This window comes from Vigna radiata, chromosome 5, assembly GCF_000741045.1.
Source record: "Vigna radiata var. radiata cultivar VC1973A chromosome 5, Vradiata_ver6, whole genome shotgun sequence".
Classification (NCBI taxonomy): domain Eukaryota; kingdom Viridiplantae; phylum Streptophyta; class Magnoliopsida; order Fabales; family Fabaceae; genus Vigna; species Vigna radiata.
In genome coordinates this window covers 19,447,775-19,549,921 of record NC_028355.1, presented here as the reverse complement: position 1 = coordinate 19,549,921, position 102,147 = coordinate 19,447,775, and the positions used below count along the sequence as shown (strand labels likewise).

Here is a 102,147-nt window from a genome sequence, read left to right as displayed (position 1 = left end):
TGTAACTTTTCCAAAATCAAACATTGAAACGAAAAAATTTGGGGTTTTACACTCTTCAACAACAAAACCTAAAAATTAATCTCGCAAAAGCAAGTTATATTGGGGTTTTACACTCTTCAACGAACAAGAAATCAAACCTGATTTTGCAGATAGGATTTCCCAATGCCAATCTTGTGTCGAATGCCAATCTTGTGTCGAATGCCAATCTTGTTCTTCTGAAGTTGCAGAAGTTCTTCTTCCAAATTCCACCACTTCTCAATCTCGCAACTTTCACAATTTCCCTCCCAAATACCTAACTTTAATTTTATTACCACATTAATTAAAAATTTAATTTAAAAAAATCCTAATTGTAACGGCTAGAAAGGATGCCCAGTCAGCAAAAAACTGACATCTCACGTAGCAGTTGCAGAGCTGGACACCTTGTCATTAACAATTTTAACGTTGTTAAGGAAAAGGACCAAATTGAACATTAAAATCGTTCTTTGGGATGAAATTGAACACAAATTCAACTCAGGGACCAAAACGAATTTTCTGAACCAAAATTGGGACCAAAAAGAGCTTTTAACCTTATCTAGTATATCATTTTAGTGTTATGAAAACACGGTGATAAATGATGAAGGTAATTATTATATAATGTGATATGAATAATGAGTTATCATTTAATCAATATCACACGATATATTAAGAAGATATGTAATAGAATGATACTAAAACTTATATTGTTTATATAAAAAGACATTATGTATAATTTTGATATCATTATTTGAACATAAATAAAAAATGATTTTATTCACTAAATAAAGTGAAATACATATCCTATTATTCTTAAAAAAAAAATTGACATATGAATAAAGTTTTTACAACGGAAAGAAATTTTTTTTAGAAAATAATAAAAATAATTAAGGAAATTCTTTATAATATTTGTTCTCATAACTTTGATTCCTACTTAACACTTATATCATCTATTTGGTGATAAATGACACTCATCATAGTCAAACACAAAAACAACTCACATAATAACACATACACATTATCAAATATTGTTTCAACACAAGATTCACATAAAGTTATAGGTTCACACAAAACCTCCACCAGCTAACACAAAGTTGCCACTTCACACAAGGACAATGTTTCATGTGAAACTATTGATGGTCACTCTCATACAGAGTTTCAAGCTTTCGCTTACTCATATTATCCATTATTTGCTCATGCAAAGCTTCCAACCATTCATTTACATAGATGTTATTAGATATCACAACTCATACAAAGTTATTAGTTGTGTCACTCACACAAAGATTACCTATCATTTACTCACACATAAAACTCATTCTCACACAAAGATTTACAAAGTCCACTCATGCTCACAGAGAGATTTATAAAGTTTATCCATGCTCACACAAAAACTTACAATGTCCACTCCTACTCATATGAAGACTTATAAGGTCCACTCCTACTAATGCAAAGACTTATGAAGTCCATTTTTGCTTGCACATATACTGACATAATCCACCTGTGCCCACACAGATACGTATAAGGTCCACTCATGCTCACACAAGGACTTATAGGGTCCACCCATACTCACAAAGAGACTTACAAAGCCTCACTCATGCTCATACAAAAACTAACAAAGCTCACTCTTTCTCACATAGAGACTAACGAAATTCACACATGCTTACATAAAGATTAATAGATTCATCCATGCTAACACATAAATTTACAATATTCTCAATGTACCCCTATTCATATAGGGTTTCTCACATAAGAACTCAACACATCAATCATATAGTCACAACATTACATACACATAAACCAATTTTCAAAAAATCACTCAATCCTCCTTTAAGAAAACCACCTCATGTTTCTCTCTCTAAACCATCGAAAATCTTTAGATTTGAGTGTCTTATCAATACTCCCAACTCAATTATTTATAATGAAGCTTTCAATTCAAAAAGTTAGTTATATTTTAAGAGAATATTAACTAAACAATTTAGATATGATAAGAAGTGAATTTTGAGTTTAACTTAACCTTACAAAACTTACTTGTAAGGTAAGTATTTCATGTGTTTATATAGTATAAATTTGGTTTATCTCTAATTAATGTGGGACTTTCAACATATTTTCCTCATGTCAGGGCATATGCATCTTAGGTGTGAGAATAGACATTAATGGGCGGTCTGAAAACGGTCCGATAATGGATAGAATAATAGACCTAATAAGCAACAAACTTCGTTGAATAGGTTCTAGCCCATGACTTTAATACCATGTTAACAAGTATACTTTAAACCTTGTTCAAACTTACAAGCAATGGTGTAAAATGGGCTTTTAACGTCTAACATTTAACGTTACATAGAAAAAAAGCAACATAAAAAATTACCAATGGCATTTTTGAAATAAAATGAACAATTAAACATTATACCACCCACATAACCGACATTATATCAACTTTAAGGAGGTGGGGCGACTGATTCTTTTTTAAACATTTAAAAAAGCCATCTAGAAAATGAATGTCCTCGAAGAGTTTGACATCAGAAAATCAAGGCGTCAACATCATAACGCATTAGGCATTGAATAGTCAAGTGTTCAGCGTCTAATTTTTTTAAATCATTAAAAAACTCTTCCTGAAAACCGTTCCTATGCCCTTATGATGTCGGACAGTCAATTAGTCAATGTTATAATAGATGTCGGAGTCAGGGGACCAACGTCTAATTTTGTTTAAATAATTAAAAAATGAAGCACGAAAGTCATTTTTCAATTCCTATTAGATGTCGGTCTCCTTACTTGTCCAACATCATATATTGTTTTATGAATTAAAAAAACAATGTGAGAGAGCATTTTTCTTCCACTATTTCTTCGCACTCTCTCTTCTCAAGCCTTCGAACTATTTCGACAACCATTGAAGGTAATTTTTGCTTAAATATTTTAGATATGATTTTCTTTTATTTTGACTGATTGTTTTCATGCACAGACATTATTTTGAACAATAGTGAATTCTCTTTTCTCCCTCATTGGCAAGGACTCCTTCACTGTGCTAACAACACTACCCTCCAATGCACATAATTAATTTTTAGTTTTTGATTTCCAATATACATTGCATTTTATCTTTTGATTGGTTCTTAGATGTGATTTTGGCGTTTTTCTTTTGCCAAATTTTTGAATACCACGTTTTTCTTAGAAATTTGATTTGATTATTAATCTCATTGCACTTTGTCTTTTGTTCCTCATACGTGACATTGATTATATTTTTTTTTTATTATTGTTTTTATCTTAGAATTTTTTTAGTGTATTTTTTTCATTTTATTTTTATTAAATTTTTAAAATATTTGTACATTTAAATTTTAACATTTAACTTAATTCGATTCATTATGGAGTTTTAAAGAAAAATAAATTTTTAAATATAAATCATATTTTATTGTTTGAATGAATTCTAACTAAATTGAAAATGAATTTATTTATAACTTATCATAATTATTTATTATTTCTAAATATGTATGTTAATAGGTTTTTTCTAATACTAGAATGCTATTTTATAATATTTAAATAACTTAGATATTTAATTTATTTGTTTGTAAATTTTATTTTAATGTTTAGTTTTTATCTTTGGAATAATGTTTTGATAAAATACATAAATTAGTTCAATTTGATTGTACTATAATTAATATATATAATAAATTTAAAAAATTTAAGTGAATTAACCATCTAACCTTCAAACCCATGGGTCGGATCCCATTACAAAACTTTTAACTATAAAAAGAGAACTAATAAGGTTAAACTGAATCTGTGACTCACTTTAACATTCCATTTTTATATTCATATTATTGTTCTTGCATATATTCATATTATCAATTTTTAAATTCCCTCGAAAGATTAAGACTAAATAATTGGGCATGAGTTAGAAGTACATAAACAAAATCTTGTGCTCGGTTCTAATAACATTTAATTTATTAAATATATGATTTAACCGTGTTGTTAAGTCAATTAACATTTATTACTATTCATCAAGTTCATTTCACATTTTGTGTTTTGTGATACAATAAAAATAAATTTAGAAATAATTATAAATGGAAGAACAATATTAAAAACAACAATTGGATGGAATTAAATCAATTAATTCAAGGACCTTCGATTATTTAAAAAAAAAAAACACGTTTATTAGATTTTTAATAAATTACAAAAAAACATATTACAATATTTTATATTTAAAAAATTTTAAAATTTAATATTTCATAAAATATATTTAATTAATGGAAAATAAAATAAATTGAATAATGATAATATTATTATTTCTTTCGATATTAATCTGATTTAATAATTTTCTTTACATCACCCTAGACAGAAGATTGAGTTGATACCACAAAATTTAATTCAATCTAATTCCATGACAGACGTACAAAACCGAAACCAATTGCTTATAAAAAAAAAATATGCAGTAAACCAACAAAAGAAAAACTGTATTTAGAAATATCAATGTTTTGTAAAAAAAAAATAGCATAAATTGTGAGATATGAGATTTGTTTTCCAAGTATTGGAGAGTCCAGGGTCAAAAGGGTAGTCAGCTTCCGGCCGGAAAGAAGTTCCTACCTGGATGAATGAATTGCAACCAAAGTTAGTAAAACAATTTACATGCTTTTCAATCCAACAAGACATCAAACTAACCAGGTAAAATATTCAAATAATATAAAACAGATATTCTATTGTTTTATTATTATTATGCTCCCACAACCATTACTAATAAATCATACATTATGATTTTGACTCTATATATGGTATGAACGAGGCAAGTGTCTGGGGTTCGATATCATGAATAGACTAAAGGCGAATTTATAAGAATAAAACATAATTAAAAACACAATCTAAATGCACTCAAAATAGAAAAATCATAAATGTTTCACACTGATTTGGGGGGACTAATATGTAGAATTCAAATCTACTAGGCACTTGGTCGGAACAATCCTTCAAAATATACCAAGTTGTACATTCAAACATTATAGACAGAATACATGTAATTGAGCTACGGAATCCATCAATAAAGCATCAGTAGCTGATTTTGTAATTGATTTGTTTGGTGGTAAGAAATTCATTTCTCTCGGAAATAAATGCATACCTGTATAGCTACTTATATGTATCATATAATCACAGCCACTTTCAATAGTAAGAATCATCATCTGTCAAGGGCTTTATCTCCTGTGTTAGCGCTATCAGTGCCTGTTAAATCATTTTGAGCAGGTTGTTCTTTCCGAATGACTGCACCAAATAGCTGAAATGAATCGGGCGCAGGTTTTATTAAGTTGTTGCTATTCCCAAGAGTGTCTGTGACACAGGAATGGAAACTACTATCAGGTGATAATTCATCAGATTGAGAGTTGCCGCCAACATGTAGTTCTGTCGGCAAATTTGTCTGTCTTGAAAATGTGTTGTTCCCAAAGGAATTATCGATACACGGATGAGACATGTCCCTTGGATAATTGGGAAAACTTGATGCAGAAAATACATCATGCCTGGCTCCCTGCATGCCAGCAGGAAAAGTACTATAACTCAAATATGCCTGATTCAGATGTACCATAGCTGAATCAGTGACTCTGGCCACAGAAAAGGTTCCTCCCTCTCCATTAGTCAACACCCCATAACCATCAGCAGTTCTGAGCCTTTTTGCTGGGGGGAATGCTGGATGAAGGACAGGTGGGGAGGAAACAAGTTCCACCTGCCAAGGGCTAACCCAGTTTGCATTCCGCGGCCCTTCAGGTTCATCCCATGTAACCTATGATGTTAAAATCAGAAAAGATAAATAGCAGTATCAGTAATTTGAGAGACAAGATAACTTCTTGAAGTACAACGTATGTGAAAAATAGTTTCTTTCAAAAAAAAAAAAGCATTTTGCCATGAAAATAATGCCGAGACTCAAACATTAGAAATTAAGGGCAGCCATACAATTGTTCCCAGCAAAGTGAAAAAAGGTAGTTAGGCACATGCATGAACAGAGAGTATCCCAGTGACATTTGTTGAGAATTTGATATGGCAAGTATAACCAAGACTGACGTATGATAATTGTGACAGACTTTATCCAAATTGAAAACAGTTTGCAAACAAAAGAAAAAACAAACTATTCACTAGTTTGATAAATTTTTGCAAATCATACCTCATCTAACTCGCCCACGAGTTATGAATTAAACCCAACAACGTACAACATCTAGACAGAGGTGCATAAATTCAACAGGCAGAACAGACAAAGGCAAGACAAAACAAAAAACATGTACCCCAGAATAGCAGACAACCATAGTTATCATACTGCCACATTTCCGTGCTCAGTCTCTTCATTCACTTAACATACACTAGCTAAAATGATAAATATAAACTGCATTGAACCTTCTCATATGCTTTTATGCCCAAAAGAACGTGTCAGTCTTCTGTTCTCATATTTCACCAGCAAATAAAATGAATATATTTTTCAATGCCCCATTCCATCATTTTGAGAGCAACATTGTATACAATAATAGAACCATAAACCACAAAAAAATTATCGGGAAAAATCCTTTATAAAATAAGATAAGTAATTCCGTGCTAAGTTTCACTCCAGAACAACAAAAAACAGACCCCTCTCCAACTAGGAGAATGAAATGACACAATTAGGAGTTCTCACCTTTCAATATCAGTTTCTTGTTGAGTAAAGTACAGTTCTACAATCAATACAATACAATGCTAATGAGAATCAATCCATGCATAAATAAAACCTAATAGAGAATCAATCCATGCATAAATGAAACCTAATAGAGATCAATCCACAACACAACAAGAAGTGTATCATACTCAATATAGCCACACATTTTGCAAGTAAATGAAGAGTTCTAAGCAAATAATTTTCGGCGGCTGGCTAATTCAAAACTATGTAGCTCCACCCACATGCATCATAGTCTCCCTTCCTTGTAAGATTCAACAAGAAGGAGAGACTCAGTGGCTCGTGAAAGTCATACACAAGTTTTATTTCACCATCTCCACCCTAATCTTCTTTGAATCTCACTAATCCCTAATCCAAAACTTATCCAAGAAAGTAAAATTCATAAAACATAATACCCACACCTACACACACCCACACCTACACACACGTTAAAGACAAACAAAATAAACCACGCCATTCCGAAAGAGTTAAAGACAAACAAAATAAACCACGCCATTCCGAAAGAGTTGGCTACTATATATTATACCTGAAGCATGCGCCAAGGCGAACCGCACCATTGGCCATTATCGTGGGATGAGACAGCAGAGACGGTACCCTGAAACCACGTCATCCTGGATGAATAGTCTGTCTCCGCAGACATCTTCACTCTCATTCCTGCCCTCCATTGAATACTCATAGCTGCATCCACCACCTCAGTCTTCACCACGAACTCAAACCAACCAGCCTTCGGATAATAAGCAACCTCAAATTGCATTTGTCGCACAGCCAACTCCGCCGCCTCCACAACAGCCTTGGCTGGCAGCCTCCCCTTCCCGTCCCTCTTGAAAACCCTCGTCACCTTCTCTTCGTCTTCTTCTTCTTTGTCCTCCTCCTCAATTAAAAGCTTCGGACAGTTGACCCTCTCGGAAGAGAAAGGTGTGGCGCGGCGAATTCCGACAAACAAACGTCCCTCGGGGCTCTTCATAAACAAGACAGAGTCTCCAGCGACCAGCTTCTTGTTGTTGACGAACGTGCTCCAGCCAGTGGTGAGCAAGTGGCGGCGCGGCGTCCCACGATAAATGTGGCGGAACTCCCAGGTGAAGCCGTGCACGTCGGTGACAAAGAGGTTCTGCACGGGCGGGTCGGCGCCAAAGTTCAGCTTGGGAAAGACAGAGTCCGCACAGAACCTAGGCACGGAGAAGCCCCCGCCGTTGTTGGCATCAGAGGGCGTGAGAATCTTGGCAAACGACAAGGACAGGACATTGTCCTTGTCGTCGTCATTTGGCGGAGGAGGAGGAGCAGGAGCAGGAGTATTGAAGGATACCGCAGAAAGATTATTACCAACAGGTTGGAGAACCATCTTGGTGAAAACCTCGTCGGTAAGAGGATCGGAAAGAAAATTAACCGAGACGACAGTGCAGGGAATCGAGGGGTTGGTCAGAAGATGAGGGGAGAGGTTCTTGGGTGCCGAAGAGGCTTGATCAAAGTGTCCCTGAGGAAAGTAGTAAACCATAGAATTTGGCTTCGGGATTTTCACAGACGATCCAGCACAGGCTTGCCATATCTCCGGGTCCAGTTTGCTGGGCTGCTGCGGCTGTGACGGTGGCGATTGTCGTGGCATTGTTAAGTCAGAGAATCAAAATTCAAAATTCCTTACCTAATAGAGAAGATTAAGGAGGGATTGCTTAGGGTTTTGGAACATACAGAATCCAATGGGAGTATTGTTTTTGTAGTGTTGGTGAACCGGTCTCTGTTATGGAAAGATAACACTCTAACTGAAAGATACAGTCATCTTCTCACTCTATCAACTATTTTGTCTCCTGGAATTCACAATTCTCACTCATTTAATATTCTATCCCTCTTTACACATAACTGAATATATTACCTCTACCCATTCCCATCCTTTCAACTATTTCTATCATATTTTTAATTCTTTTATCTTTTTTTATTTTATTTTATCTTCTTAAACAGAATATATGTAATTATTAGCCTTGTTGTTCGGGTAACTTTAGGAAAACTATATTTTGACATTCACCAAAAATAATTACTTGTGCTCAAAGATATAAAAATAATCAAAATATCAATATTTTAGATTTTATTGTATATGTATTTTGATTTATCATCATCTCTAAGTTTAAATCTTTCTTCTCCCTCTCTTTCTTCATTTAATATTGTACAGCTTAAGAAAATAAAAGTGCTAATTAATTGGTGATTTTACTTAGTATTAATGTAAACATATGTTTCTAATATACCAAAAACATTATTTTAAAGTCAGAAAATACAGCTTTCTTTGTCTTTTGCCCTTATAATAATAAAGTTGTTACATTCAGGCAAACAGGGGTCAGATAACGAAAACATGGGTAGAGATTCTGGTATATTATTGGAGAAAGTTTCTCTAAAAGTAACAGACCAATAACAAACTAAGAGCTGAACGTTACATAACACAACTTGTGGTGTAGGTACATGTGGTGTAGTCTCTCGTATTCAAATTTTAAATATTTGTTTATATTTTATTCAATAATTATTTTAATCAAAATAAATTTATTTCACTATATTATAATATTTTTGGTATTTTTTTTTATAAAAGGATTTCTTTTTGTGCATTATTGTTCACCTTACAAAATTTAGAGATTTTTTTTTCATTTTTTTTTATTAATGTAACTTTATCTATTACTTGTCACCAGTGTATGAGCTGACAATTTTAACTCAATTATATAATTTTAACTCAATTATATAACTTGTCAATTTCAATTTTTCAACATTTAATTAATTTTTTTATAGAACTTATATTACACATCATTATCTATTATATTATATTATGATAACTAAGTTAATAAACATTTAACTATATTTTATATGTGGTGTATTTTATATATTTTTTCTCTCAACTACTTTCTTTAATATAAGATGGTCAAGGAAGTATATTTGGTGTTATTAAGTTGCTATTTTTTATGATAATTAATAAAAATAATAAATATAACTATTATTGCAATAAAAAAATAATTAATAAAATTTGTAAAAGATTATAAATATATTATATTTTTCATAATTGTTATTGTTATAATTATACTTCAAAAATGTTTTTTTTTTCATTATAAGTGTAATAAGTAAAAATATATAAATAAAAATTATAAAATTTAATTCAAAGAAATTTATAATTTAATTGCATTGAATTTTTTACAGGCATGTAGTACATAATTGTATATTTAATTAAAGATAGTACTTTAAAGATTTTGTAACAAAAGGATTTGTTTGACATTTGTGTACTTTTATTTATGGGTGTTTCTAAAACAAATTATATTCGAATTTGTTTGTGAGACTGAGAGAAATGTGGTTTTTATAAATGTCATTATTGATTATTTCTTTTGATTTGTTTATAATTATAATTATTTAAAGATTCTACAATTATTATAAAAATTAAGTTTATATGCCATTGCATTCATATATATTAAAAATATTATTTGTTGTTATTCTCTGGTTGAAATGGTTATTATTTACTCATTGGGTTTAGAGAAAATATTATTTATTGTTAAATAGTAGTAGTAAGGTGGATGATACCATAAATGGTGTTTTGAACAATATTTTCTTAGGATATGGTCATTTGAAAGATTATGGAAATTTAAATAGGATTTAGTAAACTAAATTTTTTATATGATATATTTTTCTCTTCCAAATAAAAATTTCTATCTTTTCTTGATGAAGTTGATGAGTGAAATAATGATATAGTATTTATTATGTAATAAACAATTATTTAATCTTAATTTATCACAAGACAAACAATAACCTAATGTCTTCATTTGCTAATAATCATCACATTATTTAAAAAGGACAATATTTTAGTTATAATGCATATATTAATTTGTTCTAAGAATCAGAAGAACTATCCATTATTGTTGAGGTTTGTCTTCAAAAGTCTTGATGTTTATGTCTTACTTGGTTTATTTTTATATTAAAATCTTTATTTAAAGGTGATAAATCATTTAAATAATGTGAAAGTAATTTCACTCTGTCTCCTATAACACCACTTCATCTTCCAAAATATCTAAAGTGTGGGGAGTTGTTGATTCTTAAGAAAAATATATATATGTTCAGGTTATTGTAATTTTATTTTACTATATTTTTGAACAGTGAAAATAAAATGAAAGAAATTGTTGTTACAAGATGTTTACATAAATTGGATGGAAATTTACATAATAAAGATATAAAAAGGACATGACTAACCTTATCAAATTCCATTAATTAAAATTAAAATTTTAAAAAATCAGAGAACTAAACAAATTAATTAGAGGATAAGAATAAATCATATACATAATTTGAAAAATTAAAAACATCATTTAAGTATTCAATAAATTTTAAAAATATAACTTAATCAAATTCATTATCTAAGTATTGAATATATACTTATGATATTATCAACATCATGAATGTTTTCAAAAACTAAAAATAACATTCATAAAATGATTAAAAGATAAAATATTTAAATTAGAAAAGCCAACAAGATTGTTTTTAATTGACTAAAAACATATTTAAAATTTTTATTTTATTTTTAAATATAGTTTAAAAAATATATATTATTACAAATACAAATAATTACAATAACAATGTGATAGTTGGATTTGACTCAGTATATATAATTTTTTTTCTTCTTTTAACTTTTATCATTATACAAATAACTTCATTATATTACTCCGGCTTAATATTGATTAGGAAAAATCCCAATTTAGAAACAACTCTATACATGTCCAATTAAAAATTCCATAAAATTATAAGTAAATTTAGGATTTGTGAAATAATAAGTTAATTATAAATAATAATTTTGTATAAAAATGATATGTTATTATAATAAATGTGTTTATTTTAATATATGTATTATTAAATATAACTTATCTTAAATTTCATACTAATGGGAATGTGAAAAAAATATTAATTAAATTAATAAATGTGACATCTCAATTATATGACAAAGATATATAATATAAATACGTCATCAAATATAATATTGGAAAGCATTTAGATAATTACTTAAAGCATTTGGATAATAGGATTATGGTCATTCTTTAAAAGTTAAAAATTTAAAACTTGGAGTACTAAGGTATCTCAAAATAACATAAAAGACTAAGAAGCCAAAGGAGACTAGGCTGCAGTATTGCCTCCATCCAACGCTTGCTTCAGGGGAACCTCATCTTCCTCTGTTCACATCCAAGTGGACGATCATTGCAAAAGAAAACACACACAAACATGGCACAAACACAAAAGCAAAGGTGAGCTAATTATATAAAAAGCATACGATATAACAACATAGAACATACAAGGGTAAACTTCAAGCAAAACAAGGTAAACACCCATCCTAACATGTTATCTTCTAGACTTGACTCGTCCGGACTTTAGAATGATAGTCGAGCTATGGCAGGTCATGCACCTGTGGTGGCTTATGATACTTGGGTTCCACACCCTGCCACATTCACGAGATTAGCCTGTTCCGAGCCTTGAGGCATACTGGAAACCCCCAAGACTAAGACCTCCTGCTACTCATCACCACATGATTCAATCCTCTTTACGTGAGAAGAAAGACCATTGGAGTTTTAGGAAGACCCCCAAGACTAAGCTCCTACTTTCATTCTAAAACACTAAAAATCTCACCAAGAGATTCTATCACTTGAAACTACTACACGCAACCTTGAAACCAAACTTCATCCATTTTCAATTTATACACCTTTAACTATAATCCACACACATGTTGAAGATTTAAAAGACCAAGTCATAAGTATTAAAACGTACTCCACAAACAAGATAACAGTCACTTAGTTAAATACATAACAAAAAACAAATAAAGCAACTAGAATTTGCATCTCTCGCACAACGCACCACCCTCGCCTAATAGATCAGAATGATTCGCATAACACAAATAGTAATTCGTCTTGCGAATTAATCTGACAGAGGCTCCAGACCTCTGGTCTCTCGCATAGCGAGAGACCCCAAACAAAGAGCTCCTCCCTGGAGCGACTAGCTATGCGATACCATTCGCATAGCGAGTCTACATGATCTGCAAAACGTCAGTTCTACAGAATCATGCGACTCACACCCCTCCAACCAATTCTAACCCTCTAACATCACTTCTAACACCTCTAATTCATGATATAGACCTATTTAAACTTATCTAGATAAATTTTAACTATTATACAATGATTCTAAAGTGATTTAGGCTTGAATTCAACTCTAAAACACCCAATCTCATGACTTAGGGGCTCTAATTTAATTTTACCATTTATAATGTGTCTTAGTTCAATTTTATATGCCCAACAAGTCACAATTGACTTGTCTAAGCTGCCCAAACAGACCAAATGCACCTCATATCCTAAATGCTCAAAATCTTCCTCTCATTTCCCTTTAAACAACCTAAAATGTTCCATAATTGCTAAACTGTCTATCTAATTACTACCACAACAGAATTCTTATCCCCACACACTTCTTACCAGCCCAGTTAGTCATTGGAGAAGAATCAAATGTTTGACGCATGAAACTCACCATAAATGCCAGTACATATGACTAGTTACAACTTGTTGGATCAGACCAAGGCTGCTCTATGATCAGGGATATACCAACTCCGGTTTTTAAGATTCCTCTATCCTACCAACAAAGTGCTCTCAAAAAGTCCCAAATGATCCCTCTACACTGTCTCAACACTTCAAACACACCCTAGACCACAATTTTCCAAAATTACCACCCTACTTCCCTTAACTAGCCTAGAACACGACCCAAGCATGGAAATTGTTCTAACAGTGTCCACATGTGCAATTTCTCCAAACAGTAAATCGATTCAGTAAATCAATTCCATTATGCACAACTTGCAAACTTCACATTGTACATGCACCATTTCAATACCCTAGCACATACCAAGTGTAACACCCCGGCAACTTATAGGGACTGTTGACTGCCCCCACACATCACCACGAGACTTTCCAGTGTGTTTTGTCCTCACTCGCACACTTTCCGGGAAAACTTCCCGGAAGGTCACCCATCCCAGAATTTCTCCAGGCTAAGCACGCTTAACCATGGAGTTCTTATGGGTTAGGCTTCCGAAAAGTAAATGCATTTTGGTGATATGGGTAGCCAAATCAATTCCTTTAAGCTATCCTTCAACTGTATAGTCCCATACCTATACAGTCTCCAGATCCCTCTCATTCCGGTGTATGTTCGATTCGTCCATGTGCCCCTTCCACTCGAAGCCTGCCAGGAGCCGCTCCTTGTCCGTGCCCCCTACACCATGCTTCTTGCACCGGCGATCACTCCCCGCCCTCGTCAGTGTCCGGGTGTCACATGTTCCCGGAAAGTGTGCGAGTGAGGACAAAACACACTGGAAAGTCTCGTGGTGATGTGTGGGGGCAGTCAACAGTCCCTATAAGTTACCGGAGTGTTACACCAAGTAAGCACAAAATATAACATTTTGGTCAAACAACATGCTATTTCATAATTTCAACACACATACATATCATACGACTGATTTAAACATATAATCAGCTCCCCTTACCTTTCTGTTGATTATCACACTCACAAGAACGTTTCTACAGTGTCTCACACAGCAAGAACGCAATCGAACCTATAAACCACCACATTGGCAGTAGAAACAACTCTTATAGCTAGATTAGGAAGAGGAATCGAAGGGAAACATTATCAGCTGCATGCAACTAGTAAATTTGCATGCCTAGGTTCAAAGACAATTAAAGAAAAAGGGAAAAATAACTTACCAGTTGGAATGAAGAAATCGTTTGGTTCGATACAGAGCTCTCGGCGCGGTGAACGTTTGAGTACCTCCTATTCAAAGCTCAAATGATTCAATGAATATAATGTTAGAGAGAAGGCAGAGGAAATTTTAGGGAGAATAAGAGTTTTAGAGAGGGAGAGTTTAAGCTTAAATGAACTCAGACTTTGGAATACCCTTTCTAAAGTCAGGGTATCTCAATGTTTAAGGCCTGAGTACCTAACACAAGGCCCAACAACCCTTGCCCAAATTTTCAGATTCTTACAATAACACTAAATCAATCAGAATTGATTTTATTTATGATTATATAAAATTCAACCAAATCAAACCCAATATACTTTTTTAGAGGATTAAGATATTAGTTTAATATAAAAAACTTAAAACCTAATTCGATATTTATTCTTACAGTTATTTCACATTCTTTCTACTAATATTTTCTTTTCCTTTAAATTTTACACATTTTATTTATAATTTTTATCAAAGTACTAATAGAATATATTTTTGCTGTTATATTTGACATGTTTTAGAATATTTTTATGTATTAAAATAGTGTGACTTGTATTTAAATTTTAAAACAAGGTATTTAATTCTCTTATTTTTTAGATAATCTAACTTTTTTGAGTTAAGAAGATATCATCAGTTTAAAGAATTCTATCTGCATCTATTAAAGAGGATCAGAGTATATACTCTTATAACCATTTATCAATAGAGAGTCTTATAAAAGACTCAAATGACATGTGCAAAAATACTATGGCTCGCATGTAAGGAAAACGACACAAACCAAAGAAAAAAAAGTAGAAAGTAACTTACTATTTTAGAGAAACTAACCGAGTAGCCCTGAAGATTTCATCGTTGTAATCACTTAAAAGTTAAACAACTCTAGAAAAGTGAATTTCAGAAAAATGGTCTGTTTTAAAATAATAAAACTCATTTATAAGGAAATTATTTTTCTTAAAATCATTTAATATTAAAATAATTGACTCTCACTATTTTTAAACTACCACCATTTATAAAATATTATTCTTTAGATCTTTATAATCTAACTCATTCTAAATTTTATATCTAAGAACCTATGTTTATTAACGCCTTTTTTTAAACAACATGCTAATTGACTTTAAGATAAATATCGATGGTGCAATTAGGATTGTCCTAATTTGATTTTATCTGCTTATATTTTTAAAATAAATTGGAATGAATATGTAAATAGTTTTATACGTTTTTTTAGAGTGCCAACTTTATTTTTGTTGAACTTATGAGGATCATTTATGCTAAATTAGTAAATCAAAAAAATTTGAACTCACTCAACCCATAATGACGGGTTGGTAAGTTAAACGGATTGACTCACTTAATTATAATTTTTTTAAAATAAAAAAATTACAAACGTTAAGTAATTCAAATATTTAAACTCAAGACAATTCAAAATAATAAAAAAAGTACAATATCACACATAATGAGTCCGATGATATTTTTTAAGATTTTATAAGATAGTAAATTAATAAAAATAAAATTAGGTGGATTGGCCAACCAATGCGGTTCACCACGGGTTCGATCGGGATGAGCCAGATTTAAATGAGTCAGGTTTAAAATTGATTCACATAAAAAATATATACTTTTTCCAATCCAACACAATTCAAACCTGTGGTAAATTATATTAGTTTGTAAGTTGTAACCTATTTTGACAACTCTACTAGTAAGAATTGTATAAAAATAAATTGAGAATAATTTCTTAACATAGGATAACGTTATTGTGTGTATCCAAAAGTATAGAAAGTTTAAATATCTAGCATGAATCAATGCAACATTTTTCTATTTTAAATATCTACGTTAAATATGCAGAGGAAAAAAAATCTTATTCCCACTTATAATAATCTTACTCAACTTATTACGACCATCTTTAAAAAAATCAAATGGTACTAATATAAAACCATTATTCTACTATTTAAAAAATTTCATCATAAATGAAAAAAAAAAAAAAAACACTTCGTTCCCTGAATTAAGGAATAATAAATGCTGAACGAAATTTATTCTGTACAGTTTTAATACTTTCATCATAAATGAAAAAGGGAAATTTTCACTTGCTTTTAATTTAACAATTTAAACAGGCAACCTAACACAAGTACCCTTCGTCCCTCAACATTACAAATTTGGTCATAACTAAATAAAATATGGTAAATTATTAAAGTTTATTAAAGACTACCATTTTATACATTAACAACAATCAAAAGATGTAAGAACTTGAATTTTATGTATTAATTCATGTTTAGAATAATTGAAAGTATTAACTTTTATTTGGTTTAATTATGATATCATAATTGTAAAAATGATTTAATTATATATATCTTTTTATCACATAATACGATAATGACTTAATATATAAAAAAAATAAAAAATGAAAAATATTATAAACTAACATGACACTAATGTCAATCTATTAAAAAAGATGTAATTAAATTATTTTTATAAATATGAAAATTTAATTGAACCAACATTTGTACAACATCAAAATTCTCCTTCTCATTACCCTTTCTAGTACGGTGTGACATTTTTCCTAACACAGAAATCGAACTGAGTTAGAAGGAGTGTAACTAATAAATTTAGAAAATTTCAATTTGTTGAAGTTGGAAAAAATTAAGTTAAAATTTGAGTTTGATGATTGAAATATATTATGAACAGGAAGAATGATATTTTGGAACCGAAAAATTTGCTATCGCTTTGTATTATTTGATAACTCTTTATAATGGTAAAATAGTTCTAACAAAAGTGATCTTTTGCATTTTGAAAGGAAAAAATAGTAAAAGGTAATATCAAATGAGAGTAAAAAAATTTTTGATGTCAAAATACCATTATCTTATAAATAGAGTTTTATTCTTGGAATCAATGTATGAATTTGTTACATGTATTGATTTTTCATCTTTATAAAGAGATAATTACGTTATAACATAAAAAAGGTAAATATGAGAGAGATATCAATTCTATTTAAAGTGTTATAATTTAAATAATTATTCTTGGAATATTTTCTTAATAATTCATGAATAAAAGGAAGAAGTATTTATAAAATGTAAATTGAAACAATACGTGAAATTAAAACTGAGTTTGATATAAGTGAATAAAAGAATTACTTATAAAATTTATCTTTTTCCTTTACACTAGACTATATATTATTTATTATACACAATTAAAAATAACTTGCAACATGATTCAAATGGTTTATAAACACGTTTTTTAAAAATAATCCTTATTTGGTAAAGATAACACTTGTTCATATTCAATTCATAAACAACAATATTCAATCAAAATAAAAATTATTTCAACAACATTCCTTGTTTTTTCTCCACCGTGTTTCCACCACTAACATTTTCATCTTCTTCTTCCCTTTCAACATCATCTTTCCTTTGCCTCTCCATCATCTTTCTCCCACCACCATTCAACAACTCAACATTTATCTTCCATTGATCATTCTCCATGTCCCATTCACTCCACTGCAGATTGCCTCCATTATCCATCATCTTTATTTTTCACTAATCACTTGGTCATCCTCACAACAGTCGTCTAACTTACTCATCTTCCCTTATCTTTTTTCACCTCCAAAAGTTTAATTCACGCTTCAACCACAAGCACACATTTATTAAGACTTTCATCACTAAAGTGCATCTTCCTTGATTATTGTCGAGATGATTTTGATTACAAATTTTTGAGATCTAGTTGATAAGAAGATCCTTTGAAGTCGAGATGTTGTGACCAAACTAGTGAAGATATTGATAAGAAAGAAAAGCCAAAACAGGTTATTCATGGGTTCATTGATATTGGGCCAGAACTTCTTGTTAGAAACATTGATCATGAGGGAGATGTGAATGAAATTTGGATAATGTAGTTGATATGTCTGAGACTCAAGTTAGTGAACCAACTGAGGTAGCTCCTCCTGAACCACTTGTACAACCCCTTTTGAAAAAAATTGTTAGAGAAAGATATCTTTCACAAAAATATTCCCCTTATGAGTTTGTGTTATTGATTGATGGGGAGAGCCTGGATGTTATGAAGAAGTTATGTTGCATGAAGGGAAAAATAAGTGGTTCAAAGCCATGCAAAAAGAAATGAAATCATTGCATGATAATCATACCTTTGAATTGGTGAAACTACCTCAAGGTAAGAGAGCACTAAAAATAAATGGGTGTTCAAATTGAAATAAGAGAAGAATAATTCATAACTAAGGTATAAGGCAAGATTTGTTATCTTAGAAGAAAGGAATTGATCTTGAAGAGATATTTCCAATTGTGGTTAAAATGTTTTCAATTAGAGTTGTACTTGGCTTGGTAACAAGTTTAAATTTAGAAATAGGCTAACTTGATTCCTTCAAGATGGATCATAGGTACTATAAAACTTCTTCTGATTGTGTTTTTGTGAAGAAATTCCTTAATGAAAAATATATTATTCTCTTACTTTGTGTTGATGACATGTTGATTTTTTGTCATGAGAATGACATTCAAATTCTTAAAAGAGAGTTGAGTATTTGCAATGAAGGATTTGGGTCCTGCAAGACAAATCCTAAGCATGAGATTTATTCATTACAAGAAGAATGGAAAATTGGTGCTATCCCAACAAAAATATATTAAAAAGGTATAAAGAGATTTACTATGAAAAATTCTAAGTATGTTATCACTCCATTTGTAGGTTACTTCAAGTTGAACTCAAAGCAATGTCCTACAAGAAAGAAGAAATGTAGAAGATTCCATATTTATTTGTAGTTGGTAGTTTGGTATATGTCATGGTGTGTACAAGACCATACATTGCTTATGTTGTTGGTGTTGTGATTCCTTTCCTTGCTAATCCCAAGAAAGAGCATTGACAAGTTGTGAAGTGGACACTTAGGTATCTCATAGGTACTTCTAGAGTTTGTTTATGCTTTGGAAGTGGTAAGCTTGTGTTGAATGATTACACAGATGTATACATGACAAGTGATATGGTTTCTAGGAAGTATACTTCTGTTTATATAATTAATTTTGCAAGGAGAGCAATGTCATGGCAATCCATACTACAAAAAATGGGTTGTTCCATCTTCTATAGAGGCAAAATATATTATTGTTACAGAAGCTGTTAAGAAGCTTTTCTGGATGTAGAAATTCCTACAAGAGTTGGGATTATCACAAGAAAAATATGTTTTGTATCGTGATAGTCAAAGTGCAATTCATCTCGACAGGAACTCAACTTCTCATTCAATGCTAAAGCATATTGAAGTCTGATGTCATCGAATACGAGATGCATTCGAGATGAAGCAATTATCATTATAGAAAATCCATATTGATGAGAATGAGTTAGATATGATGACAACGATCTTACATTAAGGAAAATTTGCTATCTGGATGGAGAAAGATAATTTGGTTTACTATGGAAGTTCCAAGAGAACTTGTAGTGTATCAATTAATTGGTGAGGGGGAGATTTGTTAACTGGTTCACCAATTTATTGGATCCACACTAACTTAATTAAGAAAAATAAAATGTATTTTTCTTTATGGGCTCCAAATTAATTATGCAATTTAAAATTATAAGTAACCCTTTACATGTGTTCAGAGGAGGATAAAATAGAATAGGAGAAAAGAGATAGGAGCTATGAGTGTCCTATGTGAGAAAAGGAAAAAAAGTCGTTAGAGAATAAGAAGTAGAGAGTAGCCAATTTGTCTTACGCAAGTTTGTGCAAAGAAGTTGTCTTGAAAAAAATATTTTATTCCTCATCTCATATATTAGGTTCCTTCTATTGTTTATTTAAGTATTTATTGGAGTTTGTTATTCACCTTGTTGGTGAAGAGATTATTTTCTATTGATTGTTGGAAACTCCAAAAAAAAACTTATAATGTATCAATTAATTATTACTAGTGAAAGATTTTATTAGACTAGGTTTCATAGATTTTTCCTCCTTATTGAGGTTTTCCCACGTTGGTGCTGGCTAGTTTCCCTTTTTTCTATTCTTTTAGTATATCATTATTTTTGCATATTATTTATATATGGAAGCTTGGGTCCTGGTTTTTCTTTTGCTTGTTATTTAATATTTTTATCATCTTCCTAATAACATAATCTCATGGAAACTTACTTAATATTCATCTGAGTCTTGATTGTTGTGTAAATGTATATGTGATGCCTTAATGGAGGTAATAAAGTTGAATGTAAGAAATTTTAATGCGATTTATTTTTGATGCCTTAATTCAAATAATGTTTTTGATGTCACTGTAATAGTTTCATATGATTTATTTTTTCTGAGCAAAAAGTTTCATATGATGTTTAGTTATCAAATTGATGAACTATAGGTATATTTTTATTATTTTATGTGGTATAAAAAAACAGTCTTAAAAACCAAATGAGATGAGTACAGTTTTAAATTCTAGGTTTGACTTGCGAGAAAGGAGACGCCGTACCTAACGAGACACGCACATTGTAACATTACCTGCCAAACATTTGACACCAACGCAGAGGATGTACATTGTACACGACACATTGGAGCATCACGGCTACTGTAACTGCTTTAACAGTCGTCACACTTTTATTTACAGCACGGTTAAATTCCAAATCTCGTAACCTTTCTGTATATTAACCTCTCTTTCTCTTCACATAAGTAAACGTATCTGCGTTGCAACTTCCTACCACTATCTCTTCTCATTAGACCAATTCCTCCCTTCACATTCATCATTCCCTGCAAACTTTTTCTTCCTCACACCAAATTTTCTAATCCTCCCTCACACAGAACAATATGAAGACTCGCACCTCTACCAAAATCTCTGCATCGTGGATTCCCATCTTCTCTGTCTTTTCCTTCATTCTTGGTATGCTCATCACAAGCAGGTATCTCTATTAAACTCTCCCCCCTCTCGTAGATTCTGCCTTTTTAATTGTTTTGAGCTGTGAATTTGTAAACTTTGGTTTGTGGGGCTTGTTTTATGAGAGGTTAAACATCATGGTCCGATCCTGAGAATTTGTTTGACTGCAGGATGTGGGACCCACCTGAATCAAACGGGATGCTTATTGCGCAGCATCAGCAGGACCAACAGCTGCAAGTGATCTCAGGCGACTGCGCGACCAAGAAGGCATGTTTCTGTTTCCTATGAAGTTTTTCACAGCAAAGTGTTTCATTTTGTTTTGCTTTGGTTTTTGAAATCTCAGTCTTTTTCCCATCAGATGCAGCCCAAGGATGCAGTGAGCGAGTTACAGAAGACCCATGAAGCCATCCAGTGAGTGCCACCTGGATTCCGTTTCAATTTCTCCAGATTTGTTTGAAGTTCAAGTTTTTTTTTTTTTTTTTTTTTTTTAAATTATTGATGTTTGTTTCAATTTCTTGGGGGCATGCCAGAGCTTTAGACAAACAAGTTTCCATGCTTCAGATGGAGCTAGCAGCAGCTAGGAGTTCTCGTGAAAATGGGATCTCTGATTCGAATACTTCAACCACCACTTCCGAGGAAGGTTCTGCAAGGAAGAAGGCATTTATAGTGATTGGCATAAACACGGCTTTCAGTAGCAGGAAGAGGCGTGATTCAGTAAGAGAGACTTGGATGCCTCAAGGTAAAAATAAATAAATAAAATCTGTTTTTAGGAGTCAACTATAAGGGCACAAAAGTTTCTAAAATGGAACCATATTCGTAACGCCTATTTTTAAGGGGATAATTGCCCTAATTAATTTCTAAAATGTTGCTTTTGGTATTCACGTTTTGATCAGGTGAACAACTTCTTCAGTTGGAACGGGAGAAGGGAATTGTTATCAGGTTCATGATTGGCCACAGGTAATTCCAGTTTGTGTGAACCAGGAGAGATTTATAATGACACCTTTAGAAAATAACGGTACATTAGTGTTATTATTTGAGTTAATGTAACAACACAAAAACGATCGTTCTTGTTTGTTTACCAGAACAAGGTTGTCTCTGTTCACATTACTTATCCAACTGCTAGATAAAAAAAGGGCACCTTTAAAATGGTCATGTGTCAATATTTTGAGTTACCTTAAAGAACTATGATTGACTACAAAAGNGGCTTCTAATATCAGTTGTCCTCTNNGCAGCCCCTTTGTTAGTCAAAGACTCTTACAGCATATCTATTTCTAGTTGTCCTTTCCTTTGAAGTTTGAATCATATTATTGCTTAATCTATCTCTTAACATCAATACTCATTGAAGATATCGACTTGTTTTCTCCGATTATTTTTCCTACTCNGTTTCCTTAATGGCTTGTATTGTGTCTAAAGCATAAACATATTCAAATTTACCACTTAAAATGGTACTAGACTATTAGGTAGCATGTTTTTAAATGGGTTAGGACCATCATAAGTCAGAGTATGGGGTTAACCATGATTTTCATCAAGTAATTTAGTTGATCTCCCTGGAATTTATCTTTTGTTTATGTTGTGTGATATATGAGAAGGTTATGATGGTCAATGGATACAAGAGGTGGCCAGCAGTGATTCTCTCCCGAATGCAATTTTGAATTTAGAGAATTAAGATTAAATACATTTAGATTGTATCAACTTTTATCCTATGATGTGGTCTGTGTTGATAACACGCCAATCCCTTTTTATACTGATCAAAATCTTTGCTAAATTAGGAGACACATCATGAGATGATAAGGAAATATGAAAACCTAGCAAATAGGAAAATTATTCCTAGACATAATCTAAGTTGCTGTAAAATATTTTGAGGTAAAATATCAATATTGTGGGATATATTTTATATATTGTAACAGTTGGTATTCTGCCCATACATGTGAGATTGAAAAGGAAACTTATGAAACTGATATTAATTTCCGTGTTGAGTCAATATGAAAATGTTAAATTTTTTTTTTATCAATTTCCCTATAATTTATTAGTATATAGAGTCATAGACTAAAATCTGCTTCATAATACTTTACCTATAAGAAGCACATTTTAGTCTAAAAACTGAGTTTTGGAAGCTTGATTNTTATTACCTGTGCAAAGGCAATAATAATTGTTCCCCTTTTACTCTGCACTTGTGGAGGGATGGTTATCGTTACCTTGCTAAGAAACTTTTTAATTTATGTGTACATTATCCTAAGTGAAAGATGAAATGNTTATATATGGGTTGCTACTTAAAGTCGCTAACGTGGGAGATATTGCCATTGTTGTCTCAGTGCAACTTCCAACAGCATACTAGATCGAGCTATTGATTCAGAAGAAGCTTTGCACAAAGACTTTCTTCGCCTAGTAAGGCATATTATTGTTAATAAAAAAGAGTGTGAGAAAACATTGGATAATCTGGCAGGAGTTTGATATGTGATTTTTNATCATGTTGTAGGAACATGTTGAAGGGTATCACGAGCTGTCTGCAAAAACAAAGATTTTCTTTTCTACCGCAGTTGCAAAATGGGATGCTGATTTCTATGTCAAGGTTGATGATGATGTCCATGTTAATTTAGGTATATTCTATCTCAGGATTCTGGATTTCTTATNTTTTCTGGCCATTTTATTTTCTTTACCACCTTCCTCTGCCCCATTTCTCTCACAAATAAGCTTTGATATTCTAACATGTGATGCTGTCTAGGTGTCCTGGCAACAACCCTTGCTCGTCACCGATCAAAACCCAGGGTCTACATTGGGTGTATGAAATCAGGGCCTGTCCTTTCCAGAAAGTAAGTCCATTTTTCTGCTGGATACCCTTCTTCTATGTCCCTCGTCGTGGTTTTGTACTTATGTTTGACTTTTGTTTCGTATCTTAGGGATGTCAAATACCATGAACCTGAGTTTTGGAAGTTTGGAGAAGAGGGGAACAAATACTTTCGACATGCAACTGGGCAGATATATGCAATCTCTAAAGATCTGGCCACATACATTTCCATCAACCAGTACGCATATGATATTTTTCCTGCATTGCTTAATTTGCTATTTTCTGATTTATGGGCCACTACTATGTACTTTTTGCTAGATAATTTGTACAGGAATAAGTCTTCGTGCAAATGATAGTTCAGCATTTTTTTTTTCTGAAAGAAAATTACGTATTTTGCATGATGTTGGAAAGCTGTCTTAATTGTGATCTTAGGTTTTAGTTGTGTTCTCTTCGGAGCTCTAAGAATTGTCATGGAATATTGTGTGCACAAGAAATTTTATGTGGATCATAAATATGACTGCAGGCCTATTTTGCATAAGTATGCCAATGAAGATGTCTCGCTTGGTGCATGGTTCATTGGTCTTGAAGTTGAGCATATTGATGACCGCAGTATGTGCTGTGGAACTCCTCCAGGTATTTAACATGAAAATATGTAACCAGAAAACCATCTCTGGTCTGTACAGCAATAATGTTGTGGCTTTTAGTACTCAGTTTCTTAATTCCCCCAATCTCACCTTTTTTTTTTTTTTGGTTTTGGCAATGATCCTGATTTATGTTTGATGTTTGTGTAGACTGTGAGTGGAAGGCACAAGCAGGTAACATATGTGTTGCCTCATTTGATTGGAGCTGCAGTGGAATCTGCAAGTCAGTGGAGAAGATTAAATATGTCCACTCAAAGTGTGGAGAGGGGGATGGAGCTGTTTGGAGTGCTTTATTTTAGATACTTTCAAAGGAAAATGGTTTTTTGGTGGTTTGGAGAGAGACTAATTATTTAACTGCAGCTGGAACAAAGGCATTTTTCAGTTTTGAGAATGATTATTTTCTGCAAATAGGTAGATATAACATGGAGCATCTGGCAAACAAGGCTGGTTCATAATTTTTTGTGGAAAGCTGAAGGTAGCAATTGCCTGGATATGGATATGACGGTCTTCCAGTGATGTGGGGGAGATATGACAACAACCATTCAGGGTTTATACAATGTTTTTGTCCATATGAGGACGAGATTGGTTGTTGTGCCCTTTGTAATGAAAAACAATGTATTGATAGTTCTTCTAATGCGTTAAATTTTATCACTATTTCGATGCAATCAAAGGTTGAACTTTAAAATATTTACGTTTCATCTAGAAATTATTTCAAACATCTTAGGGCCACTCACCTGATTATGAAAAGTCATAGGAAATGGACATTGACAAAATACAAACGAATTCAACTGCATCAGTATATCATATCAGGTCAAATTTGCCATGCGATTACAACTGTGACCTCCTCAACCAAACCTATCATCACTATGTTACCATACCAATCACTATTTATTTGTTAAACCTATTTTACTCTTTTAATATATGTTTTAATATTTTATATATATTGCACTTCTTTGAATTAATTATCAACATTAATCATTCATTCTAATACTATTATTGATTTAACGACTAATAAAATTAAATTGAATCAATACCTTAAAACAATGAATTTATACATCTTGGTATTTCGCTTTCTAATTTTTATTCAAAAAGTCAAACTTAGATTTGTATTTAAATTTCCAACAATTAATTTATAATATAATATAAATATTTAAAAATACATATAATAATAACAGTACCCTGAATTTGTGGAATGTGTTTAACTTTATAATAACAGTACCCTGAGAAACGCACATTGTGAAATGTTAGCACCATGTTTAATTGTACGTGAAGTTGTGGAATGTGTTTAACTTTTTTTTTTCTTTCGGTAAATTTTGGTATTTTTAATTATTGTTTTTGTTGAAAGTTTAAGAATTGTTTGTTTTTTATGATAATTTGAAGTGTACAAAACGTTCTATGTTATGAACATATCATAAATGATTTAATATCGTAAATTCATTAATATGTATGAATGATAATTATCTCACACAAATATTTCTATTATATTAATATACATTCTTATTAATTTACAGTAAAATTTTACTGCCAATTCATGACAATTAAACTTTAAAGTTTTAACCAAAATAGCTCAATTAATAATATTATCTATTATTATTAATTAGGTTTAAATCTCTTTTTGGTCCTAAGTTATAAGCAATGTTCAGTTTAGTCCCCGTTTTTAAAAATGTAAATCTTTGGTTCCTAAGTTATAAAAAATGTATCAAATCAGTCATTTTTTGACTTGAAATACTATTTTTGGTTGTTTCTTAACAACTGCTACATATTTAGATTGCTCTGGTTTGTTTCTTAATAATGACAGCACTTTAGAGTCCTCTTTGTCCTTTAACCATGAACATCAAAAAAGGACTCATTTGATACATTTTTTATAACTTAGGAATCAAAGGTTTACATTTTTAAAAGCGAGGAGTAAAGTGAACATCTACTCATAACTTAGGGACCAAAAAGAGGTTTAAATCTATTAATTAATGTAATTTTAGTATGAAGTCTTATATATTGATGTTAATAAATTAATTTGTTATTTTGTGTGTATTTAAATTTAACTTAAGAAAAGTTTAGTTGAACTTAATTCAAAGTGGAAAAAGAAATAATTGTCAACTGTTAAGTTATTTGGAATTTGAAGTCAATTTTAGTTACAAATGAATCTGAAAAAAAAAAGTTTTCAACGTGTTATTATAGTGTTTAATAAAAACTCAAAATTTATTTAGATGTTCTAACTAAAATCTAAACATTTTTTGTGTGTAATAAAACGTAGTTAATGTTATTAATTGGATGAATAGTTTGGTATCTAAAGGATAAATTCCATCAACATACATGGATACGATCATATCTATAATGTAAAAGAAATTTAATTTAATTTTTTTATGATTTAGGATTATTATAGTAACAATGAGTTATTTATAATATTTTAGGATATAAATTCCTAATTGTAGTTTGTATACGGTTATTTATTTATAATTATTTTTTATCTCGGAATATTTAGTAATTATTGTCTTAGTAAAATTAAATAGGTAACATCTTATCTAATGGTATAAATTATTAAATAAAATAATATAAATATGATAATCAACAAGAAATTATTATCTTAGCAAAATTAAATATATAACATCTTATCTAATATAAAATTATTAAATAATATAAATATGATAATCAACCATAAATTATTATCTTACTAAAATTAAATATGTAACATCTAATAGTATAAAATTATTAAATAAAATAATATAAATATGATAATTAACCAGAGAAGATAATTATATAACTATTATGTTACTGTCATTCGTAAATATGTATTTGAATATATGGAGAGTTACATTTACACAATAACATAAACTAAAGTTTTAAAAGAAAAGAGTTTTATAACATAGATTATACACAACGTAAGTTATTCTAAATTAGGTTGTTGTCTCCTTCTCACCTTGTACAGGATTAGCAAGAATATTTTCATCTGTTCACACTATTAGGGTAATTATCTCAAATAAGGAAAAAAACAAAACAAAGGAAAGGTTAAACCAATATGCAAAAGATTTGATAAAAACAAACAATAGTCATAATATATCAATGTATCACTACACATGTATAACATACCACCCTTCACATATTCATACAAATAATTAACACTAAAATCTATTATCTGAATACGCATCTTTGATATATGACTTCAATATATGTATACATTTGTAGTAGTATTTATGTTCTATAAAATCAAACAAAGGAGTCATCACCTTACCATCTACAAAGTTAGTTCTCTTTATGCTTATGACCAACAGTCCATTGGTTAGAACCTCCTGTGCCTCTCACCATATAACTCATTCTATTATATTTGAGTCTAAATAGTTATTAGAGTACATGATACCTCTTTTATGACCTCCTATATGTCATGCATACACTAAACATACCACATCACAAAATTTCTCATTGAAATTCTCTCATCAACACTTCAAATCATATTCTCCATAAATAAAAACATCATCATACATCTTGAACATACATATGAATCATAATAATCAATCTTAAATAAGTTATAGCATAAGAAAGCACAACATACACACTGGCGCTTAGCGCAAAACCTCTTGTAAAAGAGAGTGCTCAGCGACAATCTTGACGTTCATTGTCAAACATTTCACAAAATGTGGCACTCAACAACAATACTGATGCACAATAACACTACTTACGCTCAATGTCATTCTTCTCACAAAACATCTCGCTCAACAACACCATTCTTTCGCTTAGCGACCTTAAATTAAATTGTTCTAAACTTATGGTAAAAAGTGGTGCTCAGCGGTATCATACCACTGTTTAACGCCAAATCATTCGCTAAAATGGTCGCTCAACGATATAAATAAAAAATGCTTCCAGACTTGCACAACCAAACTTATGCTCAATGCCACACCATATAACAACAAACTTAAAAACTACGATTTTGGTATACTTGATGCAATGCTTGGTTTAAAAACAATTTTTAATGCCAAAGTGCATACGAACTTGTTCAAACAATTAAATCCTAAGTTCCTCATTTCAACATTAATTCAGATAATTTCAAACAACACATAATCGTTGCAACACATTCAGGTTACTCAACAATTCAAACAACAAATGAACAATTCAAATTACTCAAATAAACCAAACATGCAATTTACCATTTTTGTCACATCTATAATTTAAACAAGGTCATTAGCTTTCATTACCTAATAGATGACCAAACAACTTTAGAACCCTCAAAACACCTTTAGACGCATAAGAAGCCCTATATACTCCTATAAACAATAGAAACATAATCATGACACGCTATTAAGACTACTAATCCATAGATAATACCCTTATAGAAGACTCAGATCCCCATACAAATTAGAACCGTCCACATACACAAAAAAAAATGTACAAACTAAGGAAAAAATACAGAAAACTAACTTACTCTATTACAAAAATCAATCGAATAGATATGAAAAACTTGTCTCAAAGATTATTCTAACAATTTCTAATATTCAAACAGGTATAAAGATGTTTAGACAATTTAAAAACAGAATAGAAAACTCTAAATTAAAGAAATAATATGATTTAAGATAATAAAAACTCATTTATAAAAATTATATCTTTACTTTAAATTTTTATTATTAAAATAATCATATCTCATTATTATTTTTCTATTATTAATTCTAAAATATTATTTTTTAGATTTTTATAGAATAAATATAAGATATTATTAAATAATTGTAAAATTAGCCATAAGCGAAGAGATATTTACCAAGTTTTTCATAAAATTAAGAATTCGAGTAAGAGCTAAATTTTATTTAAATGATTCATTTATTAGATATATACGTTAACTCAATATGTTTTGACAGTAATATACGTAAAGCTAACTGAGAACTATATAATTAAAAGAAATATCATAATTTATTTTATTGATTATTGAAAATAAAAATGTTAGTTCAAACTAATCCAATTATAAAATTATCATTGGAGAAGTATCACGATCAATAAATTAATCTGATTCATTTATTACTAGCTTAATGTCAAACAAGTAAAACACATAACAATTAGTATTGCTAGTTTAATATTAAATACGTACCTACTAACAATGAATTTTTGAAAGAAGAAAGAATGGTACAAAGTTAGGATGCAGATTTCTAATCTTGGAATTTTAATTTCACTCCAATGTCTGTATCAATTCTCATTGCATAGCACTAAATCTAAGTTTATTTCTAAACTTATATGTGCAATTATCATTTAATTTAATGATTATTATTAAACGAATTTATTTATATATTATTATAATTATGAGAGGGGAAAGCATGTAATAAAATGTCTAGATTTTGTGTGAAATGAGATGATAATTGTGTTTGATCGCGTCCTCCGTCTTGGGCGGTGTGAACGAGGCGGCGGAGAATGGAAAACGCCGATGTATTCTTGGGCTTACAGGACTTCCTCGAGCGCATGCGGCAGCCCTCCGCCGCTGAATTCGTCAAAGCAATCAAAAGGTTTCTCTGAGCTCTCATGCTTTTTACATTGCGATCACGATTTAGGTTTGGAATGGGAACCCTAACTAACGAAGTGAGATTTTCGCAGTTTTATCGTTTCATTTTCGAACAATGCTCCTGATCCCGAGAGGGACAGTGCCTTGGTTCAAGCGTTTCTTGCGAAAATGGAAGCGGATTTCAGGGCTCATCCACTCTGGGCTGGTTGCTCTGAAGAGGAGCTCGAAAGTGCCGGTGAAGTCAGTTTCTGCTTAACTCATAACTTGCTTTTTCTACTTGTTCGCTATAAATGAAGATACATTTCAATTTTACAGTAACTAATCAACTAACTTGCTCTACTGTCACCTCACATTTAAGACATTTCAAGTTTTATTTTCTGCGTTGGTTCTCCGGTTGATTGTATTGGGTTATTTTTACGACCACTGCTACAACTCACTCATCCTTTCATGTCCTATTTACGGGTCTTTCCCTCAATAATGATGAATTCTGTAAGGCACAAATGAAGATCCAAAGTTTTATGCATAAAAAATATAGAATTGAATTGAAGATACCGAACATAAGGCATAAATGTTAAGGAAGAGTAGCGGGTCTGCGAATAGCAGTATAGCGCTTATTAATTAATGAATTGCTGTTCTGGGATCGTGCCTGATTATCTGAGATGATTATTTTAGCTCTTAAAAACATGAAATTTGAGTGAGATGTTCATGAGCACCAGAACTCTAGTGGAAATGAATCAATCTGAATTCTCATCTTATGGCCTGCTTTTTTGTGCCTGTTTAAAGAAAAAAGCTCCATTGCTAGAAAACTTGTTTTTTAAGTTTATAATAATTAGAAGGAAACACCAAACGACTGACGCACCCCAGTCCCGGATGCCCCTTGCTTCGTGAAAGTATTGGAGAGGATAATTGTACAGTGTTTCTCTTACATATGCGAAAAGGTCGTGACTGGATTTGCTCATGACCAACCGGTGACCAAGGTGAAACTTTACCGGTGTGTTAGCGTTTGTAATTAACGGAAAACAACAAAATCATAAAATATTCTTCCAGTACTTCTGTCAGGAGTCAAAAAAAGATGGTTTTTGAAAAAAGGTTCTGAAGAAAAGCTTTATTTTGAAATCACATTTTATTTTTATTTTTTGTTTCAAGGTTTGTTCAAATTCACCTTTAAAACCTAGGCGAGAGATTGTGTATTGATTCAAATAATATATAAACGTAAGAGAACTGTAAATATTTGGAAATATTCAGAAAGGCTATGGATAATGTAGATGTCTTAGTTTGAAACGGTGTTGTTATGTAGCCGCACTATAAAGCTTTTGCACAGAGGAGTTTCATGGATCCGTGATGGCGACTCTGTCTATTATTGTTTTTATTTTTATTATCACAGCATTCATCTTGCATCTTCTTGTCATCTCTGTCAATTCTCTAGCCAATTGAACTTTTAACATTATGATTATTTTTATTCATTTGTTTTTATCTGCATAAAAAGTAATTTTTTATACTATGATAATTTATATCATATATGTTAACTGTTATCTAACTTCCGCCATATGCCCAGGACACAATCTGCTATATGATATGGTGGATTATTCAATTTCCCCAATTGATAACACTTCTATGATCTTTGAATTATGGTGTTGGCGTCTGTATGTTCTTTTTACAGTCTATTAATTTCAATATAGAATCTACTAACTTGTAGAAATTTATTTGGGAAGTTGGGTAATCATCTGATGCAATCTTAGCATAAAAGACAACACTTAACAATTAATGTTTACTACTAAAAATATTATGCTAGCATACGCAAGTCAATTTCTCATTCACTGTCGGTTCACATTTTTCTCCTTAGCTTTCTTAATATTTACTCTTTTGTGTTACATTGTCGTAAATACTCGTTTATTTATTCTATTATTGAATCCCTTGTGAGTGCGTATTGTCTTGCAAGCCTGGTTTGCCCAGGACATCTAACTCACTGTCATACTTCATTTTAGGTTTGTGAGATCCAATGTTGTAGAGAAAACCAGAAAGAAATAAAAATACTATAATTTCCATTCGCATGAATTTCACTTAAACTTAGTGTGCAGTGAGTGAGACAATTTTTTTCAAAAATTTGTTACGCAAAGTATAGAAGGTTGTTATCTTTCAGCTTCAATATTAGGTAAATAATACTTGGACTGCTGCCACACCTAACGTTAACAGAGGGTTTTGATGATGCACAATGTGTATATTATAGTCAACACAAGTATTTTTATAAGCAAGTTCAATTCCACTTCATCTGCCATTTCTTTTATGAAAGTCGTTTTAGGAAAGCTCATTCTTTTTGCTTTAATATTCCCTGGTAGTTATAAGCACGTTAAATAAGTTTCAATTGATCATGTTGTTTTCCTGGAATACAACACAAATTCATTCGAGTAAGGAGTTGAGTGTTAGCTCCTGCATCTGTGTACATTTTGTTTTTCATAGAAAACATTGTTCTATATTCTTGTTAAATTCTTTTAGTATATAGTGCTTCTACAGTGACTGATTGCTTTACCTCTGAATTTTGATCATATACAGGGGCTTGAGAAGTATGTCATGACAAAGTTGTTTGCTCGTGTATTTGCTTCAGTTCCAGATGATGTAAAACTTGATGACCAACTTTCCGAGAAGATGGCTTTGATTCAACAATTTGTTCGACCTGAAAATTTGGATATCAAGCCACCATTTCAGAATGAATCATCGTGGTTGGTGAGTCCCATTCAAAAGTAATCTGACCTAGCTCACAGTATGTAATTATGTCATCTAAGTTCATTTTCCTCTTGTTAACAACATTTATCACTTAAAAAAGGGACACTAAGTGTATTTTATGTTTAATGAATTCTTCTATCATCTACTATTATTGCTAAAAGATCAGTCTCAAATGCTACATAATTCTTCTCATATCTCTCGTATTTGTAGTTTGGTTTTTAATGCTATTGTTTGTAACATTTTTGGTATAGCTCAATCATAATTTAATTGAACTTGTTGATTAGTTTCTATGCTTGACCCCCCACCAACTACCTGTTTTTTGACTTGGGTCATCAGCACCACAAACAATGTGATCTAAGTTCATATCACAAGGATCCTTATTCTTATAATTTAGTTTTAGCATATTATATAACAGCTGGCGTATTCCTTCTCCACATTTTACTTATTTATTACTAATGTTTTTATCCAATGCCTTTAGATTGATTAGTTTTTGGGCATGTCGTACTTGGATTTCAATGGAATTTAGATCCATTGGTTCTTGATTCTCCAAATTTTCTTCAAAATAAGTTTTCTGTCCGATGTATCCTTGGGCTTTTACTAGATGGTAGTCAGTCAATAAGTAAAGATTGTATCAATCTCAGATAGTGATGTGTAGAGGACAACTCTGAAAATGCTATAGCAGGAAGTAGGTTTTTATATTGCGTGCCCTATAGACCCATTGGAAACTTGTATGACTTTTGTTAATATTTGTATGTTTTGTATTACTTATTTTATAAAATTTTATCATTTTTGTGTAGTTATATGTATGTATACATCATAAAAGTTATGAAAAAAAAAATGTCAGAATAACGACTATCCCACAATGGTGTTATTTGGGCCAGCTGCTATCCAGGATTTAAAAACTCTGTCTAGAAGTTGGGTTACCATGATTTTAAAGGTTATAACATAAACTAAACATCATATACTACACGCTAAAAAGATACACAAAGTTAAAGAATTTCATAATAAATAATAAGTCAGCTTACGCATGCAATCACCATCAATCTAGGAGCAATAAGAACATATGAACGACTAACAATGTAAAATACAGAAAGCTGATGAAGAACCTGACCAAAAAGAACATTACAAATTTGATAAGAGTTAGCAAAATGTGAACTGAGAAGTCTAGAGGAACAACAAGGAACATAACATATGAAAGAAAGAAGTCTTGAAAGTGTGAAGGAGCAGAGTTCAAAACAGGAAATAATTTTGTGCAATATTTACCCCATAAACCCAAGCAACAGTGTTCTAGGGGAAATATGGGTTTTTGAACGCTATATCATGGTAGTGCTACTATAGCACACAAAAATCTGCTTATTTGGCCATTATTGCGACCACAATGGTCGCAATTGGAATACTATATCAGTCTAGCACCACTCCGCACTGCCATAACGCCACCACTGACTCCTATAGTTGTAAATACGGAATTTACTAGTTGCTGGCAGCAGCCGTCTAAGAATCTCCCTACGCTTTGTACTTGTGTTTTTACTTTGTTTTGGCTACTAAAATTTACAATTTTGACATGTTCATGGTATTCTTTATATACTTCTGTTTTCTAGAAATGTTATTATATGTCGTATCATTCTTATGGTGGCAGCTCGCACAGAAAGAATTACAGAAGATCAACATGTACAAAGCACCAAGGGACAAACTTGTGTGTATTCTGAATTGTTGCAGGGTTATTAGCAACTTGCTGCTTAATGCTTCGCTTGCTTCCAAAGAGAATCCTCCGGGAGCTGATGAATTTCTTCCTGTGCTTATTTATGTAACCATAAAGGTAATCTCAATGTTTCTTCACAAATTGGTACACGCATAATTCTCAAGTAGAAATAGTTTTGCTTGATAGATGCTATTGTTACTTGTACTATCTATAAAATTATGAGTATGACATGTGGATGTGTGCCTCTATATTTTGGTATTTCCTTTGTTCTATAATGCACATTCTTGCTTGTTTTTTTCACTAATGAAGTTGACTCGCACAGATTAAGCTTGTAATTTATTGATGTTATGTAAACTCACATATGGCTTATTTCAAAAGAAATATTTGACGTGGTTGTTGAAATGCATCTTGCATGCAATGATCCAGCCAGCATGGTCTGACCATATTGCCTGAAAGTTCCACTGATTCTAAAACTCATTGAGCTGCTCATGGTGCTGAGCTGTATGACCTTTACTTCTTAAATGTTTGCTGTCAAAATTATTTGATTCTAGTGTTTCCTTAAAACTGAATTGATGAAGCCAGATAATTCAGACTTTTGGAAGACTTCATATACAGTATTATATTGTGTCCTAAGAAGGTTAAATTTATATTTTATACAGGCTACCAGAAATTGGTAAAAAAGAACGTTAACCATTAGAGCAACTATATATTCTCATAAACTGTATTGTTAACTGCCAGTCTTGATTTTACAGTTTGACAATGTCTTCTAAATGATACTATGCAGGCAAACCCTCCACAACTGCACTCAAATCTACTGTACATACAAAGGTTTAGGCATCAATCTCGATTGGTTGCTGAAGCAGCATATTATTTTACCAACATGCTCTCTGCTGAGTCCTTCATCTCAAACATTGATGCAAAAGCCATTTCAATGGATGAAGCTGAGTTTGATAGTAACATGGAATTTGCTCGTGCTATGCTTTCAGGCATTTCAGTTGATACACAAGATCCTGGTTCACCTTATCAAAATAATGGACAGCATCCGGTAGCAGAACCCACTAGGCACAAAAATAAAGCTTTGAATGATAACAAGGACTCTGCACTACGAACTCCGTCATCTGTTGCAAGATCAGAAGGCAAGAAAGTTGCTTTTGCAGATGAATTACTGATGACAAAAGTTCCATCTCTCTCTGATTTGGAGAATAAAGGGGCAAATATGATCCTGAAGGAGGACAAGTTGAATGAAGTTTTCGGGGAGTTTCCATATTTGTTTGCTAGTGTAGGGGATCTAACAGTAAGTGATGTTGAAGACCTACTAAATAATTACAAACAACTTGTTTTCAAGTATGTCTCTCTTTCTAAAGGATTAGGTGTCTCTCCTACATCTCAGCCGCCAGCCGCCCAAAATAATTCTGAAGACCGTGCTGAAACAACAATAGATTCTTCAGACGGTGGACCTCTAGATGAGAATAATAAATCAGAAGAATCTATTGATAAAACAGAGGATAGTTTGGATAAAGTTTCACCAATCGAGGAGCAAAAAATTGAGCCTGGTTTGTCACAGGATGAGCCAGCTGCTCCAGAGGGTGATGCCCCGATAAAGTAATGAGAAATAACTTCAACCGTTTTCTATAGCACCACATACCCCATTTTTTCACCTTTTTTTTTGTCTGTAAATCTATATGATATCCTTTGAGTGGTGGCTGCTCTCTTTCCTTGTGTCAGGGATGGCCATACCATGACCAACATGCCCTCTGTAACATTGTTCTAAAGTAGATTTTAGGGCTGCAACAAATAGAAATTGTACGTTTCGTTTTGTGATGCAAAAAGAATGCGAAGATTTGAATGTGGTTTTGTTTCAAAACCCCTGTACACTGAAAATTGATTTTATTCGAAAGAAAACTGAGGCCTAACATTAGTAACATAATATGCCAGTTGCATCAGCGTACGGAGAGTTGAAGCTGCGGTGGACACTCATCATGAATCAGGAGCTGATAATCAGAGGTTGGTTATGTATACTCCTCCCCTCGATATTGCAAATTTGTTGTATTGTTGGATGTGAAAGAAAGCTCAACATGAATGGTGGTATGTATTGGTATATGTTTCACTTCCTTGAGTGTTAACTTCAAAATACACGAAGATCAGGAATCATGGAAATTGGGCCTCATGGGCAGAAAATCCAAATCAGCCTCCTTATAAGCACGTTCTTGCACCGACTAGATCTAACCCCATCATCTCCCATCCGTTTAGATTTCACATGAAAGAAAAGGAAGAAAATAAAATAATGTATATGAGGGGAAGGACATACGTAATGCATGTGCAATTCTGGTTTCTTTTCTATGTTTTAACTGAAGGGTGCTTGATTGGAAATCAGGAGGAGATACATGAAATCATGCCCGCCATATCAACAAAAGTAGAATATGCTTCATTTGTAGACGCTGGATAGCACCTTTGCTTTGTCCCTTCCTCTTATATTCTTATGATGACTTTATTCCCTTAATAATGCAGGAATTACATAACCTAGCCCATCTTTGAAATACATGTCCCCTTATTATCTAATACTTGGGGGCAAATTGGGTGAGAGATAGATTCTCCAATAAATAATCCTATTTCTACGGTCCTGTTTCACTGTTCTATAATCTGATTCGGGCTCAAATAACCTTCTGATTTGTCTAGGATCAGGGTTTGTGCATCCAAATTTATTCTAACTTAATTTGAAAAATATGGAGAGTTTTAATAATAATCTATTGTCACGTGCGTGTAGTGTGCAGAGATAGCAGTTCAAAGACATGTATGTCCTCTTCTTTAAAGACAATCTTTGGTAATACCTATGTTTATTTGTTAAGTAGGTTCACTTTCACTACCAGGTCTTACATGCCTGTTCCACTTTACCATTGTACTATGAATAATTGTCTATTATTTTTTGGAGCTGTTTCCATTGGACAGTGACAATGTTCCCTTTCTTTTCTTTTTCGTTTTGTTTGCAGTTATTTTGGGACACAATCTACCAAGTTTTTGGTCTCTTAACACCTTCAATCTCTCCACATCCCAAAAGCATGGTAGTTATGATTTTTGATTGATATCAGAGAAAGTTGATTGAAAAAGCAATTTCTCTTGCTTCTCTTGGAAGTTATTCAGTCATGATAATACAAAAAATATTGTGAGGCAGGAAAGTGACAGGATCACATGACCAAACTAACATTGATATAAAAATGTGTGAAACAAAGCAATTGCCAAGACTCTGCTCAACATGGCGTGCCTCTAAATTCAATTTCCCACAATTCTAAGCTCCCTGTTAGGTTTGTTCTCCCTAATTTATATATATAATAACACATTTCAATCACTTCAAAACATATAAGTAATTATGATAGTGTTTTGTTATACCTATTGCACAGAATAAAAAAATACTTTTTATGTCATTAAAATCTATAAAAATGTGTTTAAAAAATAGTGTTGTTTTACACCTATTGCGCAGAATAAATACTTTTTTATTTTAGATTTATGACAAATAATGTATTCTAGTTATCATAATTTCTTTTAAAACATTAGAATTCAAGTTAGAATTAAAGGTATTAAAAATAATAGATTAAAATATGTAAGAACTTATAAAATGTTATTTTAGAATAATGAAATTTGATTATTTTAATAATAAAATGTCTAAATATAAATAAAAATTTCATAAATGAGTTTCATTATTTTAAAACATATTATCTTTCTATAAATCACTTTTTTATAACTCTCACTCTTTTCTAAGTTATTTTACTTAGTTTGTTTGTTTGAAGAATTGAGATAGTAGGATTTCTCTTGGTAGTAGACTCTTCAAAATCAATTTCTCAATTTAAATAAGTTGTTTTTTTGTCATTTTCTAGGTTTAATATGTTCTTCTTTTATAAGTAGACATATCTTATTTGCATGTGTTTTTAGAGTCATTTATAAAATTGTTTGTTTAGTAGTGGTTCTAATGGCTTACCTTTATCATGTTTATTTGTTCTTATGGATATATAGATTTTCCTTTGCATATGAGGTTGCTTTAGGGTTTCTGAATCCTTAGAGCAGGTTGAGCTATCTCACGTCTAAGAGAAGCTAATTGCATTATTTATAAGTTATAGATGTATTTAAATTACTAATTGAAGTGATTGTACTATGGTTGTATGATTTGTTGAGTTATATGATGAGCATGATTTGTGGAATTTGGGCTTAGGTTTCTAAATTGCATGATTTAGATATATGATGAATTTTGAAGTAAAATTTGGATTGATATTGCAAATGTAATGGTTTGTACTTAGCTGAAATGGTATGTTGGTATTGTGTTTGAACCATTGGAATAGGTTTGGATCTGCATAATAGCAAGAATTCATTTTTTGCAATTATGCAAACTCGTTAGACGAAGAGTTGTGTCGTTAAGCGACGACTAAGGTAAAGATCTCCTAACTTGGTGGTCGTTGGATGAGTGTATTTTTGTTGAGTGACTCCAAAGTTAGAGAACTCGCTGACTTCGTAGTCGGTGAGCGTGTTTAAGATCGTTAAACAAGGCTTCTAATTGTTGAGCAAGTATGACTTTTGACACTACTCATTGGGTGAGTGGATGATCTCGTTGAGGGAGACTAACAAAGTTGTTCAATCATTTTCATGTTCAATGATTTTTGTGTATGTGAGATGTGTGAGGATTGCTTATAGTATATAAATGTATGGATGATAATATGCATGTTTAGAATATGATGAGATGTGAACTGTGAGGATGATAGGATTTTCAAGAGAAAATCCTTCTGAAGTGTGTTTCTTAAGATGTACATTAAAGTAAGGACTTATATAAGATGTTATTCTGTTATTCTACTGGTCATTCACAATTCTAAAACTTCCTTGTAGTTCAACCTTAATGTGCTTAACTGGATGATTGAGTTTCTTTTATGTGAATTGGGTTTAAAGACTATATAATTGTCTTACTAGCTTGCAATGTTGTTTGTTTAGTGACTTTATGATAATCCTTAGTGTTGTCAATATGGGTTGAAACCCGTGAGTCAACCCAGCTCACCATGGGTTTAAGTCGGGTTGGGTTGGAAAAAAATGCAAAAATTTTGATACGAGCCAATTTTAACCCAACTCATTAAGAATTCGGCTCACACGGGTTGAACCCATGGTGAGCCATGTTGGCTCACCAACCCACCTTTTTTTTAAAAATAAAATTAATTATATTAATTATTTAAATCCTATTTTTTATTTAAATCAAATTAATTAAATTAGTTGTTCATTCAAGACTCTAATTTAATAGATGAATAATATTATAGATTGGATAATTGAGGAATATATCATTTGTTTTGTCTTGTTTTTGACCTATCTACCAGCATGACAATTTTATCTTATGCTATATATTTTTGTTAACGACTATATGTAGTTTCTTGATCAAACGGTTGTGTATGTCTCATTAAACTAAATTGGCAAAATTTTATGCTTGATAGCTTATAATATATAACAATATAGTTCTTTTGTTTCATTTTCTTTTATATCAATTGGTCCAATTATTATTGTTTTGATTTGATCGATCAAAGTAACATGTTATAAGAATCTCAGAAGAAGAGGGTGAAAAAAAAGTTAAGTGAGCCAATGAGCCAACTCGTTTAACCCATCAACCCGTGGTGGGTTGGGTCGGGTTCAAATTTTTTCAGCTCGCTAATAAATGAGCCAGGTTGGATTGGCTCACTAAGTGGCCAACCTGTGGTGGGTCGGGTCGGGCAGGGTTATCCGTCAGCTCTAATAATCCTTTTATATATTAGTTTACACTTTTTTTTGCTTGTGCCTTCTTGTGTTTGTTCTCTTATTTTCCAATAATCATCTAATGAACATGAGCATATGAAGAACCATGAGACTATCTAAGTATGGAGGACAATGGTGGTATAACTGAGTACTTCTATTCTTTTTTGTTCTTTTGTTTAGCATTACTTTGAAAAACTCTTTTATAGTTTCTTAACATTGTAAATAAGTCTTATATTTGTTTTAGAAGTTTGAAATACTTATAATATTCTAGTTTTTAAATTATTTGTCTTAAATTTATTATGTATTTACTCTTTTACTTTATAATTTAGGTTAGGGTTAAATATGTTTTTCGTCCCTTAAGTATCATACGATTTTGGATTTAGTCTCTACTCGAAACTTTGATTGCTTTTAGTCCTTTTAGTTTTAAAATTCGTATTTTTAGTCCTTAAAAAGTAACGACGTTAGATTTCTTTGTGAGGTGGCTAATGGCAAGCCAGTTTGATACCATTTGTGTGCCACGTTGCTTTTATTTTTTGAAATCAGATTTAAGTGATGTGCCACGTATGTTTTCATTTATGAAATCAGATTAGGGATTTTTTATGTTTGAAAATAATTAGGGTTCTTAGCAAAAATCAAAAGTCCGACAATAGTAGTTGGTAATCACAACGATCTCTCTACACTAATCTTCATCACTAAATCGAAATCACCATGGAAATCTATAGAAGATAAATCCAATTGAATGCAAAGAAACCATGAAACCCCAAATTACACTCGCGAAATCGCACGTCATCATATTTTTCGCACCTGAATAGCAAATTCCATAAATCAACAATCAAAATCGTGAAACCCTAACTCGCGAGACATCTTCCTCCTTTGCGCCACCATTTAGAGAATCTCCTTCGTCTTAATCGCGCCATGGAAGTGTTAAACACCTCCCTCATCTCCTTCAACCTCTGCCCAAGTCATTACGCCTGCAGCAACCTGTGCGAAGCAACTTCCATCTCTCGACGCTTCTTCGTCTTCTCCGCTCAACTTTGCGCAAATCGCGTTTGTCTTCAATCAAGCACTTTTACGTGAACTTGTCTTCAATCATTTATGAAATCAGGTTAGGGGTTTTTTATGTTTGAAAATAATTAGAGTTCTTAGCAAAAATCAAAAGTCCGACAACAACAATAACACACCTCTCTCCCTCTCCCACCAAACAACAACAAACTCATAAGAATATTCAATTCTACTTTTTATTGTTTCTATGTGTCAAGTCCAGAATAAAACACGGCCTAACAATAAATTTTCAAGAAAAGTAACATTTGACGTGGCTTGTCTTAGCCATCTTACTTTTCAAAGATTAAAAATAATAGTTTTAAAACTAAAAAGACTAAAAGCAATCAAAGTTTCAAATAAGAACTAAATCTAAAATCGTGTGATACTTAATAGAAAAAAAAGTATATTTAATTCTTTAGATTATTAATTAGAATATTACAAGATATAAATAAGTAGAATAAAAAATCTAAAAACGTTCTTCTAAAAACACGGTTTAAAACACATTCTCAAATTTTATATTATGGGAAGATATTATTTAAAAATTAATAATCATGATAATTTTTTACTTCCTCTCCTTAATTAAGATTTTGAGATGGAAATCAACCTTGTATAAAATCAGAGTCTAGATGAATGTTCGATGATTTAAAATATTATTTTGTAGAATGATAACACAAATGATTTGATGATTGAATTATTTAATCAATATATATAGTTTGATTTATGTTGAGTATAAAGTCATAATTAAAAAAACATTATTTTACTTTACAAATGGATCGGTGAATAGAAAGAAATTATACCTTCTAATTATATAAAAAAAAAAATACTTAAGATGTTTATATATATAAAAAATTGGGGTTAGTGTCAAAAGCTGAAAGTTTATTTACTTTATTTAGTATAAAAAGTTTGGTTATATTATATTTTGTAATTTATATTATAATAGAACCTAAAAGCTAACCTTAACCGCACGAGATATGAAAAGAGTGTGGTCACGTGCCTCACACATGCAGACACTGATGACATGTCGGCCGCAAACATTGTTCCTAATCAAATTTCTGCCCACGTGATTGGTTCCACTTTTTTCTATTTTTTTATTTTAACTTCATTTGTTCCATTTCTTTTTTGGACATTTTTTACTAAATAAATGGATAAATTTGTGAAAATTATGTTAGGATAAACTTAAATTTAGAGATTTATTATTTTGTTAGTTTTGAGTCTAGTAATATTTAGTTTGATTTGATAGAGATAAAATAGGGATGAGTAGTTATGATTTTCTATTTATTTAAGTAAGATATTATTTTATGATACGTTAAAGAGATTTTATTTTAAATGAGTTGATATTTTATTGTCAGTTTTTATTATTTGAAATTGGTCCAAAGTCTTATTTGTACCTGTTTAAAGGTTGTGAAAAAAAACTCACTCATAGATTGAAGAGTAATATTATTTGTGTGAGTCAAACTCACAATGGATTAAAAAATAAAATTATTTTTGTAGATCACGTTACGAGTGTGTATAGGAAAATTTTCTCAATGTTGATATCAGACCCCAAACAAACTAGAATCTTTTCTCTATGTATTTACATTTCGGGTTTTTCCTTTTCGATCTTCACTGCTGTATTCTCTGTCTATTGCACTTGATGTTTCTGTGTCAACCGACACTATTTCTTTACATGCATAAAAGTTTCATATTTTTATTTTATAAAAAATAAAAAAATATTTTTTAACGTACCAAAAAATTTTTACATCCAGATAGTATTTTAGTTACTTTTTATTTTTTATTTTCTTAAAGAAATATAAAAACTTATATTTTTATATACATTTTAGCTTTATACTTTTGTGTTAAATAAATGTAAAAGTGTGTCATGATATTATTTTTCAAAATATATATATATATATATATATATATATATATAAATTAATATTTTCATAAATATAAAACCATTTATATATAAGTTGGAAGATGATTGGCCGTCAAGGACTTTTACGCATTTTGAGTTGTTGCATATTGCTTAAAACTAGAGTTACGTACTTTTGTTATTATCTTATTATTTAAGAGAGATATTTTCACAAATGAAGACGAGATAAATGTATTTAATACTTTTATTTGATATATTTTTATTTAACATATAAATTTTGCCAATTTTTTTTTTTTTTTATGAATTTCGCTCTAAACAAGAATCGTAATGCTCTTATGACTTTTATATTATAAATTTGACATCATTCGAAGTTGAACAAGTAAAAAGAAAAAGATGTTATTGATCTATAACGTGGACATGTGTGAATTTAAAATGATGTATTTGATTAAAGGAAAATGATATTTAGACAATATTTTTTTTGACAATATTTGAACATTAATTACGTGTCAATTTGTGATTGGTCAAAAATTACTCCACAGTAATGTTTATGATTATTATTATTGATTGTGGAGTAATTTTTTATCAATCACCACCTAATCAATGTTTAAATATTATCAAAAAATGTTATCTAAATATCATTATCCTTGATTAAATTGATGTATGATATGTTAAATTTAATTATTTAAGTAAGAGAGGGAGAGATTCAACCCATAGTAATTACTTATTTATTTTCAATCCATCCTACATCTGAAATTATATGTTAATATATTATTAGAAATTAAATATGTAAAGTGTCTATTATTTAATATTTAAAATAATAAAAATGGTTTTTTAACAATATAGTATTTGTCCACCCAGCTTAAGTACGCTATAACACTTGCTCTCTTTTTCTACGTGTATGCTTTATGACTTCATTTAAGATTTTATTATATTACATTAATATATCTGATTTTTTTTTTTTAAAGCTAAACGTGGCAAAAGGTAAAAATAAGTAAGATGGTGAATGAATTAATTAAACTCAACTTACCTGTCACATAACGGTATCATTCTATATTAAAAATCATGAATTATTTACATTAAAAAATAAACTGAATCATTTTATAGTTTAGATTTAAATATTAAACTTATAAAGTTATAGTTAAGTTAATTGTTCATCAACATAAATAAATTATTTTGTTAATGATTAAAATGTGTTCGAATTCGAAAAATTCATATATATTCGAGATTGGATTGAATTTAATTGAGTTATTATTAATCAAAATTCGGTCAAATTTAATTATTTAACTTCAGAATAAATTTGTATAAACTAATTCAATTGGTCTTGATTGAACTTTAACCTATTTTGTCCTATTTAATCTCTGTAAAAAATGTAATTAAATTTGATTGAGTTATGACTAGAATTTGATTCAATTCGATCGAATCTCGATAAATTTGACTAAATCAGTTTCTATCAAATCTGACCAAGTGAACATCAATTAAAATTTGATTAAGTTAATTTATTTATAATTTTGAGAGGATCATGATCAAAATTCAGTCAAATTTAATTATGTCCTAAATAAATTCGGTCAACTTATTTATGTCTAAAATTTGATCAATTTTTTCTCAGTCAATTACAATCAAAATTCTTGAAATCTATCTAACCAAAATTCATTCAAATTTAATTGGATCAATCTTAGTAAAAATTCGGCCAAATTAATTAAGTCAAACAAAATTGACCATTAATGTTAAAAAATACATTAACCATTTTAAATGCATATAAATTAACCATTCAAACAAAAAATAATTGAGATCACTTAAACTAATTTTCAGATAAAGTACATTTTATTCACGACCATTAATTTTTATAAACTACATAACATTTTGTCCACGTTAATGGTTGGAGTAATACAGTAATTTGTAAGAGGAAAACATGCCCACTAGAGTACCGTACTTTGACTGTGGAACAGAAAGTCAAACTTACACATCTAAAAATTTGAACATATTTTATTTTTTATTCTATTTACTATCTTCAATTTTCACTACAATTACTTTCTCTTTAGTTTATAACTTAAATCAACTTCTAATCTAAAATACATCAGCTTTTAATTTCTTCAATTCTATAAACTTTGAAAATTTAATAACTATCAAATAACATTTAATATTGCTTGATATGATTGTATTGTCTAAAAATATAGAGTGAAAATATCACATTAATTTTGCTTAACATGTAAACCTTCTTTTAAAATTATTTAAAATGCCGGCATTAACTAGTTTAATAACTGTATATATTATTATTTTCTTTTTATTAAAAAGTTTCTATTTTACTTTTTAATTAATACTCATGGATAGATATCTTGATTTAAAAATATTTCATTTACAAAAAATTTTAATCCCGCCTCATTTTGTACACTTTTAAATTACATTAAAAGTACGCCAGTTCGTATCTGTTCGGTTAAAACACTATTCAATTTCATACAATACAGTAGTATAAACTTATATGAAATCAAACGTAAAATTTCTCTTTCTTTCTTCTTTTTTATCCATTTTTTTTTAAATTGTACTCTTTTTCTTTCTATATTATACTGAATTTATTAAAATTAAAATTTGACCCTTTCTATATTATACTCTCCCGAGTCTGAACAATTGCCTGAACTTGTAATGCGTGACAAAATCACGAAGATTACCTGAACTTGTAATTGAATTATAAAAAGGAGAAATCAAAGTTGGGAAATGAAAGAAATTTCAGACAGCAAAGTAACATCGGTAATTATTGAAAGGACAATAATATTTTGATAATACTTTTCTGATAATGGAACACGTGTCATCATTTTATCAGTCTATTTAAATTTATGTTTAAAAAATATTTAAAACAAATCAATCACAAGTTGTCATGTATGCGTTGTCAAAAAGTTGTTAAAGAAGTGTTGATAAAAAAAAATTTTCCTTGTTGAAAAGGTTTTGGTCTAAGTGATGATTAGAAAACTTTTTTGTACTTAGACAAATTATTCCACGTCTGTGTTGAGTTGGAAGTGGTGAGCCAGGAAAAGAACAATACTAGTATTAATACATTTTTACATTTATTTATTTGATATATAATTATAAAAATATAAATTTTTATAATTTTAAAATAAAAATACAAAAAAATAATATTAAATAAATGTAAAGGAAATAATAAGATATTATGAATGTTTATCCTGTAACTCTATGAGTATTGTTTGTTTTGAAAGTTAAAAAAAAAAAAAAAGGAAGCATAAAGGGGACAAGTGGTGGCTCCACCTATATGATAGTAGTAGCATTGAGATCCCATTATCAAAATAAACTTGCTAAGGATTCAGATCTCAGAAGCAGATGCAATTGCAAGCTCAGTTTAATCAGAGAGACAAAACCTAATATTCTGCTAAATTCCAAACAAAAACCAATATACAATTCCAGAGTGTTCCTGTCCTCTTCTTTTGCAATCATTTGTCTTCTTCTTCTTCTTCCTTCTAAATTTCTTTTCTTTACTCCCATTCAAAAACTTGCACATATTTGACAACCTCAAACTCTGTCTCTGATTGCAACGCCCAAAGACCATTTGCTTTGACATTTTCCAACTCTCTCTCTTCTCTCTCTCTGATTTGTTCTATAAAACTATCAATATATATGGGCAATGAAAACCATCAGTTTTACTATCAGAAAAGCACATTCCTTCCAATGCTCTGTTCACGACCTACCATCAAAGACGTCACCATGCCACGCTTCAGAGACCCTTCTGCAACCTCCGCCAACGACCCTTTATCCCCAAGAATCAGTTGCATGGGTCAGGTCAAGAGAAACAACAAAATAGCTGGCATCCCTCCCTCTCACAGACTCTCTTTCCCAAACAAAACTAACACTTCCTCCCCATCTCTCAAATACTCCAAACTCAGAAGACTCTTCTCCGGCAAAAACTTCATCATTACCACCCCCAAAACCACCACTGCCGCCGCCGCCCCCCCAACCTCCAGATCAACCCAACACCTTTCGGATGTCCCCAGAAACCAAAACTTTCTCAAGACTCAGAACAACAACAATGTTGTTTGCATGATCAGCATTCAAGACATGGATCCTCCTTTGCCTGTGGTCAAAAGAGTTCCCAAGTTTGAGGATGGAAAACAATTGGATAGTCTCTGGAAAAGGAGATCGGGTACGGCTAGACCTGCACTCAAAAGTTTACAGCTTCAACATATTCACCATCCAAGGATTTCTCATCAACCTCCAACCGTTTAACACCTCCACAACACAATCATATCCACAGATCCAATCCTGGATTACATTTTTTTATTTTATTTTGTTTTTTTTTTCTCATGTTGTCACGTACATCATCGTATACAATGTAAAGGGTTTTCTTCTCTCTTCTAATTTTCCAGGCTTTCCATTTCCCGTGTTGCTTGCTTGCTTTGTTTCTTGAAGCATCTCACATGGCGGTGATGCAGAGTATCATGGCCATGTTTTCTCATACAATAGTAAATCGGTCAAAGTCAAATGGTCAAATATTTAATGCGTTTTAATTATTTTGTAGTCTTTGAAATGGTGTAGGCTTAAAATTTAATTAGTATTCAGAGGGCGCAGCTTTTTTTTTTACAATATTTATGGCCGGTTTTACAAAAATTGATATTTTTATCAATATTTTGGAAAGTTAATCAAAATTCATTCATGTGCTTGTGAATTTACCTGAATAAAACATGAAAAATGAAAAATAAAGTTTAGAGCTATTCAAAATCAAACCAATAGAGAAATAAGATTGATAAAAATTAATTTTTTTTTCAATCACTTTGTTTAATAATTCTATATTGAAAATAAAAAATAAAATTACTTATAATATTTAAATTTCAAGTTGTATTGATAAAGTTAGGAGTTTGCTCCATTTAGATCTTCTCCAATATACAAAATTTAGGTTTATGGTTTTGATGACATTTTAAGCTTTCGGTCAACATTTAGCATCGGCTACATACAAGGTATTTAATAAAATATACAAAATTTGTACTTGTTGAAAATATTCACACCTTTATATTTGGTAGAAATTAAAGATTAGGATTTATATCCAAATTATATATTAATATAAGCTATTTGTTATTTATATATGTAATTAAAAAATATAGTTTTTTCTTGTGTGATGAGGTTTTGGAAATGAATGATCAAGCTACACGAAATCAGGATTTAAAAAAGTAGCATATTATCTCATATTTATATATTTCGTTAAAAAAATATTTTAATATTCAAATGATGAAATCCATTCTTACATCATTGTTTATAATTGGACCTGAATCCGTTATCCGATACAGGTTATGGTTGGAAATGGTCCAAGATCAATCTTCTACCTTAGAAAAAATATATATAATAAGAAAGTTGCATTGTGTTTATAAAATATGAATTGCTAACTCTTGTAATGGTCAATAAACATTGATAACGTAGCAATTATTGAAGTCACAGTTTTTTTTTCTGTAGTTTAGATTTTGGTGACTTTGAATTCCAAACACTGAAAATTTTGTGCAAACCCTTTAGGTTTTATTTGGTAAGATAAAAGCATAAAGGAAAGGGAAAAAAAAGTGAAAGAGTTATGATTTACCTTTTTTTTTCTTTCGGATAATATACTTAGACAACATTTTTTTGACAACATTTGAACATTATTTACGTGTCATTCTATGATTGGTCCAAAATTACTTCACAATCAATAATGATAATCATAAACATCACCATGGACCAATCACATAATAACAAATAGATAATGTTGAAACTATTCCATCTTAAATAGTATGAAAAAGGCAATGGGAAATCGTAAGACTCAAACTATTACCCACTGTTTGTAATTTTAATCTCACCTTTTAAGTCAAACAAAAGAACATTTTTTTTCTTTCACCTTGTCACTAAAAAATTCCACACCAAACGCAACATTTGAATTAAAGGCATGTGATTCAGAAGTGTGGTTAGGAATAAGAAGTCAGTATTGTACACTGTGAAAGCGAAATGCAGATAAGTAAATCCTCTACGAAAGTGAGAAATGGTATAATTAACTAATGATTTTTTGTCTAAGTATAGTTCAAGTCAACAACATCAGGCCGTAGCATCAAATATTGTTTATACCATAATGGAAGCGAAAATTTTCAATTGGGATATTTAATATAGAAAAGAAAAATGTTTTTTTTACACCATTTTTGACAACGTATTTTTAAAGTTATTAAAAAGTTAACTTTTTATATTTATAAAGAAAATTAAAGATTGATGATGCAATAATGAATGTAAAATATGGGTAAAAAATTGTTGGGTATCATATATTTGTAAAGTGAGATTGAATGATATAATCTCAACAAATATCAATTTTGTTAAAATTATTCTTTTAGGTTAAAAAATAAATTTTAAATCTAATTTAATTTTATAAAATCAGTTTATAAAATAAAATTTATTCTCAATTATATATTATAAATTTGTTTTATACTATTTTTTCGATTAGCTTTGATGGATAAACCGTTTTAAATAAGAAATTAGGAAATCACAGTTTCTGCTTCGAGCTTTAGACACTAGAACTTCACTATATTGTTGAAAATCTACCTTTGTGGGTTTAAGTAAATGCTCGCCATTGAAAAACCTCAAAACAAGTGACGAGAAATTTGAATGGATGCGCTTACGTTAATTTGACAAAATTAACCCAACATTATTTTATCTATAAAGAAGAAAATTAGGCTCCGATATGATAATAAAATAAATATAAGTGTACCAACGCATGACTATAAGAAAGAAAAAACATACTTTAGAAAGAGAAAACATAATAATGCTAAGTGCATGTTTTTACTATTGTAAATAATATACAAAATGAAATAAAAGAAATGAGTATAATTGCAAAAATAAAATTATAGAAAAAAAATAAATAAAAATAAAATTAAATATGGTTGACAAAAAAAAAACTAATTATGATTGAAATAGAAAAAACGTTCAGAGGTTGATTTAAACAACATACAAATAATTAAAGTATACATATAAATAAGTAGATCACAAATCAAGATACTTTGTCTTATTTAATCAAATTGTTTGAACAATGGATCACACAATTCAGAAAATAATGGGTAAGGATAAAGCCCAGTTCTCAAACTTTCGTTGAATCACTGTGATTCTTTACTTTCTGCACCTCAATGATTGCTATCTGCAGGCCATTGTAAAAGAAAATAAAAACCCTTTCACTGTGCACTGCACTCTTTGAGAGGAGAGAATAAAATGGTTAGTTATTTCTGCTGCCACAATCACTACTACAACTCCGTTCTCCATCACCGTTGCACTTTAAGAAAAGAGAATAAGCTTCCAAAACAGAAATCTTGTTTTAAAAGTAGTGTTCCGAAACAAATCTCATATGTTCTAAAAAGCTTATTCAATTTATTAAAATTCATTCTAGAATGCCTAGCTTCTTCCGAAAATCCTGTTTTGAAAAATTTTATTCTAGAAAGGTTTTTATGGAAATCATTTTCTAGAAGTGTTTCAAAACACATTACTCAAAAGTCACCTCCATGGCCATTTAAAAGATTGAGTGCAGTTGGAAATTATGAGAAGGAAGAAAAAGCCTCATTGCGAATGTCATGAAGTCTTTTGTTTTTGGTTTAATACCTATTTTGGTCTCTCTTTTGGGAGGGTTTGTTCAAAGTGGTCCTTTTTTTTTTCAAAAGTTCACTTTAGTTCTAACTTTTGCAAAAACTGTTCAAGTTGGTCATTTTTGGTAACGGCGTTAACTTGACTAACGGTAGAGGTGTCAGGTGACTAATGTCTGGTGATGTGGCATTGTAAGTTGTTTTAAAAAAAATATATAATTGTGAGGTGTAAATTAATATAATTAGGGTTGGATTTAAAAAGGAATCAGGGGTAATTTTTGATGTGTAATTAAGTACATCATCCTGTTACAGTACTGAATCATGGTTATTGTTCCCAAGTTTAAAAGCAATGGTTAGGGTTTGTGGTTATTTACTCCAGAGTTTTCGAAAGTTAAAAGGTTAGAGTTAGGGTTTGGAATGACTTCTTCACAAAGTGGTTGTTCTTGTTCGAAGACAACGGACAAAGGAGCTTCGCATTCATCACAGGGTGTTGTTTCGAGGGTGCTGGGATAACCCCTATTTGCCACTGTGGTGATTTTGCTGTACTGAAAGTTGCGAAAACTGCAAGGAATGTTGGGAGGCAATTTTGGGCATGTCGTCATTATAAGGTTTTTTTAATAGCATAATGACTTTTATGTTAAATTGATTTCCTGTGTTGACAATTTTTTGTGTTTTTTGTGAATAATAGGGTGCATTTACAAGTGGGATGTCATGTAACTTTTTCAAGTGGTGTGGTGAAGAGAATGCTGATGATAGAGATGGTACAAATGTGAGGCAAAGCAACAAGAGGACCACTGATATCAAAAGTAGTGTCAAAGAGTTGCAGAGAAAGATAAAGTTCTTAGTTGGATTTGTGGTTGTTCTTATTGTGCTTAACATCATCATATTGTGGTTGTGTTTAGGTTGATGTTAGGTGACCAATGTGCAATGTATGTTGTGTTCATGTATTTTCAGTTGATGTTGTAATATTTTGACTATCTTTAGGTTGATGTTAGGTGGGCAATCTGCAATCAATGTTGTGTTTGTGTATTATGAGTTGGTGTTGTAATATTAGTGAACAATCTGGTTTAAAATTGTGTATTGTGGTCCTCACTTTGGGTTAAAAATGTTTATTTTGGTTCCCGTTTTACTAAAAAATTGTGCAAAATGGTTCCTTAATATCAATACATCCAAACAACATAAAGACTCAAAATCAGTACTGTCATACATAATATCAATACATCCAAACAACATAAAGACACAAAATCAGTACTGTCATACATAACAAGTCTAAATTCAAACATGTCTAAATTCAAATATCAAAGATAACATGTCTAAATTCAAATATCATACATAACAACTAAAATCAGTCTTACATAAATCAGTCCTACACAAAATCAATCCTACATAATATCAATCTATGCAACTTTTCTTCTAATAGTTAACTTTTTCCTTGGTATTGGTAGTTGGTTCTGTGATCAAATCTTGTGTTGGTAATGGTGGCTGAGGAGTTTGGTCACTTGTTGGTTGTTGTGTACTTTGTGGTTGTGATGCTTGTGCTGTTTCTGTTGGTTCTATGATGGGTGGACGTAAAGGGCATACTTTTTTTGTTGTGCCCCAATTGACGACAGATGCTACATTTCTTTCTATGGCCACCAACACTCATCTGGGTCCCATCCTTGGTTAGCTCCCATGGCTCCAATCTTCTTTTCTTCTTTGGCCTCCCAGGCATCTTCCTCTTAACTGGTGGCATTACATCAGGGAAGCTTGTATTTTCCCATAGGAGGTGGCCATTCACAGGATAAATGATGGATGCATATGTCTCTTCGTATGTAAATTTCATGAACCAAGTTGGTATAAAAGTGTCTGGGTCTAAATTTATGTAGTGCATCGCTGCTACTGCATCATCCATTTCCTGCAGCTACATTCATGAGTATCCAGGTCCACTGTGAACTTGTTCCCAACAGCTGAAACATGCCTAACCTCAAAAATCCTTCTTGCGGACCAGCTGAAAAAAATAAACATAAATAACTATGTTCAAAATTTGGAGATAAACATAGATAAGACAGAAGAACAATATTACCTTGGGATCCAATATCTAGACAATTGACATTCCTTTGTTAGTCTCTTCTTGATCTTTGGACACATTGAAATCCATAGATGCCACCTTCATTCTGTTCGTGGCCCACCTTTTCATCAAATACAGTCTAATATCTTCCAGCAATGTGATTATTGGTTTTCCTCTAGCATGAATAAGGACACTGTTGAAACATTCATTGATGTTGTTATCTAGACTACCACAACTTGCTTGAGCTGTGAATCTAGATCTTGACCAAAACCTGCAGCAGAAGAAGGAAGAAACTGGGTCATCATACATGACCTATTGACATGTGCATGTGACAGCTATGAGGTATTTATATACGTACCTTGGGGGAATAGCTATGAGGTATTTATAAGCTTCCTCATTCACTGCTCTCATATTCAGCATCTCTCTCCCAAGCCTGGGGGTACGTGCTTGTTGCAGCACTCCACATCAAGTTCTTCAATATTTGACCACTAAACTTCTTCCTGAAGTTAGCATAAAGGTGCCTGATGCAGAATCTTTGTTCTGCCTTAGGCAAAAGCTCTTCAATAGCATGTACCAACCCCTGACAACACCAATATTTTAATCAAATATACATGATGCATAAAGTGAAAAGAAGATATTGTAAGTAGTGCATGTACCTTTTGTTGGTCAGACATCCACGTGCATGCTCGACATATTTCATCACCACCAAGGTCTTCAATCAATAATTTCAAAAACNAACTCCAACTATCTTTATTTTCAACTTCAACTACTGCATATGCTATGGGAAGCATTTGGTCATTTGGATCCCTACCAACTGCTGTAAGCAACTCGCCCTTATATAGACCTTTCAAGAAATAACCATCTAAAAAGATGATGGGCCTGCAACTTACGAAACTCTTCTTACATGCGTTCAGACATACATAAATTCTTTCAAAGATGGCATCACCATTATCACTGTTCACTTTAATCTTAACAGTTGACCCCGGGTTACTTCTCAAAACCTCTTGTCCGTAGTCATGAATCCTTCTAAGTTGCTCTTTAAAATCTCCTTCACGTTCATTTGTTGCCATTAACTTGGCCCTTCTTGCTTTGGAAATTGATACCTTGGTGTTCCATTTCCTTAGTGCTTTATTACGTATATCTTGAACCTTTATAGTTGGATTATCATGCAACACCTTATCTACTTCATGACTCAACCACTTACTATTCATCATTTTAATGTTTAGTTGTCTGCTGCAAGCATGGGTATCAAGAATCTTCCTTAACTGCCAAATCTTTCTTGATGGCAAATATCCTATGTAAGCTACCCATGGGCACTTTTTTTGCGCACCCATGCATCTCACCCGAACCCTACGCTTATCATTCTTTACAAACTTAAGATCTCTCCCAGTATGAATAGCATAGTTTCTAATTGCTTCCTTAAAATCCTCCTTATCATTAAAAATAGTACCAACTTCCCATTTGTAATCTACCATTGACTTTTTCTTTCCAAATGTAGGAAACGGACATCGACTTGGTTTGTCTACATTGTCATCCTCCTCACTACCACTATTTTCTGGAGTTAACAGCTCTTCTGCCTCAGAATCATCATCAGACAACCCCCTTCCAATATCTTCAACCATGTAATCTTCATCACTATCCTCACTATTGTTTTGCACTTGCACTTCATCCACTTCCACTTCTTCCTGACTACTATTTTGTACTTCATCCACTTCCACTTCTTCCTCACTACTATTTTGTACTTCATCCACTTCCACTTCTTCCTCACTACTGTTTTGTATTTCATCCAAAGACTCCACTTCAACTTCCTCCACTTCCTCCGCCACCACTGCACCTACTTCCTCCGCCTCCACTACACCAACTTCCTCCACTTCCTCCACCACCACTGCACCTACTCCCTTCACCTCCACTTCCTCCACCTCAACTTCCTCAACTGCCTCCACCTCCACTTCCTCCACCTCCACTTCATCATGTGTGTCCAACTTATCACCAACTTCGTCCATCACGCACTGTTTCTCAACCTCCTCATTTTACTCTGCAGCAGCCTCAAACCCACTACCCTCACACTCTCTGCAGGCCCTTGGCAAAGGTAAAGAATTTCATTCTCATTCTCATTTTCCACAAAGTCTGGTTCGCTAACTTTATGCAAAACAAATAAATCCACTTTCCCCAAACATTTAGCTATTTGCATCATATTCATAGCTCCCCTATCGCCGGCATACAAGCCATGTAAAATATTGTCAATAATATAAACTAACTCTTGTACTTCCATGTAACCCACTTCTTTAATTGTAGCAACCACTCCAAAATAACTCCATGTGTGGGGGTCAATGTTCCAAGAAGATATTTGCCCACCTATATACTTAAAGGGACACACGTCCTTTATCAAGGTCCCACCGTGGTGGACCACAACCTTAAACCTATCCTCACACATCCCAAACCCTACCCTACACATGGAAAGGGGGACCACTTTCATAAATTAACAGTCATGGGACCAATTTAACACCAAACAGAGGATCAATTTCAACACAGACAGGGGACCAATTTGAACACCCAACACGACACCAATTTCAACAAAGAAACCGACAAATAAAATCATATTTTAAGTAATTCCACCCATACAAAACAAACACACCCAATGCGATCACAAAGCAACTAAGAACACTAACCTGACGACGAAGGAACGAAACAACCTCCTTGACGAACCACGAACATTGACGAACCACGCACACAATTTCAATCTTCTGACCCCAATTTCAATCGCGCTGACGAACCCTAAATTGATCTCAATTTCAATCCCAATCGCAATCGAATTCGAATCAATCTCAATCTTTTGACCCTAATTACCCCTAATTCATTTTTTTATTTTACCCTAACTATATTCATTTACACGTCATCATTAATTATTTTTTAAAACAAATAACAATGCCACATTACCAGACATTAGCCACCTGACAGCTCTGCCGTTAGTCAAATTAACATCGTTACCAAAAAAGACCAACTTCAACAGTTTTTGCGAAAGCTAGGACTAAAGTGAACGTTTGAAAAAAAAAGGAACCACTTTGAACAAATCTTCCCAAAAGAAGAATCAAAATAAATATTAAACCTTTGTTTTTTATTCAGCTAATATATGCAAAGGATCGATCTAGCAGTTAAAAAGAAAATGGTTTATCGACAATAAAAATGCATAGATCAATTATTACTACCTACATACCTTCATTACAATTTATGATATCAGGGAAATACAAATTTAGGTGGAAGTTGAATATAATTTATATGCTCGTGAATCTGATGCCGAGCACTATCCCTTTCAGATTACTAAGACTTTCATAAAATATGTACATCAACTTTACAGAAAAACAGGTGATTCCCTGATCCTCCCTTGTATGATGATTACAAGGAATGCTTCCGTTTGATCATTCCCACGAGTGTCAGTAAAACGGAAGACATGCCCCCTTCTAATACAGGTAAATGCAAGAAATGCTCATTCACTGTACAGTTTACTCTCATAAGGAATGTACAACAATGCTAACAAAACTTGCCCCGCATATCAGAAAGCAACATTTTGCAACAATTCAGTGTGATCAACCCTATCTCTACTTTTTGCCATTTTCAAATAAAATCTCCCAAGCGCAAAATGGCATGGCATCAATTATTATGGATGTCAGCCTCGAGGGCAAAATAAAGAACCAGGCTGGGATCCAACACTATCTGTCATTCTCCACAGGCCCACTAGCATACATATCCTCGTTAGAGTGCTTGTCATTTGACAGACAATCAGCAGGAACATATGCATATCCTTTTGGCAGCCTTGAATTCTTCATAGACGCTTCATCTGACGTCATAACAAGCTCTTTTCCAAATGTTTCAGCATGCTGCAATTGCAAAGAAAGACTTAAGAAGTTCTCCCATTAAATCCATACGGCACAAACTCCATATCTCATTGAAAAATTTAAAAATGATAATTAAACATTGAAATCTGTCATTACTCACCTTTCTAGATTTGGATCTCCATCCACCTTCATCCAAAATATTTCGTGATGCAGCAGCTCTGTGAGGAATCTTCTTGCCAGAAAATTGTGTTCTTTCTGGAATCTTGTGGTTATATTTGCTCTGGGAGGTTGAACAGTCATCATCCAATTTTGGGTCTGCATCCATAGATATGGCAACTCTGACACGGCGCTTAGCAGAAACAGAACTGTCAACAGTAACATCATCTGATCTTTGGGGAGGTTCACTGCATGATCTGTATCCCTCTGTGTTCCCTTTTAGAGACGTTGTAGCTGATTCTGAACTACCATCAGGAAGGATGAAAGGGCTATGAACTAGCACAGACCTCGCAACATTATCTCTCTTAAAGGCAAGTATGTCATGTGAACATAGTACTAATTCCCGCTGTAAATACCCACAATACAAGAAGTAAATAAAAATCGCCATGCATGACACAAAGTTAAAGAAAATCCAAACATGAGAATCTAAAACCTAATTGAAAATGCTACATAGAGATTCTATATATCACTCTGAGAATGGCAATTAAATTTCATAAGTAATAACTGCCAAATGAAAGAAAGTAAGAACAATTGAGATTCTTATGGCAAATTTGACAAATGATTACCTTTAATTTTTCACGTTTGACAATTCTTTCACAAAGGAGACGTAATCTCTCTAGTTCAACCTGTTTCAGAAACACGGAGGAAGAATAAGTTATTTGATAAACTTCAAATTATTCCTAACATCAATTGCACTTGGCCTAGGGATGCTCACAACTGCAGCAACATATTTCAACCCCGCCAAAACCATAACCCCACATCAACTGCTACAGATTTCAGTGTGCAACAAACACTAGCCACTTCCTCATGCTATCACTAGCCAGATAGTTAATCCATCCATATCAGATCATTGTCACTCAAACGAATTAAAAAATCATTTTAAAGGATTTATAGCATAAACTTCGGGGAATTAAAAGAAGCCAGCATTTGTGAGGATATCCTAGACGGAGTTTTTTGTTACACAAAAACTGGCAGAATATTTAAGTACAAAAAAAAAAATTGTGGGAATTGTCATCTTGATTATATAACAGCCCACAAACCACTCGTAAATATAGGAGTAATGTTCACATTCTTAACTCCCTTCACCGAGGAGAAACTCAGCAATGTTGGTTTAACTCGGATTAAAAGATACACTAAATGACACCATCATTACATCACATTTTGGCTAACCTTCCCAACCAAAATTAGGACCAAGCCTGAATCTTTATCCAATAGAATTTAGACGACAAAATGTTTTAAGCAGGCTTAGCTGTCTACAAAATAGAACGTGCAAAGTTCGACGTACAATGCATCCTATTATCAAGTCCTTCAAATAATAATGAGGAAGCTGATTAAAAAAAACGAAATCTCACCCTAATTTGCCTGATACTTTTTAACTCTTCAATTCCATGTTTTTGATTTTCAGCCTGAATAAAATTAGGAGCACAAACTCAGGATACGATCAAGCTAGACAAACAAAGTACATGATATTTCTAGAGGTAAAACTTAACCTTCGCTTTTTGCTCCAAACTATGCTTTTCACAGTAAGCCTTGTGTTGAACCTTGCCACCAGCAGTCCTTGCATTCATGTACAAACCAGCACTTCTAGCACATGATGGGTGGAATGTGGTCTGACAATGCCCATAGCAACACTGCATTCACCATTTAAACATTTACTTTCAAATAAAAACGTTAACTTCAAAAGCTTATTGAATGAAACAGAGGATAAAGAAGAAAATTATTTTTTTTATGTTACCATTACCTTCATGCATACACCATTCTTGCAATGGCAGATGCAACAAGTGTCAATGCCTTTTGGCACACTTTCCTGGCATTTAACAATGAACACCGAGAGCTGTTAGTAAAGATAGGTCAATTCTTTTTCCATGTTAACAAGCAAGAGCGAGGAGGGTGGAATTCCAAACTAAAGAATTAGAGTTTAGGCCCATACCATTCCTTCCACAGCATCTATTTGTCCTCTTCTGAATGTAGACTCAAAAACCCACTAGAAAGTATTCCAAATACAAGTTACCACTTAGCCAAACTTAGGAATTAAAGAAAGAAAGAACAATCTCCGAAAAAAATCAAAGGGAAATAGTTAACCTCAGCACAGAAAGCATGAATCCATTGACCATCAGAAGACTTCCTAAAAGCACCGGTAGTACCACCACAGAGAGCACATTTCACACCAATATAAGGTTTCTCCCAAAAGTTGATGGCAGATGCTCCAGAGCTTCTAGATGAAAAATCTTCACATAACTCACAATACCACGGACCTGTCGTTTCCTTCACACTACGATAGCAACCTAAGTGGACTGAAACCTGCAACAGAATAACAATTACTATGGAACATAGATAAGAGAAACAAATAAATGAAAAAAGACCAGGGACGAGTCCTAAAACCTTACAACCAGAGCAGACTAGGATAGGGTTTAAAATAGTCTCTGATCGTCTACAAATATCACATGATTTACATTGCTCCTTAGAAAAATCTGAGGTTGGCATGCAAAAGTCCGAATATTTCTCTGATGAAGTTCTAGTCACAGCTACTCTTGAAAGCGTCTCTTTAGCTCGAGGCATCGGTTGAGAACAAGCACCCGCCCTTCCATTTAAATGGTCCGATTTTAAAAAATTCTGAAAAAAAGGATAATATTGTGTTGTCAATACAACTAGTTGATTATAGAAAGAGGGAGAGAATAAAGTATCTACGACCTCCTGTTGCATAGATTCATCTAATGTGTCTTTCCGGAATGACCTAGAAGATGCTGCAGCAGCAGCAGTGGCAGCAGCCAATACTGCCTGTGCTTCCTTGTGCTTTCTTTCTTTTCTGCCCTGCTTTTTTGCCTCTCTAAGATCACGTAGATATTGATTAACAATAACATCGTCCCATCTTTGTTGATGAGCCTTATCAATCTCATGTGGTAAACTCTTTGCAACACTATAGATTAAATTATCTGCAATTATAAAATCAAGAATGACTATCGCTCTATTTTTAACAAAGAGAGAAAACAAATTCCTGGTTCCAAACAATATTACCAACTTCAAATTAAATTTTAAAAACAAGGAATTGACGAGAATTTGGGAAGAATGAGACACACCAATATGCCTCCTTTTTGCAACCACATTCTGCAATAACCTATATTGAAAATAAACAAGTTCCCCCTCCAACTCATCTTGGGGAGAAAATTCCAAAACTTCCACTTTTTTAGTCCTAACCAATTGATCCCTCTTTACTTCGTCAGGCTTTGATATTTCACTGGAAGTTAAGTTCTGATTTTGGCTATTTAAGCAGCCACTAGCTCCAAAGGATTCAACCAAACCCGAATTTCCCTTGTCAGTTGAACCTGCTGAGACAGGAATTTGTTAGACCATTCCAACGGGATTTAAAGAAAACAACTAAGGAGCCTCCTTCTAATTTTCTAAACACATAGAAACCTATTTATTTTATATTTGGGTATAACAATACCACACACCAACATCAGTTTTGACATATTTTTGAGAATTGAAAATTTTCACATATCATATACCCAAATATTATACAAAAACAGATTTATATATACATTAGGGAATTGGAACAGCCATACCAAACACCTCTTAACAGAATATTTAAATTAATCTCACATATAACATTCTCCAAGGGCACCCCATCCTGAATCTGCAGCAATTTCTTGTTGATGAATGGATGAATGTAACTAGAGATTGCACCCTTTCTGCATTTCAAATAAATTAAAATTGGCTTTAAAGAAGAATGCCAACCTATGTAAGTCCTCACATTAAAGAACATCAACTAAAACATAATAAGAGACAGAAAACAGTACATGCTGCAAATAAATAAAATATCCACTTTGCAAATTCAGATGGTTCTGAAGCAGAATGAACAAGAAATAGCTTATATAAGATTTTGCAAACAAACACTACACTTGTCTTCTGAAACGTACCCAGATAAGCAGGATTTGTGAGGTTTATCAGCATTCTCTGCAAAAATGAGTATACATACTTTAAAAAACATAGAGCGGCAAGAGGAAAAAACATATTGACAATAACTCAATATAAGATTACTCAGAAGAGGCTCAGACATATACAATTAAAAGCAAACCAAAATGTTTAAAAACAATGTTTTAATCATACAAAATAATCATCTTTCTTTAAAAGAAAGAGAATGGAAAGGGGAAGGGGGAGGGGATTTTAGAAAGAAATTGCCAAATACTACCAAGAAGTAACTAATGAACTCTGAAAAGGGCAGTTATTATAGCCATACCTTGAAATTCTTGAAAAATATCCTCATGCTTGGATAAGTTCTGCATTAAAAATAAATTAAGTTAAAAAATGATAGCTTTTCCTATTTTGGTTTCTGTGGAGCAGATGGAAAAGGAAAGCCTTCACAATTGTAATGTAAAGATTAGCGACACAATTCTTTAATCAATTTGCCAAAAGGTATTTAAACAGGGGGAACCAGTGGATTGAGAAAATAAGTATACCCTCTGCTATTTCATTTCTACCTTTGGAACCAATTGGAAATCCCATTCCAAGACAACTAAAGACCAAAAATATAGATAACGTGAAAGCTCATAAACCCAAACAATTCTACCTTACAATGAAATTGTCATACAATGTCACAAAGATAGAGTACTTCAATAGTCAGGCAAAACACATTCTTGAAAGTAGCCAGATCAAAGAAGAACAAAGAACACAGAAGAAAAGCAAGCAACACTATTTTTCCAGTTAAGCATCACACCTTACACACAAAAATTAATTACAAAAAGCAGTTGTTGGTATCATCTAAACATAACTCATGCAACGGAGGGAGTAAAATCTGTATTAAGATCAAAGATTGTGGCTTCAAAAAAACCAGTTCCAAATTTCAAAATGTGACCCCACTGACACTGGATTAGAATTAAAAATAATGGGATTAAAAACCGGATCAAGAAACCAGACTCTCCACATCAATCTGGATTTCCTATAAAATCACAATATAAGCCTCCTTCTGAACCCCATTTTTATTTGTAGGAATTTAACTCACTAATCATCCCACAGCCCAAAATCTCAAAAGTACTACTTATTCTTCCAGCAATGGGGTTTAACATCACCCACATCTCACATTCGCAGTATAATCCTTACTCAAGGTCTTTTCAGTTTGTGCATGCAAGCCAATGGCTTCAGTTGCCTGTCCCGAGCCGGGAAAAGAGCAGTTGGATTAAGCTTTTGGCAGCCACCATAATGTTCAATGATATATCAAACATTGGAAACAAATTTAAAAGAAAGAAAGCAAATACATCTGTCTAAAAACTAAAAATTGATCTAAACTAACAATAATAGAAAAGACATGAAATTTCACAAGCACCATCAAAATTGAATTGACAATTTAGACCATTATAATGAGTATAAACACAACTGAGATTTCTCAAGGCAGAAGCCGTACCGGCAAGAGAAAAAAAATTCTTAGAATGACTTAGTCTAACTCAACTTCACAAAAGTAGCTTGTAAAGTGAGAATTGCCCAAGCCTTGAAGAACCCCCAAAGAGGCCATGACTAAGGCAGGCTAGGACTGACAAAAATCAGGGTGGCAACACTAATCAACTTCCAAACACCAGGTGAGCCATCAGACAATAGAGAAGGTGTAAAAAATGAATGAATGATTGAAAGAAGCTGCTCACTTTGAAATTCTAAAGAATTATAATGTGTATTTAGAGAATCCTTGCAAAAATGTTAACAATGTTCTGGGAGAGGGGTAACAAAGATAGCAAGGGAAGAACGAAACAAAAATCGCCATGTGGTTCAAGATGGACAGTAATAAATGGTGAAAAACAAATAATACGGATAATGTTAAGTCATTAATGAGATTTCAAACTTCAAGAACCAGGTAAAAATACTAGCCAATCTATTACCAAATCCGAAAACAAAGTTTCAGACTCTTTGTTACTCTTAAAGTATTGAATCATTCAGAATAATGTATTAAATAATATTTAAATACTCAGAAACAAAGCAAAATAAATTATAAAAGTAAAATTACCGTTTCTGTTGCATTGGGGATGGATGCTTCATTGGAACTTGTTGGATTCTCGCAGTTGGACTGACCTACTCTGCACATGTGTACCGGCATCCCATTCTCACTTGTAACCCCCTGAGATGAACATACCACTTTATTATCCTTCAGAATCCTAATGTTATTGGTTGTTCTCCTCCTTGGTGGAACCGACTTAACAGCAACAGGATCCAGCAAACCCGAGTCTGATATTGGTAAAGTATCAGAGCCATCTGTGGCTCCACTATCAATTTTGGATGCATTGGCTGGTTTGAATTTGACCTTTAAACCCTTCTGAAATGCACCGGAATATACATGGCCTTTTAGCCAATTCACTATTTTGTGTCGGACATCAGGTGCCATATAAGCTTCCTGCAAGAAAAAGGATTGGGACATAAAATTAATAAACAAATATTATACTAAGAATGATAATTTTCCAAAAAGAAAACATGACAAATTCCAATCGTTACATTTGTATTTGCAGTTAATGTATCTGGTGAAATGCCAATCTCCAATGCTACATCTTTTACGTTAACTTTTCCACGATCAATCAACTACCAAAAAAGAGTGAACGTCAGTTTAAAACAAAACATGGAATAAGATCAATTGTTTACAAAATTATAGCTTTATCCAAAACAAACACATGTATGGATATACATATAATGCAGAATACCTTCTTCAAAACTAGAGCAAAACTGTTAGAATCAGATCCATCAGCATTCTCATTCCCTCTATCTACCACTTCAACATTTTGTTGGGGCACAGCACCACATCCCAACATGTGATCACTTAACCTGCATTCAGGTAATCCTCCATCTGGTGGTTCGTCATTATGGTTCAATTTGTCTGGATTACTGTCAGAGACTAATCCTCCATTCCTGCAATCTCTCAAGTTGTGTTCACCACTCACTGGCAATGTCACTGGAAGGTCACTGGCTTCTGAAAATTCATTTCTAACCTCTATGAAGGCTTCCTGTGGCAAGATGCTTTGGCTCTCTGGTAGATCCGAGTGTTTCAAGCAAAAAGCCCGCAACTCAACCTGCATGACACATAAGTAGCACAACAGTTTAGACGGTTGTCACTAAAAAAAGGAGCCCAATATCGATATTCAACATTTTGCTTATTTTTTTGTTACTTTCTTCTAGGAAAGGAGAAAATGGGCATTATCCAAAAAAAGACAGATTACTCACATTATCATTGCCATACTTTGCCCAAACTTCCATCCTATGTCTCGCATCCCTTGCACATGAAGGGTGGAAAGAAGTTCTGCAGCTTCCTGAAAATACCACACAGAAGAAATGACTTGCAAGTTGCAAGAATGTGAGGAGAATAAGATAGCTAAGAATACAACTTACAAACACAACTCAAGAGACCAAAACGAGAACATAAATTGAAATATTTACTATTTAAAACTGTAGCTGCAAGGCATAAAAGGGGGCATGTTTAACGTGTTAGGAACATTGAGGATGGGAACAATTGTTCTCATGTTTGTTAGGAGGTTATGAAAATACATTCCAGACAACTACTTACTCCTGCGAAAGTTACACTCCCACATGTTAACTGGTTTCCACTCCCATGAGAAGGGAGTGGGTATCTCATATTTCCATGGGAATGGAAGTTATTTTCTATAATTAGAACCAATCCACAAACCATTCTTCTACCGTTATTTCATTTTTTTTTTTAATTAATAAAAATTTTCAGTCTAAAATTATTATATGCCAACCAAACATGTATATAAGAATAATATTCTTGGGTATAATATTCGAAGGAATATGATTCCTGGGAATAAAATGTTTGACCATGAAATAAATACCCCCTAAGCAAAGTCAGCCACATGAACAGCGTGATATCATTGGGTTGAGTGAATTATAGGCCACATGCTCAAAGATGTGGGATTTGGGATGGAAATAGGTCAGGTTGCCAGACAGCTTATGTATTGCCCTATACAGGCTCAAGCAAGTCTAGACCCTTTTAGAAAAGAAATCAGGCCTAGGCTTTCTGTAAAAGTCTATCTAAGTCTATCAATTTGGTTAAAAAAGTAAAGCATTAGGCTATTCAAAAATCTTTTATATATAAGATTTGTATAGTATTATTATTATTTTGTTATTATTAAAATTGATATAATATACAAAAATCATATATATTTATTTACCTTTCTTAATTACTAAGCATATCAACCTACATAAAAGGTCAAACTTATAACATTATTAAAAGTTAAATTTTACTTTGTTTAAGGTCAAAATAGGTTTCTAATAAGTAAATCAAAGTCATATTATATATACATACACATGATTATGCATAACATATACCTCATACACACACAGACACACAATACATTCAGTGCATATAATAATAACCAATGGGACTATTTAGGACAAATAATACAACACTGCCCTTTAAAGACTTTATAACAACACTAACTATTAAACAAGCTCGCAAGTCAGGTTAAACATTCATACAGATCAGACCAGAACTTTTAAAAAAGGCTTAAAAAGAGATAAATAGGTTAGGGGTTCAAACTTTTTTTTAACGAAGGTCAAGTCTGGTCTGGTCTGGTCTGCCTTATTTCCACCCCTGGCATGAGATCCCACGTAATAATTCCATTCAATGCTCTTCTTAGTATTACAATAACCCTTTTCACTCAACTAAAAATTATGCAATCTACTTTCCACACCTATGATCCTGTAGCTGGACTCAGACCTAGGTTAAGGAGATCGGCTGCATTGGGAGAAGCCCCAATTGCCATTAGCAAACACATCAATTATGAGGAACACATTTGTGTACTATACTTGTAAAACTTTACTCACTACACTATTCCAAACCTCTCTGGGGAAGGTAAGAAAAAAAATGGTGAATAAAAGATTAGGATATGCTGAATTTGTTTAATATAAACAGAAAACAGAGAAGTCATTCCCATTTTTGGGCAGTTTTTAGCAACCAATGTAAAACTTGTTGAAATCCCAGACATTTATCATTCATCACGGCTAAAAATAATAAATAAAAGGGAGAAAAAAAATGAAAAGCTGCATAATTCCGCCCCCTGTTCAGAAAATACTACATTAACAAGATTGAGTCCAAAATCCTATATACAAATTGCAATAGATCAAAATATAAACTTATAAAACACCTATCTGCAGTAGTTGATATAATCATTTTAAAGTCCTAATTACCCAGCTTTCAAGAGCAACACTAAATGGTTTATATATCGTTTAGCTTATTTTATATGGGTTTCCTGTCAAGAATCAGTGAGACTTGTACAAAGATAAAATCAAAACTGAAACATCATTAAAATATTCATCACCAGAAAATATCAAGATGATCAATGTTCTGTTTTCTCATGAATAACAAACCAGAGTATCAACAGGTTGATAAAAAAATTGAACATGCTAAAAGTTTATCCTTCAAATACAAAAAAACCCAATTATCTTATTGACGTTTTGTAGAGCAGGTGCACTAAAATGGTGGCGCCATTGCAGCCAAGGCAGAGTGGTGTGACATATTTTTCACTGCTAGCCATATGCAATTTGTGAAGGGAGCTATGGTGGCACCATAGACAACAACGGATTGTTTATATGGCAAATTTTTGCCCTTCCCCCATTGGTAACACTGTCCCGAATTCTGTAATCCCCACCTCCAACCTTCCTAAACGAGGAAAGATGGGCTTTTGGACTAAAGGTCCATTATCAACAAGAATATAGAAAGAGAAAACAAATACTTAATGATATGACAAAGAAGTTCTTTGTTTACTCAATGGTCCAATCTCATAAACAGATAAGTCAATGGAATATCAACAGAAGCAGGTTTAACACACACACAGCCCAAATTTGAATTCAAATTACGCATGCTGCGTAGTTAAAAGAGAAATGGCGAAAGATGCTTATAATATGAATTCGTGCATCCCCAACAAAACTTCACATTTCCGCGTCTTCGGTTCCTCCCAAAATCACATTGAAGTTAAAGACAAAAAAAAAAAAAAAATTGTGGAAAAAAAAGTGAAGACCAAAGTCCTATTTTATTGCAAATCACGTTAATGACTGACAGCTTCTTGAACCATGAAAAAATTAATCAACTACAAAAATTAATTTCAAAATCTTGATTAGCATATTTCAAACACAGATTAGGCATAATCAATAATTGCCCAAGTCAGACACTGCTGAGAATATGTAATATTCAAAAACAAGGACTAGGATAATCAATTTAAGTTGAATTGTGTACTTGTCTTACGAAAAATGGAAAGAACGTCATCTTTCAATCTAATTTCACAATTATCCAGGACCAGGGACGTTTTAAAACAAAATAACAATGCACTACAATAAGAAAAATAAAAGTGTGTTTTTCAAGGAGACAAAGAGCATAATAAATAACCAAAACACTTGTACACTCGAAGAAGCCATGTCATATAATACAACTCTAATGTTGAACCAAAGTACCAAAGCAATATTTTAAACTCAAATCATACACAATGATTAATGCCATCAATTTAAATCATCATTTTGAAATCGAAAAATTAAAGCTCTTTAATCAATATAATGTTTCTAAGAATAAATTTGGGGATGCAAGTACTCAATGAACAGCACAAAAATGTCAGGCAAAGATATTAAAATGCTTGGCCTGAACCATGATAATTAATCTATGAAGGTAAGAAAATTGCACATTAAAGAGTTTAAATTGTGTTCAACTTTACTATACCTAATTTAATACACAAATCATCTTAGCAGAAAGTAACCCAGCAATCCTTGCACACAGACTAAAAGGCAACAGACAAACAAAATTATGTGACCTTAAAAAGCATTGCTATGTGAAAGCCAAATCAGAAGGTGTAACAAACATGCTTTAAGTCATAGCTAGAAAACAATGAAAAATTGGCCTAAGAATTGAGAATTGCATGCTACAATAACGAAACATACCATGGCTGCACCGAACACATGCACCACACTTTGATTTGCAAACACTACACACTAATTTCTTCCTTGTTTCCTTGACTTCCCCCACATTCATAACAGGTTCCATCTTCTCCATATCATCTATATAAACCTCAGGCATCCACAGAGAGCAGAATAAGTGCACAAATGCAGCTGAGCCAGCACCTTTCACACTGCTATAAACTGGTTTCAATGCACCACCCTTCTTTGGACAAAGAACACAAGGATTCACTGATTCATCAACATCACCCATTTGTTTGCACCAGGAGCACAGCCAAGCCTCATCCACACCCTCATGCACACCATAGCACTTCCTGTGAACTGCCATTTTACAAGCCGCGCATACAATTAACCTATTGGAGTCACTGCCAGTGTCTCCTCTGCCACAGTAATGGCAAAACGGTTGACTCTCGTCACAAGGACAAGACATTATAACTTTCTCCAAACCAGCTTCACCGCCCAAAAGCCTCCTTTTCTTGGAGGGACGCTCGGAAGTTAAAGAAAGTTTATTCCTGCGTCCCAAAAACCATTCTAAGCTGATAGCAGAATCAGAACTGTCTTGATTCCTGTCATCCTGAGGACATGGTTGTTCAACAGCAGCATCATCAATTGCCTCAATTACCAACAATCCATCCTCACTTTCCACAGCTTCACCAACCTTCTTTGCATCCTCACTAACCACTAAATCACCCTTCTTTTCATCCTCACCACTGACTCCTACGCTGACTTTTGGAGCAGGCTCCATTTCATTCTCGCTATAACTTCGAACTGCATTGCATGTCGGAACATTTCCCAATAGTGGAATGGAGAAGTCCTGAGAAGCTAAACTAGAAGTGCGAGAGAACTCAAACAAGAAGTCAATATCTGCCAAGGTTAAGTCTCTAAAGTACTCCTCAGTCTCAATCCAAATGTTAGAATCCTCAGGTTTCTTCTGGTTTGCCCTAGTCGAAGATTTCCTCTTATGCCCACCGGAATGAGACTTCTTGGGACGTCTCCTGTTATCAGTCTGTCTGTTCAGCAGGCCAGCCAACCCACTGGGCAGCGTCAGCGCAGCAGAAGTCGAAGTTTCTTCAGCAACATCAAAGGGAGAACGTTCTGAGAGGGCTTTCCTAGCCTGGGACAAGTAATCAATTTCACGTACGGAAAAATCACGAGTAATTTCCGCCACAAAATCAGACCGATAGGGCCTCCCCACGGCAGCGGCATCCCCTTCCTCTGCCATGTCCTTCAACGGGAGACATCGCCCCCCGGTCATAGCCGGCAACAACAAGGTACACAGGAAGCAGAGCATTCCATCATATAAATCCAAACCCTAGCTTAACAAATTGCAGATATAACCCTAACGCGTACGCTAGTGAAGATTCAGTGACAAACCCTATCGTACCTGGTGGTTCGGGAGAGAACAAATCGGAAAAGGAAGCAGAGGATAAGCCCCGTATTCTAGGGTTAGGGTTCAGTTTTTTTATTGGGATCCGTTTTTTTAGACTTCGTTTCGTGCAGTTCTCTTCAGGGCAGGACAAGAGTGAGGTGGGAGAATAAAAAAAATGTAAAAAAAGAAAAAGAGAAATTAGCGTTTTATGCTCTGATAGATATTTTTATATTAGGTCTTCTAGGTCACAAATTTACTCACACTTGCCACACATGATTCCTGAAAAAAAGAAAAAAAATATATAAACGTGCATCTGACCGACTACCTACTGTATCAATAATATACATAAAATTGACTCGTGAATAACAATGCACAGTATTTTTTATAAAACCTGCAAAACTTTTAATACTTTAGTAGTCTGAATTTTTTTAATTATTTATAAACTATTTAAAATTAAAATAATAATAAAAAAGATAAAATTAAAAATAAAAGGCACATATAATTACAAATACATTTATAGATAAAATAAATTTAGTTATTAAAATAAAAATATTATAAATAAAAAATATAAAAAAATTATTATGAGTAATTATTTGAATTTTTAAAAATAGTTATTAAAATGATAAAAGTTAAAATAATTCTTTTATAATGAATAATTATTTAAATTTAAAAATTAATTATTAAAACAATAAAATTAAAAATAATTTTTTTACTATGAATAATTATTTAAATTTAAAAATTAAGAATTAAAAAGATAAAAATGAAAAAAAAAATCAAAATAAATATATCTTTATAGACTTATTGTGGCAATTTTTTTTCACTCTAACTAGTAAATAAGTATCTTTATGAAATAATAGTTTAGATTGTAGATATCTATAGTTTTAAAAGTTTTAATTAACTGTAACAGTTAAGTCTCTTCTTTATCTTTCATAATAGACAAAGTGTTCAACATTTTATTTATTCTATTTAAGTCTTTATCCTATTTTTATTTATTATTTCATTTGAAATACTAGAGATAATTTTTTGATGACTTATGGTACATATTCTATTTGTAAAACATTTTTGTTTTTAGTTATATATTTTTATATTTAATTTATTAATTTATTAGTAAAAGGTAAATGAAACTATTAAAAAAATTGAGTTTTTTTTTTACCTTTAATGTCTAGATCTATAATGATAAAAGATCTATAATTATTCTCAATGATTTGCGTAGACATGAATACTTTTTTTTATTCATTTAGATATGTTGACTTTATATATCATTCTGTTAATATAAGGATCTTAACCTATAGATTCATTTATTGTGATCTATCATTCTGAACCATGTCATACTTCAAGAAAAAGCTAGAACAACCTTCAACAAATGGATTCGTGTATCCAAAACTAACATTGGTGGGTAGGCAGAGAATACCTAGGGACGAGAGACAACTTTTTCTGCTTCTGTTTCAACTTTTCTTAAGCAAGTCTGAGTTTTTTTGAGTTGTTCAATGTTGTTTTCCTGTAAATCTTCTGAGTTTTAAATAGCTTTTCAAATTTTATGTTTTTAACATCTAATAAATCACGTAATGAAAATAGACCATCTTTCCATCAAGACCAAAAAACTACGAGATCGTCCTTTTCATTATGGGATACAGTTGAAATCGTATCATTCGAGCATTGTTTTTTTCATGTTTTTCTTGGAAATACGAAGAAAATTATAATCAATAAGATTTTCCTAATCTTCCATCCTTAAATTAACACAATTGTCAGTGTTATTTGTTATATTTATTTTTTTAATAATAAAAATGTTGTTTTTAACTTCTTTTAATTATTTATTGAGGTTGTATTATTATTTATATTTATGATAAATCTTGAATACAAATGGACAAATGACATTAAATTGTTAGTATATATTGAATTGAACATAATAAAGATGTGAACATTCCAAGAAGCATTTATATCTTTCATTAAAGCAATTAAAATAATATACTTTATAAATATATTTTCTTTGATCTTACAATTAGCATGATGATGTTTTATATATATATATATATATATATATATATATATATATATATAAGTATTATTTTCATTTTTAGATGACTTATATAATTTAATTATATTTTATTTGGAAATAAAAAATCAATATTATAATATAACTAACATATTTACCAAAAAAAAAATTAGTTGCAGTTGTTATAAGAGTTAGAAAATCGTATTTTAGAATTAACAGTGTTTAAAATGGTGATATTTGACTATTTTAATAATGAAAAATTAAAGTATAAATAGGATTTTTATAAAGGATTTTATTATCTTTAAACGACATCATCTCACTAAATATATTTCTTCACTGTCAATTTATTTGTTTGAATATTCAAGACCACTAGAATGATTCATGTGACAAGCTATTCACTTTTGTTAGATTAGTTGTTTTTAATATAGTAAGTTAGTTTTCTGCCCATTTTCTTGGTTTGTTTATTCTTTTTTTGCATGTAACCATTTTTGGTTCGCATGTAATTTTTGAGTCTTCTACAATAGTCTTTACTAATCAGTGGTTCTAATGGTATGTGTTTGTGTCTTAAGGGAAGATAGAACGTTTTTGTGCATATGATGGTGTTTTGGGGATTCTTAAACAGTTTTTTCCATCTCTTAGGTAAGGGAGGCCAATTTCATGTTGTAGATATCTTTAAATCTTTAATGGCATGATTGAGTTGTATGATGAAATTGATTTGATGAATTTGATCTATTGGATGTTTGTTATGTTGAATTGTCTTGGTTGAGTTGTGTTGATTGAAGAACTTAGGATCTAATCAATTGAGTCAATTGGTTTGTGCATTGACATTAAAAATTGTTTTCAACCAAAATACTAAGAAGGGAATACCAATTTGACAATTTGAACATGTTCCATTTTCCCAAATTACATAATTTTCATATGTTGTTTTCTGATACAACAAGTAGTGGCAGGCTAGCTTTAAGTGTCAGTTCATTACGCAGGTTTTTGTGAACATTTTATAGGCATCATAAAAATTATGAATGCTTTGGCGCTCAACGAACTGCTAAGCGTCATTTTTCACTATAGGTCTATAGCAATTCAGTTATTATATGTTGAGTGACATGAGAGTGTCAATGAGCATAACCTTTTGTGAGAAGAGTGCCACCTTCTATGAGAAGCCTGACATTGGAGGCCACCTTTTAATGCTAATGTGCATGTTTGAAATTTCTTTTTCCTTGCTTGTCTAAGAGTGAATTGCAATGTACTTTATGTACGTTTAAGAGTATTGTAATGTCTATTTGTGTATCATATTATAATGATTATGAGTATTGTAATGGTGTTTGACGTAATTCCATGAATCTTGTGAGGAGATTTTTATGGTGGTGTTTTACTAATGTGTATTGATGTAAGGATTCAACATTGAGAGTTATCATGTCATTCTAATAATTATTCAATCTCAAGTATAGAAGGGTAGGGTTTGTGGTAAGAGGTGTAAGAGGTCGTAGTCTAAGAGTTTTACCTTAATCAAGGATGGTTAACAAACTAACCTTATATGTGATAGTTTGGACAGACGAGATCTTTCATTATTACAAGTGCATAACTTTCCAAAATCTTATATTAATACACGAATCTAGATAATTAAATCGTGTATGAGTCTTCATATGCAATGTGAAAACTCATACATGTTCTCTTTACATGAGGATGACTATTTGTTTATTGTTTGAATATTCTTTTACATGTTAGCTTACCAATTTCTTCCATGTTGTTTTTGTATATATGTTCTCTTTGTTTGTAATTATCATCTTAATAGTGTAAACGACGATGATGTAGTGTTAGATGTAGTTTAAAATGATGATATTGATGCACTATAATGTTAAGATGATTTTGTTATGTATAAGTTTTTTTTTTTTAATTTTATTATGTTTTTTTAGTTGTATAAAATATTTATATGAATATTTTTAGTATTATAGTTATATTTTAAATAACTATAACAATTATATATATATATATACATATGTGTGTGTTTTTTTTGAGTTATGTATTATTGAATATGTAATATTTTTTAATCATTATATGATATTAAAATAAGATGTTAAAGTTGTTTTTGTTGAAATTTTGTTTAAAGTCTATCTAACATATTTGTGCATACAAAATTTATTTTTTATATATTTTTAATGTTAAGAAAAAATCATCAATGTCAAAATGAATCAAGAATTATTTTAATTCATGACTTAATAAAACAAATATAAACCCAATACATGTTTATCTATTTTGCATGTGGAATATAATATCGTGTTTTTAATTTAAAAATAAATTTTATGACATCCCAAAATATATAGCAATTATATGTAGAAAGACATCATCAATTATAATATTAGAAAACAATTAAGACAAATACTTGGAGTATTAGGATTTTACAGTCATCCTTCAAAAACTAAGAATTAAAACTTGAACATGATAAAGTATTTCAAAATGACATAAAAGGACTAAGAAATCCTAAGGAGACTAGGCTACAACATCGTCATCTCCCTCCAAGGCACGCTTTAGGGGGACCTCATCTTCCTCTGCTCATATCCAAGTGAATGATCATTACAAAAGAAAACACACAAACATGGCACAAACACAAAACAAGCAAGGGTGAGCTAATTATATAAAAAGCGTACAATTAATGGTACAAGACATACAAGAGTAAACTTCAATCAAGCAAGATAAAACACATACATCCTAACATGTTGATTACTAGACTTGACCCGTCCAGACTTTAGATGATAGTCGAGCTATGATGGGTCTTGCACTCGTGGTGGCTTATGATACTTGGGTTCCCCACCCTACCACACTCACGAGGTTAGCCTGTTCCGGGCCTTGAGACATACTAGGAGCCCCCAAGACTAAGACCTCCTGCTACTCCTCACTACATGGTTCAATCCTCTTTACGTGAAAAGAAGGATCGTTGGAGTTTCAGGATAACCCCCAAGACTGAGCTCCTACTTTCATTCTAAACACTAAGAATCTCACCAAGAGATTTCACACTTTGAAACGTACTATAGACAACCTTGAACTCATACTTCATCCCTTTTTCAATTCACACACCTTTAAACCATAATAAAATCACATGTTTAAGCTTTTAAGAGATCAAGTCATAATTATTAAAGCATGTTCCACAAACAAGATCACAATCACTTAATCAAACGCATAACAAAGACAAACAAAGTTACTAGAAACAACACTTCTCACACAACGCATCACAATCTCGCAGCGAAACTAACTCTTTTCGCATAACGCACCCACTCTGCTCGCCTTGCGAATTACCTCTGAATAAGTAACAGACTTTGAGTCTCTCGCATAGCACACCCAGGTCGCATAGCGAGAGACAAAATAGAGGCCACTCCCCCGCAAGGACTCGCTATGTGAAACAATTCTCATAGCGAGTCTGCATAATTTACAGAACGCCCAATTCTGTAGATTATGCCCACTTGTACTCCTTTTTCCAATTCTAGACCCTTTCCCCAATTTCTAATACCTCTAGATCGTGCTTTACCCTAAAGTAAACTTGTTTAGAGGGTTTTTAACATCCTTATGATGATTTTAAAGTGATTAAGACTTCATCTACCCCCTAGAACACCAAAATCAGATTTACCACTTTTAATGTGTTTTGACCAATTTAGTGCTCTTAACAAGTCACATTTGACTTATCTAAGTTGTCCAAACTGTCCTATTGTGCTCTAGATCCCAAATTCCCAATTTCAATACCTCACTTCCTCACACAGTAACCTAAAACAGTACCTGCGCACCTATTTACTACCCATAAAAATATCAATTCAGAATCCTTACCCAAGACCTTTCCCAAACACAATCAATCACAGTTAATAACTCATTCAACTTAGTTCATAATCCGCACATCACAGTTACACAAATTTCACAGTTTCAGCTAATACCACTCAACATGCTCAAACATAGAATGGAGCAAACAATACAACAATTTAGATTTATCAAACAATCACATCATACAACTAATAAAAGACATAATCCGCTCCCCTTACCTTGATGGTTACACAACACAGTTCACTAGAGACCTCAACAATACCCCTCACAACAACTAGAACGCAACCAAACCCTACAGGCCATCGAAGTGGTGATAAAATCAGCTCTTAGAGCTAGAACGGATAGGGAAACCGAAGGGGAAAGTTACCAGCTGCATGCAACCAGTAAAGTTGTATGCCCTAGGTTCAGGATAGTTGAAGAAAGGAGAAAAATGACTTACCAGTCTGAATGAAGAAAACGTTCGGTCGAAATGGAGCCCTCTACACCGCGGACGCTTGGGCAACACCTAATCCAAAATCCTACGATTCATTGAAAGGATATTGAATAGAGAAGGCAGATAAGGGAAAAAGGGCTTTGAAGAGTGACAAAGTGTTCCTCAAATAATGGGGTGACCTTGAGTCCAGAGTTTTTATATTATAAATTTGTTTTATTTCAATTTTAAATGATTCATCCCATTATTGTGACTAAAAATACTAATATGTAATAATAAAACTCTCTTATAATATATTATATTTCTTGCAATACTCTAAATACATATTTAATATTATTTGTGGATGATTCTTGATTTTGTGTTAATATGTTTTTTTTTTCAATAGTTTTCATAAATATGTCAAAATATAAATAAGTGCCATAAATTAAATAATATTTAATAATCACCTTTAATTACATACAAAATTTCATAATTTAACACTATTTGATTAAACACACGAACCTAATACATAATGTCATTATGTGACTATGTGATGACAAATATTTATAAAAACCACAAAAAAATAGTGATGTTGGTGGCTTGATAACGATGTTTAAGCTCATTATAAAAAAATTTATTGATGAGTTTTTTTTTTTCATTCCACACCTTAACATATTTGGAAGGTTAGAAGTTGTTCTGATTTACAATAGTTATTTGATAGTTTTATTGTTAAACTTTAGGTACTCATCACTAAATATGCAAGTTTAATTAGCTTATTGTTAATTTTTTTACAAGTATATCAATTTGCTATATGTAGTAAATGAAAGTTTCCAAGTATCGTTTTCTCAAAGGATATGCGTTTGCTTGTCTAATTAAGTTAATTTACCAATTACAACTTCAGATACAAATAATGGTATAAAAACTCTGTACAGTATATCCCGTTTCATTCAAACATTCACATCAAAGGCATACTAGTTTCAATCCCTTAACGACTAATTCTAAATCTATATGTTAAATTGTTAGTCCCCAAGTCAAATTAACATACAATTTGCATTAAGTTCAGATGTTTAGAATGATCAAGTTTTTGAGTTTATCCCTAGATCCCAAATCACTTAGTTGTTGTATCTATGTCTAAGTTCCAATTTATTTCCCAATGATTAAACACTTATAAATATTATGATATTCATTACTAATTGCTCATGCTTGCTAAGCGAGATAATCAACTCGTTCAGTGAGTATTTTTCTTCTTAGCTGAGTGAACATGTTATGGTTGAGTAAGAAGATCCTGACAACAACTCTCACTCTCAAAGATTCTTCATTTTCCTATACATTGATATGAAATAAACAAACTAATCTAACAACACAACAAAGAAGAAAATATTACATTTTCCCATGAGTAGAGCACATGATTCACGAATAAATATAAATTTAAGAGTGTAAATAAGCATGAATAATAAGTATTTTCCACACTTATCAAACTCTCTCAAACTTTAATTATTTTCATGTCCTCGTGAAACTAACAACTAACAACCAAACAAGACCTATCTAAACTGTATAATAAACTAAAAAACAAATGATCTCTTAAGTCAACGACTCTGCATAAAACAAAGAAAGTTCACTTGCATTTCCAAAAGTTCAAACAAACATGACATGGTACAGTTATCAACTCAAAACCTTAATCCCTATATGAAATATGACAACCAGATCAAAGATTAATCAAAGTTCACAAAATTAGTGCTTGCTCTCATATGTGTTTATCAAACTCATTGGAAAACATATAATAGATCTTCATCAACTTTTGCACATCTTCTAAGTCACACACTACACACAATTGATTAGATCAAAAGGTCTTTATGAGGTTGAAACTTGGCTAGAAGAATAATGGTTTTACATGGATTTAAATCACCACTTACAAAAAGGAAAACAAGTATATGCTTCAATCACTTAATAACATCCTCAAATTCCCATATACACAAGTAAATCCCTCACCATATACGTATAGACTTTAATAGATATACCCAAAGGAGCAAAACTTATTGATTGTAAGTGGTATATATATATATATATATATATATATATATATATATATATATATATATCATTATTATGGATTCATATAAAAATATAAGGCAAAATTAATAGCAAAGGATTTTACTATAAAACTTAGCATAAATTACTTTTATACTTTTGTGCTAGTGACTATCATTATCCGAGTGTTGTTAACTTTATCATCTATTCATAAGTTGAATCTTCACGAAATGGGTGTTAAGACAACCTTTTTGAATGATGAACTAGACAAGAAAATCTATATGACTAAATCAAAACGGTGCATAATTTATAGTTAAAAGAAAACAATATGCAAACTCTTAAAGTTCTTACATGGATTGAAACAAACACCAAAATAATGACATGAAAAATTTGATAATGTTTTACTTTGTGATGATTTTCAACTAAAGGTGTTGATAAATGTGTATACTTAAATATGAGAATGACGAATGTGTTAGTATATATTTATATGTGAATGACATGTTAATTTTTTGTACATGCTAAGATATAATTTTTAGGCATACTTATTTATGGGATTTAAATTTGAAACAAAAAACATGGGAGAAGCTGATGTGATTTTAGGATGTAGAATCATAAGAAAATAATGTAGTCTATTATTATCCCAAGAATAATAATTTGAGAAACTTCTTAGAAAGTTTGGGTATTACGACTTCAAACTAGTAAGCATCCCTTGTAATGCTAACTCTAAATTAAATGAAAATAAAGAAAAATATATTTCTCAACCTCAACATGCTTGAATATTTTAGAGTTTATTGAATTTAATGAGTTTTTCTATACCAAACGTTACATGTGCAATAGGTAGACTATGTAGGTACACTTAATGTCTTAATAAAAAATATTAGGATTCACTAGCAAGGCGTATGAAATATTTAAGAGGTAGAATGAATTATGTCATTTAATATGATGAATTTCCCATGTTACTAGAATGATACAATGATATTAATTGAATATTTGATGTGAGATAAAATCCACTAATGGGAGTGGTGCAATTACATCGAGATTAGTTAAGCAAAAATTATTACAAGATAAAATAAAAGGTTATTGCTTTTGAGATGGTTGAAACTGAAGTTGAATGATTGAAAAGCTTTTTAGCAAACATCCAATTAAGAATGAAACCAACCCCACTTTTATTAAGATAGTGCGATTGCCCATTAACATTTATTAGCTGTAACTAAAAACAAAACTTAAAATGGAAAAACCAGACATATACAACTGAGTTAAAAAGTAGAACATTTTCCATTGATTATGTTAAGACATATGAAATCTAATAAATCATATGACAAAACCCCAAGGAAAAACTGTGACTTTAGAAACATTGAAGGGAATGAGACTCAAACACTCGCAAACAAATAATTGATTGAAACTCAACCTTTGTGATTAGAGATCTCGTGAACAAGGTTCATATGAGTAAAAACAAGTCACTTGTTAATTTTGGTAGCACTAAAAACTTTCTAAAATCAAATTTATCCATTTCTATTGTGTGTGAGAGTGTTAGACAATGCATTATTGAGAGGGTAAACTTTGTAGTTAAAATTCAATGTTGGATAAGAATTTTAGCTTAAAACAAAGTTTTAATAATTTTCATATCTCTTATGGGTGACACATGATTTTCATTACACGCTTGATGAAATTACCTATACAAGTGTCAAGTTGAACCACTTGTATGAGCTATTGGCAAGATTCTTTAAGCACTATTGAAATTTAAGTAAATGCACCCACAACGGTAGCAATAATAATTGCAAGGGTATATTGTGATTGATAAACTCCTAACAAGCACTAAGTGTTTAAGCTCATATAGTTTGCTCTATCAACTACAATGTGTATTATGTTCCTCAATCTTGAATTGGTTCATATAATTTGTTATACCAACTCTCATACATTATATATTATATGAGACCCAATATTTTCTTCTTTAGTTCCTTTTCTTTCTTGTCTTTTGCAACATGTGGAAGATTGTTGTGAAAACAATAACACTGTGAAAGATTATACAAATTTCGTAGTTGTTGAACATGTTACTTATACACTAAAATAGGAAAAAAATTCACAATGTAATAGTCTCATTACGTAATCTTTTATCGATATCTCCTTTCCACGCTACATGATTGCTATTGATCTCTAGTATAGTTTCATGAGATGTAGATCTATTATCACAAATTACACCCTTATGCTCCAAGTAGTGCATACTCGTTGTGCAAGTCAAAGAGTTTCAGCTGCAAGTTCCACTTCTTCCTTTGCAAGTTCTCTTTTGTGGATCATAAAGTCTATGACCTTATACTCTATCTATAAATAGATGTTTTTATGCTTCTCCAAATAGCACACAATCTCTCACTTTCATGTTATATCCTAAGAAGTTTGCATAATACAAAATAAACCTTTAAAAACAGTAATCATCCACACTTTTAAAAAAATGAATTTGTGTGTTTTTAATTAAATTTACCATAATTCCAACATACCATAACCTAAATGATATTTTTATTTAACATTTTGCAGAAGTTAATGTGTTTACAAATTTTGAAGTAAAGTTATTTATTCATTCATTTATTTTGGATGTCAGAGTAACGTGAGTAATTGGCCGAGTAAACAGTAATGAGTTTCTAAAAGCAAACGTATACTTTAAAAAATATTGGCTTGAGCATATCTAAGTCTAAGATTATATTTGATTTCATGCAATTGAAATCTTTGGAATATTTCTGTTCAATAACTAAATTTTATATGTCTAAATTTATAAGGTTTCTTACTTATGTGTGTTATTGAGTTTGACAGAGTAAACCTTTTAGAACGGCTTAGACAGTGAATGTTGTAAAATGATAGTTTATAGTCTCAAAACTAGTAGCTTATTTTATTGTAAATTTCATAATTATTGTTCTGAATGTTAACGACACTTCTTGTGCTAAAAACTACATCAAATGTTGAATAAGCACGTGAAAAATCTTGTCTAGGCATTAATTGTTTAGACAGAGAAATTCATTAAGCTACCTAACACTGTCAATTTTCTCCATTTATAACACATATATTTCTAAAAAGGTGAGGAAAAATTAAAAAAAGTAATTAATGATCAGTGTTTTCAGGTATCGATTAAAATAATTAATAACGGTGAGATTCCTTTATAAAAAAACATGATTGGAATTTCAGTTAACATTTGGTAATAATATTTTATAAAATGATTTAAGAAAAAATAAAAATAAAAAATGCAGTGGGGGCAATCGAAGTCATGCCAGGGTCGTCGATGTGGCACCGCGTTTTGTGTTTCCAGTTCAACGACGTTTACTGGTCTTGTGCGTGCAGTCTTTCCTCACTTTCTATTTCGATCAATCCCTTATTCCTCTCTGGTCAGCTCCGTTTACTTTGTCCCTCTTCTCGCGCGTTTCGTTTCTAACATCGCACCAATACACAGGAATCATACAAAACTACAAATCTCCCTCTCCATCTCTTCAAACCCTTCAGTTTCACAGCCGCTAAATCGATTCCTCAAGCCATTGGCGACGTCGTTTTAGATGGATTCAGATGCATCATCTATCTCGGATTTTTGAGCACCGCAACCGCACCAAAGCCATGGATCAGAAAAACCCGCGTAGGAAGCCCAAGCTCGAGCGCCGCAACGCTCTCAAGTACTCTGAATACGACTCTGGATCATCTACCTCCGGCGAAGCGCTCTACACGCGCTCCATGGAGTTCTACGACCGCACCAGCTTCCGAATCGAGGGCGTCGAGGGAGAGTTCGATCGAATTTGTAGGAGTTTGGGTCTCTCCGGCCCAGAAGACTTCTCTATTCCCGCTGCGGCCTGGGAAGCCATGAAGTTTCGTTCCTCTTCCGATATCCTCCCGAGACTGAAGCTCGAAAACCTCGATATTCCCGAGGAAGAGGAAGAGGACGAAGAAGAAGAAGTACGGAACATAAACGAGGAGGGAATACTAAAACCACCAGAGGATGGTGAATTTAGTGAAAAATTAGCAGATGGGGTTAGGGTTTTGGAGGCAGATGAGTCGACCACTGGTATTAAGGGTGTTCGTCCGCCGATGCTGAAGCCGCCGCCGGGGGTTAGAGTTCAGTTGGTGGATGATAGCTCGTGTTCCACGTGGGACCTTTTGAGGGATTTGGCTCCGATAGGTGAAGGGTTATCGTTGAAGCACTCTGAGCATACGAGGGATGTAGAGAACGATGCACCGCTAGGGGTAGTAGAGAGGGAGGTATCGAAGAAAGAAGAAGGGGAAGTGGGTAGAGCGAGCCCGAAGAGGGAAGAGGAAGAGAATGTGGATAACGCAGCGAGGATTGCGGAGATCGTGGCTGGGCTTTCGGAATCATGTTCGTTTTCCACGTCGAATGAAGATGATTCTTCTAGTAGTACAACGGATCACACCCCCAACAATATTTCTCCGCAAGGGAGAATCAAGCGGATTATTACCGCCGGAAGTTGGCAGAAGGGCGAGTTTCTTGGGGGTGGCTCGTTTGGCACCGTTTATGAAGGAATTTCTGAGTAAGTGCATTCTGTTCACCCTTCACTTTTCATTATCTCTTATGCATCATCATCTATTATTTTATTTTTTTCTGTTTATAAATTTAAAATTATTATTATTATATGGGATTTGCACTTGGGAGTTCATGCACAATTACATACCTGCAATATATAAACATTTCAATGATCCACATAGATATACAATTAGTTTTTTCACTCCTTCAGCCAATCTATTTTATCAGGCATTAGAAAAACTGGTCCACTTTAGCACGTGCGGTGTGCTTGCCTCTCCCTCCCTTTCCTATTGTGGCTTTGGATCTTAGTTGTGATGTTTTCCTTTAGTGGTAGTTGGTAGAAAAGGTTTTTAAAACTATTAAAATTCTATTACGTTAAATGCAATTTTGGAGATTTCCAATTTAAATTTTGAATGACGTGGATAGGATTGGCGGCGGGGTTAATGCGTTGGTAGTTTTGGAGTTTATGATTGGGAAGGAAGGTTAGTTCTAGAATGTTGCTGTGTGAGTGTGAATACGAAAATAAAGTAGGCAAGGCTGTGCTGTTATGGTTTTCTGTCAAATTATAAAATGGGTGATACTTCAATTTGTATACGAATCTGTCCGACACGTATCCGGATCCGATATTTACTCAAATGTTTCAAAATAAAGAGTAGGTAATGGTTATCTTGAGCAGAATTAGTAAGAGCAAGACTTAGCTGTTCTATAGAAACTGATACTTTTTTATGGTGTTCCAATGATAACACGAGTAATGATTATTACACAATTTTTTTAAAGATGAATATTACCCACTTGTGTCCAGTAGGTCTTGAACCAACTCGTTGAATCTGCAGGTTGACGTCTTTTGAATTGAGCTAACTGATTCAGAAATTGTCAGTTTGTGTCCTGAAGAAAACTTTCTTTTTGGGTGGGAAGGTGGAAAATATTTTGCCGTGTATCTGATAATATTATCAAATATTTCATTTCTTCTCCTATTTGGCCAGAATAGGAGCACAAGGGCTTATGATATATCCAAATTTGCTTCCCTTTTTGTTGAAGACGGGCTAAAATGGTTTTTTGCCATCTCATCCAATGTCTGCCATGTTTACTAACTTCCAGATTTTGGTTATTCAAATAGTTTGTCAAGGATATGCAGAAGAAAGAGCACGACGGCTGCGACCCTTTTATTTTGTGTGGGGTTGTCTTTGTGTCCAATGTCTTTTTGACGTGAGATGAAAATTAGTGTGTGTGAAGTTTCTATTGCTTTTGATTTTCTTTGATAAATTTCCTAAATTCTTTTAGTGGTTTTGTTAACCATAGCCCTTAAATTATGCAATGGTTGGTAAAGCTATTCCACTTTCCAAAAAAACAAACTTTCTACATTTGATGTCTTAACCATTACCCTAATGATAATACTTAATAGTTCCTTGCTGTGTAGGTTTCCCGCAATTGTCTTTTTTAATATACTTTGTTGTTAGCCTTTTTTGGAGTAGTGATGAAGAGAATTTCTGAAATTAAATTCTGCAAGTTTTCTATTATTCATCCCGATTAGGAAATGACTTTGAGTTCTAATCTTGTTCATTTGGACACTATGTGAAATTGATGCAATGATACAGATGGCGTCTAGTTGAATAAACATATTTAAAATCTTAGTTAAAGAGAACTATAGAAAAAATTAATGAAGTGAGTTAGATTTGGCAGGGGCAAGATATAGTATAGTTCCGTATTTTTGTCAAATCCAAAAACATCTCAAAAGATAATTTCTAATTTAGCATCTTCCTATCAAGTAGCTGCTTCGATTTTTATTTTATTTTCTGTACAAAATTGGAAGCCAAGCTTTACAACGATTTAGCATACATTTATGTTATTGTGCAAGTGATATATACTAACATGTTAGTTATGCTTTCTGAATCACCGCAGTGATGGATTCTTTTTTGCTGTAAAAGAAGTTTCATTGCTTGATCAGGGGACTCAGGGAAAGCAAAGTGTATATCAGCTGGAGCAGGTGAGGGGCTTACACTTTTACACTATTTTCCAATAATGGAATACTTCTTTGAAAAAGAAAAGTTTTAGCAGATAAATATTATGCTATCTTGTGCAATACCCCATTAGATCATTTGAAATGTTGCTGTTCTTCATGCTTGTTTATTTTCTCAGATTTGTCTTTTTATTCTGTCTCAGGAAATAGCACTTTTGAGTCAGTTTGAGCATGAAAATATTGTTCAATATTATGGCACAGAAATGGTACTTTCTTCTTCTGATTTCCTTTTCTTTCTTATGTTCGTTTTGACATTTCCTTGCTGTTTACAGGTTGAGATTTTGCTGTTTTGTCTCGTTTTCTTCTTTTATGTTCAAGTTCATATCTTCTTGTTTACTATTATTATTAAATCTATTTGGAAGTTGCCCTTGCCATCACAGATTTTGCCAATGAAATCAGGTCCTATGGCATTTCAAAGACTCAAACTTCTTACAATATTTCTAATATAAGCGGGATGTTTGTAGTTGGGTCAGGGCACGATGTCATGATGGGCCATGAAATGTAGTCTAATGTTTGTATGGTGAAGGATTCACATGACTGCAATTACTAATAACGTAAAATGCAATTACTAATAATTCAAAAAGATTTGTATTTTACACTTTGGTCAATGTTTTACAGGATGAATCAAAGCTGTATATCTTTCTTGAGCTTGTAACCAAAGGTTCCCTTAGAAGCCTCTACCAAAAGTATACTCTTCGAGATTCCCAAGTATCTGCCTATACAAGACAGATTCTGCATGGTATGAAGTATCTTCATGATCGAAATGTGGTTCACAGGTGAGTCTATATTTTATTTTATTTTTTTAATCCTGTTTCACTTTGCTGCATATGACTTGTACTTTCAATGGTAATCATGGGTTTGAATCACATGGTATGGTTCATTTCTCTAGAACGATGCTGGCAAGAGTTCTATTGTTCTTGCTTTCCTTTCTTCAAAACAACTTTCACTTTTGCCTCCTGTCTTGTAGTTGCAATATATACTTTGTAAATAACTTGTGGTATTTGTTTTATTTTCTTCTTGTTATTTGCCTGCGTTGTTTTTTATTTTTTGGTTAATTGCTCTATTTTCATTGTTTGAAATGCGTTTTACTTATTTGGCCAAAGAAGAGAGTTGAGGAGTGAGTTGGACAGAATAATCTTGGGGGAGAAGGTGTCCAATTATTTCCGTGCCTCAAACTACTACCTTTTGATGCTAATGGTCCTGTATTTGTGGATGGCCTATTATTTTCTTCCTGTTGTTAGTTACGTTGAGCTTCAAATTCAAATAATTAAAAAGGAAAATCAAGTTCTTTACTAAGGTCAGGTTGAATGGTTACATGTGGGAAATTTCAGTTTTGGAGTTTTCAGTAGCAGATTTTGTCTTTGGGTTATTGCTTGGGTTTCATTTGATATCCTATCGTATGCATTCCTGTACCAGTTATGTAATTGGGATGAAACAATCATTGTAAATATTTTCTAATATATTTCCCCGATTTAAGGGATATCAAATGTGCAAATATATTGGTGGATGCAAGTGGATCTGTCAAGCTTGCAGATTTTGGATTGGCCAAGGTATGCAAAATATATTTTATTTTGGATTGCCGATTTAAGGGTTTCTTTTATTTCTAGAATATTTCGAAATCGGTTATAGATGTCTGAGTGATGTTAAATTTCTTATCATTTCAATTTTTCTGACTTCATTTTATGATTTGCTTTTCAGGCAACCAAAATGAATGACGTTAAATCAATGAAGGGTACAGCATTCTGGATGGCCCCGGAGGTTTGCCTTCAATCTTTACTTTTGATCAAAACAGAAATACTTTATAATGGTTCTTCTGCCAAATCTTTTAATGGACCGTGTACATGGCTCCAAACTTCGAATTCATTTCCTTAACAAACTGGTTATGTTAATAGCTAGATGCATGACTCTGACACTAGTTTCTGCTCACTCCCATTTATCTGTAAACTATACACTTATAAACGAAATTACGTTGTAACAGTTAAAATTATTTGCACTCAATGAGCTACTGGTCTAAAACCATGAATTCAAGGAATTACTTGAACTCCATCGAAATAAATTCCGTAGCAACACTGGATCATGCCACATTTTGTCAATGAGATTATTAGAGGATATGAAGAAATGAATTTTTACCTTTTTCTTTTGCATTGTCCGACTTTTTACATATGGCCTGATCAATGTAATAAACAGCTGTATGTAATTATTGATAGTAGCAGTAATTATACATGTCTTGTTTCAATAATTTATCGCCATCTTAAATATAGAAATAAGCATCGCTTTGCTTTTAAAACCTTAATACTTTCTTAAATTTTCTCATTTTGGGTGTTTCGTCTTTTGATTTACTGATAGCTATATCAATTTCTTAATCTGAAATATGCAGGTTGTGAAAGGAAAGAACAAGGGATATGGGCTTCCAGCTGACATATGGAGTGTGGGATGCACTGTACTGGAGATGTTAACAGGCCAACTTCCGTACTGTGATTTGGAATGGGTACATGTCATATTATTGATACTAACTCACGTTACTATTGTTAGCTCACAGTAAGGGTTATCATGCGACACGTTATTTTGCTTTTTGTCTCTAGGGAGGGTTCTACAGTTCTCACAATTTCACTTCTGATTTTAATTCTACAATTTTTATTTTTCTGTTTCATGTGTTCGCCTTTACATTGTTTTTTACTTTTCTGTTTTGTAACTATTCAGGCTACCACTTTTGATCCAAATTGTCAAGGTTCCTACCATTTATTTTGTAAACTTAGAGTACTGATACAAATACAATTAAATAGTAAAAAAACACCCAGAAGAGACCTACTGATGTGATTTATAATATATTATTTTACTATTTTATATTTAATAAAAGAAGAACTGGGCAAAGAAAAATACATTTTAATGGATGTTTGTGTATCTTTTTCCATTAACTTATGAATTTTATGTTCGGTGTCCCGCGTTTTATATTAGGTAGAATATTTTGGTTTTTGACATTAATATATCTCAAATTGCATTATTGCTGGCTTTGACAGTTGAGTTTTAATTAATCTCTTAAAACAACAGATGCAGGCATTATTTAGAATTGGAAAAGGTATTCGACCATCTATTCCCGACTCCCTTTCGAGAGATGCCACCGATTTTATCTTGCAGTGCCTTCAAGTTAATCCAAATGATCGTCCCACCGCTGCTCAACTTCTAAACCATTCATTTGTCCAAAGGCCACTTTCCCAGACCTCTGGTTCTTCATTTCCTCATGTTCTTGGCCGGAAGGGTTAACCATGCTATCTTCAACTATGAAGCATTATGGAGGTAAATGCATACTGGCTCAAATTTCCACGAATTTTCTCTTTTTATCATGGCACCTGAATTTATACACAAAAAAGGCTGTTTTCATACTTGTCTATCCTTATAAGGTTTCCATTCATAACTCAAATAACATTGCATCCATTTGTGCAAATCATTGGAGTATAGGTTGAATTTATCTGTCTGAGTGGCGTTTTTGATTATTTTACTCTTCGATGACAGTTCTGTCCTTCATTGCGTGTAACATTTTCAATGTTCAGTCTGAAGTTGCTGGGGTTCATCTAGGTCCATGACTGCAGAAATAATTCATTGGCTCGTGTTGTAGCATTCAGAGTTTGCTTGATTGCAACTTGTATCCATTTTTCTGCATGGCTTTGGATCTAACGCTTGACATGGCACACCAGATAACTAAGTTATCGACTAGGCGATGTCCTATCGGATAATTATGCTCAATGTGTTATCTGATTACTCTGATGATTTGCCCGTTGTAGCAAAGGTGGAGGATCAACTTCCAGCTGAAAAAGCTAACCTTGCATTCCACTCATTACCTGACAGGAGAAAAAACTATAGGGCTTGCTTAACTTAGGAGCAATAGTGTAACAAGAATTGGAGACGATTCTATTTGTACATATTATTTATTTATTATTATTAGCATGCCATTGTTTGTGTACATCTTGATTTCGTACTGTTTGTATTTATGTCCAAAATTTTGTTTAATCCATTTCTTTTGCGTGGCCTCTAAACTTTTGTCTTTGGTCTGATGCTATTGGACAAACAGATTATTTACGGCATTCTCAATGCAACAGTTATTACACTTGAGGATACAAGTATCAAATGCAAGTCTTATAAAAAAGTCTCTATATTACAACATGCCATATGCCATAAAATCAAGTTAAAAGAATACAAGTTTTCTTTTTTGTCTTGAAAACATATTTTCTGACAAGATTATAGAAAATGCATGTAAAAAATTATGAAGTATAGCTCTTAAAAGACTTTCGCATAAAAGCAAAAGTTCCAATGCTGAACCTAAAAGGTTAAAGTAAGACTTCATGTTATGACCTTTTAAACTACTTAACTAAAGATGCTCAATTTTCGTTACAAATATTTGGAGTGTATTATGGGTCTTATCAGAAAACTTTTTTATAATGGTTTTGATAACAAATCAAACTATCTTAGTTTTATCAATCTACCATATGGACACATCCTAAGTTGGCGACAACCTCAAAACTCACATGAATTCGAAGGAAATGTAAAACAGAAAAAAAAAAGAAAAAAAAAGATTATATAGTTAAGTAATTACAGTCATGAAAAAAAGAAAGAAATCACGTGTCAATTCGACTTATCACATGACTGAATTAAAAAAATTATAAACATATCTAACATAAATAAGGATAAACATATTCTTTTATTAATATGCTAATATCGACAAGCTCGTGAATATAAATTCTGAATTAATATACTAGCACATTGTTTAAAAGTATTTAATAATGATAAATATAAAATAACATAAAAAATACAACTATATAAGTTTTAGTACACATATTTTTTTATAAAAAATATTATTACGTAAATTTGATTTTATATTTTTTTAATTTCTTGTTGAAAATTTGATATTGATATTTATTTTTTAAAATTCTTATATGCTTTTTTAGTTGAATAAATCATTTTACTTAAACTAATCAATTTAATGAGTTTTAATTTATATATATATATATATATATATATATATATTATTTCTTATAAATTAAATTTTATATTTGTTAATTTAAATTACTGTTGCATAATTAGTTTTTTTAATTTTTACTGACGGTAACTTTTGTGTTTAATCAATTAATCAAATATTTGATTTTTTTAAAATTAAAAAAATAATTTAACACATAAAAAAGGCAATAACTAATTATCTCTCAAAAATTAAAAGATTTTATTAATTATTCGTTTAATGTTTCAATAGGTCCAATTTTCGTCTAGAATCTCAAATAGGTTCCTTTCTTTTTCGGCGTGTCAATTGAGTCCTTATTTTTGTAAAATTGAATTAAATAGGACCTTTCCGTCAGATTGAGATGACGTCCTTAGGAAGAGTATGCTGACAGTGTAATTTTTTATTACGTGACATTAAAAACGTGACTGAATTGTATTTTTTTAATTTTTGAATTGAAAAATGAAATATACAGAATATATTGAGATTCTGGACGAAAATAGAGACCTATTGAGACATTAAACCTTAATTATTTTATAACTGTTTTTTTATAATTATTTTTAATAACTTTTTATTAATTTAATAACTATATATTTTAATCATAATTAGAAAATTTATTTTTTATTTTTTTATCACGAGGTAAATTAAGAATAACAATAGAATTTATTAAAATGTAAAAGATAATGACAAGTAAATAAAATAAAATACAAGTTATAAGTTAGTTAAAATAGTTTCTGTCTATTAGAATGAGTTACTCTAAATATCTTACCAAACGCTTTTAATCAAACTAATTTGTAAGTTAATATTTAATTTATGATCTAATCAAACTTAATTGTAATATGATAAACTTTTTTTTTTCTTTTTACTTTTTATAAATACTAACCATAAAGAAGGAAAAAAATCAATGAAACAAAAACCTATGTTAATAAATTATTTCATTCTTTTATTTTTCTTCGTTATATTGGATAAAAATATATAGTTTACTTTAACTATTTAAGTACTTATTTTTTTTTTTACATTATTATCCAATCACAAATTAATATGTTAATTTTTCTTTCATAAAACATCATCGTCAAATTTTCTTGTGTTAATGAGAGAAAATTTATTTTTATTATAGTAAATATTGCAATTAACTAAATTAAAAACAAATACTTGCATATTATTAATGTAGTCCGCACAAAATCCTAATAATCTAAATAGTGAGTAAATGAATTTTTATGAAAAAGTTAATGGCTATGATACAATGGAGAATATGTTAATCAGGCTCATGAACCAAAATAAAACATAGTTAATTATTTGTAGTATTTGTTTTGGACAACATTTTTTGACAACATTTGAACATCAATCATACGTATCATTGTATGATTGATTCAAATGACACAATGACACCACCATGAATCAATCACACAATGACACGTATGATGATGTTCAAATGTTGTCAAAAAATGTTGTCTAAGTATTTTTATCTTTTGTTTTGACATGGACTACGTAAATAATAATCAAGTGTTTCTTTAAACTAGACACCCCTCATAAAAAAAGTGTTAGTTAGGTTTTATGTGAACTCATAAATTTAGTTAGGTCCATACTTCCTACACCACCACACATTACTTTTTTACACCACCACCACCACCACAGTTTTAAAAATTTCTAAAACTATTCTTTATATTTCAAAAAATCCTATACCACGTTTCTTTTCTTCGATGAATTTTTCAAGTTTTTAATGAATTTCGAAATCTGTTAAAAAAAATTTCTTTTGACATATCGTTAAATTTTTTTTCGAACAACGGATTTCAAAATCCATTTAAAGAAGTTTCAAAAATTTTAAATGAATTTTGAAATCTGTTGAAGAATAACATTTTTTGAATGTGGTGGTGCAGGAAGCAATATTGAGTAGTGTTGGGAGTAACCCTCGTTTAGTTAACATGTTGTCCACAGGCCCATTAACTTTTGCATAAAAGCCCATTCTTTCACTCTTTGGAATATTATGGTTGTTTTCGCATGGACTACATTAATAACATGTTACATAAGTGTAGTTTTTTATGCGTATAAAACATATATTGCCTTCAGAATATTACTTACAAAATATTGCAGTCAAAATGAAATATTAAGTATAGAAATATTATTGATTTTTAATAAACTTATAATTTAATTTAGGTTTAATAGGTTCGGAAGTCCCGTCCTCTAATTTGAAGTGATAAATTAGATCCCTAATTTTGTCAATTTGAATCAATAAAAGTCTTTCCGTTAAATGCACTTACCGTCATGAAGTTTTTGAACATGTGACACGCTGACGTTTCCAGGTGGCATCGTTTCAAGTGCATAGGTAGATTATAAAAGGGTGAAATCTCTTTTAATTTAGGGATTTCACCTTCAAATATACCTTTTTATAATTCACCTATGCACTTGAAACGGTGCCACCTGAAAAAATTAGAGGACTCAATTGAAACAAACTCCCAAATATAGGGACCTCCAAATCTATTAAACCTTTAATTTATAATGAAAAAGAATGTCAAAAAGTGTACTGAGCTTGTAAATATGTTAAAGTTTTCAATAACAACCAAGACTTTATCACATAAAATTAAAAAGAAGAAAAGAAAAAATGGATTGACACATAAACGAATACTTACTCTAAATGTTTATGAATCAAATCATCATGTATTAATATTTCTAATTTACAAGTAGAAGGTTAGAGATATAAATAAACTTAATAATACATATATAAATGAGCTAGAAGAGATAGCATATATTTAACAAGTTCATCATCATAAATAAAAAAATATGATATGATAAAGTGCAATTATTATGTGAAATTTGACACATTATATTTTTTAAAAAGACTTTTATTAACAAAACATATATTAAAACAAATACTTATTTATTATTAATGTAGTTCATGGAAAAGAAGCATGATAAAAAGGTTAATGGGCCAATGGTCAACATGTTAACCAGGCTCATAAGCCCACATAAAGCAGCATTTGGATGAAATTATAAAACGTGAAAAAGTTTGAAGAACTAGTATTCTGTAGGTTAGGTGTTGCAGTACCGGCACACGTCACCTCTGCCAGCCTTTTTTATAATCGGATTTTGGGGAGCGTGAGCGCGAAGATCGGAACACTCCCTCTGGTATCCATCATTTCCACTGTTTCAACAAAACGACGCCCCTCTAACTGTTTCTCGTGAATTCCAGTTACAGGTACTTATCTCTTCCCAATCGATTTCTCTCGTGAGGGTTTTTCTCCTCTCTCGTCTCTTTTGATGCCTCCTTTTGTTGTTTTTTTTTTATGCAATCTGGACAATGTTTCCGTGGAGCTTTTAGAAATTTTCGGTTGGCATGAGGCCTCGATTTACTAATTATACCTCACGATCCCCATGCTGCTTAGACTATATATCCACGATTTTGAATTCCGCGAATGTGTTAAATATTGAACCTTTCTTTATAACTTTGTTTCTCATTTTAGTTCCGCATCAGTGACACAATTGTCTGTTTCCATGTTGTAACCGAGATTTCCGCGCATGGATGTGTTTTTGAAAAATTAGACAGGTAAGGTAAGGGAATTAAATATAGTATGAACAATTCCTATAATTTGGAATTTGGATCAATTCGTTTTGGTTCTTTGACTGATGTTACGTCCTGTACAGTGCGTGTGGTGCATTGTTTCATGCCAAGTGGAACTATTATTTGTAAGATCCTATAAGAGGAATGACAGGACACAACTTATCGTATTAATGGATGATACTGAATTCTCTTAACTATATTAGACCAATGTTGATGTTTCTGGAAATAAAAAAACGTTGTCATCAAAGTTGGTCTTTTTCAAGGTCAACCATGGAACTTGTTGAGTTGAGTATATTTTTTATTTTATGGATTGTGATTTGGTATGCTTTGGATTGATTGATTTTGTTGTTTTAGTTTTAGAAGTACTAGTTTATATTTCATTGTTTCACGGTGTGTTTCGTGGCTGTGATAGAGAATTGGGTAGCATGTGATGCTTAGTGGAATATCGAAGTGTTCGATTCTCCACTTCTGACTACCAGCCTTTAAATTTGGATGCTTATCGATTGGCATTAGAGTTAGTTGTCGATGTCTTTTGAAAGGGTTATGGAGGGTTTTGGCCAACAAGAAAGTTAAATGTAATGTCATCAAGCAAAATTTGGTGCAAGTTTGAGACGTCCACCTTAAGAGTGGTGCTGTAATGGGGACCATGCCATCAAAGGTTGCCTAAGTCCTTCATTGAGTTGTCTAAGTTGGTTGGTGGAGTATTTGAATGTGTTTTTCTCTTTCTTTAATGACTAGCTTCCGAGGGTGGTTACCGAAGAGCTTAGCTCTTATCTCGAGGAAAGAAAAGAGAAAGACATGGAAGTGAGAATAAATCAAGTGATGTTGAAAAATGTGCATTGTTTGGTTTTGTGGGAATGACATAGCAAACACTTTGGCGAACTAACAGGTTAAAAACAACAGGCCAAGCCTTAAAAAAAGAATTGTAACAAACTAATAGTCCAGGCTTTGGTTTGGCAAGGCCTTATTTGATCTGACTATTTCTATCTCTATGACCACATGGATTTGCATTATATCTTTTGCAGAGGTTAAATATTTAAGTTCATGTCAGAACTCGTAATTCATTAGTCCTGGTTTTTGCCATGATGGGTCCACATTTACAATTCATGATGTTCTTCTATACTTCAAGTCTTTGGCATTATTAGAGAATAGTCATGCATGTTTGTGTTGATAGAGGATACTTTCTTAAAAATAATTTCCATCCACATAGCTTTTTTGGACCCTTTTGCTCAATGATTAGCATCTAGTAAAGAATGTTACTTGGTTATGCTAGTGTGATACTGTAGTAGGAGATCTTAATCAGTTTGCGATCTCTGAAAAGGAAACCCTATTCTTATGTGAATGAGCATTAGATGTATTATGTGTATTGTTACTTAGTTTAAATGACATTTTGAAATAGTTCTCAAGTGTTGCAAATGAAGGATATTTAGAATTATAATATAAGGGAGAGTGTTATAAAGTATCCAGTAATGTTGTATGTGCTGATCAACATTGGGATCTGCATAAACTTTCTGTAGGGGTTATTCATATAATTTTTGTTAGCTTGAGAAACAAGAAAATGGGTTTAGAAGGGTTAGGATAAAAAGAAGATTCTCTTTCATGGTAATTAATGTTGGGATTTAGATCATCAAATCCATCGGCTTTACCTTTTTAATCATACCCCGCAGTTCAAATCATAGGTAAATTCTTCATTGAGGTAAATCTCTCTGACATCCTTATTTAAATGCCATAAAAAGTAAAGTTCATCAATTTTATGTATTTTCCTGTGGCTCATTTTCTCCCAACCGGATTTGTTAATTCTTGTTTGTGATACACCCAACACTGGGTGCTCATTTTGTTTGATTTGGTGAAAATCTAGTCATCGTATGAAGCTCACTCTCCACTCTTCCGTTCTCAGTTCTTCCTCTGTTTGCTGTTCTGGGCTTGTCTTCCACCATTATTAATATGTTTGAGCCTTATTTGGATTGTGAAGTTGATGGAAATGAAAATGGGGATGTATTGGTGGATCCTTGTGATTATAATGTGATAAGTTTTCTGGATCAGACATCTAGTTTCTAAGAGTAGAGTATTTCTGTTTCCGTTGTGTTTAATATATTCCACCTTGCAAGGTTTTGATGTGTACTTGACCTTTTTTGTGTTTTGGAATTTTTTTGTTAAGTTTCTTGCTACTTAGTGGGTTATGACTTATGAATTTAATGCTATAGAATATGGATTAATAATTTTGTAAAATCCATTGATTCAAAATGCTATTTTTACCACTCTTCCCGATTTAAGGTGAACTTGCTATTTTAACTATGTTGTTTTGTATCATTCATCTTCTAATGAATGATCTACCGTTTACCGTCTTCTCTATTAATTTCTATGGTGCTTGTTTTATGCATTTTATATTGTTACTCATTTGGTGTATCGAATAAAAAAATGGCAACTTGGATGCATAAAATTGGGATGTCATGACTGAACTGAAGGAAATTCAATGGGTCGTAAAGGTTGCAGTGTCTATCCTCGACGGAAATTAATATGGTAGATCAAGACTGATTGATGTATGGCAGTGTGGATACATGAATTAAAATGAGAAAGATTGAGTGAAAGCAATGAGATAGCTTTCTATTGTATGTGTTAAGATTCCATTTCCGTACGACTGTGTTATCAAGACTGATGTCTGGCAGTGTGGATAAATGAATCAAGATGATAAGGATTTAGTGAAAGCAATGGCATAGCTTTCTATTGTATGTGTTGTTTAAGATTCCGTTTTCCGTAGGGCCGACTGCTATCAAGACTGATGTCTGGCAGCGTGGATACATGAATCAAATTGAGAAAGATTTAGTGAAGGCAAATTCTATTGTAGGTTTTGTTTAAGATTCCAACGACCTCATGATATGTAATAGGGAATGATATAGATGGGTTGGTTTTACACACCTTTGGTTTAATTTGTATTTGTTGACTTTTGTAGTGGTGCTGCTTGTTACACAATTTTGCGAGCTAGTGACTGTACTACTTAGGTGTTATTTCACATTATCTCATAGTTATCATTTTATTTCCAATTTTCTGTAAACTGAAGCTTTGCCTGCTGTTTTATCTTAGTTGTGTATTGTGCTGCAAGTTAGAATGTGGTGAGGGTCTTATGATAGAACTTGCTGTGTTTTTATGCCTTCTATTACATTCACTATATGAGTCTGTTAGGAATAAAAGAGAGTAAGTTAGACACGTGTGAGACACGTGTAAGGAGAGTAGTATGATAATTGTTAGTAGAGAGAGGGTATAAATAATAACAGAATAGGTGGAGAGAGGTGATCAAATATTTTGTCTCTTTTGGATAGAGACTGGATCGTTGTTCTAGTGGAGGAAGGGAGGCTTCCTTGGGTTACTTGTAATTCTGTTTTCTATACTTTGTAGAGTTAATAAAATATATATTCATACATTCATCTCTGTTAATCATACATTCACTCTGTTAATTGAGTGTTGAGATAAGAAGAGAGAATAGATTAGGTTATCATTATAAAGTAACCTAACAGATTGGTCCGACCTGCCGGATCAAAATCCAAGGAGAGACAAGATGGAGAATAGGATGAGTGCACTGAGGGCAGATTCGTTTCCATGGAAGCGATGTTGGAGGAAATTCGAGCGGAGATGAGGGGAATGGCTCGAAACACGAATGGCGACCGTGGAAGACGGAACATTCATCGCGACAGTGGGAGAAGAAGGAACTAGCGTCAAAGCTCCGAAGGAAGTCGCGATTCCTTCAACGTTGAACGCAAACGGCGACCACCAGAGAAGTTGGAGGACAAAGCGGAAGAGGACCCCATGGGCTGGATCGTGAAGGCAGAGAAATTTTTTGATCTACAGAACGTGACGTAGAGGAAGAAGATGAAGCTGGTATATACCTGTATGGAGAAAGGCGCGAGCTACTATTGGATCCGCTTCTGGCGGAAGAAGACTAGACATCCGAATTGGAAGATGTTCATGGAAGTGCTGACGTGGAGGTTTGGCGAACTGAACCGAGGCACCATTCTTGAGAAGTTGGCGGCGGTACAGCAGAAGGGGAGCGTCAACGAATACACCCAGGAGTTTGAAAATTTGGTGGCACAAGCATCTGGCGTGGGTGAGAGGATGGCAGAGGTGCGACAAGAGGGATCTGGCAATGTCGGCGGAGGGCAGGAAGATGAAGAAAATGAGAAAATTAACAATCTCTTGGATCTGGAGAATATGGGTAAGGGAATGGGAGTAACGGAGCTGAAGCTGAGCACACATCAACCGCCTTTGCTGCTTCGGTACCGTCTCTTTCACATGGGTCGCACAATTAAGGGCACTCTTTTGGTTAACAAAAAGCTTCTTCCTAGGACAACACTGAAAATTTTTATAAAGAGGATGGTAAGAAATATGCCTTTGCAAAGATGGCTGTGTCTCAGAATATTGGTGTCCCTTGGATAATGTGCCAACAATGGGATGCTCCGTGATTGATACATGCAATTCATTCTACTTTGATGATAAAAATGATAGAACAGTGGAATTTCGGAATACATCATATCGCTTGCCAACTTGGTCAGTTAGCATTCTTCCTGATTGCAAGAATGTAGTGTTCAACACAACGAAGGTTAATTCCCAGAAAAATGTAGTTGCAACGATTCCTGAAAGTTTGCAGCAATCAAATAAAGGTGTAAATTCTTTGTTATGGGACATTGTGAAGGAGAAACCAGGAATATGGGGAACAACAGACTTTGTCAAAATTGGTTTTGCTGATTTCATCAATACTACCAAAGGTACCACTAACTACCTATGGCATACCACAAGTATATTTGTGGGTGAAAATGAAGAGTTCTTGAAAAAGGGAAGCAAACCAACTCTTCTAATTGAGTCTACAGGTCATGCTCTCCATGCTTTTGTGAATCAGGAATATCAAGTTGGCTTACAGACAACTGGACCCTTTTATGACTTTGTGGGGGCAGGACTTACAAGTGTGAAGATTAAGAGATTGAAAAATGGGACGATAGACTTGTCTTCATATGCTTGGACTTACAAGATTGGAGTGCAAGGAGAACACGTAAAGCTATACTAGGGAGATGGGCTGAGTAATGTCAACTGGACATCTACTTCAAAACCACCAAAAATGCAGTCATTGACATGGTGCAAGACTATTGTGCATGCTCCACCTGGAGATGAACCAGTTGGATTGGATATGTTACATATGGACAAAGGTCTAGCCTGGTTAAATGGAGAATTTGTTGAGCGTTATATAACAACAAACAAGAAAATTGATGTTGGTGGGAATATACTTGGTTGTTTTTGCTTCTTGCAGGTTGTAATGCCAGACTTGAATCAGTCTTCTAAAGAACACAAGCCAATAGGCAGAGAAAATATTTCTGAATCCAAAGAGTTAGCTTATATACTACAAGTGATTGAAACCATGACTCTTGCTTGGAGCTTGAGCCAAGCAGAATTGGTGGAGGGGGAGACAAAAGAGAGTGACTTAACTCCCAATAAAGAGGGACCTGCAGAGGGGAAAGAGCTGCTGGAAGCATTGATAGACATCAAAGATCATCTTCTCTGGGCTTATAGTTTTGAAAAAGAGGTGACGAGAATGTGGGAAGTTAATAGAATCAAAGAAGAATGGAAAACATTGGAGGAGGATTTGCCACCACCCAAGCCTCCAGACTAGAATTCGGAGGACACCAGCTCCCTGACTTCAACCTTGAGGACAAGGTTGATTTTGAGGGATGGAGTAATGTTAGGAATAAAAGAGAGTAAGTTAAACACGTGTGAGACACGTGTAAGGAGAGTAGTATGATAATTGTTAGTAGAGAGAGGGTATAAATAATAATAGAATAGGTGGAGAGAGGGGCATCAAATATTTTGTCCCTTTTGGGTAGAGACTGGATCGTTGTTCCAGTGGAGGAAGGGAGGCTTCCTTGGTTACTTGTGATTCTGTTTTCTATACTTTGCAAAGTTAATAAAGTACATATTCATACATTCATCTCTGTTAATCATACATTCATCTCTGTTAATCGAGTGTTGAGGTGAGAAGAGGGAATAGATTAGGTTATCATTATAAAGTAACCTAACAAATTCTTACCAACTAACAGACATACTTGCAATCCACCACTACGCGGCTAGAAGAATGGAGAATAAGAAGAACAGATACGGAAAGATGGATGCGTCACAGGCAGCTCCCTCGTTTCCTGAAGCAAAATGTAAGACGTCATGAACAATTCAGATGGGCTGCTACAAGAGGAGTTGATGAGGAAACTATTCTTAGAGACCTTCCCACAGATCTAAGACGTGACATCAAACGCCACCTTTGCCTCAATCTAGTTCGACAAGTATGTTTTTTTTGTCTACCCCCTTTGCTTTCTCTTAAACAGTTTTGTGAATTGTAAAACTATTGAACAATCGTCTCATGTAAAACATTACTAAGGTTGTGTCATTGTATGCCTTAAAGGTCTAGAGTTTGATTCTTGCCTCCTTGTTCTAATAGTAAGTTGAATCACAGCACAAGATTGATGGACTTGCACATCAACCATGCTCCAAGTCCAAATGTGAGGCAGAACACTAAATATGTAATATAAAGATTGAACTCTTCATTTGATCCTTATACTTATCTCCATTTTACGTTTTGGTCTCCATAAAAGAAAGTTGTAAGTTTATGTTCCTGAACAGTTTTTCTAAATGATTGTTTTTATATATTGGAATACTTTTGTAGTAATTTTACTGTGATATTGGATATCAGTATTCAGGACTAAAACGTACAACTGTGGTATAGGTCTAAAACCCGAAATGAAAACAAAAAATTGTAATACCAAATGAATAGTTCAATCTAGTGTAAAAGTAATCAATGATGGGTCATGACATCAACTGCAAGAGTATTGTTATTGCGTTTCTTGGGTAAGAAGAAACTGAGAGTGAACTACTTTTTGGCCAACGGCAGGTACCATTGTTTGATCAAATGGATGAGAGGATGCTAGATGCAATATGTGAAAGGCTGAAACCTTCTCTTTTCACTCCAGGGGCTTGTGTGGTTCGTGAAGGTGACCTTGTGAATGAGATGCTTTTCATTGTTAGAGGACGCCTAGATTCTTGCACCACCAATGGTGGCAGAACAGGTTTCTTCAACTCATGCAGACTTGGCTCTGGTGACTTCTGTGGTGAAGAGCTTCTGCCATGGGCCTTGGACCCTCGTCCAACGGTTGCCCTTCCTTCCTCAACTCGCACAGTGAAAGCCATCACTGAAGTGGAAGCCTTTGCACTCATTGCTGGGGACTTGAAGTTTGTGGCAGCACAGTTCAGAAGGTTGCACAGCAAACAACTGAGGTATACTTTTAGGTTCCACTCCCATCAGTGGAGGACTTGGGCTGCATGCTTCATACAAGCTGCATGGTTCAGGTATAAGAGAATAAAGGAGACAAGTGAGCTCAAGAGAAAGGAGAATATGATGATGGCTTTTGTGCCTGGAACTTGCACTGAACATTTCTCTGCACCTCTTCAAGCTCCAATGGGCACTATGTATGCTGCAAAACTAGCATCCGGCCCAAGGAAAGGTAGAAGCCTGAGATACGGACCTGAACTTGATATCCTTGGCTCACTGAGGAAGCCCCTTGAACCAGACTTCACTGATGATGACAGTTAAAACATGAAAACATTGAAAAAGTGTGTGTGATAGGAAATGAGTATGTGGTTCTTGTTAGTTCTAGTAAAATTTGTAGCTATGAAGCAGTCCTGATCTTTTAGAATACGACAAAAGGATGGAAATAAATTGGATCTAAGGCAAATTTTTTGTATGAATAAACGAGTTGACTGCTGCTACAACACAAGTTCCTTTGTACATGATTCTATAATCTAATTCTAGTACAGTTTATTTGTAGTTTAGGTTAGCCTATAGTTTACCTTCTCACACAGGTAATAGACCACTTTGTTAAATAAATAAAGAAGGGGAAACTTGGAAGGCGAGTTATGACAGAGATGAAGACAGATTTGTCTATTACCAAAGATATCTTGCGAGACATGAAGGAGATGAAAGAACTTCTTTCGGATTTCAAGAAAGGAGAGAAAGAGGTAAAGACGGGTTTGGATATTTAAAAGATAGCTTGCAGGACATAAAGGAGATCAGAGAACTGTTGCAAGATCTCAAGAAAAGTAAGAAATTATCCAAAAGGGCTGGAAACTTAGTTAATATTGAAGCAAAGATGAATGAAAGATTTCTACATGGTAATATATATGTTTGAAAATGACACTCACTTGTATATTTCTGAATATGTTTATGGTATTTGTCAGTAAGACAATTAAAATTTTTAGACTTACATATTGGCTTTTCACCTATAAAGCTATCAACTGTATCATTTAGACACCGTTTATTTTCTATTATTGTCTAAAAACCACCTCATTAATCTAGTGACCATTATACTCTAAAACTGAAAATATTTTTAAGCAAATAAACAACTTAATTAAATCTATCACATTTTAAGTTTATTCTAAAAAAACTCATCCTTAAACTTAGATGTTTCTTGTGTCTTTCATCCAAAGTTTTCCAACTGCATCAACCCACACGAACTTGCTTTTTTCATTAAATGTTGGGCTCTTCAGTTGCACGTTTGCCAACTTCTCAATAACAAAAGTTGCAACCTCTTGTGACTCTTCACTTCCTCCTCTTTCAACCTCAAACAAAACTGAACTACATTATTCTCGTGATTCCAATCTCTAATACTAAACTTCAATTACTTAGAAAAAATAAATAATTTGATCCTCAATAATCATATATATAACAGATTATGTGTATTCTTTCTATCATATGTGTCTATATGTCCGTATTTGAAACTATGTATGTATGTACTTGAAACTGTGTGAAACAACTTTTTGATTGTGTACTATTGATGAGTTGTTGCATCCCATACAAATTTGATGAGCATAAAGAATGAAGTATAGACTAAGAAGTGACTCCTAGGTCGTCTCTCAAGGACTAAATGTGGTTCAGGACTTAGGTCTAACACGCAGTGAGGGGGGGTTTGATGAGTTTTTGCAAAGAAAATTAAACTAATTTACAACTCGAAGTTAAATAAAGATGTAAGCAGAATTGACAGCATTGAATTAAATGTGGAAAACATGAAGACCGAATGGTTATTCAAAGTCGAACGGTCTTACTCACAGAGCTGAATGGTTCTAGCACGAGTTGCCAGATACCGAACGGTCCTGATGAGGAGACTGAACGATAATTAAAGTAGAAAAGGAAACGAGTTAAAACATGAGAAAGCCGAACGGAATAAAAGCAAGACCGAATGGAAATGAGAATGTAAAAAATGGACAAGTCAATGCAGAAGAAAACCGAACGGTACTTTCAATAAGTGCAAAAACAGTAAACTTGCAGAATTCAAAACACAGTGCAGCAGAAACGAAATTGCAGAAACAAAATGCTGGAACAGTAAACGTGTAGAATGCAGAAAACATAAATGCAGCTAAATGTAAATGCACCAAATGAACATAAACACAGAATGAACAGCAACTCGCAGAATAGTAAAACGCACTAGCAAGGAAAGAGATGATGAACAGTAAGATGCAAAAGTGAAGAACACAATGCACAGTAAAATGAAACTGAAAAGTGGATGCATCAATGATTTCAACTCTTAAAGATTCAATACATGGAAATGAAAAAGAAACAGAACCTAAACCTCCCCAAAGGGGAGGAGGAAGAAAATGCTCCCCAAAACTAAGTGGCGGCGGAGAGACTTCCAGAGAAATTT

At 32.6% G+C, this 102,147-nt stretch overlaps 8 protein-coding genes and 1 long non-coding RNA gene across 12 annotated transcripts; 6 read left to right on the top strand and 3 right to left on the bottom strand.

The window, feature by feature from the left end:
- Positions 1–4,330: 4,330 nt before the first annotated feature.
- LOC106761440 (auxin response factor 17) lies at positions 4,331–8,517 on the bottom strand. The gene is made up of 3 exons (XM_022780887.1): positions 7,197–8,517; positions 5,102–5,755; positions 4,331–4,578 (listed from the first exon to the last, which is right to left on the bottom strand). Exons 1-2 carry the CDS (start codon positions 8,268–8,270, stop codon positions 5,159–5,161), a joined length of 1,671 nt encoding a protein of 556 aa, XP_022636608.1. The 5' UTR covers positions 8,271–8,517; the 3' UTR covers positions 4,331–4,578; positions 5,102–5,158.
- Positions 8,518–20,921: 12,404 nt separating this feature from the next.
- On the top strand, positions 20,922–25,324 carry LOC106762722 (probable beta-1,3-galactosyltransferase 5). Its single transcript, XM_014646765.2, is given in 12 exon segments — positions 20,922–21,236; positions 21,382–21,478; positions 21,570–21,622; positions 21,742–21,950; positions 22,105–22,168; positions 23,524–23,596; positions 23,688–23,808; positions 23,934–24,021; positions 24,109–24,234; positions 24,520–24,629; positions 24,788–24,913; positions 24,916–25,324. Coding segments are annotated over 12 exon segments (1,227 nt in total). The 5' UTR covers positions 20,922–21,144; the 3' UTR covers positions 24,984–25,324.
- Positions 25,325–29,951: 4,627 nt separating this feature from the next.
- LOC106762516 (vacuolar protein sorting-associated protein 9A) lies at positions 29,952–36,391 on the top strand. Its single transcript, XM_014646480.2, has 5 exons — positions 29,952–30,111; positions 30,200–30,347; positions 32,658–32,828; positions 34,465–34,644; positions 35,312–36,391. The coding sequence occupies exons 1-5, from the start codon at positions 30,020–30,022 to the stop codon at positions 36,131–36,133; spliced, it is 1,413 nt and encodes a 470-aa protein (XP_014501966.1). The 5' UTR covers positions 29,952–30,019; the 3' UTR covers positions 36,134–36,391.
- Positions 36,392–37,303: 912 nt separating this feature from the next.
- Positions 37,304–39,490, top strand: LOC111241673. Its single transcript, XR_002667885.1, has 3 exons — positions 37,304–37,372; positions 37,515–37,826; positions 38,856–39,490. It is a non-coding gene; the product is annotated as an uncharacterized LOC111241673 (long non-coding RNA).
- Positions 39,491–46,338: 6,848 nt separating this feature from the next.
- On the top strand, positions 46,339–47,717 carry LOC106761650. Its single transcript, XM_014645217.2, has one exon. It carries the CDS (start codon positions 46,793–46,795, stop codon positions 47,396–47,398), a length of 606 nt encoding a protein of 201 aa, XP_014500703.1. The 5' UTR covers positions 46,339–46,792; the 3' UTR covers positions 47,399–47,717.
- A 5,466-nt stretch (positions 47,718–53,183) lies between these two features.
- LOC106760422 lies at positions 53,184–54,792 on the bottom strand. Its single transcript, XM_014643853.1, has 2 exons — positions 53,446–54,792; positions 53,184–53,369 (listed from the first exon to the last, which is right to left on the bottom strand). The coding sequence occupies exons 1-2, from the start codon at positions 54,790–54,792 to the stop codon at positions 53,184–53,186; spliced, it is 1,533 nt and encodes a 510-aa protein (XP_014499339.1).
- A 1,246-nt stretch (positions 54,793–56,038) lies between these two features.
- LOC106761972 lies at positions 56,039–69,324 on the bottom strand. Of its 2 annotated transcripts, none has more exons than XM_022780886.1 (19): positions 67,747–69,324; positions 64,030–64,115; positions 63,513–63,878; positions 63,310–63,393; positions 62,828–63,211; positions 61,076–61,115; positions 60,756–60,792; positions 60,439–60,527; positions 59,916–60,164; positions 59,530–59,771; positions 59,221–59,451; positions 58,921–59,139; positions 58,769–58,822; positions 58,580–58,645; positions 58,329–58,469; positions 58,191–58,244; positions 57,405–57,464; positions 56,783–57,184; positions 56,039–56,664 (listed from the first exon to the last, which is right to left on the bottom strand). In XM_022780886.1, the coding sequence occupies exons 1-19, from the start codon at positions 69,050–69,052 to the stop codon at positions 56,497–56,499; spliced, it is 4,278 nt and encodes a 1,425-aa protein (XP_022636607.1). In that variant the 5' UTR covers positions 69,053–69,324; the 3' UTR covers positions 56,039–56,496. The 2 variants fall into 2 exon arrangements, with proteins under 2 accessions (XP_022636607.1, XP_014501099.1); XM_014645613.2 differs by having other exon boundaries at positions 59,916–60,161.
- Positions 69,325–80,522: 11,198 nt separating this feature from the next.
- Positions 80,523–87,916, top strand: LOC106762341 (mitogen-activated protein kinase kinase kinase 1-like). Of its 2 annotated transcripts, none has more exons than XM_014646208.2 (9): positions 80,523–81,875; positions 83,768–83,852; positions 84,029–84,091; positions 84,504–84,661; positions 85,363–85,435; positions 85,584–85,643; positions 86,263–86,373; positions 86,934–87,179; positions 87,434–87,916. In XM_014646208.2, exons 1-8 carry the CDS (start codon positions 80,905–80,907, stop codon positions 87,144–87,146), a joined length of 1,734 nt encoding a protein of 577 aa, XP_014501694.1. In that variant the 5' UTR covers positions 80,523–80,904; the 3' UTR covers positions 87,147–87,179; positions 87,434–87,916. The 2 variants fall into 2 exon arrangements, with proteins under 2 accessions (XP_014501694.1, XP_014501693.1); XM_014646207.2 differs by having other exon boundaries at positions 80,524–81,875; positions 87,396–87,916.
- A 3,973-nt stretch (positions 87,917–91,889) lies between these two features.
- Positions 91,890–100,277, top strand: LOC106760005 (protein CNGC15a-like). Of its 2 annotated transcripts, XM_014643444.2 has the most exons (4): positions 91,890–92,062; positions 94,891–98,374; positions 98,503–98,739; positions 99,345–100,277. In XM_014643444.2, exons 3-4 carry the CDS (start codon positions 98,572–98,574, stop codon positions 100,041–100,043), a joined length of 867 nt encoding a protein of 288 aa, XP_014498930.1. In that variant the 5' UTR covers positions 91,890–92,062; positions 94,891–98,374; positions 98,503–98,571; the 3' UTR covers positions 100,044–100,277. The 2 variants fall into 2 exon arrangements, with proteins under 2 accessions (XP_014498930.1, XP_022636606.1); XM_022780885.1 differs by having other exon boundaries at positions 94,891–98,739.
- The last annotated feature ends 1,870 nt before the right edge of the window (positions 100,278–102,147 follow it).

Bases quoted from the DNA above. Each gene is read 5' to 3' on its own strand.
- LOC106761440 (XM_022780887.1), bottom strand. From the start codon at position 8,270: ATGCCACGACAATCGCCACCGTCACAGCCGCAGCAGCCCAGCAAACTG. The intron at 5,756-7,196 runs GTATAATATATA...TTAACATCATAG, and splicing joins CGCCTTGGCGCATGCTTCAG to GTTACATGGGATGAACCTGA.
- LOC106761650 (XM_014645217.2), top strand. From the start codon at position 46,793: ATGGGCAATGAAAACCATCAGTTTTACTATCAGAAAAGCACATTCCTT.
- LOC106762516 (XM_014646480.2), top strand. From the start codon at position 30,020: ATGGAAAACGCCGATGTATTCTTGGGCTTACAGGACTTCCTCGAGCGC. The intron at 32,829-34,464 runs GTGAGTCCCATT...TTATGGTGGCAG, and splicing joins AGAATGAATCATCGTGGTTG to CTCGCACAGAAAGAATTACA. The intron at 34,645-35,311 runs GTAATCTCAATG...GATACTATGCAG, and splicing joins TTATTTATGTAACCATAAAG to GCAAACCCTCCACAACTGCA.
- LOC106760005 (XM_014643444.2), top strand. From the start codon at position 98,572: ATGCGTCACAGGCAGCTCCCTCGTTTCCTGAAGCAAAATGTAAGACGT. The intron at 98,740-99,344 runs GTATGTTTTTTT...GGCCAACGGCAG, and splicing joins GCCTCAATCTAGTTCGACAA to GTACCATTGTTTGATCAAAT.
- LOC106761972 (XM_022780886.1), bottom strand. From the start codon at position 69,052: ATGCTCTGCTTCCTGTGTACCTTGTTGTTGCCGGCTATGACCGGGGGG. The intron at 63,394-63,512 runs GTATTCTGCATT...CTTTTTTGGTAG, and splicing joins TTGCTCTAGTTTTGAAGAAG to TTGATTGATCGTGGAAAAGT. The intron at 57,465-58,190 runs GTGAGATTTCGT...TTTCTGAAACAG, and splicing joins AAAGTATCAGGCAAATTAGG to GTTGAACTAGAGAGATTACG.
- LOC106762341 (XM_014646208.2), top strand. From the start codon at position 80,905: ATGCATCATCTATCTCGGATTTTTGAGCACCGCAACCGCACCAAAGCC. The intron at 83,853-84,028 runs GTGAGGGGCTTA...ATTCTGTCTCAG, and splicing joins GTGTATATCAGCTGGAGCAG to GAAATAGCACTTTTGAGTCA. The intron at 85,436-85,583 runs GTATGCAAAATA...TTTGCTTTTCAG, and splicing joins CAGATTTTGGATTGGCCAAG to GCAACCAAAATGAATGACGT.